The 144,179-nt window shown below is 43.0% G+C and overlaps 1 protein-coding gene across 1 annotated transcript; it reads left to right on the forward strand.

The window, feature by feature from the left end:
• Positions 1-2,998: 2,998 nt before the first annotated feature.
• On the forward strand, positions 2,999-79,879 carry LOC110505153 (BTB/POZ domain-containing protein KCTD8-like). The gene is made up of 2 exons (XM_021584177.2): positions 2,999-4,085; positions 78,859-79,879. Exons 1-2 carry the CDS (start codon positions 3,263-3,265, stop codon positions 79,356-79,358), a joined length of 1,323 nt encoding a protein of 440 aa, XP_021439852.1. The 5' UTR covers positions 2,999-3,262; the 3' UTR covers positions 79,359-79,879.
• The last annotated feature ends 64,300 nt before the right edge of the window (positions 79,880-144,179 follow it).

Raw genomic sequence — 144,179 nt, forward strand, 5'->3', positions numbered from 1 at the left:
TCTGTAAAATGGAGATATGGCCGTGTGAGAACACTAACACTAACCCTATCAAGGTGTATAGTAATTTAACCTTTAGATTTAATTTTTTCGTTGATATGAAAGATACGTACCTTATTTCCAGAACCGTACCGCAAGCAATGTGTTTTAACGTTCAGAACAAGCGCCGGGACTCTTAACAAAACTAACCCAGCCAGAAGATATGGGTAGCTACAGATGTATGATCTCAATCTCAAAAAAGCTCAGCTAACAACGATAGCTAGCTAATGTTAGCTAGACTGCGACTAGACTCGGCAGCTCACGGGCCCATAAACATGTCACATAGGCTTCAGGTGCCAGCTGGTTAGATATGATTCCACCATGGGCAACAATAACAAGATATGTTCAACCCATAGCTAGTTTATTCAGTGACCACGGCATTTATAATGATAGCTACTGACCATAGCCGCGGGAAGTAGGTTGCTGAAACACCACCTGAAAAATCAGAGTAAAAAATGTAGTGATTTATAAAAACACTAATAATAATAGAAAATGCAAAAATTCACAAAAGTAGAGCACTGGGCCTTTACTAGTTCTGTATTAGTGGACCGATATAGCCTTCTGTAGAGCGGGTCATTTTTTGTATTCCTGTAGCTGCAGCTCTCGCTGTCCGACAGGTGATATTATTCCACACATTGCCTACTAGGCCCTGTAGCACATGTGATAAAGTAATAAAAATACACATGCATCAATTTAATTAGACAAAACTATGCAAAAAATGAACTTGTAAAAAAAAAAATGAACGTTTGCATTAACATCCCTAATACAAACCTTTTAAAACCACAACAAATTAAAGACACAACACGTAGAAATCGCTCTGCCATTTTCTGGTAGCTAAAATTCTAATATATTGTATTTTCAGGTGTTTAAAAGATGGTGTACAAAACTGAAAGTAAAATATGCAAAAACCAAACGTATGAACTGGAAGCATAGAAATAGCTCACATAGAACATATCAACCGCTTCTTAGACTTGCTTTCAATGAGAATGACAGATCTATAACACACAGTTTTTGGGTTGGGTCGCCCAAAAATTTACATATTGCAGCTTTAAGAGACATAAATACTGTATGTAGCATGTGGTGTCTCCCATAGACACCAATGCAATAGCAGCTGGGTCTGGTCTACTTAGCTCATTGTCTTTCATAACTGCATTTGGAGACCTATGTTGACCCCATGTTAAACAACCAAAGAGAGGGGATATATCTCAGTGGTAGAGCATTTGACTGTAGCTCAAGAGGTCTGAAGTTTGAATCCTGGTGCCCCCTTTAAATCAATAGTTCTTAACTATAGTTTGAGATAGGGAGTGTCCTTAATGGGTGCTTTTTTTCTCAAACTAAAATGTTCTTTATTAGACCATATGTCTCTCCTTTCAATATGTTACTAAGAGGGGGAATCGCTCAGTGGTAGAGCATTTGGCTCTGGATCTTGAGAGCTCATGTTCAAGTCCCTGTGCCCCCTTTAAAACAAACCGTTTAAACTCATCATTTTTGGAATGTGGTGAGATCTCATGTTTCTCTATATAATATCAGCTCTCTGATATTATTGCCTTTGTGTATGGTTTAGAGAAACACTTAAATATGATTTTTGTGAGTTTCTTATAAAAACAAATGGCTAGTAGTGAGAGGTTAAAGTTCACAGAACTTGTCATAGGGAACGTTCCTTTGCCCAGGCGTTGCTAACTCATGCCAGATCTTTCAACGCCTGGAAAGGTATTTTAAGTATCAGCTAACCACATCATGTGTTATTGCAATCGATCAGTCAATGACACAGTCCATGACGTGGCACGCAATCATTGTTTGATGCATGCAACGTCTGAGCATTCGAAAGCAACCATAGTTTCTGCTGAGTCAGCATGTTGGCAGTGACCCAGAGCTGTGGGTGCAAAGCATCGTGGGTCATAAGAGGAGATTAATTAAGACATTTTCAAGCAGTAAGCATATTCGAATATGACGCTCTCTGTTCAATTAGATGGAGGAAAGTCTGACTTTGATTAATGGCCTTGTAACGTTTCAGTGTGTTCAATGACCTGTGAGCCTCTATGCTGAACTGTGGTATCGTTTTGTTACATTGGTGTCAGATATAATCATATAGAAAAGGTATTGTAGAATTTTCGGTTGTGGTAATGAATTGAATCAGTATATGCTTGGGGAATAAATGGATCATCTTTGAACAGACATGTACATAACTACAGAATATCTTTACAGAGAGGCAGAAACATTTCCTAGTGATTTAGGTGTTTTACATAGGTCTACATCTCATCATTTATTTTGGGCGTCGCTGTTGTCTAATAGTTCACATTGAGATCGTCTCCTCATCAATATAAATGATAATTGACCCATTTTGTTCAACATTTCAACGTGTTATTTGTTAGGCAAAAAAATAGACCTCAACGATGTTTGAGTTTATTGGACATAGAACATGTTAAGATCATGTTTAAATGTTTTGCAGCATTCCAACAGATGGCACTGTGGGCTTCTGATTTGAACCCATATGTTGAACCATAGAAATGTGTTGGATATTTGCCACTGCTACAGTATTGTTGCATTTCCAATCAACCAAAAATACATATTGTGTAGGAAATATGGTTGTGTAATATATTATAGCATTTGTTAAAAAGACATGTGAAGCATATAAACAGACTGTGACATATGTCACATTTTTACTGTCGACATTACGGAAGCAACATTAAAAAATGCTGGGATTGGTTAACGTCTGAAAATATGTGTCTGTTTATGTTGTTTATGTCATTTTCATTACCAGGTCATCTTCAGACTTTAAAAGGAGATGAAGTTGGGTAATATTGTAGCAGTACTTCCTCTTTAAAAGGCTGTAAATGCAGCACCTCCCCTTTTATTCAGAGGATGATGTCATCCGGGAGTCACTCAGTGTTTTTTTTTTCTTCTCCTGCTCTATCGCTCTCTCTTCGCATTTGCACTCTCCATTAGTGAGGTGACAGGACACTTCTCTGTCTCCACATTTTCTCTTTCTCGCTCTCCCTCGCTCTCTTCCTCCTTAGCTTCCTTTAACAGCAGGGATGTAGTCCTCTGCCTCTTTCAAACTTCAGCACCTGCTATGCTGTGAACTCCTTGGTGACCTCTATTGATTCTATTGAGACCGCTCCTTACTGAGATATTTTGCTCCACTTGTTTGAGAGGATCTAAGAGGACCTTATTGGGTTTGGAAGTTGTTTGATTTCTCTCTATACCCTGGTAGAACTACAGGACCATGGCCATGAAGGAGACCATTCTGCCCATCAGCGAGGTGTCTGGCCCGGCCCCGTTGCCCTACCCGGAGGTAGTGGAGCTCAACGTGGGTGGCCAGGTGTATGTCACGAAGCGCTCTACCCTGGTCAGCGTGCCCGACACCACCCTGCACGCCATGTTCACCCGGTGCCCGCCACGGGAGCTGCCAAGGGACAGCCGCGGGCGCTTCTTTATCGACCGCGATGGCTTCCTGTTCCGCTACGTGCTGGACTTCCTGCGAGACCGCCAGCTGGTGCTGCCCGACCACTTCCCTGAGCGTGAGCGCCTGCAGAGGGAAGCCGAGCACTTCCAGTTGGGCGAACTGCTGCGCCTCCTGGGGCCCCGGGTGGGTTCCAAGCAGGGCTCCATGAATGATGAAGGCTGCCACAGCGATATTGAGGAGAGCTCACAAAGCAGTGAGTACCCCACAGGTCGTACCTTGACTTCCTCGGACAAGAGGTCAGGGTTCATCACCATCGGCTACAGGGGATCCTACACCACGGTGCGGGACAATCAAGCCGACGCCAAGTTTCGACGCGTGGCCAGGATCATGGTGTGTGGACGCATCGCCCTGGCCAAAGAGGTGTTTGGGGAAACACTGAACGAGAGCCGGGACCCAGACCGGCCGCCGGAGAAGTACACGTCAAGGTTTTACCTCAAGTTCACCTACTTGGAGCAGGCATTTGACCGGCTTTCTGAGGCGGGCTTTACAATGGTGGCTTGTAATTCCACGGGAACAGCCGCTTTTGTCAACCAGTACAGGGACGACAAACTCTGGAGCAGCTACACAGAGTACATCTTCTTCAGTAAGTGCAAAATGACTTCTCACGCATTCACTAGCATACATTTTGGAAAAGTGGGTCCAACATGTTTTGTCAGGTTTTGGTATTGTGTCAAGATTCGCTTCACGAGTAAAATGATTGAATGGATTATTTGCCTATCTATTTGAACTTGGATGGTACAGGCTTTTAAAGGTAAAGAATACATTTTCCTCCACGTGGTTCAAAGTAATCATTACCAGCTTCTTCACTTTCCTTTAGAACATCCTCCCTGTTCCTCTAATCTGTTTTTGACATGTTTTCCAAAATCACAATAGATCTAGTAAATATGAGAATAGATTAGAGAGAAAGGTGTGTATGACAGTTACATATAGGGCTCTATTTTAACAAAGTCTTAGCGCTGGCGGTAGGCTATACGTTCGGGCAAGTGTCAGAAATATTTTTGCTATTTTCACAACCAGAATTATGGGTGCAATAGCTGAGGGTGGCGTGAGAGGCCTGGATTTTGATTAATAAACAGGTTGTGGGTGTTTCAAGCCTTGACACCTCACTGGCCAATCAGAACATGCACCATGGCTAAAAATGTGGTTGCTTCAAGTCGTGTATTTACGGTCTTTTATGTATTGCATTGTCATCAACTCCAATATGTTGAAGCCTAGTTCGTTGAATTGCCTGCCCCATATTTGCTAAATATGTTGAGCATATTTGCAGACACATTATTGTAATTGCATTGCTCAATATGGAAATACATTAATAAACATAGGCAATAGCATTCACACTGATATAGAGGCTAGGCCAGAGGAGGCTGGTGGGAGGAGCTATAGGAGGACAGGCTCAATGTAAAGGCTGGAATGGAATAAATGAAACGGTATGAAACAAATCAAACATATGTAAGCCATGTTTACATTAAACATTAATTCCATTCCAGCCATTACAATCAGCCTGTCCTCCTATTGCTCCTTCCACCAGCCTCATCTGGGCTAGGTCCACTGTAAATTGCAGTTTGGACATGCCTAACATAATCAATAAGCAATATTAAATTCACTAGGGAGGAGGTGAGAGGAGTGTCCCTGGGAGTGTGGTGCCAGGAAAATAACCTCTCACCCAACGTCAACAAAACTAGGGAGCTGATCGTGGACTTAAGGAAACAGCAGAGGGAGCACCCCACTATCCACATCAACGGGACAGCAGTGGAGAAGGTGGAAAGCTTCGAGCTCCTTGGCGTACACATCACTGACAAACTGAAATGGTCCACCCACACAGACAGTGTGGTGAAGAAGGCGCAACAGTGCCTCTTCAAACTCAGGAGGCTGAAGAAATTTGGTTTGGCACATAAAACCCTCACATAGATCATCAAGGACAACAACCACCACTGCCTGTTCACCCCGCTATCATCCAGAAGGCGAGGTCAGTACAGGTGCATCAAAGCTGGGACAGAGAGACTGAAAAACAGCAATCACCAGCACATTAGAGGCTGCTGCCTATATACATACACTTGAAATCACTGGCAACTTTAATAATGAAACACTAGTTACTTTAATAATGTTTACTTATTTTGCATTACTCTTCTCATATGTATATACTGTATTCTATCCTATTCTACTGTATTTTAGTCTGTCAGTCTGACATTGCTCATCCAAATATGTTTTATTCTTAATTCCATTCCTTTACTTTAGATTGTGTGTATTGTTAGGTATTACTTGTTAGATATTACTGCACTGTTGGAGCTAGAAACACATGCATTTTGCTACACCCGCACAATATCAAATCAAATGTATTCATACAGCCCTTCGTACATCAGCTGATATCTCAAATTGCTGTACAGAAACCCAGCCTAAAACCCCAAACAGCAAGCAATGCAGGTGTAGAAGCACGGTGGCTAGGAAAAACTCCCTAGAAAGGCCAAAACCTAGGAAGAAACCTAGAGAGGAACCAGGCTATGAGGGGTGGCCAGTCCTCTTCTGGCTGTGCCGGGTGGAGATGATAACAGAACATGGCCAAGATGTTCAAATGGTCATAAATGACCAGCATGGTCAAATAATAATCACAGTAGTTGTCGAGGGTGCAGCAAGTCAGCACCTCAAGAGTAAATGTCAGTTGGCTTTTCATAGCCGATCATTAAGAGTATCTCTACCACTCCTGCTGTCTCTAGAGAGTTGAAAACAGCAGGTCTGGGACAGGTAGCACGTCCGGTGAACAGGTCAGGATTCCATAGCCGCAGGCAGAACAGTTGAAACTGGAGCAGCAGCACGGCCAGATGGACTAGGGACAGCAAGGAGTCATCATGCCAGGTAGTCCTGAGGCATGGTCCTAGGGCTCAGGTCCTCCGAGAGAGAGAGAAAGAGGGAATTAGAGAGAGCATACTTAAATTCACACAGGACACCGGATAAGACAGGAGAAGTACTCCAGATATAACAAACTGACCCTAGCCCCCCGACACAAACTACTGCAGCATAAATACTGGAGGCTGAGACAGGAGGGGTCAGGAGACACTGTGATGATACCCCCGGACAGGGCCAAACAGGAAGGATATAACCCCACCCACTTTGCCAAAGCACAGCCCCCACACCACTAGAGGGATATCTATAACATCTGCTGTGTATGTGACAAATACAATTTGATTTGATTTTGAATATCAAGGCCTAAAAAGACAGTGTATGTTTATAATCAAATTAAGAATAGGTTGTTTGAATACTGTTACAGATATCTTAATTGCTCCCCGTGCTCCCCCACACATAATACAGACAAGGAAACTTAGACTATGGAGGGTTTTACGCACATCCAAACATTTCACAGGAGCTGGACAAAGATGCAATATAAAGAGAAAGGGGGAATGTCCACTCACTGTTACACTGCTCACAAATGTAATGTTTTATAAACATCATGAAGCCATCCTATAGGTCATATTTGCACTTCTCCAGAAATAGCAGATGAAATTGCATTGCATTCAAGCCATGTATGTTCTCAACATAAACCCACTGACTGGTGAATCTTTCTAATACGTTTTAAGTCAAATTAAACTAAAAAAAATTTAAAAAACAATATCAGGTCAGAAGCATGATATCATAAATCGCATCTCTCGTTCCACGAGCATAAGGCAGTGTATGCACACGTAGGCCTAAGGGCTCATTGGCAGGAGGCATGAATGTTTATCCTATACATTGACGATCAAAGTGTATTAAATAGTATACAGTAACTATAGAATAGGCCTAGTCATAACAAACTTGTAGCCTATCTAGTTTTTTGTATTGGCTTCAACATGGAAACATTAGTCTACACACGTTGCATTCGTATTTCAAAAGTGTACTGCGTGTTCAAGCCATAGACAATTGGACATTGCCCAAATGTTATAAGAAGATTAGCCTTCCATTAGCCTGCCATCCCATTATTTGACAGGTATAATAGGCTAGTGGAAGATGCAATTTTGTTTACCAAATGAAAAAGGAAAAGCAATAAGAAGTCTATTGTAATAACTTGATGGGCTCCTGACCAACTGTGCTATTTTGTTTTTTCACATTGTTTGTAACTCATGTTGTACATAATGTTGCTGCTGCTGTCTCTTATGACCAAAAAGAGCTTCTGGACATCAGAACAGCGATTACTCACCACGAACTGGACAAAGATTTTTTCTTTCATGAGTTTGATGCAAATCCGACCAAGGGGGCATTAAAGACTGTATTATCTTATGTTTCACCGTGACGTGGCTGAACGACGACACGGATATAGAGCTGGGTGGCTTCTTCGTGCATCGGCAGGGCAGAGCAGCCACGTCTGGTAAGACGAGGGACGGGTGTGTGTGTCTATTTGTAAAATACTGCTGGCGCCGAATATCTAATATTAAAGAAGTCTTGAGGTATTGCTCACCTGAGAATACATCATAATAAGCTGTAGACCACACTATCTACCAAGAGAGTTCTCATTTATATTATTCGTAGCCGTCTATTTACCACCACAGTCCGATGCTGGCACTAAGACTGCACTCAACCAACTCTATAAGGCCATAAGTAAACAAGAAAATGCTCATCCAGAAGAGGCGCTCCTAGTGGCCGGCGACTTTAATGCAGGCAAACTAAATCCATTATACCGAATTTCTACCAGCATGTCACATGTGCAACCGGAGGGAAAAAATCTAGACCACCTTTACTCCACACCCAGGGATGCACACAAAACTCTCCCTGAACCTCCATTTGGCAAATCTGTCCATAATTCTATCCTCCTGATTCCTGCTTACAAGCAAAAACTAAAGCAGGAAGTACCAGTGACTCACTCAATACGGAAGTGGTCAGATGATGCGGATGCTACGCTACAGGACTGTTTTGCTAGCACAGACTGGAAAATGTTCTGGGATTCATCCAATGGCATTGAGGAGTATACCACCTCAGTCACCGGCTTCATCGGCGACGTCGTCCCCGCAGTGACCATACGCACATTTCCTAACGAGAAGCAATGGATTACAGGGAACATCCGCATTGAGCTAAAGGCTAAAGCTGCCAATTTCAAGGAGTGGGACACTAATCTGGACGCTTGTAGGAAATCCTGTTATGCCCTCAGACGAACCATCAAACAAGTAAAGCATCAATACAGGACTAAGATGGAATCCTCTGCTCTGATGCTCGTTGGATGTGGCAGGGCTTGAAAAATATTGCAGACTACAAAGGAAGACCCAGCCGCGGGCTGCCCAGTGATGCGAGCCTACTAGACAAGATAAATGCCTTTTATGCTCGCTTCGAGGCAAGCAACACTCAGGCATGCATGAGAGCACCAGCTGTTCCAGACGAATTTGTGATTTCGCTCTCCGTAGCAGATGTGAGCAAGACCTTTAAACAGGAGGTGTATGCAAAGCTTGTCTACTGTACACTGACATTTTCAACCTCTCCCTGACCGAGTCTGTAATACCTACGGTACATGTTTCAAACAGACCACCATAATCCCTGTACCAAGAAAGCGAAGGTAACCTGCCTAAATGATTATCTCACGTCGGTAGCCATGAAGTGCTTTGAAAGGATGGTCATGGCTCACATCAACACTATCATTTGAGAAGCCCTAGACCCACTCCAATTTGCATACTGCCCCAACAGATCCACAGATGACGCAATCGCACTCCATACTGCCCTTTCCCACCTGGATGAAAGGAACACCTATGTGAGAATGCTGTTTATTGACTACAGCTCAGCATCCAACACCATAGTGCCCACAAGGCTCATCACTCATCAGGACCCTGGTACTAAACCTCTCTCTGCAACTGGGTCCTGGAAATCCTGACGAGCCGCCCCAGGTGGTATGGGTTAGCAACAGCACATCTGCCTCAACACTGGGACCCCTCAGGGGTGCGTGTGTAGTCCCCTCTTGTACTCGCTGTTCAGCCATGCGTGGCCAAGCACGAGTCCAACACCATTATTAAGTGACAACGACAACAATGAGACAGCCTATAGGGAGGAGGTCAAAGACCTGGCAGCTCCCTCATTGTGAGCAAGACAACGGAGCTGATCGGGGACTATAGGAAAAGGAGGGCCCAACAGGCCTCCATTAACATCGACGGGGCTGAAGTGGAGCGGTCGAGAGTTTCAAGATCCCTGGGGTCCACATCACCAACAAACTATCATGGTCCAAACACACCAAGGCAGTTGTGAAGAGGGCACGACAACACATTTCCCCCCTCAGGAGACTGAAAAGATTTGGCATGGGTCCCCAGATCCTCAAAGTTTAATGCTGCACCATGGAGAGCATCCTGACCGGTTGCATCACCGCTTGGTATGGCAACTGCTCTGCATTATTTTCTAAACTCTATTTCTTGAACTGCATTGTTGGTTAATTAAGTGCTTGTAAGTAAGTATTTCACGGTTCTATTCGGTGCATGTGACAAGTAAAATTTATGTCGATGTGACAAATGAGGCCCAAAATAATGATAATAATTTAAATTCAGCTTCAGGAACAGGTAATGGAACGAGTTACTGACATCTCCATGGCCAGTTGGAACATTGTTAGCTGCTGAAATATGAGATGATATTTGTTTGTCATAGAGGCATAGTAAAAACAATACAAGACACACACAACATACAGTACTAGGGCTCTATTTCTGGCTGGTGTTACGCCTTCTCAATTGTAAATCGCATGCTCATTTGCAATTTTGACCTGTTAAAGCCGGTGCTCTTCTTCTATTTTGAAACCCTAGCGCCAGGATTGGTAATTTACCTGTCTTATATGAGCTCGCTTGCACTGAGATGGGAGCGGTGGCAATATCTGAGGTGCGTCCTTAAAACCATGCACCAATGTGTCAATTTCAATATGAGATGGTGGAGATATTTAGACCAACCGAAAGCTGGTCTTAGCTGGGGCGGCAGCGTAGCCTAGTGGTTCGAGCATTGGATGATGTAACCGAAACGTTGCAAGATTGAATCCCCAAGGTACAAAATCTGTCGTTCTGCCCCCGAACAAAGCAGTTAACCCACTGTTCCTAGGCCGTCATTGAAAATAAGAATGTGTTCTTAACTGACTTGCCTAGTTAAATAAGTGTAAAATAAATTTAAAAAATGGTTGGCTATGGGATTGATTTGGACAATGAAAGCGTAGCCTATCCGGATGTGACGCACATTGCTCAAATGGACATGGAACAAGAAAAATGCTATGTTCGTGCCTGTAAACCTTGCATCTGTAAACATTAAAAAACATCCAGTTCAATATGTCAACATTGTCTATGGCTTCTACGAGTATAGGCTTTTACGCATCACACTTCTCCTCAAACAAAAAATACGAGGCTCCTGTAAATTGTATGTGTGAGGCACGTTCTCAAAAACCAAGGTATAGCCTACCATTGATAATATATTATATAATGAAAACAAAAATGCAAACATTTATTTTTATGGAAAAGAGATGCGTGTTTCTGGAGGATGCACTATGCTGCCTTGTTGCCAAAATGACCAAGCGGGCGTAGATTACGATTCGATTTGAGAAGGGCGCTCCTCCCTCTCCGCTTTCGGTGATGACAAGACAGGCGTTTGCCAGGTTCAACCCAGGCCAGCATAAAATAACTCCCTCATTTAAGTATGTTTAAATGCACAGTAGTAATTCGATATTAAACTGATTATGTCAGTAGGCAGATAATGCAATAGTCATTGAGCACGGTTACATGCACACAATAATGCGATTATTGTGGCTAGTCAGGTTAAGTCGCCGATGACTTTGTTTTATACACTGCCCCACAAACGACTTCAATGCTGGCAGTCTCAGACTAAAGTATGCAGCGAACGACAGAGTAACGGAAGAATTTAGTTTGAGTCCTCAGGCTAAATTCGCACCCTTTCTTGCCTGTGCACTCGTTCACACAACCCTCAAAGACGTACAAGCAGTGGATTGGTAGACATTTAATCTACACCTTTACAATCCTTTTACATCTTTGGAGGGGAGTGAAGGTGAGTGGCAGGGCGTAGCAAGAAATGGGATGGGGCTCAAAAAGGACCAAAAATGACCCAAACTGCCACTCGCTTTCAACAAGTTTACCATAGGATATCGATTGCTTGCTACCAAAAATCTAAAAATCTGAACTGCTGAAATTTCTGAAATAGTGTTTATATAAACACTTTGGCAAAGTAACTATTAACCACCATAAAGGCACGCAAATGACATAGGCAATAAAATGTGAACCTCGTTATGAATGGACAAAACATAGCTCCATTACTTTTTGGACCACTTGTGTTCATAACTACATCGCTGATTGTAAATTACAGCTTTACAGTACTGCGTTACTAGCTAGCTAACTAATAATTGTGTGTAAACCAGTCTGATTTAATTGATCCGTACAATGCTATCTTGAGTGGGCCAACAAATGGAAGTTCCATATTGCATTGGGCATGCTAGCTAGCTAACATGTAAAAAAAAAAAAAAAAAATGGAAATGAACATCAGTATTTGCCTTCAGTAATCATATATTTTGACATTACAATAAACTAAAGGGTTTTCCAAACTTAAGGAAGATGAAGTAGTGGTGGAGAGTAGACTTTTAAAATTATTTTTTATTTCACCTTTATTTAACCAGGTGGGCCAGTTGAGAACAAGTTCTCATTTACAACTGCGACCTGGCCAAGATAAAGCAAAGCAGTGCGACACAAACAACACACATGGGATAAACAAAGTTACAGTCAATAACCCAATAGAACAATCTATGTACAGTGTGTGCAAATGTAGTAAAATCAGGAAGGTAAGGCAATAAATAAGCCATAGTTACTCCAGGTGTCGACTCCCATTTCTGAGTGTCAACATTTGATTTCTCTTGGAATCGACTTTTGGAGATCGACTTTTGGGGAATCGACTCTTGGAATCGACTGTTGGGGAATCGACTCTTGGAATCGACTATTCTTTTTGATGGAGGAGATTAGTTGCCATACTTCTGAGAACAAAAACACTTGCATCCTTCATATAGAGCACGGCATGGAGAGAGAGTGGGGCAGGTGGGCAGGTCGGCATCAGGCAGACAGTCAGAACAGTGCACTACAGTGGTTCTTCCTTTGAAAGTTGTGGCGCACTGCAGCACAGCTTGCTGAGTGCTGCAAGATTTATATGGCATGTTATTTAAGAGTCAGCTATTGTTGCCAGAATGGCGCAATTTACCACAATCTGACACCATCTACCGCAAATTGTCACGTCATAAACTCAAAACCTTTAAAAGGAAGAATCACTGTAGGCCTATCAAAAGCTGTAACTCGCAATGGAATGCTGTATCTTGCCATTTCTTGGCTTGCAATGTCTCGCGAATTCAGTAAAGCAGGGCCTATCATCAATGAATTGGCTAGGATATTCTGCACGCAACAGACCGAAGGCTGAACACACACTAGCATCATTAGCAAAGCGGAGGCGAGCCAGATCGAGGGAGAGAGAGGAGGGGGGCAGGCAGGCAGGCAGAAAACATTTCTTGGTAATCTGTATCTCGTAATTTCTTGACTTGCATGCCTCGCAAATGCATGCCTCTCTGGTTTTATCACATTTTACAACATTTCCGTTAGCCTAATATCTAGTTAGGCTATAGGCTTAACACGGAAACTAATGTTTTGTGATAACTGCATTGTGATTTTAATTTTGTGGGGGAATAACAAAAGAAAACAGTTTTCGGGTAGGGATTTTTCTTAGTGTTATGGATCCCAACTTCACACCCCTAATCAAATCCCCAATTCAAATCATTTCAAATGTTATTTGTCACATACACATGTTCAGCAGATGTTATTGCGGGTGTAGTGAAATGCTTGTGTTTCTAGCTCCGGCAGTGCTGTAAGATCTAATATAAGAAGTAATATCAAATAATTGCATAACATATACCTAACACACACACAAATGTAAGTAAACAAATGGAATTAACAATATATAAATATATGGACGAGCAATTTCAGAGCAGCATAGACTACATAGAATAGTATAGAATACAGTATAAACATATGAGAAATGCAAGATATGTAAACATTACTAAAGTGACTAGTGTTCCATTTATTAAAGTGGGCAGTGATTTCAAGACAATGTATATAGAAACCAGCCTCTAATGTGCTACTTATAGCTATTTAACAGTCTTATTTCCTTGAAATAGAAGCTATATTTCAGTCTCTCTGTCCTAGCTTTGATGCACCTGTACTGACCTCGTGTTCTGGATGATAGCGTGGTGAACAGGCAGTGGCTCGGGTGATTGTTGTCCTTGATGATCTTTTTGGCCTTCCTGTGACATTTCCAACAATGAACGGCGCCGATATCTGAATGCCTATTGTAGGCCACATCACGTTTATCAGTGCTCACATTCTAGGGCAATGGACAACATTCAATGTCCTTGAGGTAGCAGAGCTTGCTTTTTCAATTTTGGTCTTATGTTTGATGATTTAAAAAAAATCTATAATAATTATACATTTACTTTTTTCAAAAAGCAATGGCTGATAATCACACCTCACAAAAAAAATGTATTCAATGGAGTTGCCACTGACAAGCAAGAATATATAATCTTCCTCCTTCCCAGGCCCCTTGGACGTGTTCTTCAACCTGACAAAAGATAACTAGGCAGCCAGCTCCCACGGGGCAGCAACACATCACACTAAAGCCGGCCGACAGGCCCTGTCGACCTCGCTGCCCCCTGCCCCTGTGTGCCTGCTCTCTCCCCGTCAAGCCTCCCCAATCCGTCAAAGCCTTCACATCCAATGGGACCAAGCCAAGAGTTCTTCATTAGCAGCAGGGAAACGTGACTGGGGGAGGTGAGACAGGGGTCTGGCAACAAGTCAGGAAGCAAAATGTCTGGAACTGTAGACAGTCATAACATAGACTGGGCATTTCCTTCATGAACACCTTTCAGTCCCCTGAAGTCTTTGCAGGTATACAAACACACATTCAGACACACATACACATTGATACACAAGCACACATAGCCTACATCCACAGAGGCACACCATGTACGCACAAACACGTACACACACTCCCCTCTTTCTCAGTATTTATTTGTATTGATTAGAATGCTCCAATCTGTTTAGATTGGAGCAGTCCCCCCCCCTCCACAAATCATTCCCTATTCCCCAGACACACCTCACCCCTAGATACACCCCACCAAAACCCCATCTATCTGCCCTCAGGCAGTTTTCGATCAATCATTCCTCTTCCAATGAAACTAGGGGCTCTATTTTTTGCTGCCGTTAAGGCGGCACTAATGTCAAATGCTCGCTCTTTGGCAAAGCCAGCTCTCTGCTATTTGGGTTGGATATCAGCTCGCTTGAACTAAGGTGGGAGGGGTGTAAATATTTGAGATGTGTCCTTAAAAATGCCAATTTGCTCACCAAAAGCTGGTCTTAGCAGTAATGTAATTAGTTATGGTCGATTTTGCCAGCGGAGACCCACAGTAGCCTATAAACAATGTTTTATTAAAATATCAGAAGCAGCAAAACAGTCAACAGACATTCTTTACATTGGACATTATTATTGTCCATGAAGCTTCTGTGAAAATGTCACGTTCTTCTAAATGAGCAGACCAAGGTGCAGCGTATAGTTCCACATCTTTTAATGAATAAGTAAACTGAAAACAAAATAACAAAACTTACAAAGACCCGTGACTACGTAGTGCTCAAACACACTAAACGTAAACAATATCCCATAACCCACAGGTGGAAAAAATGCTACTTAAGTATGATCCCCAATTAGAGACAACGATAACCAGCTGCCTCTAATTGGAATCATACATATCACCAACATAGAAAATCAAACCTAGAACCCCACATAGAAAATACAAACTAGAACAAAAACCCCTAGTCACGCCCTGACCTACTCTACCATAGAAAATACAGGTTTTCTATGGTCAGGACGTGACAGAAAACTTTGGACACATTAGGCCTATGTGCAATGCCAGGGGACTGAAAGGGGGCAGCAGGTAGCCCAGTGGTTAGAGCGTTGGGTCGTAACCGGAAAGTTGCTGGATTGAATCCCTGAGCTGACATATGTCGTTCTGCCCCTGAGCAAGGCAGTTAACCCACTGTTCCCCGGGCACCGTAGATGTCGATTAAGGCAGCCCCCCACACCTCTCTGATTCAGAGGGGTTGGGTTAAATGCGGAAGACACATTTTCGTTGAATGCATTCAGTTGGACAACTGACTAGGTTCCCTCCTTTCCCCTAACGAATGAAAGGTGTCTGAAGTCTTTTTAGGACATCAAATCACATTTTATTTGTCACACGCTCCGAATACCGTGAAATGCTCACTTACAAGCCCTTAACCAACAATGCAGTTCAAGAAAATATTTACTAAATAAACTAAAGTAAAAAAATGAACACAAGAAAATTACATAAAAATAACAAGGCTATATACAGGGGGTACCAGTACTGAGTCAATGTGCAGGGGTACAGGTTAGTCGAGGTAATTTGTAAAATGACTATGCTTAGATAATAAACAGCGAGTAGCAGCAGTGTAAAAACAAAGGGGGGGGGGGTCAATGTAAATAGTCCGGGTGGCCATTTGATTCATTTTAGAGCAGTCTTATAGCTTGGGGTTAGACGCTGTTAGCGCTCCGGTACCGCTTGCCGTGAGGTAGCTGAGTGAACAGCCTATGACTTGAGTGACTGGAGTCTTTGTCAATTTTTGGGGCGTTTCTCTGACACCGCCTACTATATAGGTCCTGGATGTCAGAAGGCTTTGCTCAAGTGATATACTGGGCCGTAGGCAATACCATCTGCAGCGCCTTACGGTCGAATGCCAAGCAGTTGCCATACAAGGCAGTGATGCAACCGGTCAGGATGCTCTTGATGGTGCAGCTGTATAACTTTTTGAAGATCTGGGGACCCATGCCAAATCTCCTGAGGGGGAATTGGTGTTGTCGTGACCTCTTCACAACTGTCTTGGTGTGTTTGGACCATGATAGTTTGTTGGGGATGTGGACACCAAGGAACTTGAAACTCTCGACTGCTCCACTACAGCACCGTCAATGTTAATGGGGGCCTGTTTGGCCCTCCTTTTCCTATAGTCCACAATCAGCTCCTTTGTCTTGATCACATTAAGGGAGAGATTGTTGTCCTGGCACCACACTGCCAGATCTCTGACCTCCCTATAGGCTGTCTAATCGTTGTCGGTGATCAGGCCTACCACTGCTGTGTCGCCAGCAAACTTAATGATGGTGTTGGAGTCGTGCTTGGCCACGCAGTCGTGGGTGAACAGGGAGTACAGGAGGGGACTGAGCACGCACCCCTGAGGGGCCCCAGTGTTGAGGATCAGCGTGGCAGATGTGTTGTTGCCTACCCTTACGACCTGGGGTGCCCCGTCAGGAAGTCCAGGATCCAGTTGCAGAGGGAGGTGTTTAGTCCTAGAGCAGTCTTATCACTTATCACAAATTTATTTTCATCACTCAGTGGTGAGCTTTGTGGGCAGTATGGTGTTAAACGCTGAGTTGTAGACAATGAACATCATTCTCACAAAGGCGTTCCTTTTGTCCAGGTGGGAAAGTGTGGAGTGCGATTGAGATTGCGTCATCTGTGGATCTGTTGGTGCAGTATCCAAATTGGAGTGGGTCTAGGGTTTCCGGGATGTTTGTGTTTATGTGAGCTATGACCAAACTTTTAAAGCACTTCATTGCTACCGACATGAGTGCTACGGGGCTGTAATCATTTAGGCAGGTTACCTAAGCTTTCTTGGTTACAGGGACTATGGTGGTCTGTTTGAAACATTTACAGTTGAAGTTTACATACACTTAGGTTGGAGTCATTAAAACTCATTTTTCAAACACTCCACAAATGTCTTGTTAACAAACTCTAGTTTCAGCAAGTCATTTAGAACATCTACTTTGTGCATGACACAAGTCATTTTTCCAAAAATTGTTTACAGACAGATTATTTCACTTATAATTCACTGTATTACAATTCCAGTGGGTCAGAGGTTTACATACACTAAGTTGACTGTGCCTTAAAACAGCTTGGAAAATTCCAGAAAATTATGTCATGGCTTTAGAAGCTTCTGATAGGCTAATTGACATAATTTGAGTCAATTGGAGGTGTGGATGTATTTCAAGGCCTACCTTCAAACTCTGTGAAAATGGGAACATAAAAAAAAATCAGCCAAGTCCTCAGAAAAAAATTGTGGACCACCACAATCCTGGTTCATCCTTGGGAGCAATTTCCAAACACCTGAAGGTACCACGTTCATCTGTACAAACAATAGTATGCAAGTATAAACACCATGGGACCACGCAGCCGTCATACCGCTCAGGAAGGAGATGTGTTCTTTCTCTTAGAGATGAACGTACTTTAGTGTGAAAAGTGCCAATCAATCCCAGAACAACAACAAAGGACCTTGTGAAGATGTTTGGCCATAATGGACCATCGTTATGTTTGGAGGAAAAAGGGGGAGGCTTGCAAGCCGAAGAACACCATCCCAACCGTGAAGCACGGGGGTGGCAGCATCTTGTGGTGGTGCTTTGCTGCAGGAGGGACTGGTGCACTTCACAAAAATAGATGGCAGGAGGAAGGAAAATTATGTGGATATATTGAATCAACGTCTCAAGACATCAGTCAGGAAATTAAAGCTTGGTCGCAAATGGGTCTTCCAAATGGACAAATGACCCCAAGCATACTTCCAAAGTTATGGCAAATTGGCTTAAGACAACAAAATCAAAGTATTGGAGTGGCCATCACAAAGCCCTGACCTCAATCCTATAACTATAAATATAACTATAAATGAAAAGGCGTGTGTGAGCAAGGAGGCCTACAAACCTGACTCAGTTCACAAGCTCGGTCAGGAGGAATGGGCAAAAATTCACACAACTTATTGTAGGAAGCTTGTGGAAGGCTACCCGAAACGTTTGACCCTGTAAGGGCGTTCGTCTGTAGGAGGAAGAGAAGCGGACCAAAGCGCAGCGTGGTGGTTATTCATGTTTTAATAAATCACTACACATGAACAAACTAACAAAAACAAGAAATGTGAAAACGCAACACAGTCCTATCCTGTGACAACAAACACAGTGACAGGAACAATCACCCACAAACACACAGTGAAACCCAGGCTACCTAAGTATGATTCTCAATCAGAGACAACTAATGACACCTGCCTCTGATTGAGAACCATACTAGGCCGAAAACATAGAAATGCCCCAAAACATAGAAAAACAAACATAGACTGCCCACCCAACTCACGCCCTGACCATACTAAATAAATACAAAACAACAGAAATAGAGGTCAGAACGTGACAGTACCCCCCCCCAAAGGTGCGGACTCCGGCCGCAAAACCTTGACCTATAGGGGAGGGTCTGGGTGGCGTCTGTCCGCGGTGGCGGCTCTGGCGCGGGACGCGGACCCCACTTCACCATTGTCTTAGTCCGCCTTATTGTCCGCCTCCCTGGCTTACTCACCATGGCCACCCCTCTCAATGACCCCACTGGACAGAGGGGCTGCTCGGGACAGAGGGGCAGCTCGGGACAGAGGTGAAGCAGCTGCTCGGGACAGAGGGACAACTGCTCGGGACAGAGGGGCAGTAGCAGCTCGGGACAGAGGGGCAGTAGCAGCTCGGGACAGAGGGGCGGCAGCTGCTCGGGACAGAGGGACAGCTGCTCGGGACAGAGGGACAGCTGCTCGGGACAGAGGGACAGCTGCTCGGGACAGAGGGGCGGCAGCAGCTTGGGACAGAGGGGCGACAGCTGCTCTGGACAGAGGGGCAGCTGCTCGGGCGGCCCCTGGCTGACTGACGGCACTGGCGGCCCCTGGCTTACTGGCGGCCCCTGGCTGACTGGCGGCACTGGCGGCCCCTGGCTTACTGGTGGCCCCTGGCTGACTGGCGGCACTGGCGGCCCCTGGCTGACTGGCGGCACTGGCGGCCCCTGGCTGACTGGCGGCACTGGCGACCCCTGGTTGACTGGCGGCGCTGGCGCTGGGCTGACTGGCGGCCCCTGGTTGACTGGCGGCACTGGCGGCCCCTGGCTGACTGGCGGCACTGGCGGCCCCTGGCTGACTGGCGGCACTGGCGGCCCCTGGCTGACGGGCGGCACTGGCGGCTCCTGGCAGACGGGCGGCACTGGCGGCTCCTGGCAGACGGGCGGCACTGGCGGCTCCTGGCAGACGGGCGGCACTGGCGGCGCTGGGCAGACGGGCGGCACTGGCGGCCTCTGGCTGACGGGCGGCACTGGCGGCGCTGGGCAGACGGGCGGCACTGGCGGCGCTGGGCAGACGGGCGGCACTGGCAGCGCTGGGCAGACGGGCGGCACTGGCGGCGCTGGGCAGACGGGCGGCACTGGCGGCGCTGGGCAGACGGGCGGCACTGGCGGCGCTGGGCAGACGGGCGGCGCTGGGCAGACGGCTGGCACTGGGCAGACGGGCGGCACTGGCGGCGTTGGGCAGACGGGCGGCGCTGGCGGCGCTGGGCTGAGTAGCTCTCCTAGCGCCGAACAAGCGGGAGACTCCGGCAGCGCTGGAGAGGAGGAAGGCTCTGGTAGCGCCGGAGAGGCGGGAGACTCCGGCAGCGCTGGAGAGGAGAGAGCCCCTGCAAGGATGGGCCGGAGAGACAGCCTGGTACGGGGAGCTGCCACCGGAGGGCTGGTGCGTGGAGGTGGTGACGGATAGACCGGGCCGTGCAGGCGCACTGGAGCTCTTGAGCACCGAGCCTGCCCAACCTTACCCGGTTGAATGGTCCCGGTCGCCCTGCCAGTGCGGCGAGGTGGAATAGCCCGCACTGGGCTATGCAGGCGAACCGGGGACACCGTGCGCAAGGCTGGTGCCATGTAAGCCGGCCCAAGGAGACGCACTGGAGACCAGATGCGTAGAGCCGGCTTCATGGCACTTGGCTCGATGCCCACTCTAGCCCGGCCGATACGCGGAGCTGGAATGTACCGCACCGGGCTGTGCACCCGCACTGGGGACACCGTGCGCTCCACAGCATAACACGGTGCCTGCCCGGTCTCTCTAGCCCCCCGGTAACCACAGGAAGTTGGCTCAGGTCTCCTACCTGGCGTAGCCATACTCCCTGTTAGCCCCCCCCCCAAGAAATTTTTGGGGCTGACTCCCGGGCATCCATCCACGACGCCGCGCTGCCTCCTCATACCAGCGCCTCTCCGCTTTCGCCGCCTCCCGTTCCTCCTTGGGGCGGCGATACTCTCCTGGCTGAGCCCAAGGTCCTTTACCGTCTAATTCGTCCTCCCATGTCCATACCTCCTCGCGCTGCTCCTGCTGCTGCTTTTTCCTTTGCCCATTACCACACCGCTTGGTCCTGTTGTGGTGGGTGATTCTGTAACGATTCTCTTGTTGTGAAGTTGAGAAGCGGACCAAAGCGCAGCGTGGTGGTTATTCATGTTTTAATAAATCACTACACATGAACAAACTAACAAAAACAAGAAATGTGAAAACGCAACACAGTCCTATCCTGTGACAACAAACACAGTGACAGGAACAATCACCCACAAACACACAGTGAAACCCAGGCTACCTAAGTATGATTCTCAATCAGAGACAACTAATGACACCTGCCTCTGATTGAGAACCATACTAGGCCGAAAACATAGAAATGCCCCAAAACATAGAAAAACAAACATAGACTGCCCACCCAACTCACGCCCTGACCATACTAAATAAATACAAAACAACAGAAATAGAGGTCAGAACGTGACAGACCCAAGTTAAACAATTTAAAAGACAATGTAACCAAATAGTAATTGAGTGTATGCAAACATCTGACACACTGGGAATGTGATGAAAGTAATAAAGCTGAAATAAATAATTCTCTCTACTGTTATTCTGACATTTCACATTCTTAAAATAAAGTGGTGATGCTAACTGACCTAAAACAGGTTTTTTTTACTAGGATTAAATGTCAGGAATTGTGAAAAACTGAGTTTAAATGTACTTTGCTAAGGCGTATGTAACCTTCCGACTTCAACTGTATGTATTACAGACTTGGTCAGGGAGAGGTTGAAAATGTCAGTGAAGACAAATGCAAGTTGGTCAGCGCATGCTTTGAGTAGACGTCCTGGTAATCCATCTGGCCCCACGGCTTTGTGAAGGTCTTGCTGACATCAGCTACGGAGAGCGTGATCACACAATCATCCTGAACAGCTGAAGCTCTCATGCATTCTTCATTGTTGCTTGCCTGGAAGCGAGCATTAAAGGCATTTAGCTCGTCTGGTAGGCTCATGTAATTGTGCAGCTCATGGCTTTTTTTCCCTTTTGTAGTCCGTAATAGTTTTCAAACCTTGTCACATCCGATGAGCGTAGAGCTGGTGTAGTAGGATTCAATCTTAGTCCTGTATTGATGCTTTGCCTGTTTGATGGTTTGTCTGAGGGCAGAGCGGGATTTCTTTTAAGCGTCCAGATTAGTGAGCCTCTCCTTGAAAGTGCCAGCTCTGGTCTTTAGCTCATTGCGGATATTGCCTGTAATCCATGGCGTCTGGTACGGTCACTATGGGGACGACATTGTCGATGCACTTATTTATGAAGCCGGTGAATGAGGTGGTATACTCCTCAAGGCCACTGGATGAATCGCATAACATATTCCGGTCTGTGCTTGCAAAACAGTCCTGTAGCGTAGCATCTGGTGCTTCTTGCTTTAGTTCTTGCTTGTAAGCAGGAATCAGGAGGATAGAATTATGGTCAGATTTGCCAAATGGAGGACGAGGGTGGTCTAGAGGTTTTTTTCTTCTGGTTGCACATGTGACATGCTGGTAGAAATTAGGTAAAACAGATTTAAGTTTGCCTGCATTAAAGTCGCCGGGCACTAGGAGCGCCTCTTCTGGATGAGCATTTTCTTGTTTGCTTATGGCTTTATACAACTCGTTGAGTACTGTCTTAGTGCCAGCATCGGTTTGTGGTGGTAATTAGATGGCTACAAATAATATAGATGAGAAATCTTGGTAGATAGTGTGGTCTACAGCTTATCATGAGTTATTCTACCTCAGGCGAGTAATACCTCGAAACTTCTTTAATATTAGACATTGCGCACCAGCAGTTATTGACAAATAGACACACACCCCCGCCTGTCATCTTACCAGACAGAGCTGCTCTGTCCTACCGAATTACAGAGAAACCAGCCTTCTCTATATTATCTGTCATGTCTCCTGTTGGTAGGATAGTCTTAATCGTAGAGTTTGTTTTCCAATGATTGCACATTGGACAATAATACAGAGAGTAATGGTGTTATTTTTAATGATTATTTTACCAGTCAAGTCAGTTAGGAACAAATTCCTATTTACAATGACAGCCTACCGAGGAACAGTGTTCAGGGGCAGAACAACATATTTTTACCTTCTCAGCTCATGGATTCCATCCAGCAACCTTTCGGTTACTGGCCAAACAGTCTAACCACGAGGCGACATGCCTACCTTCTTGTCAGCAAGTTCTTACAAGGCACCCCGCCCTCCTCCCCCTTTTCCTCCATAATTTCTTCATGCTGATGATGGGGATTTGGGCCTTGTCTTGACAAAGCAGTATATAATTATTGTCAGACTCATTGTGCTATCTGTCATGCCATCCAGTGTTGTGTGTATATATTGTGAAAGTGTTAAGTTCTAATGATTTGTTGTTTACTTTTCATTATCGCCCTGAAATGTAAATCATTTTTGCTCTAATTCAAATATATTTATATGTTATTGGTCAGTGTAATAATTAGATATAGTAATGATTATTTAATGCAAACAACACAAGCAGTTGCTGTTTTAAATATAGTGACAATCTCTTTTGAAATAATCAAACTTGAGTGTTGGTGTTTTTCTTTCATGCCTCTCAATGGAATTCAAATGAAACCGAATAGAATCATGGAATGCTTGTTCTCTCTTTTTACTTTTTGACTAAAGTAAAAGCTCATAACTTGGGTTCTGATAAAGATATCAGTTTGTAGTTTTCAGTACTATAAAAAGTTTTAAAAAATTATCCAGCATGTGAGTGATTTTTCTAGGCAGACACACAAATGGTTCAATGTTTGTCTTCTTTCTGTAGTTCTTGTCTAAAGGATGATCTATAGCCTCAGCTATTACCACTGGAACATTCTCTAACACTGTACTGAACTGTTGTCTGTTCTTTGTGAGACAAGGATTGAATAAGCACTGTAAATCTTTCCATTATATCAATACACTACCAAGATATTGGTTGGTTTTCCTTTCATCAATATAGTACAAGATCAATGACATCCACAACATAAACTACAGTTAGATTCTTTTTTAGATGGAGTAAAATACTTTCAATAGAACCTTGACCAATCAGTCTCGGCTACATTCACAATCCTGTATCATGCCAAGGTGTGGCAGAGAGAGCTCTGAGGTGTCATTTAAAATGCTTCCATGGGAGGTGTATTTTGAAGGAAAAACAAGATGCCAACATAAGATGTATGTGAGAACACTCCGTGGGAGAGGGGGGGTCATCATATCTGACATCTATATACTGTATCTTACCCCCCCACCTGCCATTCAATGCACCATGATAGTATAACACTTTTGAAAGTGAATTGTGCTGGAGGGCATAAATATGCAGAGGTAAGGGGGGGGGGGGGGTGTAATGGATAGGGTGATGAAGCAAAAGTGTTGAGTGACACCTGAGGAGTTTGAGGCTACGGCTGCTGCTGACAAACGCTTGACTGGTTTAAGAGGTTGAGGAGGCTGTTGGGTTATCTGAACTTTTCTTCCTGTCGGTGGAAAAGTTGGCATTGCTGTACACACACCTCTTCTCTTAAGCTGAAACCCGAAACTGATCCACTTGTGTGGTCCCGCTAGGGCCTTGCGTAATTCATTGACCACTCTGCAACAGGGCATTGCATTGATATTTATGAGGGAATCAAGCCTTCATTCCGGAGCAATGATAGAGCATCACTGCAATAACAAAGCGGATTTGTCTCCTGTTGAATGCAGTAAAGCATAGAGCTGCTATTCTGTTGTTCAAAATATGAGTTGATACACTTTTCATATGTCATTACAAGGAAATGTCACAGGCACGTAGGCAACATAATGGTATATTAAAATAAGAAATGTTTTACAAGTGCAGGCACATTGTTTGCATGTTATGAATATTCAAAGAAATACAAGAGAGACTATCATGTCTAAGACATCAACTGCAAATAAACTTAAACTTCTCAGCTCACTGGCCTCGATAACAACACCCCACCCGTAGCACGCGCTCCAGCAGGTATATCTCACTGGTCATCCCCAAACCCAACACCTGCTTTGGCCGCCTTTCCTTCCAGTTCTCTGCTGCCAATAACTGGAACGAATTGCAAAAATCTCTGAAGCTGGAGACTTATATTTCTCTCACTAACTTTAAACATCAGCTATTCGAGCAGCTAACCCATCTGTAAATAGCCCATCCAATCTACCTACCTCATCCCCATATTGTTTTTATTTACTTTTCTGCTCTTTTGCACACCAGTATTTCTACTTGCACATCATCATCTGCACATCTATCACTCCAGTGTCAATCTGCTAAATTGTAATTACTTCGCTACTATGGCCTATTTATTGCTTACCTCCTCACACCATTTGCACACACTGTATACAGACTTTATTTTATTCTATTGTGTTATTGACTGTCGCACTGCTTTGCTTTATCTTGGCCAGGTCGCAGTTGTAAATGAGAACTTGTTCTCAACTAGCCTACCTGGTTAAATAAAGGTGAAATAAATTTAAAAAACAATAAAAATAGGAAGCATTGACAATGTTGTCGAAGAGGTCGCATTCAACCATGTTAAAAGGATTGTGATGGTTCCACCTGTCACCAGTTGGCGGCAGAGACCATCCACACTCGGGTGTGTCCAATGTACTCATTATGATTATCCTGTTAAAACAGGTGTGTTTTCTGTTGTCCTTTGCAGAATTTGGAATTGTGTGCCATGTGTGTTTGTCGCCTGAGTGAGTTTGAGACTTAGTGGTTTATTGTTTTCACTGTGTTTCGTTCGTTACCATTTCTCAGTAAAGTATTCAATATTTTTTTTACCCCCTTTTTGTCCCCAATTTCGTGGTGTCCAATTGTTAGTACTTACTGTCTTGTCGCTACAACTCCCGTACGGGCTCGGAGAGACTAAGGTTGAGAGTCATGCGTCCTCCGAAACACAACCCAACCAAGTCGCACTGCTTCTTAACACAGCGCGCATCCAACCCGGAAGCCTGCCGCACCAATGTGTCAGAGGAAACACCGTACACCTAGCGACCTGGTCAGCGTGCACTGCGCCTGGCCCGCCACAGGATTCGCTAGTGCGCGATGAGACAAGGATATCCCTACCGGTCATTGTTTGTCGCCCCATGGACCTCCCGGTCGCGGCCTGGGCACGAACCCAGAGTCTCTGGTGGCACAGCCTTAGACCACTGCGCCACCCGGGAGGCGCTCAATAAAGTTGTTTATCCTTATCCGCCGATTCCTCGTCTGGTCTCTTCTCTGCACCTGGGTCCAACCTCACCATGTTACAAGGATACTGTGAGATTCTGGCTATTAAGCTGCTAGCTTACGCTACTGTACCTGTAGACTTCCAGTCATTGTGCTAACACTAGTTGACATTGGCTTGTGAAACTACCTCCAACTTCCTTCCGGTGGAGCTCGGTAGGAGGACGGGCCATTGTAATGTCTGGAAAGGAATGAATCCGTCAAACATGTGGTTTCCATATGGTTCATACCTTTCTATTAGTTCCATTCCAACCATAACAATGAGCCCATCCTCCTATAGCGCCTCCCACCAGCCTATTCTGCTTACTTTACACTGCATGCAGAGACATAAAAATCCATGAGTTAATCTGACTCTGGGTAAGTAGAAAAACAGCCAGAATCTTAAACCGTAAAGTTCTGCATTGGCCACATTTAAAAGCATTCAAGAAAGCTTTTTCCAAAACATAGTTATCCATCCCTCATCTGCATTATACACTTTTAACCTTTATCCCTAAACCAAACTGCAGCACCTTACCATGCATTATACATGCTGTTATGGTTCAGCAGGTTCACACTGTTTCTCAGACCAAATACATTGATTGCCAATGTCTTTGGTCTGAAGGTCAATAGACAGAAAAGTTGGCAATAAGCTAGAATTACATATGTGAAACTTTGCAAACAAGGAGTGTGCAATATATAAAAATGTTCCATATTCCAGCATAATGCAGACTTATTCTTGACATGTTGTACTCTTAGATAAAACCCAAAGGCTCTTGCTGGCTGAGTGTGTTAAGTTTTTTTTCATACAGTAGCTGGTATTCCACAGAGACCGAACACACATGCTCGCTCGACACACACACACACACACACACACACACACACACACACACACACACACACACACACACTTGTTCAATTACTTCTATGGAGTTAATCCTCTTTGCCAGGGACACATAGGGAGTCAAAACCCCTAGTCGGTCCCTATTACAGCCCATTCTTATCTAAAGCCCCACATACACCGCACACTGCGAACAGTTCTCAAATCTGTACTGTGGATTAGGCCTACCTTAAGCTATATTAACGTCTGACATTTGGTCATTGATATGTCTTCAGTCTACTGTTTGGGTGGTTAGAATTCTTGTTACTTCATTTTTTTAAAGCTATTCATAGTCCTGAAGCTACTGCTAGCAAAAGTTCCAACAAGAAGAACAACACAATTCCCTGATGCATTGTCAGCCAAAGGGACATTACGCTCCAAAACCAGAGGTATTCAGACCTCAAATGTGGTCTTATGTTGAGGAGTCCACGTCCCAGGCCATCTGTCGTGTAGATTCAGCTGTATGCCACATCCCCGGAACGGATGGAAAAGATATGGAAATGATATTGTGCTTATCGTATTCAGCGCTCATCCCTTTTCACTCATTTTGGGCACATAGCTGCGTCTACACAATTGATGGCGTGGATGTGTATTCCTCATGAGAACAGACTACTTTGTGGGTCTAAAAGTGTCTGACATGATTTTGATTTTGGACTTTAAGACCATGGTAAAAACGGAAATGTCAATATATGGCCTCATCGTCTTAAACATGCCCCCAGTTGGTTATAAATGACCAGAGAGCAACCGAGGACTGTCCTGGCATACGATACGATACGATTTGCATGCAGATTTCATTTAAAGAGTTCTCTTTTCTGTCAAGCGAAGTGCCAACAAAAACAAGAAACGAACGGCATGACAGAGCAAAGTTGATTTATGCGGCGACATTCAATGCTGAAATACTGCAGATTTTTATTTTATTTTTTATTTATTATTTTATGAACTTTGTCTCTATGCACTCTCACACACTCATACACACTGACACGCCATCACACAAACACTCATTGCATAATTTGCTCACACAAACATATGCACATACATTTAAACTGACTCTACACACATCCACTCACATATAATCATCATATGCGCTGCTGCTACTCTGATTATCATGTACCCTGATGCCTATGGCAATTTACCCATTTACATAGAGTTGAACTCGGAGGTTTACATACACCTTAGCCAAATACATTTAAACTCAGTTTTTCACAATTCCTGACATTTAATCCTAGTAAAAATTCCCTGTTTTAGGCCACTTTATTTTAAGAATGTGAAATGTCAGAATAATAGTAGATTATAGTAGTAATAATAGTAGTATTTCAGCTTTTATTTCATTTGTCACATTCCCAGTGGGTCAGAAGTTTACATACAACTCAATTAGTATTTGGTAGCATTTCCTTTAAATTGTTTAACGTTTCAGGTAGCTTTCCACAAGCTTCCCACAATAAATTGGGTGAATTTTAGCCCATTCCTCCTGACAGAGCTGGAGTCAGGTTTGTAGGCCTCCTTGCTCGCACATGCTTTTTCAGTTCTCCCAACCATTTTTTTTATGGGATTGAGGTCAGGGCTTTGTTATGGCCACTCCAATACCTTGAATGTGTTGTCCTTAAGCCATTTTCCCACAACTTTGGAAGTATGCTTGGGGTCATTGTCCATTTGGAAGACCCATTTGTGACCAAGCTTTAACTTCCTGACTGATGTCTTGATATGTTGCTTCATCATATCCACATAATTTCCCTTCCTCCTGATGCCATATATTTTGTGAAGTGCACCAGTCCCTCCTGCAGAAAAGCACCCCCACAACCTCGTGCTTCACGGTTGGGATGGTGTTCTTTGGCCTGCAAGCCTCCCCCTTTTTCCTCCAAACATAACGGTGGTCATTATGGCAAAATGGTTATACATTTGTTTCATCAGACAAGAGGACATTTCTCCAAAAAATACGATCTTTGTCCCCATGTGCAGTTGCAAACTGTAGTCTGGCTTTTTATGGCGGTTTTGAAGCAGTGGTTTCTTCCTTGTTGAGCGGCCTTTCAGGTTATGTCGATATAGGACTCGTTTTACTGTGGATATAGATACTTTTGTACCTGTTTCCTCCAACATCACAAGATCCTTTTCTGTTGTTATGGGATTGATTTGCACTTTTCGCACCAAAGTACTTTCATCTCTAGGAGACAGAATGCATCTCCTTCCTGAGCGGTATGACAGCTGCGGGGTCCCGCTGTGTTTATACTTGCGTACTATTGTTTGTACAGATGAACACGGTACCTTCAGGAATTTGGAAATTGCTTCCATGGATGAACCAGACTTGTGGAGGTCTACAATTTTTTTCTGAGATCTTGGTTGATTTCTTTTGATTTTCCCATGATGTCAAGCAAAGAGGCACTGAGTTTGAAGGTAGGCTTTGAAATACATCCACATGTACACCTCCAATTGACTCATTTGATGTCAATTAGCCTATCAGAAGCTTCTAAAGCCATGACATCATTTCTTGGGATTTTCCAAGCTGTTTAAAGGCACAGTCAAGTTAGTGTATGTAAACTTGTGACCCACTGGAATTGTGATAGTGAATTATAAGTGAAATAATCTGTCAGTTAACAATTGTTGGAAAAAGTACTTGTGTCATGCACAATTGGTTCACCAATTACTTTGCAGACAGAGTTCAGTGTGTCAAATCGGAGGGCATGCTGTCCGGTCCTCTGGCAGTCTCTATGGGGGTGCCACAGGGTTCAATTCTCGGGCCGACTCTTTGCTCTGTATATATCAATGATGTTGCTCTTGCTGCGGGCAATTCCCTGATCCACCTCTACACAGAAGACACCATTCTATATACTTCCGGCCCGTCCTTGGACACTGCGCTATCTAACCTCCAAACGAGCTTCAATGCCATACAACACTCCTTCCGTGGCCTCCAACTGCTCTTAAACGCTAGTAAAACCAAATGCATGCTTTTCAACCGTTCGCTGCCTGCACCCGCACGCCTGACCAGCATCACCACCCTGGATGGTTCCGACCTTGAATATGTGGACATCTATAAGTACCTAGGTGTCTGGCTAGACTGTAAACTCTCCTTCCAGACTCATATCAAACATCTCCAATCGAAAATCAAATCAAGAATCGGCTTTCTATTCCGCAACAAAGCCTCCTTCACTCACGCCGCCAAACTTACCCTAGTAAAACTGACTATCATACCAATCCTCGACTTCGGCGATGTCATCTACAAAATTGCTTCCAACACTCTACTCAGCAAACTGGATGCAGTTTATCACAGTGCCATCCGTTTTGTCACTAAAGCACCTTATACCATCCACCACTGCAACTTGTATGCGCTAGTCGGCTGGCCCTCGCTACATATTCGTCGCCAGACCCACTGGCTCCAGGTCATCTACAAGTCCATGCTAGGTAAAGCTCCGCCTTATCTGGTCACGATGGCAACACCCATCCGTAGCACGTGCTCCAGCAGGTGTATCTCACTGATCATCCCTAAAGCCAACACCTCATTCGGCCGCCTTTTGTTCCAGTTCTCTGCTGCCTGTGACTGGAACGAATTGCAAAAATCACTGAAGTTGGAGACTTTTATCGCCCTCGCCAACTTCAAACATCTGCTATCTGAGCAGTTAACCGATCGCTGCAGCTGTAAATAGTCTATCGGTAAATAGCCCACCCATTTTTACCTACCTCATCCCCATACTGTTTTTATTTATTTACTTTTCTGCTCTTTTGCACACCAATATCTCTACCTGTACATGACCATCTGATCATTTATCACTCCAGTGTTATTAATCTGCAAAATTGTAATTATTCGCCTACCTCCTCATGCCTTTTGCACACAATGTATATAGACTCCCCTTTTTTTCTCTACTGTGTTATTGACTTGTTAATTGTTTAATTACTCCATGTGTAACTTTGTGTTGTCTGTTCACACTGCTATGCTTTATCTTGGCCAGGTCGCAGTTGCAAATGAGAACTTGTTTTCAACTAGCCTACCTGGTTAAATAAAGGTGAAATAAAAAAAATAAAAAGTAGATGTCCTAACCGACTTGCCAAAACTCTAGTTTGTGAACAAGACATTTGTGGAGTGGTTTTAAATCAAGTTTTAATGACTCCAACCTAAGTGTATGTAAACTTCCGACTTCAACTGTATCTACTTCTCACTCCAGTATCACTGCAGATTGTAAATATGGCAATGGAACATGGTATTTGAAAGAGACAGGATTGTGTGTTTACTTTCTCTTGTTTTCTTGTATTTTTATTTATTGTGTGTTTTTGCTCTCCCTTGTGTTTTTATTGTATTAAATTGTAATTGATTAATTAATTGTTGGTTTTAGAGCTTGCGAGAAAGGCATTTCACTGTACTTTTGCACGTTGACTTAATTTGAAAGAGGGAGCGATAAAGTGTGGAAGGAAGTCTAGACAGAATTTTTGATATATTTTTAATTGCTGGGCTGCTACATACAGTGCATTCGGAAAGTATTCAGACCCCTTCGCTTTTTCCACATCTTGTTACGTTACAGCTTTATTCTAAAATGGATTGAATAAAAAAGGTTTCCTCAATCAATTTACACACAATACCCTATAACGACAAAGCAAAAAATAGTTTTTACATAATTATTCAGACCCTTTGCTATGAGACTCGAAATTGAGCTGAGGTTCATCATATTTCCGTTGGTCATCCTTGAGATGTTTCTGCAACTTGGAGTCCACCTGTGATTGGACATGATTTGGAAAAGCACACACCCGTCTATATCCGGTCCCACAGTTGACAGTGCATGTCAGAGCAAAAACCAAGCCATGAGGTTGAAGGAATTATCCGTAGAGCTACGAGACAGGATTGTGTTTAAGCACAGATCTGGGGAAGGGTACCAAAAAATGTCTGCAGCATTGAAGGTCCACAAGAACACAGTCGCTCCAAGAGTCTTCCTAGAGCTGGCCACCCGGCCAAACTGATTAGTTGTGGGAGAAGGGCCTTGGTCAGCGAGGTGACCAAGAACCCGATGGTCACTTTGACAGAGTTCCAGAGTTGAGAAAGATGAACGGAGCAAAGTACAGAGAGATCCTTGAAGAAAACCTGCTCCAGAGCACTCAGGACCTCAGACTGGTGCAAAGGTTCACCTTCCAACAGGACAACGACCCTAGGCACACAGCCAACACAATGCAGGAGTGGCTTCGGGACAAGTCTCTGAATGTTCTTGAGTGGCCCAGCCAGAGCCCGGGCTTGAACCCCATCAAACATCTCTGGAGAGACCTGAAAATAGCTGTGCAGCAAAGCTCCCATTCAACCGGACATAGCTTGCGAGGATCTGCAGAGAAGAATGGGAGAAACTCCCCAAATACAGGTGTGCCAAGCTTGTAGCGTCATACCCAAGAAGACTCAAGACTGTAGTCGCTGCCAAAGGTGCTTCAACAAAGTACTGACTAAAGGGTCTGAATACTAACGTAAACGTGATATATTTTTTATAAATGTTCCAAAATACCTAAACCTGTTTTTGCTTTGTCATTTTGTGGTATTGTGTGTAGTTTGATGGGGGGGACGACTATTTAATACATTTTAGAATATGCCTGTAATGTAACAAAATGTGGAAAAAGTCGTAATACTTTCCGAATGCACTGTATTTTACAATAATGTGTCGATCTATGCATAAACGTATACATATTTCCCCAACATATTCAAACGTTCTACGGGTTACGGTTAGAATGATTTCCATCAGTACCGTTACTTTTCAAAACAATCTCTACTATAGCCATACAACGATCCCTTCCTGTTTACAACTTAAGGCCATAAATGGTGCAGTCTGGTAGGCTACATAGTAATCTACTCAACAGCCCAATCCCTCAGCTGCATAGCAAAACAAGTGTCAGGGCTGCCATTTTGCTCGAAAAAAACGTAACTTTCTTTTAGTAAGTACAATTGCGGTGGGGATTCTTATCAAGCAAATGCCAGCTGACTATGGTGGTCTATATCTGCCTAAGTCTAATTAATTAGGCAGAAAGCTGTCTGATAACATGCCTGAAAGATAGTGGCGGTAGCCACTTTGCCTGTCTAATAAAATCCAGATAGACACCAGGAATGTAAGTAGTCATGACCAAGCAGTCATTGTGGACTCTACCGGACCATGAAAATGGACACAGATGGGAATGTTCCATGCACCCGATTAGCAGATGAAAGCATGAGTGAACACAATATGTTTCCACCGTTTCCATGTGCATTATTTCTAGGACATCGTTTTGTCAGGCCATCTGCTCTCCCAGACTCCCACCACTACACAGGTTGCGAGCCTGAGTATGAACAGATTAGTGCTTTCATTGTAATTGGATGTTCACTAGCAGGATGTTTTTAACTTGTTTCGATAGCCATTTCTACTACAGAGCAAATGTGCACATTGATTTACAGAGTACAGATGGCAATAGCCACATAACCTGTCTGAAAAACACCCAGCGGAGAATGTACTGCAAGTTAAATTCATATTCTCACATAGTAGGAGAACGAATGATAATCGCCCTCTTCCTCAATACACCAGTCTCCACTGATGTACAGTACGTGTATTCAATAGAATGTCTATGGTGCTGAAGCATAGAAACAACCTGCATTTTTTGTGGCTTAAGGCTTGGTCATGCTGCTGCTCTCCCTCTGTATATGCTCAAGCCATTTCCCTATGGGCATCATCGGCACATATTTTTATTTTTTATTCCATGCACTCCTTTTCTTTCCCCAACTCAGCTGCTGCCAGATAGGGAGACTTGCATTTCAATTATAGATTGGTATCACATTCAACTCTTTTCTCTAATCCCTTTTCCCTTGACAAAAGGTCAAACGCCCGCGCCATCTTTTTCAGTCGGACCATCTTTATAAAATCATTACTTTATGAGGCCTCTGCTTTTCATTCTGATCCTTCACCTCTATTATATTTATTAGTAACCTGGACTGAATGTAAACACATATGATCATTCTGAGAATTTGTAACAGTATTCCATCTCTATATTTGTGTTCTTTATTCCTGCTATGAGTCTTTCTATTTCTCGTCTTTTTTTTTTTCAACGATTGCCCTTGTCAAATATTACCCTGATACCTTATCCACCATATTGCTTTCAAACCATGCACTTCATCCCCAATGGATGTCGAATAGGGAATTGCATTACAGTTATCTGCTTTTCATTTTTGAGATCAGTGTGCTTGACATATGTTTTTTTTATTATTAACATCTCAGGTCAGGTGTACATGTTTTGTTCTGCAAGTATTCGGCGGAGCTTTCCAACCTTATTAAGATTCACCATGTCTTTTCAACATAATTGCACCTTTCATCCTTAGCGCACAGCTAGATGTACTGTAATTTGCCTTCATTTATTGGATGAGCACCCAGTGAAGCGTTATCGGGAGCACTTATATAATATTTTTTCCAACACTTGATTAGATAATAGATGTCTTCCTTAGCCGTTGGTGTGCTTTCTCGCATATCTCACTTTTTTTATGTGGTGTCCATTCAACGTGGTCTCGGGCAATTCATATTATTCTGTATGTAAATCTGTTAAAACCCCATTTAGTATGATGTGTTATGTTAGGTTACATTATGAATGGAATAGCGGTTTTACAATAGGATACGAAGTAGAGGACGTGTCATACCATATGTCTTACCTGGTCATACAATAACATACAAATGGAATGACGTAATTATCATACATCCTGGAGGACGTATAGTGTTGCACATCTTTATCTGAGACCAGGTTGCTTGTTGCACATAACAAAGGAGAAATATGGGAAAAATGTGCGTAGTAGAGGAACTAAAGATAAAGGTTAGGAGAAGTAAAATGACAAATGAAAGGTGTATTTATGTAGCAGGTTAGGTGAATTCGGTTAAGTTTAGAATAAGAGTTAGAGGAAGGGTTAGCTACTCAAATGCAACCTTTGATTGCTTGACTGTCATACTCATCATCCCTACTTTAATTTCTGTACCAAGTAACTAGACCATTCGTAGGTATCATACTTCTTGGCAGTACTCAGGAATACGTAAAGTCTAATTCGTGTATGGGTCGTTCCATGTAATTTAATCAAGCCATGACAACCAAAACAGATTAGATAAGCATTCCGGAAACACAATTTTGTTGAAATATCTAATTTGGTCCTCCCAAGTGGTGCAGTGGTCTTAGGCACTGCATCACAGTGCTAGCTGTGCCACTAGAGATTCTGGGTTTGAGTCCAGGCTCTGTTGCAGCCGGCCGCGACCGGGAGACCCATGGGGCGGCGAACAATTGGCCCAGCGTCATCCAGGTTGGGGGAGGTTTTGGCCGGCAGGGATGTCCTTGTCCCATCGCGCACTAGCGCATATATATATATTTTTTTTTACTTCTACCCATATATTTTTTTACTTCTACCCATTTCTCTTCTTATATATATATATATATATATATATATATATATATATATATATAGTACGCAAGTTTAAACACCATATATATATATATATATATATATATATACAAAAATGGTTCGCTCCTACAGACAGCGAGTCAGGTGGCTGTGGCATACTATATAAAGCATGCAGACATGCAAAGAGGGATTCAGTTACTGTTCGACTGAAAGTTAGAATTGGCAAAATATAGCTGACGTCAGAAGTTTACATACGCCTTAGCCAAATACACTTACTCAATTTTTCACAATTCCTGACATGTACTCCAAGTAAGAATTCTCTGTCTTAGGTCAGTTAGGATCACCACTTTATTTTAAGAATGTGAAATGTCAGAATAATAGTAGAGTGAGAGTATTTCAGCTTTTATCTCTTTCAAACACATTCCCAGTGGGTCAGAAGTTTACATACACTGAATTAGTATTTGGTACTTTGTTGTCCTTAAGCCATTTTGCCACAACTTTCAAAGTATGCTTGGAGTCATTGTCTATTTGGAAGACCCATTTGCGACCAAGCCATAACTTCCTGATTGATGTCTTGAGATGTTGCTTCAATATATCCACATAATTTTCCTCCTGATGATGCCATTTGTTTTGTGAAGTGCACCAGTCCCTCCTGCAGCAAAGCACCCCCACAACATGATGCTGCCATCTCCGTACTTCACGGTTGGGATGGTGTTCTTCCCCTTTTTTTCTTCAAACATAACGATGGTCATTATGGCAAAATAATTCAATTTTTGTTTCATCAGACCAGAAGACATTTCTCCAAAAAGTACGGGCTTTGTACTCATGTGCAGTTGCAAACCGTAGTCTGGCTTTTTTTATGGCGGTTTTGGAGCAGTGGCTTCTTCCGTGCAGAGCGGCCTTTCAGGTTATGTCGATGTAGGACTCGTCGATATAGGACTGTGGGTATAGATAGTTTTGTACCCGTTTCCTCCAGCATCTTCACAAGGTCCTTTGCTGTTGTTCTGGGGTTGATTTGCACTTTTCGCACCAAGGTACGTTCATCTCTAGGAGACAGAATGCGTCTTCTTCCTGAGCGGTATGATGGCTTCGTGGTCCCATGGTGTTTAAACTTGCGTACTATTGTTTATACAGATGAACGTGGTACCTTCAGCCGTTTTGAAATTGCTCCCAACGATGAACCAGACTTGTGGAGGTCTACAATTTTTGGGCTGATTTCTTTTGAATTTCCCATGATGTCAAGCAAAGAGGCACTGAGTTTGAAGGTAGGCCTTTAAATACATCCATAGGTACACCTCCAATTGACTCAAATTATGTAAATTATCCTATCAGAAGCTTCTAAAGCCATGATATCATTTTCTGGAATTTCCTGTTTAAAGGCTCTAGTTTAAAGGCTCTACCTTAGTGTATGTAAACATTTTACCCACTGGAATTGTGATACAGTGAATAAGTGAAATAATCTGTCTGTAAACAATTGTTGGAAAAATGACTTGTGTCATGCACAAAGTTGATGTCCTAACTGACTTGCCAAAACTATAGTTTGTTAACAAGATTTTTGTGGAGTGGTTGAGTTTTAATGACTCCAACCTAAGTGTATGTAAACTTCCGACTTCAACTGTATAATTAGATTTTTGAGAAAGTACACTAATTGATTGCACACAAATTGGCCATTTTAATTTATAGGATTCATCTAATATTAAATAATGATGGTACCTAACATCCAATTTAAACAAAACTTTTTTTCTGACAATGAGTAAGACATGAGGAATCCAAATAAGTGGTCAAAAGCCATCCACGGACCCCCCACATCCCACGTCAATCCCATCTCAACAACGAGTATACAGCATCAGTTCTCTATATCTGACAAGTAGTATGGAGCTGTGGCTCGGAATATTGTTTCTTCATCCTATGTAATGTATTGTCAGTGAAATTTGTGATATTTTTTTCCCCTGTTCAGAGAAAAAAATATATGGGGGATTGGAAGTGATGCAGACAATTACATTGATGGAAGCTACAATCTATCTGCAATATTAAAGCTGATCTACTCCCCCCCACCCCGACGGTCAAAGATAAAAGTAAAAAAACAATGCACTAATTAAAACACATGCATAAGAGATTCTACAATTAAAATGTTCCAGGCATTTATAGATAAACTCCAGTCGTAATTTCTCAAAAAAAAAATTCAAAGTCAGTAGGCCTGATTTTCCCAGATGTTTCAGTGTCCTATTGTTTCCAGTACTTGCCTTATATTATCTCCAATGTATCATCCATGTAAAAAAAACTGTCTGATTAGAATTAATAATGTCCAACAATACCTTTTTTAATTCTATGAGCGATACATTTTGCATCACAACACTGAAGTGTTAGGTTTTTATTTATTTATCCATTTATTTAAATGGACTCTACCTTTATATTTACCACTTGTATCCTGTTTCAGTAATAAAGAAATCAGACCTGGTTGTGTCTGATAATCTACCATTCCATCCAGTTTGTTACACTTGATCTTTCTTGAATAAATTCATCCATGTCTTTTTGTTTTTCATCTAACTTATTCTGAGCCTTTTAGTGTGTCTATTTCCTTTGTTAGTATGGTCTTTTGACCTAAATTGCTTTTATTTTAGAGATGAGTACTGAATTGCATGGCCTCTAAAGGCACATTTAAGTGTCCCATACAATAAGGGGATTTGCTGTACCTAATGTTATGTCGCAAAAATTCAGTTATAAATTCCTCTGTCCTAGTGAAAACAAGTTATCATTCAATAGGCTTTGATTACATTTCCAATATCCCCGCCCACGTGGAAATTCAGTAAGAGTAAAGTATATGCCAATTATCTGATGGTCCGACCGCATTCTATCCCTTATCAACACTTTTTTTAAACTTTTGGTGCCAACGAGAATGACATAAGAAAGAAGTCGACTAGATTGATTATTCCTGCACCATGTATATCTCACTAAGTCAGGATATTTAAACCTCCATATATCCACTAGTTCCAATATATCCATGACATTAATGATTTCCTTAAGATCATGAGGATGATCGCTTGTAGTGTGACTTCCTTTACAGTCCATTGAGGTATTTAAAACCATATTATAATCTCCCACCATAATAATTTATTTATTTTATTATATTGCTTGCAGGGTTGATCATTTATTATACATATTTTCAAAGCGTGGATCATCATTATTTGGTCTGTAAAGGTTAATGAGTGTAACGGTTTTCTTTATGTGAGAGAGAGTCGGACCAAAATGCAGCGTGTAGATTGCGATCCATGTTTTAATGAACAAACGTAAAACACGAATCAATGCAAACACTACAAAATAAAGAACGTGATGAACGTAACGAAAACCTAAAACAGCCTATCTGGTGAAAAACACATAGACAGGAACAATCACCCACAAACACACAGTGAACCCCAGGCTACCTAAATATGATTCCCAATCAGAGACAATGACGAACACCTGCCTCTGACTGAGAACCATATCAGACTGAACATAGAAATAGACAAACAAGACATGAAACATAGAATGCCCACTCAGATCACACCCTGACCAATCAAAACATAGAAAATACAAAGTAAACTATGGTCAGGGCGTGACAGTACCCACCCCCCAAAGTGCGGACTCCGACCGCAAAACCTGAACCTATAGGGGAGGGTCTGGGTGGGCATCTGTCCGCGGTGGCGGCTCTGGCGATGGACGTGGACCCCACTCCATGACAGTTTTAATCCCCCTCCTAAACGTCCCTAAATAGGTTACCCACCACAATGATAACATGGGACAGAGGGACAGCTCGGGACAGAGGTAACTCGGGACAGATGGGTAGCTCAGCACTGAGAGGAAGCTCAGCACTGAGAAGAAGCTCAGCACTGAGAAGAAGCCCAGGCAGGTAGTAGAAACTACCAGAACCTGGCTGGCTGGCGGTTTCAGCAGATCCTGGTCGACTAGCAGATCTGGAAGAATCTGGTCGACAGGCGGATCTGGGAGAATCTGGTCGACTGGCGGATCTGGAAGAGTCTGGTCGACTGGCAGATCTGGAAGAGTCTGGTCGACTGGCAGATCTGGAAGAGTCTGGTCGACTGGCAGATCTGGAAGAGTCTGGTCGACTGGCAGATCTGGAAGAGTCTGGTCGACTGGCAGATCTGGAAGAGTCTGGTCGACTGGCAGATCTGGAAGAGTCTGGTCGACTGGCAGATCTGGAAGAGTCTGGTCGACTGGCAGATCTGGAAGAGTCTGGTCGACTGGCAGATCTGGAAGAGTCTGGTCGACTGGCAGATCTGGAAGAGTGGTCGACTGGCAGATCTGGAAGAGTCTGGACGACTGGCAGATCTGGAAGAGTCTGGTCGACTGGCAGATCTGGAAGAGTCTGGTCGACTGGCAGATCTGGAAGAGTCTGGTCGACTGGCAGATCTGGAAGAGTCTGGTCGACTGGGTCGACTGGCAGATCTGGAAGAGTCTGGTCGACTGGCAGATCTGGGAGAGTCTGGTCGACTGGCAGATCTGGGAGAGTCTGGTCGACTGGCAGATCTGGGAGAGTCTGGTCGACTGGCAGATCTGGGAGAGTCTGGTCGACTGGCAGATCTGGGAGAGTCTGGTCGACTGGCAGATCTGGGAGAGTCTGGTCGACTGGCAGATCTGGGAGAGTCTGGTCGACTGGCAGCTCTGGCTGCTCCATGCTGACTGGCTGCTCCATGATGACTGGCAGCTCTGGCTGCTCCATGCTGACTGGCTGCTCCATGCTGACTGGCAGCTCTGGCTGCTCCATGCTGACTGGCTGCTCTGGCTGCTCCATGCTGACTGGCTGCTCCATGCTGACTGGCTGCTCCATGCTGACTGGCTGCTCCATGCTGACTGGTGGCCCTGGCTGCTCCATGCTGACTGGCGGCCCTGGCTGCTCCATGCTGACTGGCGGCCCTGGCTGCTCCATGCTGACTGGCGGCCCTGGCTGCTCCATGCTAACTGGCAGCTCTGGCGGCTCCATGCAGACTGGCAGCTCTGGCGGCTCCATGCAGACTGGCAGCTCTGGCGGCTCCATGCAGACTGGCAGCTCTGGCGGCTCCTTGCAGACTGGCAGCTTTGGCGGAATCCTGCAGACAGGCAGCTCTGGCGGCTCCTTGCAGACTGGCAGCTCTATGCAGACTGGCAGCTCCTTGCAGACTGGCAGCTCCTTGCAGACTGGCTGCTCCATGCTGACTGGCAGCTCTGGCTGCTCCATGCTGACTGGCTGCTCTGGCTGCTCCATGCTGACTGGCTGCTCCATGCTGACTGGCTGCTCCATGCTGACTGGCTGCTCCATGCTGACTGGTGGCCCTGGCTGCTCCATGCTGACTGGCGGCCCTGGCTGCTCCATGCTGACTGGCGGCCCTGGCTGCTCCATGCTAACTGGCAGCTCTGGCGGCTCCATGCAGACTGGCAGCTCTGGCGGCTCCATGCAGACTGGCAGCTCTGGCGGCTCCATGCAGACTGGCAGCTCTGGCGGCTCCTTGCAGACTGGCAGCTTTGGCGGAATCCTGCAGACAGGCAGCTCTGGCGGCTCCTTGCAGACTGGCAGCTCTATGCAGACTGGCAGCTCCTTGCAGACTGGCAGCTCTATGCTAACTGGCAGCTCTATGCTAACTGGCAGCTCTATGCTAACTGGCAGCTCTATGCTAACTGGCAGCTCTATGCTAACTGGCAGTTCTGAACAGGCGGGAGACTCCGGCAACGCTGTAGAGGCGGAAAGCTCTGACAGCGCTAAACCGGCGGGAGACTCCAACAGCGCTGAAGAGGAGGAAGGCTCTGGCAGCGCTGAACAGGTGAGAGACTCCGACAGCGCTGGAGAGGAGGAAGGCTCCGACAGCGCTAAACAGGCGAGGCGCACTGTAGGCCTGATGCGTGGTGCTGGCACTGGTGGTACTGGGCCGAGGACACGCACAGGAAGCCTGGTGCGGGGAGCTGCTACCGGAAGGCTGGGGTGTGGAGGTGGTACTGGAAAAACCGGACCGTGCAGGCGCACTGGAGCTCTTGAGCACCGAGCCTGCCCAACCTTACCTGGTTGAATGCTCACGGTCGCCCTGCCAGTGCGGCGAGGTGGAATAGCCCGCACTGGACTATGCAGGCGAACCGGAGAAACCGAGCGCAAGGCTGGTGCCATGTAAACCGGCCCAAGGAGACGCACTGGGGACCAGCTGCGTAGAGCCGGCTTCATGGCATTAGGCTCGACGCTCAATCTAGCCCGGCCGACACGCGGAGCTGGAATATACCGCACCGGGCTATGCACCCGCACTGGAGACACCGTGGTCTCTCTAGCCCCCCGGTAAGCACAGGGAGTCTGCCCAGGTCTCCTACCTGGCGTAGCCATACTCCCTGTTAGCCCCCCCCCAATAAATTTTTGGGGCTGCCTCTCGGGCTTCCTTGCCAGCCGTGTTCCCTCATATCGCCGGCTCCTCTCTCCGGCTGCCTCTGCTCTCCTAAGTGCCTCCACCTGTTCCCATGGGAGGCGATCTCTTCCAGCCAGTATCTCCTCCCAAGTGTAACAGCCCTTGCCATCCAAAACGTCCTCCCATGTCCATTCCTCTTTACGCTGCTGCTGCTGCCTGTTGACACGCTGCTTGGTCCGTTGGTGTTGGGTGATTCTGTAACGGTTTTCTTTATGTGAGAGAGAGTCGGACCAAAATGCAGCGTGTAGATTGCGATCCATGTTTTAATGAACAAACGTAAAACACGAATCAATGCAAACACTACAAAATAAAGAACGTGATGAACGTAACGAAAACCTAAAACAGCCTATCTGGTGAAAAACACATAGACAGGAACAATCACCCACAAACACACAGTGAACCCCAGGCTACCTAAATATGATTCCCAATCAGAGACAATGACGAACACCTGCCTCTGACTGAGAACCATATCAGGCTGAACATAGAAATAGACAAACAAGACATGAAACATAGAATGCCCACTCAGATCACACCCTGACCAATCAAAACATAGAAAATACAAAGTAAACTATGGTCAGGGCGTGACAATGAGCCATATGTTTATGGTCCAATAACACATTTAAAATCATCCATCTACCTTGCAGATCTGTTTGGACAATTTCCACATTCGGATCAAAATTACTGTTAATTAATATTATCACCCCTTTTGAATTTCCTGTAAACAATATATATTATATTCCATCTCTTTGAGACAGGTAAGTATCTGCTAAGCCATTACAATTAACTGGCTATACTTATTTCACCATTTACCATAATGAGACACAATTTCAAATCTATTTATCGTAATATACACTACCTCATGAGAGCCAGTTTCATCATAGCGCTTGATGGTTTTTGCGACTGCACTTGAAAGTTCTTGAAATTTTCCGCATTGACTGACCTTCATGTCTTAAAGTAATGATGGACTGTCGTTTCACTTTGCTTATTTGAGCTGTTCTTGACGTAATATGGCGCACTGGCAAGGAAAGAAATTCCACAAGTGAACTTTTAACAAGGCACACCTGTTCATTGAAATGCATTGCAGGTGACTACCTCATGCAGCTGGTTGAGAGACTTTCAAGAGTGTGCAAAGCAACTTTGAAAAATCTCAAATATATTTTTATTTGTTTAACACTTTTTTGGTTACATGATTCCATATGTATTATTTCAGAGTGTTGAGGTCTTCACTATTATTCCACAATGTAGAAAGAGTAGGTGTGTCCAAACTTTTGACTGGTAATGAATGAATGAATGAATGAATGAATGAATGAATGAATGAATGAATATATATATATATATATATATATATATATATATATATATATATATATATATATATATATATATATATATATATATATATATATATATATATAGAAAATCATGTTTTTTACTGCACTGGGTTCCAGTCTCTTGCTGTTTGACAGACAGTTGTTGGACTGAAATGTTCTATATAGGTTTGAAACCCAGTCAAGCTATCCCCTGCATTCGCTACACTACATTTGTCATGCTACAATGCTAATGTACGTAGGTGCATGTGATGAATGTGAATATAATCTTTTTCCATTCTTGATAAAGTGCTCTGTACTTGGATGTGCAAAGCTGTGAGAGACACAGTGGGGAAATTAGGGACAGTTTGTACAGAATTGTGTATCAATGAAACAGGTCAAAAAGATTAAGATTAGAAGAGAGTTGTTTACTTTAGAAGGTGCCCTAATCAGCTTTACGGGACACCGTATCATCTGATGTGTCTGAAGTATAATTCTGTATATGCATGGATTTATTAAGCCTAACTGCCCAAGATGATGTAAACCCGATTTTATTTTACAGGTTTATCAATGATTCTGTATCTCTCCCTTTGAAAGGCTTCCTGAGACAGTTTCCTTAGGAGAGCAGTAGGACAAGACAGTAACTACTACCAATTGGATACCACGAAATTGGGGAGAAACATTTACATTTTTTTTTTTTAAAGCACCCGGATCCAGATGTGAAGGGACTTCCCAAATTAAGCGTTCACTACGGCCCTTCACCACTTTTACTGTGAGACTGGGGACGTGCCCGGTCCTCCTTTTCCTGTAGTCTACAATTATCTCCTTTGTCCTGATCATGTTGAGGGAGAGGTTGTTATCCTGGCACCACACTGCCATGTCTCTGACCTCCTCCCTATAGGCTGTCTCATCGTTGTCGGTGATCAGGCCTACCACCGTTGTGCTGTCGGCAAACTTAATGATTTTTATTTTATTTTACCTTTATTTAACCAGGTAGGCCAGTTGAGAACAAGTTCTCATTTACAACTGCGACCTGGTCAAGATAAAGCAAAGCAGTGTTTGGATTGGTCTGCCATATAGCACTCTTCTGTCTATTTGAGCTGGTCACTAGGCAATTCTGTCTAACGCAGCTTTTTTTTTTTTAAATGAATCGCATCTTAAAACTTAACAAAAGACTTGACTATGCAAATATCCATTTATGTTTCAGAAAGCTCTCGTCTGTGTGCCAGAGTGCAGAATAACTCGTGAATTTATGAACGCTCAACACCGGTTGAATATGGCCGGTGTCAGTAAACATTGGCAAAAATCATTAAATTGTTGCGAGGAGCACAGTTACAATCACCAACACTCTGGATGACATGAAAACAGCCTAACCAGCTCTGCTAGGGTGAGTGAAATGATCAGAGTTTGGGTGGGGGCTAAAGATTCTTGTGGCATTGTACACGGTCAATGTGAAGTAGAGTGACTTGACACAACAACTGGCCAAGCAATGGAAACGACACAGGACGTCATATTTAATGAAAGGTGTTGCAGTCTGCCGTGAAGCATTCATCCATGTAGAAGTGTAAGAGTCTAGCTACAGTTTCAGATACTATAGGTTTCTAATTTTGTCAGAAAATTGTTTTCATTGCAAATCAAAGCATAGTGTTAGCTAGCTAGCTGTCATTAGATGGCTGGCTCGCTAGCTTACATTACGTTTATGATCTGTGTGTAGTAATGTTATCTCAGAATGCCATTTCGCATTGCTAGTTATAGCCTAATGTTAGCTAGCTAACTTGCTACCATTTAACCTATTTGGTTAACGTTAGCTAGCTATGACAATCGGTTTGTATTACTAGTACTCTATGGACTGGGGATTATTGTTCATGGTTTAGGTAGCTAGCTAGCTCCATGTATAAAGAAAATACTAAGTTAAAGCTGACTGTTAGCTAGCTAGCTGATGTTAGATGGCTGGCTCGCTAACTAACATTACATTTATGGTCTGTGTGTAGTAATGTTCTCAGAATGCCATTTTGCATGACCAGTTATAGCCTAGTGATACTTATTTGGTTAACTTTAGCTAGCTATGACAATCGGTTTGTAATGCTAGTACTCTATTGATTATGGTTAATTGTTTAGTTAGCATGTCTAAACCAAAGACTCCACTTCGCCAGATGATTACATGACCCATCAAGTTAGGCAGCTGTGTCTGACGGTGATTACAGCTGTCTATTGTATAATAATGGCAAATAATTGTACCTGGAATTTGTCTTTCAGCATCAATAGAACACGCCTGGCTAACACGTCTGACATGGTGCCGGAGAGGATGGCTGACGTTTTATTGGCTCTTATTAACCAATCGTGCTATTTTCTTATTTTTTTTGCGTTGTTTGTCAATTATTTTGTATAAAATGTGGCTGCTACCATCTCTTATGACTGAAAAGTACTTCTGGACACCAGAACAGCGATTACTCACCTTGAATTGGACAAATCATTTTTCTTTAATGAGTCAGACGGGAAGGATATACTCCAAACACCCGGACAGGCCCTCATCCCCGTCATTCGCAGGAGAAAGAAAGAGATTTTGCAGAAGGAGATTGGGGTGCCTTGTGAGAATCAGGCGACGAGTGGCTAATCTGACATTGCCATGGTCCGTCTCTCCACACAACCGTGACAAAGGCGCAGCGTGATTAAAGGTTGTCCTTTGGCTTTCTGTGGGTGCGAACCCTGGCGTCGTCGCAGTCCTCCTTTTTTCCTTCTGTCTGCCGCCAAGGAAGGATTTCGCATCCTCTCATGTCCTCCCAAGTCCAAAACCTCCTCACCTCATGTTGACGCTGCTTGGTCCTTTGTTGGTGGGATCTTCTGTCACGGTTGAGTGGAAGAGATGGACCAAGGCGCAGCGTGATTAAAGTTCCACATATTTATTTACGCAAAACTTCCAAACAAAAAGATACAAACAACGAACCGTGACATCAAAGGTGCCACATGCACTAACTCAAAACAAGATCCCACAAAACACAGTGGGGAAATGGCTGCCTAAATATGATCCCCAATCAGAGACAACGATTAACAGCTGCCTCTGATTGGGAACCATAACAGGCCAACATAGAAATAAAACAACCTAGATTACCCACCCTAGTCACACCCCGACCTCACCAAAATAGAGAATAAAAAGGCTCTCTATGGTCAGGTCGTGACAGCCATCCGTACTGTTGGCCAACGTTCACTGGAAAATAAATGGGCCAAACTGAAAGCACGTATATCATACCAATGTGACAATAAAAATGGTTATATCTTATGTTTAACCGAATAGTGACTGAACGACGACATTAATAACATACAGCTGGCAGGTTATACACTCTCGGCCGGATAGAACAGCAGCCTCTGGTAAGACACGGGGTGGAGGCCTATGTATATTTGTAAACAGCTGGTCCACGATATCTAAGGAAATCTTGAGGTTGTGCTCGCCTGAGGTAGAGTATCTCATGATAAGCTGTAGACCACACCATCTACCTAGAGAGTTTATCTGTATTTTTCGTAACTGTCTACATACCACCACAGACGATGCTGGCACTAAGATCGCACTCAATGAGCTGTATATCGCCATAAGCAAACAGGAAAACGTTCATCCAGAGCTGCCAGAAGCAAACAGGAAAATGCTAATCCCCCGCTCCTAGTGGACAGGGACTTTAATGCAGCATGCGCTGACAAACTGGCAAGCGTCTTCACTGACATTTTCAACCTCTCCCTGTGCGAGTCTGATACCAACATGTTTCAAGCAGACCACAATAGTCCCTGTGCCCAAGAACACTAAGGTAACCTGCCTAAATGACTGCCGACACATAGCACTCACATCTATAGCCATGAAGGGCTTTGAAAGGCTGGTCATGACTCACATCAACACCATTATCCCAGAAAAACTAGACCCACTTCAAATTGCATACTGCCTCAACAGATCCACAAATGATTCACTCTATTGCACTCCACAGTGCCCTTTCACACCTGGACAAAAGGAACACCTATGTGAAAATACTATTCATTGACTACAGCTCAGCAGTCAACACCATAGTGACCTCAAAGCTCATCACTAAGCTAAGGACCCTGGGACTAAACACGTCCCTCTCCAACTGGATCCTGGACTTCCTGACGGGCCGCCCCCAGGTGGTAAGGGTAGGTAACAACACATCCGCCACGCTGATCCTCAACACGGGGGCCACTCAGGGGTGCGTGTTCAGTCCCCTCCTGTTCTCCCTGTTCACTCATGACTGCATGGCCAGGCATGACTTCAAGTTACCGATGACACAAGAGTCGTAGGCCTGATCACCAACAACGATGAGACAGCGTATAGGGAGGTCAGAGATCTGACCGTGTGGTGCAAGGACAACAACCTCTCCCTCAACGTGATCAAGACAAAGGAGTGAATTGTGGACTACAGGAAAAGGTGGACTGAGCACGCCCCCATTCTCATCGACGGGGCTGTAGTGGAGCAGGTTGAGATCTTCAAGTTTCTTGGCGTCCACATCACCAACAAACAAACATGGTCCAAGCACACCAAGACAGTCATTAAGAGGGCATGACAAAACCTAATTCCCCTCAGGAAACTGAAAAGATTTTGCACGGGTCCTCGGATCCTCAAAAGTTTTTACAGCTGCACCATCGAGATTATCCTGACGGGTTGCATCACTGCCTGGTATGGAAAATGCTCGGCCTCCGACAGCAAGGCACTACAGATGGTAGACCGTACGGCCCAGTACATCACCGGTGCCAAGCTTCCTGCCATCCAGGACCTCTATACCAGGCGGTGTCAGAGAAAGGCCGCAAAAATTGTCAAAGACTCCAGCCACATGGCAACCGGTACCGGAGCGCCAATGCTAGGTCCAAGAGGCTTCTAAACAGACTCCTGAACATCTATTCAAATGGCTACCCATACTATTTGCATTGCCTCCCCCTTCTACGCTGCTACTGCTCTCTGTTATTATCTTTGCATAGTCACTTTAATAACTCTAGCTACATGTACATATTACCTCAATACCAGTGCCCCCTGTATAAAGCCACGCTATTGTTATTTTACTGCTGCTCTTTAATTACTTGTTACTTTTATCTATTTTCTTTTTTTCATAATATCTGCATTGTTGGTTAAGGGCTTGTAAGTAAGCATTTCACTAAGGTTTACTGTTGTATTTGATGCATGTGACAAATAGAATTTGTTTTGACTCACCTCCACCAGTCATACAAGGAGAATGGTCTAATGCCTCCCATCAAAAAGAAAGCTGGCCCAAGCAAGCACAGCTTACACCTGAAGCATGAGGACTTGCAGCGAGTGGTGAACTTCATCAACAGCTACACAGAGGATAATGCAATAGTGTTACCAGGACGCCACACAGGACACAAACACTTTGGTGGAAAGCTGCTGCCATCCCATGTGACAAAAGCAGCAGTGTGGCGTCTCTACAAGGAATGGAACACTTGGTATGTAAAGCATGAACAACACGTTTTCATTATTTAACTGACCAACATGACTGGCACTACTTTTATTGATCTGTATTTTCCAGAGGTACGTGTAGTCGGGCTGTGTGTTATATCATTTTAACTTCCAGTTTCCAAGACGATGTTTCTGTATGCAGTGCTGCTGCTCTGCACATTTGTAGGTAAGTGAAACTTACCTGATAACGATGCATTAGAAAATGATATCACGTTTTACATTACATTTTTTTTTCATTAACTTATCTAAATGTTCTTTTGTTGTTTGCAGGTACACTATCCTTCTGACCTTATGCAGCCAGGTCCCATCTACTTTTTTAACTCCTCGCAAGTGTGGCTTGTTTGGTGTCTGCTGTGAAGGAATACCACAACAAGTCAACTACTTGATTGATGTAGGCATGTCATCCAGCAAAGGCAGCAGCGCAGTCATCAACTACATGCACCATTTCTTCACCAACCACGGAGTTGTGGAAACACGTGTTCACCTGAATTGTGATAACTGCAGTGGCCAAAACAAGAACACGTTTGTGCTCTGGTATTATGCCTGGCGGACCATGCACATACTCCACCACAGTCTGGGAGGATGGTACGGTGCTGGTGGAAAGCTATGGCTGGCAACAACACCTGACTCCGTATTTCAGGCCGCTGCCACAGTTCAAGCAGTACCAGCACTTCAGGTGAATATCCTTTTCAGTGCATTGTATGAGGTTGTTGATCTGATCTAAACTTGAGAGATGAATTGGTGTTGTAATGTCTTGTTTTTTTATATACATTTCCAGTTTTACAGCTTCCATGCTTTGGAGCCTGGTGTTGTTGTCGCCAAGGAGCATTCGGACTCAGTCGGGACCAGGTTTCAGCTGCTGCGCAACGCTGACATCTTTCCTCCCATAGATGGTCCGCCTGTACAAGCACCACCTGGACTGGAAACAGCTAGGAAAACGTATCTTTTTGCGAAGATCAGGGAGATTTGCGACGAAGAGGCTATCGACATCGCATGCCCTGCACCAAAGTCAAGGGCAGGATAGAAACAGGCTCTCCGAATATAGATTTCCTTGTTCATGCGTGTGTCAGACGGACCAGTCATCAGCATTATCTGCTAACAGATTACTCTCTCCTAACACACACGCCATACGTTGCTGCTACACATTTTTTTATCCTGCTGCTTAGCCACTTTACCCCTGACTGTATGCGTATAACTATCTCATCTATCACTATCGTTATTGATATTGTTTGTGTACATACTGTATATTTTATTTATATTGACATGATCTATTTTTGATATTGCTACTATGCAAGTAACCATTTGGCTGTACCGTTTACACCTTCTGTAGAGACCCGTCCACTTGCAAGACAAAAACTGATATATAAAATGAATACTGACATGTGTGGTCGTAACAGGATTTTGTGACATACGACACAGACTCACAAAACAAAAATGCTTAGTTTGTAAGTTATGTCTGAGTGTTGGAGTGTGCCCCTGGCTATCCGTCAATAAAAATAAATAAAAACAATTGGGTCTAGTTTAAGGAATTAAAATATTTTTACTTACTTTTGATACTATTTTTGGCAACTTTTACTTCACTACATTCTGAAAGAAAATAATGTACTTTTAACTGCATACATTTTCCCTGACACCCAAAAGTAATCGTTACATTTTGACAGGAAAATTGTCCCATTCACAAATTTATCAAGAGAACATCCCTGGTCATCCCTACTGCATTTGATCTCACTAAACACGTGCTTCGTTTGTAAATGTCTGAGCGTTGGAGTGTCCCTGGCTATCCGTCAATGAAAAACATTTGTAAAATGTTTTTGTTCATCTGGATTAGTATAAGGAATTTGAAATTATTTACACTTTTACTTTTGATACTTAAGTATTTTTTAAAAACATATACTTTTACTCAAGTAGTATTTTACTGGGTGACTTTTACTTCAGTCATTTTCTGTTGAGGTATCTTTACATCTGGACACTTTCTGTTCACCTGAAATTTTCCTTATTGTAGGCTACTACCACTTTTAGTCTTAATCTTTCCTACACTACTCACTGTTTAGCACATGGCCTCACATGTGAATCCTTAAAGAGATGGGCGGGGCTAAAGCTTAAGAGGGTGTGAACAATGCTGAATGGGTGTAGACAAAAGAGAGCTCTTCACCACATACCAAAATATTCCAAGGCCCTTTTCTCAAAAGTGAGTTTACAAGTTTATCAACTTTCAAAGCATAATTACTTTCCCATTGTTCCTCAACTGTAGTGTATGATAACCTTTTCTAGCTCCGAGTCATTTATCAAATGTAAAAAAAAACACCATTTAACATTTTGCTCCATAACACCAAATCCATGTAAAGACTGATATTTTTTATAATCTGCTAAACCATTACAATTACAACTGGCTATACTTATTTCACCCCGTACCGTAACTACTGTAGATACTATTCTCTGACTAAATTGACCATAATTAGTGCTTGTAAATGTACTGTCGTAAGAGGTATTATGACGGTAAACATTTGAGATTTCAAATGTCTGATGTTTAGAATTCAAGAAACAGATTCTAGTAATATTTGTTGTATTCCCTTGTCTGTTTGCCTGTGAGCCAGTGCCACAGATGTTAGAAAATGTTGTCAAGCTATTATGTGTGTAGTAAATCTGAGTAGGTGGACGTGTATGATATTGGATGTGACTTAGTGAGTGGGTGTGATGTCTGGATAAGAAAGAGTAAGACTATAACATGTAATGTCTAAATAAATAATAACCCAGACAATTTGCATGGTTGAGTGTCTATGTGTGTCACATGAAGCCTTAATATGCAGGATGATAATTGTAATCCACATTGTATCACCATGATATTCCATTTCAATTGAAATTTCACATGATTATGACATTTCTATAGAGACTGCTTTACTACAGTACAACTGTATCCGTTACAATAAGTTATTATCCCCCATCATCCCTGTTCTGATATCTTCCCATTGCTTGTTGTAAACATAGACAAACATGTAGACAAAGACATACAAAAGATAGACAAACAAAATACATTAAATGAGAGAAAAGTTATCAACAATAGAGAGAGAGAGGAGAGAGAGGGAGATAAGTGAAGAGAAAGAGAGAGTGAGAGATCAAGTGTGTGTGTGTGTATGCGTCCATATGTGTAAGCGAGCGTGTAATTGAGTGCGTGTGTACGCATATCAACTTCATAGTGTTCAGATATTTATTTTCAAGGACATTAAAGAACCCCCCCCCCCCACAAATTGTTAAAGGGACAGTTTACAAAATTGAATTGAGTTTTCCTAACCCTGTAAACTCTCTATGGACCAGCTACAGTGCCTTGCGAAAGTATTCGGCCCCCTTGAACTTTGCGACCTTTTGCCACATTTCAGGCTTCAAACATAAAGATATAAAACTGTATTTTTTTGTGAAGAATCAACAACAAGTGGGACACAATCATGAAGTGGAACGACATTTATTGGATATTTCAAACTTTTTTAACAAATCAAAAACTGAAAAATTGGGCGTGCAAAATTATTCAGCCCCTTTACTTTCAGTGCAGCAAACTCTCTCCAGAAGTTCAGTGAGGTTCTCTGAATGATCCAATGTTGACCTAAATGACTAATGATGATAAATACAATCCACCTGTGTGTAATCAAGTCTCCGTATAAATGCACCTGCACTGTGATAGTCTCAGAGGTCCGTTAAAAGCGCAGAGAGCATCATGAAGAACAAGGAACACACCAGGCAGGTCCGAGATACTGTTGTGAAGAAGTTTAAAGCCGGATTTGGATACAAAAATATTTCCCAAGCTTTAAACATCCCAAGGAGCACTGTGCAAGCGATAATATTGAAATGGAAGGAGTATCAGACCACTGCAAATCTACCAAGACCTGGCCGTCCCTCTAAACTTTCAGCTCATACAAGGAGAAGACTGATCAGAGATGCAGCCAAGAGGCCCATGATCACTCTGGAAGAACTGCAGAGATCTACAGCTGAGGTGGGAGACTCTGTCCATAGGACAACAATCAGTCATATATTGCACAAATCTGGCCTTTATGGAAGAGTGGCAAGAAGAAAGCCATTTCTTAAAGATATCCATAAAAAGTGTTGTTTAAAGTTTGCCACAAGCCACCTGGGAGACACACCAAACATGTGGAAGAAGGTGCTCTGGTCAGATGAAACCAAAATTGAACTTTTTGGCAACAATGCAAAACGTTATGTTTGGCGTAAAAGCAACACAGCTGAACACACCATCCCCACTGTCAAACATGGTGGTGGCAGCATCATGGTTTGGGCCTGCTTTTCTTCAGCAGGGACAGGGAAGATGGTTAAAATTGATGGGAAGATGGATGGAGCCAAATACAGGACCATTCTGGAAGAAAACATGATGGAGTCTGCAAAAGACCTGAGACTGGGACAGAGATTTGTCTTCCAACAAGACAATGATCCAAAACATAAAGCAAAATCTACAATGGAACGGTTCAAAAATAAACATATCCAGGTGTTAGAATGGCCAAGTCAAAGTCTAGACCTGAATCCAATCGAGAATCTGTGGAAAGAACTGAAAACTGCTGTTCACAAATGCTCTCCATCCAACCTCACTGAGCTCGAGCTGTTTTGCAAGGAGGAATGGGAAAAAATTTCAGTCTCTCGATGTGCAAAACTGATAGAGACATACCCCAAGCGACTTACAGCTGTAATCGCAGCAAAAGGTGGCGCTACAAAGTATTAACTTAAGGGGGCTGAATAATTTTGCACGCCCAATTTTTCAGTTTTTGATTTGTTAAAAAAGTTTGAAATATCCAATAAATGTCGTTCCACTTCATGATTGTGTCCCACTTGTTGTTGATTCTTCACAAAAAAAATACAGTTTTATATCTTTATGTTTGAAGCCTGAAATGTGGCAAAAGGTCGCAAAGTTCAAGGGGGCCGAATACTTTCGCAAGGTACTGTATGACAGCAGCCCATGCTTTGGTTTTGTTTATCTGGCCACTGTTTCAAATTCAAACTTTCTTGCATTTGTTTTGTCATTTTTGAGGTGGAACGACCCATATGGCTCTGAGGGCAGTCTGGTCCATTTGTTGAGGCTGGTCTGAAAGGTGTTTTAAAGTGTCAAGTGATTCTTAACCAAGGAATCATGCCTTAATGATATCCTGTTATTCATTGAGATGTATTACTCTTTCACGTAAACATTTCCAATATGAGAAAGTACTGGATGTACTTCTCCAACCCCACTTTGCAATGTTATGTTCTTCAATGCAAGCTTCTTTAACATCAGACATGTACAGGGCAGTGTCCCTCGGGGCAGTTGCCTTGGGCCGTTAGGCTTCTCTATTTTTACAAATGATGACAGGAACAAAATCCATTTCTGTCCTACTAATGCTGTGTTTGTATGGTCTTCACTCTAGCTTCCTACAGTTAGACTGGGTGTATGGTCAAGGAAAATGGTTTTTGCTAGCGATAGCTTGAGCTGACAATGACTTGGTGATAAACACCTAAAGATGACCCGAGATGAGATAGAGATAGCCTGGAAGAGTTTAGAACAATCCCTTATTGTTCTAATCATCCTGGCATCTGGGAAACTAAGCTAGAATGACTGTGTGTGTGGATGATTCCACACTATACATCAGCACCCAAAGCCAGTGAGCTCACTGAAATTCTAAATCAAGAGTTGCAGTCAGTATCAGAATGGGTGATTAATAATACATTGGTCTTAAAGGGATACTTCAGGATTTTGGCAATGAGGCCCTTTATCTATATACTTCCCTAGAGTCAGATGAACTTGAGGATGCCATTTTTTATATCTCTGCGTTCAGTTTGAAGGAAGTCACTAACTAGCAGTAGCTCAATGACTGTGCTAATGCTAGTTAGCATTGGCTCACGAATTTACCTCCAACTTTCTTTATACTGGACAAAGACATAAAAATGGTTTTCACAAGTTCATATAACTCTGGGGAAGTAAATTGCCAAAATCCTGAAGTATCCCTTTAAATATAGCTAAAACTAAAATACTTATATTGGGTTCAAAACATTCGGTAAGACCTAAACCTCAACTGGAGTTCATAAAGGGTGTGACCATTGAGCAGGTTGAGGAAGCTAAACTCCTAGGTATAACATTAGATGGTAAATTATCATGGTCAAATCATTTACAGACAAAGTTGTTGTGAAGATGGGAAGTGGTCTGTCTGTTTTTGACACAAATCAACTGTACTAGTTGTTCAGGCTCTGGTCTTTTTCCATCTTGATTACTGTCTGGTAATATGGTCACGTTTTGCAAAGAAAGACCTAGCGAAGCTGCAGCTGGCTCAAAACAGAGCAGCATGCCTTGCCCTTAACTGTCGATACAGAACTAAGGTAAAGAACATGCATGCCAGTCTTTCCCAGTTAAGGGGTTGATGAGAGATTATCCACTTCTCTTCTGGTTTTTATGAGAAACTAGATTGTCTGCATAATCAAATAACATTCAGCTCAGATACCCACCACGGGTATATTCACAGTCCCCAAGTCCAAAATTAATTCACGGCAAAGCAGAGTTTTTTTATACTGAGCCATGATCGCATGGAACTGCCTTCAATCTCCAATTACTGAAGCAAAATGACCTTAAATTCAACTCATGTAATGGCGTGAGCTGGGAGGGGACACACGCATGCATATACACACTAACACATTATGCTTTAGTTGTATTGTTTATATTTCTTTGTTGTATTGTTTGTATATTGTTGTATTTGACATTTATGTGACTTTCCTTGTCTATCAGTGTTTGGTTAATTGTCATGTTTTTTTGTGGACCCCAGGAAAAGTAGCTGCTGCTTCTGTAAAAGCTAATGGGGATCCAAATAACAAATATTTTACAAATAAAAGATTTCCCTGAGAACATTGTTTCTTTCCATCATCAAAAACAGGCAAAATATAGGTAACCTAAACTGTTGTTCTGTGGTTGGAGAGAGAGAGGCAGAGAGCGAGGGAAAGAGAGAGACTACACACTACTATGATGACATAGTGCACATAAATAACTTTTGCGATAAAATTCCCATGCACCGAATAAAGAACACAAGTTAAATGAGTTTCCACTGCATTTTCAACTCCACTGATGGTTGTGTAAAAAAAAAAAAATGTTGCGTTACAGTATATTCCAAATGTGTCCACTCTGGTCTTGGCACAGGCTCTCTAGCCAACAGCTCACAGATACAGTGCGGGTAGGATAGCCTTGATGATTAGATTATGGACAAAATATTATTTTTATTTGTCAAAAGGCAGCCAAACATTGATCATAATGTCTCCAGAATAAGACCCGCGATATTTACTGGAAAGGAGTATCAATTACCTTGTGAAGTTCATCATCACATTTTAATCTGTAGCCTAATAAACTGGCTTCTTTCCCAACAAGTCATAGTGAGAGGACCACACAACATGTCATTGTTTGACTTCAAGTTGACTTCGATATGCTGGTTATTATATTCATATTTTTTGCTTAAGAACATTTCCATCGCCATTTCTCACAATTAATTTCACAGACGGACAAAGATCCCACCTTATCTAGCATGTTTTGTCAGCTTTTGGAAAATTTGCTGTTTCATCAGGCCTGTCGTGATTTTTTTCTTATCCGACATGTACAGTTGAAGTCGGAAGTTTACATACACCTTCAAAATTCCAGACATCTATTCCTAGTAAAAATGCCCTTTCTTAGGTGAGTTAGCATCACCACTTTATTTTAAGAATGTGAAATGTCAGAATAATAGTAGAGAGAATGATTTATTTCAGCTTTTATTTCTTTCATCACATTCCCAGTGGGACAGAAGTTTACATACACTCAATTAGTAATTGGTTGCATTGCCTTTAAATTGTTTAACTTGGGTCAAACGTTTCGGGTAGCCTTCCACAAGCTTCCCACAATAAGTTGGGTGAATTTTGGCCCATTCATCCTGACAGAGCTGGTGTAAATGAGTCAGGTTTGTCGGCCTCCTTGCTCGCACATGCTTTTTCAGTTCTGCCCACAGATTTTCTGTAGGATTGAGGTCAGGGCTTTGTGATGGCCACTCCAATACCTTGACTTTGTTGTCCTTAAGCCATTTTGCAAGTATGCTTGGCGTCATTGTCCATTTGGAAGACCGATTTGCGACCAAGCTTTAACTTCTCTGATGTCTAGAGATGTTGCTTCAATATATCCACAATTTTCATCATCATGATGCCATCTATTTTATGAAGTGTACCAGTCCCTCGTGCAGCAAAGCACCCCCCACAACATGATGCTGCCACACCCGTTCTTCACGGTTGGTATGGTGTTCTTCGGCTTACAAGCCTCCCCTTTTTTCCACCAAACATAACGATGGTCATTATGGCCAAACAGTTCTATTTTTGTTTCATCAGACCAGAGGACATTTCTCCAAAAAGTACAATCTTTGTCCCCATGTGCAAACCGTAGTCTGGCTTTTTTATGGAGGTTTTTGAGCAGTCGCTTCTTCCTTGTTGAGCGGCCTTTCAGGTTATGTCGATATAGGACTCGTTTTACTGTGGATATAGATACTTTTGTGCCTGTTTCCTCCAGCATCTTCACAAGATCCTTTGCTGTTGTTCTGGGATTAATTTGCACTTTTCGCACCAAAGTACGTTCACCTCTAGGAGACAGAACACATCTCCTTCCTGAGCGGTATGACTGCTGCGTGGTCCCATGGTGTTTATACTTCCATACTATTGTTTGTACAGATGAACGTGGTAACTTCAGGGATCTGGAAATTGCTCCCAAGGATGAACCAGACTTTTGGAGGTCTGCAAATGTTTTTCTGAGGTCTTGGCTGATTTCTTTTGATTTTCCCATGATGTCAAGCAAAGCTTAACTGAGTTTGAGAGTAGGCCTTGAAATACATCCACAGGTACACCTCCAATTGACTCAAATTATGTCAATTAGCCTATCAGAAGCTTCTAAAGCCATGACATAATTTTCTGGAATTGTCCAAGCTGTTTTAAGGCACAAGTCAACTTAGTGTATGTAAACGTCTGACCCACTGGATTTGTGATACAGTGAATGATAAGTGAAATAATCTGTCTGTAAACAATTGTTGGAAAAATTATTTGTGTCATGCACAAAGTAGATGTCCTAACCGACTTGCCAAAACTATAGTTTGTTAACAAGACATTTGTGGAGTGGTTGAAACACTTAGATTGGATTCATTAAAACTGGTTTATGTAAACTTCCGAATTCAGCTGCACTTTACTCGCATACAAAGTTTGGATGGAAACCTGATTATAGTCCCAATGTCACCGGAGAAGGGCGGTGGCATCAGTGGTCCTAATTCAGCACTAACCGACCCCACCTGAGTAGCCTTTCCCTACTGTCCCTAGGGCTCAGTGATGATCTTGCTGAGAAAGACTCTCCCAGAGAATCGATCTGAAACATGAAGACTCAGCAGGGAATTATATGGGAGAGTGGTTATAGGGAACTAGATCCTTTATAGGGATGGTTGAGATTTGACTCAGTTCAATAGTAGATCACCAGCTTGTCCTTGGATGTGAAAAATGTAAGTTCAAATATGTGACTCGGTAATGCTTTACATTAAGTTGCCACTATTACTATGTAACTACACAATAACTGTAGTAACAACATAGTAGTTGCATGTGTTAGTATGTAACTACTTGGTAATAAGGTTTAAGCCCTATAAGTTATTACACAATTGGAACAAGGAATGTGTAATTACACATCCACTTGCTGAAGGTTATTCCACATGTGTAATTACTGATGTTATGACACATTTTCTTTTTCCACTATATAACTGTTTTGTAATCGCACATTTTAGACACATGTAAATTACCATGTTAATAACTCAAACCAAAATCTGACATGTAACGACAATGTAACTACAAGGTGCCACTATCATCAAATCCACATGTAATACCAGTGTTGATAAATAGGCTAGGACCTGGTAACAACAATTTTAACGAAACACACCCTGTCATTAACTTTCACCGGCAATGATGAGACGGCCTAGAGGGAGGAGGTCAGAGATCTGGCAGTGTGGTGCCAGAACAACAACCTCTCCCTGAACGGGAGCAAGACAAAGGAGATGATCGTGGACTACATGAAAATGAGGGCCGAAAAGGCCCACATTAACATCGACGGGCTGTAATTTATTTATTTATTTATTTTACCTTTATTTAACCAGGTAGGCAAGTTGAGAACAAGTTCTCATTTACAATTGCGACCTGGCCAAGATAAAGCAAAGCAGTTCGACAGATACAACACAGAGTTACACATGGAGTAAAACAAACATACAGTCAATAATAAAGTATAAACAAGTCTATATACAATGTGAGCAAATGAGGTGAGAAGGGAGGTAAAGGCAAAAAAAGGCCTAGGTGGCAAGGTAAATACAATATAGCAAGTAAAACACTGGAATGGTAGTTTTGCAATGGAAGAATGTGCAAAGTAGAAATAAAAATAATGGGGTGCAAAGGAGCAAAATAAATAAATAAATTAAATACAGTTGGGAAAGAGGTAGTTGATAGGGCTAAATTATATGTGGGCTATGTACAGGTGCAGTAATCTGTGAGCTGCTCTGACAGTTGGTGCTTAAAGCTAGTGAGGGAGATAAGTGTTTCCAGTTTCAGAGATTTTTGTAGTTCGTTCCAGTCATTGGCAGCAGAGAACTGGAAAGAGGGACGGCCAAAGAAAGAATTGGTTTTGGGGGTGACTAGAGAGATATATCTGCTGGAGCGTGTGCTACAGGTGGGAGATGCTATGGTGACCAGCGAGCTGAGATAAGGGGGGACTTTACCTAGCAGGGTCTTGTAGATGACATGGAGCCAGTGGGTTTGGCGACGAGTATGAAGCGAGGGCCAACCAACGAGAGCGTACAGGTCGCAATGGTGGGTAGTATATGGGGCTTTGGTGACAAAACGGATTGCACTGTGATAGACTGCATCCAGTTTGTTGAGTAGGGTATTGGAGGCTATTTTGTAAATTACATCGCCAAAGTCGAGGATTGGTAGGATGGTCAGTTTTACAAGGGTATGTTTGGCAGCATGAGTGAAGGATGCTTTGTTGCGAAATAGGAAGCCAATTCTAGATTTAACTTTGGATTGGAGATGTTTGATATGGGTCTGGAAGGAGAGTTTACAGTCTAACCAGACACCTAAGTATTTGTAGTTGTCCACGTATTCTAAGTCAGAGCCGTCCAGAGTAGTGATGTTGGACAGGCGGGTAGGTGCAGGTAGTGATCGGTTGAAGAGCATGCATTTAGTTTTACTTGTATTTAAGAGCAGTTGGAGGCCACGGAAGGAGAGTTGTATGGCATTGAAGCTTGCCTGGAGGGTTGTTAACACAGTGTCCAAAGAAGGGCCGGAAGTATACAGAATGGTGTCGTCTGCGTAGAGGTGGATCAGAGACTCACCAGCAGCAAGAGCGACCTCATTGATGTATACAGAGAAGAGAGTCGGTCCAAGAATTGAACCCTGTGGCACCCCCATAGAGACTGCCAGAGGTCCGGACAACAGACCCTCAGATTTGACACACTGAACTCTATCAGAGAAGTAGTTGGTGAACCAGGCGAGGCAATCATTTGAGAAACCAAGGCTGTTGAGTCTGCCGATGAGGATGTGGTGATTGACAGAGTCGAAAGCCTTGGCCAGATCAATGAATACGGCTGCACAGTAATGTTTCTTATCGATGGCGGTTAAGATATCGTTTAGGACCTTGAGCGTGGCTGAGGTGCACCCATGACCAGCTCTGAAACCAGATTGCATAGCAGAGAAGGTATGGTGAGATTCAAAATGGTCGGTAATCTGTTTGTTGACTTGGCTTTCGAAGACCTTAGAAAGGCATGGTAGGATAGATATAGGTCTGTAGCAGTTTGGGTCAAGAGTGTCCCCCCCTTTGAAGAGGGGGATGACCGCAGCTGCTTTCCAATCTTTGGGAATCTCAGACGACACGAAAGAGAGGTTGAACAGGCTAGTAATAGGGGTGGCAACAATTTCGGCAGATAATTTTAGAAAGAAAGGGTCCAGATTGTCTAGCCCGGCTGATTTGTAGGGGTCCAGATTTTGCAGCTCTTTCAGAACATCAGCTGAATGGATTTGGGAGAAGGAGAAATGGGGAAGGCTTGGGCGAGTTGCTGTTGGGGGTGCAGTGCTGTTGACAGGGGTAGGAGTAGCCAGGTGGAAAGCATGGCCAGCAGTAGAAAAATGCTTATTGAAATTTTCAATTATGGTGGATTTATCAGTGGTGACAGTGTTTCCTATCTTCAGTGCAGTGGGCAGCTGGGAGGAGGTGTTCTTATTCTCCATGGACTTTACAGTGTCCCAGAACTTTTTTGAGTTAGTGTTGCAAGAAGCAAATTTCTGCTTGAAAAAGCTAGCCTTGGCTTTTCTAACTGCCTGTGTATAATGGTTTCTAGCTTCCCTGAACAGCTGCATATCACGGGGGCTGTTCGATGCTAATGCAGAACGCCATAGGACGTTTTTGTGTTGATTAAGGGCAGTCAGGTCTGGGGAGAACCAAGGGCTATATCTGTTCCTGGTTCTAAATTTCTTGAATGGGGCATGTTTATTTAAGATGGTTAGGAAGGCATTTTTAAAAAATATCCAGGCATCCTCTACTGACGGGATGAGGTCAATATCCTTCCAGGATACCCCGGCCAGGTCGATTAGAAAGGCCTGCTCGCTGAAGTGTTTCAGGGAGCGTTTTACAGTGATGAGAGGAGGTCGTTTGACCGCTGACCCATTACGGATGCAGGCAATGAGGCAGTGATCGCTGAGATCTTGGTTGAAGACAGCAGAGGTGTATTTAGAGGGGAAGTTGGTTAGGATGATATCTATGAGGGTGCCCGTGTTTAAGGCTTTGGGGAGGTACCTGGTAGGTTCATTGATAATTTGTGTGAGATTGAGGGCATCAAGTTTAGATTGTAGGATGGCTGGGGTGTTAAGCATGTTCCAGTTTAGGTCGCCTAGCAGCACGAGCTCTGAAGATAGATGGGGGGCAATCAGTTCACATATGGTGTCCAGAGCACAGCTGGGGGCAGAGGGTGGTCTATAGCAGGCGGCAACGGTGAGAGACTTGTTTTTAGAAAGGTGGATTTTTAAAAGTAGAAGTTCAAATTGTTTGGGTACAGACCTGGATAGTAGGACAGAACTCTGCAGGCTATCTTTGCAGTAGATTGCAACACCGCCCCCTTTGGCAGTTCTATCTTGTCTGAAAATGTTGTAGTTTGGAATTAAAATGTCTGAATTTTTGGTGATCTTCCTAAGCCAGGATTCAGACACAGCTAGAACATCCGGGTTGGCAGAGTGTGCTAAAGCAGTGAATAGAACAAACTTAGGGAGGAGGCTTCTAATGTTAACATGCATGAAACCAAGGCTATTACGGTTACAGAAGTCGTCAAAAGAGAGCGCCTGGGGAATAGGAGTGGAGCTAGGCACTGCAGGGCCTGGATTCACCTCTACATCGCCAGAGGAACATAGGAGGAGTAGAATCAGGGTGCGACTAAAAGCAATAAGAATTGGTCGTCTAGAACGTCTGGAACAGAGAGTAAAAGGAGGTTTCTGGGGGCGATAAAATAGCATCAAGGTATAATGTACAGACAAAGGTAAGGTAGGATGTGAATACAGTGGAGGTAAACCTAGGTATTGAGTGATGGAGAGAGATATTGTCTCTAGAAACATCATTGAAACCAGGAGATGTCATTGCATGTGTGGGTGGTGGAACTAATAGGTTGGATAAGGTATAGTGAGCAGGACTAGAGGCTCTACAGTGAAATAAGCCAATAAACACTAACCAGAACAGCAATGGACAAGACATATTGACATTAAGGAGAGGCATGCTTAGTCGAGTGATCAAAAGGGTCCAGTGAGTGGAGAGGTTGGTTTAGGGTCACGGCGATTTAGACAGCTAGCCAAGCCAACCGGTAGCAAGCTAGCATAGGATGGAGTCTGTTGTTAGCCACCTCTTGCGTTCGGTCAGTAGATTAGTGGGGTTCCGTGTGGTAGAGGGGATTAATCCAAATCACACAACAACAACAAAAATAAGAACAATAGATATAGTTATAGAGGCCCGAGAAGAAAACATAATAATTCAAATAAATAAATTGTCCGATTGTCTATTCAGATAGCAGCCGGAAAGACAGCTAACGGTTAGCGGGCCGCAGATGGGCGTTCCGGTAACGTCGCGACAGAGGAGCCAGCCGGATCTCCTTCAGGTAGATAACGTCGGCAGTCCGGTTGTGAAGGCCCGGTGGGGCTCCGCGTAGGCAGTGAAACGGGTCCGGATAGGTGACTGCAGCCCAGGAGTGAATGATGGAACTCAGGCGTGATTGACGGAGCTGGCTAGCACCGGAACAATCGATGTTTGCTCCGGAATCGACGAAAGCCGACTGTCACACGGATAGCAGCTAGCTAGCTGTGAGATCCGGGTATGAATGTCCAGAGAGCAGTTGAAATCCAGGGACATGGAGAGAAAAATTGGTCCGGTATGTTCCGTTCCGAGCCGCGCTGCGCCGTACAAAACTGGCGATAGATTTTCGATAGATTTTCGAGCTAAAGGACAGCCGATGACCACAAACCGTGGTTAGCTTCTGATTAGCTTCTGGGCTAGCTCCTGGCTAGCTTCTGGCTAGTTTCTGGCCAGCCTCCTGGAGTTTCTGGCTAGCTTCCTGAAGGATTGCAGATCTGAGGTAAATAATACTTTTTTATAAATATAAATTGGTGAGGCTGGTTGCAGGAGAGTGTTTAGAAGATGAGTTGATGGAAAATAAAAATAAAATGTATGTGAAAAAAGTTGTAAATATATATATATATACACAGGACACGACAGGACGAGGACAAAAGACGTCTGAACTGCTATGCGATCTTGGTTTCAAATGGAGCGTAATGAGAGTAATGGAGCGGCTCGAGTTTCAAGTTCCTTGGTGTCCACATCACCAACAAACTATTATGGTCCAAACACACCAAGACAGTTGTGAAGAGGGCACAACAACACCCTTTCCCCCTCAGGAGACTAAAAAGATTTAGCATGGATCCCCAGATCCTCAAAACGATCTAGAGGTGCATCATCAAGAACATCCTGACAGTTGTCTGGTATGGCAACTGCTTGGCACCCGACTGACTGTAAGGCGTGTGATAGTAAAAAATACATTTCTGTCCTACTAATGCTGTGTTTTTATGGTCTCCACTCCTACAGTTAGAGTGGGCGTAAGGTCAAGGAAAATGTGTTTTGCCAGAGATAGCTTGAGCTGACAATGTCTTGGTGAGAAAACCTAAAGCCGGCATTCCATAGACAAAATGTGGTGTGTGTGACCCAAGATAGAGATTTCGAACAGTTTCGAACAATTCTTTATTGTTCTAATCATCCTGGCATCTGGGAAACTAAGCTGGGGTCAGGTTGAAACGGCACCGGGTTTGGATGACCACAGGATGACGTATGATGCCCCAATCTGCATAGGAGGGGTTGAACCAGCAATGACTAAGCATCTTTAATGTCAGCTATATAAAAACTCTGCATTGTCTGTAAGGGTTAGGCTGCTCGGCCCAACAGTCTTATTGCAATAATTAATCAAAATGAAATGAAGATGATTGTTTGAAGAAATGGCAAAGTCTCTCAGTATGAATTTCCACGACAGGTGCTACAGAGGGTAGTGTGTACGGCCCAGTACATCACTGGGGCCAAGCTTCCTGCCATTCAGGACCTATATACTAGGCGGTGTAAGAGGAAGGCCAAAAAGTTCACCAAGGACAACAACCACCCGAGCCACTGCCTGTTCACCCCACTATCATCCAGAAGGCGAGGTCAGTACAGGTGCATCAAAGCTGGGACCCAGAGACTGAAAAACAGCTTCTATCTCAAGGCCATCAGACTGTTAAACAGCCATCACTAACATTGAGTTAGTGCCCAGTCCACTCATTATCTCAGTCAATCATGGCTAGGGGGAAGGTTGCCAACTTTTTCTGTGGCTTAAGCAAAATGGCTTGTAATTTAACAATTTTATTCAAATTTACAGATGGCATACAAGTTTGTTGTTAAGGCACATGAAAGGTGTTTGAGAAGGCATTTCGCCCCAAAAACGCATTTTGATTAAAACATTTTTTTTTTTACATTCGAACGACTCCCCTGTGAAGTCGTGACTTGCGGCATATGCCTAGCTTCACAAAATCGGGTCACATATATAGTGTATATTTTACTCTGTTTGAGTGGACTGCCACATCCCTAAAATTGCCGTGTGACATTTGGTCACTGCTCCTCCAAAATGTTATTGTGGGGAAAACAAAGTGACCGCTGCTTTCTCTTGGCCAGAGTTCAGATTATGACACTTGTAAAGCTGCTATCCTTCGGGCTTACGAGTTGGTCCCAGAGGCGTACGGACAACAGTTCCGTAAATTACAAAAGATAGAATCCAAAAGCCGTGCTAAGATTGCAAGGGAACAAGCGTGTCTTTCTGATCGGTGGTGTGGTTCTCAAAAGGTCAACGACGTTGAGGATTTAAAAGACACTCGTAATTCTCGAGAAGTTAAAAAATTGCCTTCACGAAAGGGTTTCTATTTACATTTATGAGCACAAGGATCTCACTCTTGAAAAAGCAGCAGCTCTGGCAGATGAGTGTGTGTTGGCACATAAAACTACCTTCACAAACAATGCACACAGTAGTTATCCCTACGCATAAAAGCAATTCAGAGAAGTCACCTCCAAAAGGTTTCGGTCCTTTTCTACAGTGCCCAAAGAAAGATCGACAGAACAGTTTTTTTGTATATACCATTTTGTTATTATTACCTTGAGAAAGGACACATTGTCTCTGTGTCCTAAGTTGAAACAGAAAAATGAGCGAAAAAAATCATTTTCTTGGGAGCCTACACAAGATTTTGGATCAGATGTGTATTACCCCTTTGTTTCAGACAGGTTTGTGACTACGCAGAGTGGCGATGCTCTTGAAGATACTGCGAGACACTGGGGCAGCCTTTCATTTTGGAGGGTGTTTTGCTTTGTCTGAGACACTTCAGCAACTGGTTACAGTGTGTTAGTACAAGGCGTGGAGATGGGTTGCATGGAAGTTCCTTTTTATAATGTGGAACTCAAGTCTGATCTTGTTTCTGGTCCTGTTGTCGTTGGAGTGAATCCTAGCCTACCAATGAAGGGGCCCATTTATTTTGGAAAATTATTTGGCTGGAGGGAAGGTCGTGCCAAATCCTGTAGTTTGTAAGGAACCCTGAGTAGAGGAACTTGATGGGTTATCAGAAAAGTACCCTAGAGTGTTCCCAATGTGTGCCGTTACATGTGCTATGTCCAAGAAAGTTGCCGGGAGAAAGTCTAGTGTTGAGGAACATGTCAGCGATCCCACAATGGTCGATCTGTCTGAGACGTTTATGGGTGATCCTGACGTCAGTAAATCTCCTGAATTGACTTTTCCTTTGAAAACCCCAAAGGTGAGTGAGTTTGTAGGACCACTGAAGGAAGTGAGTTCCTACAGTTGACACTTCGATGTCTAGGAAGCAGCTAATTTCTGAACAGAGTAAAGATGTTTTCAACTCCCCTTTCTGCTGAGATACGCCCGGAGGAAGAGTTTGATGAAGTTTGTGGGGTATACTTAGACAGAGATGGTGTTCTAATGAGGAAATTGCATTCTCGTGCCACTTCTAGGCAAGGCAATTGGGCCAGTGTATCTCAAATTGATGATCCAGTTACGCTTCGACGAGTTACTGAGGATGGCTCACAATTTATTTTAACGGCACATATATTTATTTGGTGTCTTAAGGGGGAAGATGTTACAGGCTTAGATTTTTCCACTTATATTTTGAGGTTGGACGTTAGGTATCACCTCGTTTGTCAATTGGCGTCATCTCGTTAGTTGAAAGGTGTTTCACCTGTGCTGGCCCAGGTGATATTTAAGAGTGGCTGGCCCAGTGCTGCAGTTGTTTTGAGAGATGTGGAGGGTTAACACCTTTAGTTTGCACTCCCTATTTGAGTTCTAGACAAACAATCCTTTATCTGATCATCTCTCTTTTTTTGTTGTTATTCTTCACTTTTTGTATTTCTTTCTGTTTTTTATGTTTGGTGTGGGTTTTTCTTTTGTTTGACTCTTCTTGGGCAAATTTATTGGGTGCTCATGGTAGGGGTGTTTTAGGTCCCAGTTGTTGTTGCTAGTCAACTTTCAATGGACACCCCTATGAGTGGGATCAGTTTATGGAACCATTCAACTAATCTTCAAACCATCGTATTCTACTACTCTCATCGCCCCACTGAGAGCTATCGATACAGCTGGCTAGCCTATTTTCAAAGAATCATCTTCCAGAGCGAGTGGAAGCGGAGTGTCTTCTGTAGTTCTTTTCAGGACTACACAACGGATTGCCGGTTGCCAGGCGAAGGCAGTTGAGAGCAACAGTAGAAGAGATGGGTGGGGACCCCTTTTGGACAATCAGAGTACTACAAGTGTGCCGCGGAAAGGGCCAACCAAACCCCTTTCCAAGAAGGCTTGGTTCCGACAGAGATACCCATGGCATTTACAAATACAGTGCCTTGCAAAAGTCTTCATCCCCTTTGGCATTTTTACTATTTTGTTGCATTACAACCTGTAACTTAAATGGATTTTTATTTGAATTTTATGCAATGGACATACACAAAATAGTCAAAATTGGTGAAGTGAAATGCTTCATAAAATTGTTAAATAATTTAAAACGGAAAAGTGGTGCGTGCATATGCATTCACCTCCTTTGCTATGAAGCCCCTAAATAAGATCTGGTGTAACCAATTACCTTCAGAAGTCACATAATTAGTTAAATAAAGTCCACCTGTGTGCAATCAAAGTTTCACATGATCTGTCATTATCTCGGTATATGTACACCTGTTCTGAAAGGCCCAAGTGTCTGCAACCCCACTAAGCGAGGGGCACCACCAAGCAAGCGGCACTATGAAGACCAGGGAGCTCTCCAAACTGGCCAGGGGCTAAGTTGTGGAGAAGTACAGGTCAGGGTTGGGTTATAAAAAATATCTGAAACTTGGAATATCCCAAGGAGCACCATTAAATCCATTATTATAAAATGGAAAGAATGAGGCACAACAACAAAGCTGCCAAGAGAGGGCCGCCCACCCAATCTCACGAACCAGGCAAGGAGGGCATTAATCAGAGAGGAAAAAAGAGACCAAAGATAACCCCGAAGGAGCTGCAAAGCTACACAGCGGAAATTGGAGTGTCTGTCCATAGGACCACTTTAAGCCGTACCCTCCACAGAGCTGGAATTTATGGAAAAGTGGCCAGAAAAATGCCATTCCTTAAAGAAAATAATCAAACACGTTTGGTGTTCGCCAAAAGGCATGTGGGAGACTCCCCAAACATATGGAAGAAGGTACTCTGGTCAGATGAGACTAAAATGTGCTTTTTGGCCATCAAGACAACGCTATGTCTGGCACAAACCCAACGCCTCTCATTACCCTGAGAACACCATCCCCACAGTGAAGCATGGTGGTGGTAGCATCATGCTGTGGGGATGTTTTTCTTCGGTAGGGACTGGGAAACTGGTCAGAGTTGAAGGAATGACGGATGGCATTAAATACAGGGAAATTCTTGAGGGAATCCTATTTCAGTCTTCGAGATTTGAGACTGGGACGGATGTTCACCTTCCAGCAGGACAATGACCCTAAGCATATTGTTAAAGCAACACTCGAGGGGTTTAAGGGGAAACATTTAAATGTCTTGGAATGGCCTAGTCAATGCTCAGACCTCAATCCAATTGAGAATCTGTGGTATGCCTTAAAGATTGCTGTACACCAACGGAACCCATCCAACTTGGAGCTGGAGCAGTTCTGCCTTGAAGAATGGGCCAAAATCCTAGTGGCTTGATGTGCCAAGCTTATACAGACATACCTCAAGAGACTTGCAGCTGTAATTGCTGCAGAAGGTGGCTCTACAAAGTATTGACTTTGGGGGTGAATAGTTATGCACGAGACGGAGTCTACAACCCACACAAGTGGCTCAGGTAGTGCAGCTCATCCAGGATGGCATATCAATGCGAGCTGTGGCAAGAAGGTTTCCTGTGTCTGTCAGCATAGTGTCCAGAGCATGGAGACACTACCAGGAGACAGGCCAGTACATCAGGAGACGTGGAGGGGGCCGTAGGAGGGCAACAACCCAGCAGCAGGACCGATACGTCCGCCTTTGTGCAAGGAGGAGCAGGAGGAGCACTGCCAGAGCCCTGCAAAATGACCTCCAGCAGGCCACAAATGTGCACGTGTCTGTTCAAACGGTCAGAAACAGACTTCATGAGGGTGGTATGAGGGCCCGACGTCCACAGGTGGGGGTTGTGCTTACAGCCCAACACAGTGCAGGACGTATGTCATTTGCCAGAGAACACGAAGATTGGCAAATTCGCTGGCGCCCTGTGCTCTTCACAGATAAAAGCAGGTTCACACTGAGCACGTGACAGAGTCTGGAGACGCCGTGGAGAACGTTCTGCTACCTGCAACATCCTCCAGTATGACCGGTTTGGCGGTGGGTCAGTCATGGTGTGGGTTGGCATTTCTTTGGGCGGCTGCAGAGCCCTCCATGTGCTCACCAGAGATAGCCTGACTGCCATTAGGTACCGAGATGAGATCCTCAGACCCCTTGTGAGACCATACAGTGCCTTGCGAAAGTATTCGGCCCCCTTGAACTTTGCGACCTTTTGCCACATTTCAGGCTTCAAACATAAAGATATAAAACTGTATTTTTTTGTGAAGAATCAACAACAAGTGGGACACAATCATGAAGTGGAACGACATTTATTGGATATTTCAAACTTTTTTAACAAATCAAAAACTGAAAAATTATCAGGAGCATGCCCAGGCGTTGTAGGGAGGTCATACAGGCACGTGGAGGCCACACACACTACTGAGCCTCATTTTGACTTGTTTTAAGGACATTACATCAAAGTTGGATCAGCCTGTAGTGTGGTTTTCCATTTTAATTTTGAGTGTCACTCCAAATCCAGACCTCCATGGGTTAATAAATTGAATTTCCATGGATAATTTTTGTGTGATTTCATTGTCAGCACATTCACCTATGTAAAGAAAAAAATATTTAATAAGAATATTTCATTCATTCAGATCTAGGATGTGTTATTTTAGTGTTCCATTTATTTTTTTGAGCAGTGTATTTTAAATTCCAGGTTGTAAAGGCAACAAAATAGGAAAAATCCCAAGGAGGTAAATTCTTTCGAAAGCCACTGTAATTACATTCATGATTTCTTACTCCAAATGGGCGGCAGTTTGTGTGCAAAGTATATGATTACTGTGAGAGTAGTTTCTAAATGTACCATAGTATTATGTCTCTGCCCCTCTCTCCACCTCTCTCTCTTCATCTCCTTTGTAATAAGCCGCCATATTGTCAGTCCGCTAGGGCCTGTTTTTATGCATTACCTGTGTTACCATTTACTGTAGTTATTTAGTAAATAAATAATTACACCAATTTGTGTAGTACTGAATCAAGGAAGGCTGGGTTTTTTGCAGATGCAGGAGGTTACGACTGTTCAAAATCATGATACGAGGTTATAATTAATACGTTGACTGTTTTATGGATGTGATAGGTAAAGACCTTTAGTCTTTAATTCAGGAGATGGTAACTCTTTAAATAACGGCTCTCGTGCTGCCCCCCAATCCTAATGAGTTAATTGTTACATGATTAATTTAAATCAGGTAACAATTAAACATAGTTAGTTGACTAAATGAATAACAGTCATTAGATAAGGGCGGCAGGGTTGACTAGTGGTTAAAGCGTTGGAGTAGGAACCAGAAGGTTGCGAGTTCAAACCCCTGAGCTGACAATGTACAAATCTGTTGTTCTGCCCCGAACAGGCAGTTAACCCACTGTTCCTAGGCTGTCATTGAAAATAAGAATTTGTTCTTAACTGACTTGCCTAGTTAAATGAAGGTAAAAAAAATGAAAGTAAAGTCATGACAGTAGCCAGTATGTAAAACAATCACATATTAAAAAAAATACACAAGTGAACACTTTCAAAATAGCCACTATCCACTAACACTACTGCCCATGCACACATTCTTATTCTGAAAACTGGAAAGAATCTACCTGTGTAGTCTACCTGCTATTAATTATAGTCACCCAAACCATTCTGTAATTTCATTTGACTCTGCTGATAAAGCTATGTTGACACTATTCTTTTAATACTGCAATGTGGTTTCGATTGAGTCGCGTCCCTAAGACTTATTGAGATAGGGTGCCAAGAACCATCCCACACAAAAGCACAGTGTCACGTTTGTCATAAGGATCAGACCAAGGCACAGCGTGGTATGTGTACATTCTCTTTTAAATGAATGAACAAAAACAACAAACAACCAAATGAAACGTGAAGCTATACAAACTAGTGCTGACAGGCAACCAAACATAGACAAGATCCCACAACTAACAATGGGGAAAATGGCTACCTAAACATGATCCCCAATCAGAGACAACGACAAACAGCTGTCTATGATTGGGAACCATACCAGGCCATCATAGACATACAAAACCCCTAGATGACAGAAACCCTAGACATACAACAACTAGAGTACCCACCCTAGTCACACCCTGACCTAACCAAATATATATAGAAAAACAGAGAATCTAAGGTCAGGGCGTGACACATTGTTGAATGCCAACTGTCTCGGTGAGTTAGTAATCCTTGGATGGCACACTTTCCCTACGGACCCTAGTCAAAGGTAGTGCACTACTGTATACAGAGAATAGGGAGCCACATATGACGTGCCTTTGTCAAACAAGATGAAAAAAAGGAGAAGAACTCAATGGTAGGGCCTTACTCCTTGTATGATATGCTATTTATCTAATGGAGTCACATTTTCTCCTCTGATGTACTGGCTCCCTAACTCTAAAGTCCCTCTATTAGCTTGACTTTAGTTGTCTAAGCATTGAGAGTAGCAAGTTATTCATGCTCTATTTTCAAATCAAATGGGAGACAGTCGGACAGAACATTCTCCGTTTTAAAGGCCCAGGGAACGTTCTAAATTGGTTTTGATTTCTACTGACCCTCTGCAGTCTATTGCATTATTTTTTTCTTCCATTCGTGCCACTGAGTGTAGAGAAAGACGGAAAAATGGAACCTGGCACTGATTCGATTCAACTTTAAAAAATTGCTGTGGGGGGGGGGGGGGGGAATAGAGATACAGCATGTGTGCGCACGAGTGTGTGTGTCAGAGATAACGAGATCTGTCTCTATCACTACTGTAAATCCCAGAGGTAGAAACATCTCTGTCCACACAAAGGAACTGCATTGTGGGAAGAGTAATCTAGGATCTACATATGTAATTGGTTTCCGTGGTGGAGGCAGTCATTGTGAATGATGTTTGGCGTCCTTGGGGTCTTGGCTACTGTTGCTATTAGTGAGATAGTGAACCAAAGTGGAAGCCTTGAAGTACAATGCCTTTGAGGTGCATCACTGATTTACAGCCTGCATGTGTTTGCTAATACGGGCTTGCAGCGGCCCACCAGAAACCCAGGGCTGGCTGACATTTGAACACAAGCCATATCAGCTATTGTGAATGTAGATCATTTATGCGTTTTTGTTTATTCTGCAGTGGGTAGGGGGGTGTAGAAGCATTTTTTTATTCATATTTCAATTAAATGTTATGGGCATATTGTAGAATCGACATAATAGAAATGATGCCTCTAGTTCTGATGCTATAAAACCAGGGGTCAGATTCAGCCAAACTCATTCCACAAAAACCCTGAGCTGTGGAATATCACAAAATACTAATGCTGCAAAAAGGCCCCATTTCACTTGAATCAAAATGAGTTATTTGTAAACGTGAATATTGTTTTTATGCAGATTTCAGAATATTTACACGAAAATCTGTAGCCAATTGAATGGAAACCTAGCCACTGACAAGGATTTTATGCTGGGTGTTGAGATGCGTTAGCCTTCTTACTGTAACCAGAGAGAGAGAGAGAGAGAGAGAGAGAGAGAGAGTAAAGATGTTTTCAACTCCCCTTTCTGCTGAGATACGCCCGGAGGAAGAGTTTGATGAAGTTTGTGGGGTATACTTAGACAGAGATGGTGTTCTAATGAGGAAATTGCATTCTCGTGCCACTTCTAGGCAAGGCAATTGGGCCAGTGTATCTCAAATTGATGATCCAGTTACGCTTCGACGAGTTACTGAGGATGGCTCACAATTTATTTTAACGGCACATATATTTATTTGGTGTCTTAAGGGGGAAGATGTTACAGGCTTAGATTTTTCCACTTATATTTTGAGGTTGGACGTTAGGTATCACCTCGTTTGTCAATTGGCGTCATCTCGTTAGTTGAAAGGTGTTTCACCTGTGCTGGCCCAGGTGATATTTAAGAGTGGCTGGCCCAGTGCTGCAGTTGTTTTGAGAGATGTGGAGGGTTAACACCTTTAGTTTGCACTCCCTATTTGAGTTCTAGACAAACAATCCTTTATCTGATCATCTCTCTTTTTTTGTTGTTATTCTTCACTTTTTGTATTTCTTTCTGTTTTTTATGTTTGGTGTGGGTTTTTCTTTTGTTTGACTCTTCTTGGGCAAATTTATTGGGTGCTCATGGTAGGGGTGTTTTAGGTCCCAGTTGTTGTTGCTAGTCAACTTTCAATGGACACCCCTATGAGTGGGATCAGTTTATGGAACCATTCAACTAATCTTCAAACCATCGTATTCTACTACTCTCATCGCCCCACTGAGAGCTATCGATACAGCTGGCTAGCCTATTTTCAAAGAATCATCTTCCAGAGCGAGTGGAAGCGGAGTGTCTTCTGTAGTTCTTTTCAGGACTACACAACGGATTGCCGGTTGCCAGGCGAAGGCAGTTGAGAGCAACAGTAGAAGAGATGGGTGGGGACCCCTTTTGGACAATCAGAGTACTACAAGTGTGCCGCGGAAAGGGCCAACCAAACCCCTTTCCAAGAAGGCTTGGTTCCGACAGAGATACCCATGGCATTTACAAATACAGTGCCTTGCAAAAGTCTTCATCCCCTTTGGCATTTTTACTATTTTGTTGCATTACAACCTGTAACTTAAATGGATTTTTATTTGAATTTTATGCAATGGACATACACAAAATAGTCAAAATTGGTGAAGTGAAATGCTTCATAAAATTGTTAAATAATTTAAAACGGAAAAGTGGTGCGTGCATATGCATTCACCTCCTTTGCTATGAAGCCCCTAAATAAGATCTGGTGTAACCAATTACCTTCAGAAGTCACATAATTAGTTAAATAAAGTCCACCTGTGTGCAATCAAAGTTTCACATGATCTGTCATTATCTCGGTATATGTACACCTGTTCTGAAAGGCCCAAGTGTCTGCAACCCCACTAAGCGAGGGGCACCACCAAGCAAGCGGCACTATGAAGACCAGGGAGCTCTCCAAACTGGCCAGGGGCTAAGTTGTGGAGAAGTACAGGTCAGGGTTGGGTTATAAAAAATATCTGAAACTTGGAATATCCCAAGGAGCACCATTAAATCCATTATTATAAAATGGAAAGAATGAGGCACAACAACAAAGCTGCCAAGAGAGGGCCGCCCACCCAATCTCACGAACCAGGCAAGGAGGGCATTAATCAGAGAGGAAAAAAGAGACCAAAGATAACCCCGAAGGAGCTGCAAAGCTACACAGCGGAAATTGGAGTGTCTGTCCATAGGACCACTTTAAGCCGTACCCTCCACAGAGCTGGAATTTATGGAAAAGTGGCCAGAAAAATGCCATTCCTTAAAGAAAATAATCAAACACGTTTGGTGTTCGCCAAAAGGCATGTGGGAGACTCCCCAAACATATGGAAGAAGGTACTCTGGTCAGATGAGACTAAAATGTGCTTTTTGGCCATCAAGACAACGCTATGTCTGGCACAAACCCAACGCCTCTCATTACCCTGAGAACACCATCCCCACAGTGAAGCATGGTGGTGGTAGCATCATGCTGTGGGGATGTTTTTCTTCGGTAGGGACTGGGAAACTGGTCAGAGTTGAAGGAATGACGGATGGCATTAAATACAGGGAAATTCTTGAGGGAATCCTATTTCAGTCTTCGAGATTTGAGACTGGGACGGATGTTCACCTTCCAGCAGGACAATGACCCTAAGCATATTGTTAAAGCAACACTCGAGGGGTTTAAGGGGAAACATTTAAATGTCTTGGAATGGCCTAGTCAATGCTCAGACCTCAATCCAATTGAGAATCTGTGGTATGCCTTAAAGATTGCTGTACACCAACGGAACCCATCCAACTTGGAGCTGGAGCAGTTCTGCCTTGAAGAATGGGCCAAAATCCTAGTGGCTTGATGTGCCAAGCTTATACAGACATACCTCAAGAGACTTGCAGCTGTAATTGCTGCAGAAGGTGGCTCTACAAAGTATTGACTTTGGGGGTGAATAGTTATGCACGAGACGGAGTCTACAACCCACACAAGTGGCTCAGGTAGTGCAGCTCATCCAGGATGGCATATCAATGCGAGCTGTGGCAAGAAGGTTTCCTGTGTCTGTCAGCATAGTGTCCAGAGCATGGAGACACTACCAGGAGACAGGCCAGTACATCAGGAGACGTGGAGGGGGCCGTAGGAGGGCAACAACCCAGCAGCAGGACCGATACGTCCGCCTTTGTGCAAGGAGGAGCAGGAGGAGCACTGCCAGAGCCCTGCAAAATGACCTCCAGCAGGCCACAAATGTGCACGTGTCTGTTCAAACGGTCAGAAACAGACTTCATGAGGGTGGTATGAGGGCCCGACGTCCACAGGTGGGGGTTGTGCTTACAGCCCAACACAGTGCAGGACGTATGTCATTTGCCAGAGAACACGAAGATTGGCAAATTCGCTGGCGCCCTGTGCTCTTCACAGATAAAAGCAGGTTCACACTGAGCACGTGACAGAGTCTGGAGACGCCGTGGAGAACGTTCTGCTACCTGCAACATCCTCCAGTATGACCGGTTTGGCGGTGGGTCAGTCATGGTGTGGGTTGGCATTTCTTTGGGCGGCTGCAGAGCCCTCCATGTGCTCACCAGAGATAGCCTGACTGCCATTAGGTACCGAGATGAGATCCTCAGACCCCTTGTGAGACCATACAGTGCCTTGCGAAAGTATTCGGCCCCCTTGAACTTTGCGACCTTTTGCCACATTTCAGGCTTCAAACATAAAGATATAAAACTGTATTTTTTTGTGAAGAATCAACAACAAGTGGGACACAATCATGAAGTGGAACGACATTTATTGGATATTTCAAACTTTTTTAACAAATCAAAAACTGAAAAATTATCAGGAGCATGCCCAGGCGTTGTAGGGAGGTCATACAGGCACGTGGAGGCCACACACACTACTGAGCCTCATTTTGACTTGTTTTAAGGACATTACATCAAAGTTGGATCAGCCTGTAGTGTGGTTTTCCATTTTAATTTTGAGTGTCACTCCAAATCCAGACCTCCATGGGTTAATAAATTGAATTTCCATGGATAATTTTTGTGTGATTTCATTGTCAGCACATTCACCTATGTAAAGAAAAAAATATTTAATAAGAATATTTCATTCATTCAGATCTAGGATGTGTTATTTTAGTGTTCCATTTATTTTTTTGAGCAGTGTATTTTAAATTCCAGGTTGTAAAGGCAACAAAATAGGAAAAATCCCAAGGAGGTAAATTCTTTCGAAAGCCACTGTAATTACATTCATGATTTCTTACTCCAAATGGGCGGCAGTTTGTGTGCAAAGTATATGATTACTGTGAGAGTAGTTTCTAAATGTACCATAGTATTATGTCTCTGCCCCTCTCTCCACCTCTCTCTCTTCATCTCCTTTGTAATAAGCCGCCATATTGTCAGTCCGCTAGGGCCTGTTTTTATGCATTACCTGTGTTACCATTTACTGTAGTTATTTAGTAAATAAATAATTACACCAATTTGTGTAGTACTGAATCAAGGAAGGCTGGGTTTTTTGCAGATGCAGGAGGTTACGACTGTTCAAAATCATGATACGAGGTTATAATTAATACGTTGACTGTTTTATGGATGTGATAGGTAAAGACCTTTAGTCTTTAATTCAGGAGATGGTAACTCTTTAAATAACGGCTCTCGTGCTGCCCCCCAATCCTAATGAGTTAATTGTTACATGATTAATTTAAATCAGGTAACAATTAAACATAGTTAGTTGACTAAATGAATAACAGTCATTAGATAAGGGCGGCAGGGTTGACTAGTGGTTAAAGCGTTGGAGTAGGAACCAGAAGGTTGCGAGTTCAAACCCCTGAGCTGACAATGTACAAATCTGTTGTTCTGCCCCGAACAGGCAGTTAACCCACTGTTCCTAGGCTGTCATTGAAAATAAGAATTTGTTCTTAACTGACTTGCCTAGTTAAATGAAGGTAAAAAAAATGAAAGTAAAGTCATGACAGTAGCCAGTATGTAAAACAATCACATATTAAAAAAAATACACAAGTGAACACTTTCAAAATAGCCACTATCCACTAACACTACTGCCCATGCACACATTCTTATTCTGAAAACTGGAAAGAATCTACCTGTGTAGTCTACCTGCTATTAATTATAGTCACCCAAACCATTCTGTAATTTCATTTGACTCTGCTGATAAAGCTATGTTGACACTATTCTTTTAATACTGCAATGTGGTTTCGATTGAGTCGCGTCCCTAAGACTTATTGAGATAGGGTGCCAAGAACCATCCCACACAAAAGCACAGTGTCACGTTTGTCATAAGGATCAGACCAAGGCACAGCGTGGTATGTGTACATTCTCTTTTAAATGAATGAACAAAAACAACAAACAACCAAATGAAACGTGAAGCTATACAAACTAGTGCTGACAGGCAACCAAACATAGACAAGATCCCACAACTAACAATGGGGAAAATGGCTACCTAAACATGATCCCCAATCAGAGACAACGACAAACAGCTGTCTATGATTGGGAACCATACCAGGCCATCATAGACATACAAAACCCCTAGATGACAGAAACCCTAGACATACAACAACTAGAGTACCCACCCTAGTCACACCCTGACCTAACCAAATATATATAGAAAAACAGAGAATCTAAGGTCAGGGCGTGACACATTGTTGAATGCCAACTGTCTCGGTGAGTTAGTAATCCTTGGATGGCACACTTTCCCTACGGACCCTAGTCAAAGGTAGTGCACTACTGTATACAGAGAATAGGGAGCCACATATGACGTGCCTTTGTCAAACAAGATGAAAAAAAGGAGAAGAACTCAATGGTAGGGCCTTACTCCTTGTATGATATGCTATTTATCTAATGGAGTCACATTTTCTCCTCTGATGTACTGGCTCCCTAACTCTAAAGTCCCTCTATTAGCTTGACTTTAGTTGTCTAAGCATTGAGAGTAGCAAGTTATTCATGCTCTATTTTCAAATCAAATGGGAGACAGTCGGACAGAACATTCTCCGTTTTAAAGGCCCAGGGAACGTTCTAAATTGGTTTTGATTTCTACTGACCCTCTGCAGTCTATTGCATTATTTTTTTCTTCCATTCGTGCCACTGAGTGTAGAGAAAGACGGAAAAATGGAACCTGGCACTGATTCGATTCAACTTTAAAAAATTGCTGTGGGGGGGGGGGGGAATAGAGATACAGCATGTGTGCGCACGAGTGTGTGTGTCAGAGATAACGAGATCTGTCTCTATCACTACTGTAAATCCCAGAGGTAGAAACATCTCTGTCCACACAAAGGAACTGCATTGTGGGAAGAGTAATCTAGGATCTACATATGTAATTGGTTTCCGTGGTGGAGGCAGTCATTGTGAATGATGTTTGGCGTCCTTGGGGTCTTGGCTACTGTTGCTATTAGTGAGATAGTGAACCAAAGTGGAAGCCTTGAAGTACAATGCCTTTGAGGTGCATCACTGATTTACAGCCTGCATGTGTTTGCTAATACGGGCTTGCAGCGGCCCACCAGAAACCCAGGGCTGGCTGACATTTGAACACAAGCCATATCAGCTATTGTGAATGTAGATCATTTATGCGTTTTTGTTTATTCTGCAGTGGGTAGGGGGGTGTAGAAGCATTTTTTTATTCATATTTCAATTAAATGTTATGGGCATATTGTAGAATCGACATAATAGAAATGATGCCTCTAGTTCTGATGCTATAAAACCAGGGGTCAGATTCAGCCAAACTCATTCCACAAAAACCCTGAGCTGTGGAATATCACAAAATACTAATGCTGCAAAAAGGCCCCATTTCACTTGAATCAAAATGAGTTATTTGTAAACGTGAATATTGTTTTTATGCAGATTTCAGAATATTTACACGAAAATCTGTAGCCAATTGAATGGAAACCTAGCCACTGACAAGGATTTTATGCTGGGTGTTGAGATGCGTTAGCCTTCTTACTGTAACCAGAGAGAGAGAGAGAGAGAGAGAGAGAGAGAGAGAGAGAGAGAGAGAGAGTGAGAGCGCGAGCGCGAGCGAGTACCTAGCACAACTGACTCAACTGCTCAACTAATCACCAAGATGAATTAGGTGTGCTTGTACTCTAACAGAACATAAGTGGAACGGCTATGGCACTGAAGGAGAAATTTGGGGGAAATGGCAGCATGACATACACAGGTGCTCTTTACTCCAGTTGTCTCAACATGTGACTGACCTTGTCTCTCTGCTGTGTGTTTGGCAGGGCCGGCATCGAAGATCATCTCCCCCAAGCAGGACTGTGAGGAGCGCCAGAAGGACAAACTGGGCACCGACAAGGGCAGCGAGAGCGGCACCTCCCTCAACGAACTCTCCACCTCCAGCTCCGAGACCCACTCTGAGGCCACCTCGCCCCAGGACGGCCCCAACTTGGGTGGGGGAGGCGGCGGGGGATCCATGGCCCCCTGCGGAGCCCTCCAGTCTGTCTCTCGGCAGCCCAGCACCCTCACCCTTGGGCGGCCCTCCAAGAAGGGCTCGTCAGTGCAGTGGATGCAGCTGCCAGATAAGCGACGCAACAGCGAGCTCTTCCAGTCGCTGATGGGGCGTGAGGGCGGCCTGAGCAGGAAGAAGAACACGGAGAGACCCAGCGCAGAGGAAGAGATGAAGCAGTGCATACAGGACTTTAACAACATCAAAATCCCACAGGCTTTCCCCGAGCGCAAGCGGCAGTGGCAGTCCGAACTACTCCAAAAGTACGGTCTATAGGGACCCTTTTCTATCACCATGCCACAAGCAGTAGTCATTTAATTTGGATTCCCTCCATTTGGCTGGTTTTAAGTGCTATGATTAATTCTAAAATGTCTTCCAGTTCAAATGAAGTTAAAAGGATGATCAACAAACTGTTTTTGTGAGGGGAGGCACAAGGTTAGTAAGCACATGCATTTCTGGGGCACATGTTAAAAGAAGCACAGCAGAACTCCCCTTTACCGGTATGTTGTCTCTTCAGTTCTAGATTGCATTGGAGATTACGTTTGAAACAATATGCCTATGTGAACAGTATATGACTACTGTACATTTGTCCAGTTTATTAGGTACACCACCCGTTCACAAAAATGGTTCGCTCCTACAGACAGCAAGTCAGGTGGCTGTGGTATGCTATATAAAGCATGCAGACATGCAAAGAGGCATTCAGTTACTGTTCGACTGACTGTTCGAATGGGCAAAATACAGTTGAAGTCAGAAGTTTACATACGCCTTAGCCAAATACATTTAAACTCAGTTTTTCACAATTCCTGACATGTACTCCAAGTAAGAATTCTCTGTCTTAGGTCAGTTAGGATCACCACTTTATTTTAACAATGTGAAATGTCAGAATAATAGTAGAGTGAATGATTAATTTCAGCTTTTATTTCTTTCATCACATTCCCAGTGGGTCAGAAGTTTACATACACTCAATTAGTATTTGATAGCATTGCCTTTCAATTGGTTAACTTGGGTCAAACGTTTTGGGTAGCCTTCCACAAGCTTCCCACAGTAAATTGGGTGAATTTTGGTCCATTCCTCCTGACAGAGCTGGTGTAACTGAGTCAAGTTTGTAGAACTCCTTCCCCGCACACGCTTTTTCAGTTCTGTCCACAAATTTTCTATAGGATTGAGGTCAGGGCTTTGTGATAGCCACTCCAATACCTTGACTTTGTTGTCCTTAAGCCATTTTGCCACAACTTTGGAAGTATGCTTGGGGTCATTGTCCATTTGGAAGACCCATTTTTGACCAAGCTTTAACTTCCTGACTGATGTCTTGAGATTTTGCTTCAACATAACCACACAATTTTTCATCCTCACCAAGCCATCTATTTTGTGAAGTGCACCAGTCCCTCCTGCAGCAAAGCACCCCCACAATATGATGCTGCCACCCCCGTGCTTCACGGTTGGGATGGTGTTCTTCGGCTTTCAAGCCTCTCCCTTTTACCTCCTAACATAATGATGTTATGGCCAAACAGTTGTATTTTTGTTTCATCAGACCAGAGGACATTTCTCCAAAAAGCATGATCTCTGTCCCCATTTTTTTAACCTTAATTTAAACTAGGCAAGTCAGTTAAGAACAAATTCTTATTTTCAACGACAGGCTAGGAAGAGTGGGTTAACTGCCTGTTCAGGGGCAGAACGATAGATGTGTACCTTGTCAGCTCGGGGATTTGAACTTGCAACCTTTCAGTTACTAGTCCAACACTCTAACCACTAGGCTACCCTGCCTAGTGGTTATGTGCAGTTGCAAACCGTAGTCTGGCTTTTTTTTAATTTATTTTTTATACCCATACTAGATGGGTGTACCTAATAAACTGGTAACTGAGTGGATATTTCCATTATATGACACATTCAGTGTCAGTGGATTGAAATTGTTGTGAATGCAGATGACTGTTAACAAATAAGAAAACATAGATAAACTGTATACCGCTAAAGACTGAAAGTACATTATTCTCTCTGTAGATAATTAAGTGTTCAACATGTGAATTGTTTAAGAAGTTTGTAAATCCACATAGTGGAAAGAGGGGAAGATGTCCATTCAGTATCTACCATGGACGTCCTTTGTGTTTACTGTTGTTGTCCATGGTCAATATGTGCGTAATGACATTTATTGCTACTTTTCTATTCTACAATAAAAATATATCATGTTATGACACTTTTTAGTCCAGGACCAGGCTTAATCAGTGTCTGGGAAACCAGCTTTTTATGTATAAATCTCTCGGTGCTGGGCTAAAAAAAGGGGAAGACAATTGTCTTACAATGACTAGATAGAGGCTGGTTTAGTCATATTTTACATCAGGATTTGAACCTTGGGGAAAGTCATCCAATCAAAAACAATGGTTGGAGCAGCACAGGTTTTTGGAAGTGTTGGTAGAGAACCACAGTAAATGTGGTGTGCTAAAGACAGAGCCGTTGCTGCAGTGTTAACCCCAAGCCGTTTTTCTGTTGCTCACCCAATAACTTTTATGAAAAATCACTGAAAAAATTGGATTATTCAGCAATGGAAGACTGTTTTTGTAAGTCTCTGTTTGTTGCCGCTTAACGAGGAAAAAGCTGCTGGCCATTTTCATGAGTTTCCTACTTCCCCCAAAGATCTGAATTGGAGATCAGGAGCTTTTCAATTATAACGGAGGTTAACATGCCTTGATGCTCTGTTTTGAGGCAATGCACATTGTCAAGGCTATCTATTTTTGCTCTGCAGAGGTACATTAAGATCTGTGTATTATATCAGGTGGCCAGTATACGCCAGTTTGTTTGATAGTGTACAGCACATTTTCAAGGTGAGATGTTTTGTTTTAAAGACATTTAATGCATTCAATAAAATATGTTATTAACTAGAGGAACTACAAGATTTCCTTCAACACATTTTTCAGACATAGTGTACAACCCAATTACGAATCCCTTACCATGAGCACATAGCAAAAACAAACCCAAGCTTAGTAAATTGAAGAAAACGCAACTCACCAAATTTCTTTGACAGATGGAAAATGTGGTGGCAAATTACATGAACACTTTGACTGCTTTGCGTTTGCTCTTTGAATGAGAAGAAAATGAGCATCAGAGACTCTTAAAACATGCTTCACTGAGTTTAACCCTGCTTGTCTAAATTGTCTCGATCCATGGTGCTGAAATGATCATGCAGTTAGTCTCAAATGAAATTGCTGTGTATCACAACAACATTTAGCAGGTGAAATTCTCTTCTCTGCCAGGGACAAAACTTGTCAGAAAATGGAAATGTGAACAATGTTTTTAGATAATTGATTATTTCACTGATAGTTGAAGCAAAACTGAAACTGTCTGATTCGCTCAGAAACCAGTAATGTGGCATGATTTCCAATAAAAACAGCTTTGATCCATCTCTTGCAATCAGGGCTCATCTACAAGAGGTCGGTAAGAGGCCCCAGTTGAATATATTCGAACGGAAAATAAAAGACGAAGATTTGCTGGCATTGTTAGCATTGTTTCCATGGTAATGCAGGAAAGTGGATGGACTCTCCAAACATAATGACAGCCACCCACACTGGGGCAGATAGTGCTGGTTGATGTATGCATAGGCAAGAATTTTACATTCTGAAGTCCATGTAAACTAACACAACAGTTATTATTTAACCACGGAGAGAAAATTGCAGAGACATTATGAGTCTCTCTTGAATCCATTATCGCTGTGTGGGACTGCCAAGGCCATGCGCAAGTCCCAGTGAAATGTATCATTCTGCTTTTTGAAAATCTAGTTCTCACTGGGATTTTATTTAAGGAATTAGATCTGTCAATAGAGGATTGACCATTTGACAAGACCGAGGGGGGGGGGGGGGGGGGAGTTATTAGGGAGTTATTAAACTAATTGACTCGTTTTGGGGGGGGGAGCTCAATGTGCCGTTTCTCTAGAGAGAAATCAAATCATGCAGGAGAAAAACTTAGTCAAGAACTATGTGGGACGCTGGACTGATTGGAAGTTGTAGTTTTCATTATTCAAATATTCAACCTAGATAAGGACAGAAATGTGGTAATTAACTACAATAAAAGCCAGAATATGGGTTTGCGCTCAGGCTAGAATGGAAGGTGGCTGGTGCGTAGGAGAAAATATATGTATGTGGAGTTCAAAAGGTATTCACACTCAAAACCATGAAAAGGAATACCCCAAGGAAGCCAAGATGCAAAAATAATGTAGTTAATTGTCACGATCGTTAGTATAGACGGACCAAGTCACAGCGTACGTAGAGTTCCACATTATTTATTAGAGAGTGAAACTTAGAAAAAAACAAAAACAATAAACGAACCATGACGACAATGCAGTGCTAACAGGCAACTAAACATAAACAACATTCCATAACCCACAGGTGGAAAAAATACAACTTAAGTATGATTCCCCAATTAGAGACAACGATTACCAGCTGCCTCTAATTGGGAATCATACACAAACACCAACATAGAAAATTAAACCCAGAACCCCACGTAGAAATAATAAACTAGACAAAAAAAAAAAAACTAGTCACGCCCTGACCGACTCTACCATAGATAATACAGGCTTTCTATGGTCAGGACGTGACAGTAATTCAATCCATGCTAAAAAAAATACAGAAAGTGCAAGGTGCTATAAAACAAAAATGGAGCACATGTTTCGGGCTCATCAGGGCTGTGAAGGGACTGCTGGTGCCTGTAGACAACATTACAAGAAACATGCAACAATGTCCAATTCCTTATTAAGCCCTCCAATTCCTCATTAAAAACTCTACAGGGCTTAATGAGGATTTGGACCTTACATGTTTTTTGTAATGTTGTCTACATGCACCAGCAGTCTCTCCTCCAGCACGCTGAACTTTTACATTAATAAGTCCTTTTTTATTAATAATATGCAGTTGAGTTTCTCTTAATTCAACTACATTATGTAAACACTTTCATAAACACCGTTTTCCTTATTAAATCTTAGCCTGAGGGCAGAAACATCTTTCCATATTTTGAGGATGGAATTGTTTAAGTAAAGTACCAATGCAGCCGTTTTTATCTCATCATCAAATCATTTCTGGGTAAAAATTAAGTACCTTACTGTGATTGTTGTCAATGAAAATGGTCAAAAATAAGAAACAAATAGCTTCTTAGCAAAAAACTATTTCTCACGCATTAATTTTGCTAGAACTGTCAGTGGTTTGAGTTGCGAGGGGAAAACTGAAAATGAGCTGTTATTGACAGAGTTTTGCAACTCTTTCTTATTGGCCATTAACTAATTTACCGCATGGTGATGTCACCATCGAAGGCCATAACTCCCTCCCACCAAAACAGGCTGAAATTTCAGGTGGTCTTTTCAAACATCTTTTACACTATAAGGGCATTTTCATAATTTTCACCATTGCACATTATTATTCCAACCTCAATGTGGAAATATTTATAAAACACAGGAAAATCACATTTTTGAATGCACTGGACCAGACATGCCATATCGGGTGTCATTGAAAATGACTCGTGCAGCTCCCTCCTACACAAGCTGATGTTGGACTTTTCACATGGATCAGTCACAAAAAAATCTGTTGGACGATCGGAAGTCTGCCTTGGGGCATAATGTCATCAATACTGTATGGACATGATGGTGACAACAAACCATAATGTAAAACCCTAACCCAAACCGATAGATCTTTCCTCATTTAGTTTGGAGTGATTCTTCTGTACCATTAGCTCAGCCAACCACTCTACTGAAAAAAAAGATCAAAAAGATTTGGAACAACATTGGAACTACAAGGAAATTAAAATGTTCATATCTCGTTTGACTTGGCCTCTGAGTGTGGACATCAAAGAGGGTTCGTGCACCTGCCAAATGAGACTGCAGTACATTAAAATGGATCGATTTTTGATGCATATTTAAAAAAGCACAGGAAAATGAGCTGATCTTCAGAAACCTGAAGGTTTTACCTCAGTCGCCGCTTGAAATACATGACTTCATCAATCAAGGCCATATCCCATCCTAAGAGCATTTTTTTTGGTCACGTGTCAAAAAACAGGTGTAGACTTTACAGTTAAATGCTTACTTGCAAGCCCTTAACCAACAATGCAGTTCAAGAAATAGAGTTAAGAAAATATTAAATCAACTCAAAATAACAATACCGAGGCTACATATAGGGGTTCCCGGTACCAAGTCAATGCTCGGGGGTACAGGTCAGCGGAGGTCATTTGTACATGTATGTAGGGGTAAAGTGACTTTGCATAGATAATAAAAAGCGAGTAGCAGCAGTGTAAAATGAAAGTGTCGGGTGGGGTGTTAATGCAAATAGTCCGGGTGGCCATTTGATTAATTGTTCAGCAGTCTTATGGTTTTTTGGGGGCGTTCCTCTGACACCGCCTAGTATATAAATCAAATCAAATGTTATTTCTCACATACACATGGTTAGCAGATGTTAATGCGAGTGTAGAGAAATGCTTGTGCTTCTAGTTCCGACAATGCAGTAATATCCAACGAGTAATCTAACCTAACAATTTCACAACAATTACCTTAAAAACACACAAGTGTAAAGGAATGAATAAGAATATGCACATAAAAATATATATGAATGAGTGATGGTATAGAACGGCATAGGCAAGATGCAGTGGATGGTATAGAGTACAGTATATACCTATGAGATGAGTAATGTGGGGTATGTAAACATATAAAAGTGGCATGGTTTAAAGTGGCTAGTGATACATTTATTACATCAATTTTTCCAGTGGCTGGAGTTGAGTCAGTATGTTGGCAGCAGCCACTCGATGTTAGTGGTGGCTGTTTAACAGTCTGATGGCCTTGAGATAGAAGCTGTTTTTCAGTCTCTCGGTCCCTGCTTTGATGCACCTGTACTGACCTCATCTTCTGGATGATAGCGGGGTGAACAGGCAGTGGCTTGGATGGTTGTTGTCCTTGATTATCTTTTTGGCCTTCCTGTGACATCGGGTGGTGTAGGTGTCCTAGAGGGCAGGTAGTTTGCCCCTGGTGATGCGTTGTGCAGACCTCACTACCCTCTGGAGAGCCATACGATTATGGGCGGAGCAGTTGCCGTATCAGGCGGTGATACAGCCCGACAGGATGCTCTCGATTGTGCATCTGTAAAAGTTTGAGAGTGTTTTTGGTGTCAAGCTGAATTTCTTCAGCCTCCTGAGGTTGAAGAGGCATTGCTGCGCCTTCTTCACCACGCTGTCTGTCCATTTCAGTTTGTCCGTGATATGTACGCAGAGGATCTTAAAACTTTCTACCCTCTCCACTACTGTCTCGTCGATGTGGTGCTCCCTCTGCTGTTTAGGTCCTGGATGGCAGGAAGCTAGGCCCCAGTGTTGTGCTAGGCCATACGCACTACCCTCTGTAGCGCCTTGTGGTCAGATGCTGAGCAGTTGCCATACCAAGGTGCAGCTGTGGAACTTTTTGAGGATCTAGGAACCCATGACAAATCTTTTCAGTCTCCCGAGGGGTACAATGATACAGAAGCTATGTTTCCGTGAACTTTTCCTGTGATTTGTTTTGTAAAAATGTAGAAAGTTTGCATAGAAAATAGATGTGACAACTGCCAATTGCGTTATTAAATCGGCGACAGTCTATATGCCCTCCCACCATCTGTTTCATGTCTCAGGTAGTCCGCGAAAGCCAGCAAGGATAGAATGTAATAACTGACTGTTTGCCATACACTGTATACTAATAATTCTCATGTGCCAACGTATCTCCACGGTCCGTGCCATGGTGAAACTTGCACTATTGCACTACTAATTGGATGGTGAAACTTGCACTATTGCACTACTAATTGGATGGTGAAACTTGCCAGCCAACCAGAAAGGCATAGCAATTCAGGCATCCTTGAAAGTCAGGGCGATCCTTGTCCTGCAATGAAAGATTATTTTTATAGTTGAAGAACATTATTTTGCAAGCAGTAGGCATTTTGAATGAAATGTGGAGTGGAGCTTTATTTTTCCATGATGAGATCGCATGCCCTGCGTACCTTCAAAATTATAAGGTCATCATCATTTGAGAAGGGTGCCAATGGAACCGTTCCTGCCTGTGGGCATTAATGCATTTGCAGGAACCCTTCTTTATACTTCTATTGGTTGAAGGACACAGTGTGCTAGCCAGCTAGTCCAAGGAGTACTCCGGTACACAGCAGGCAGGGGCGAAAGCTTGTGTTAACTAATAAGCTAGCTAACAGGCGGTGACGCTAACCATCAAGCTAGTTAGTACAGGGTACGACCGGTAGACAGTGTACTTCGCCCCCGCCTGTCAGCCACAGTTTTCTCTGGTGCACAACAGGTTCTTTTGGGAGGGGTGTTGCCCCAGCCTTCCGCCTGCCGTGCTAGTGTGAGGCGGGGGAGAGCATTAGAGTGTCGTTCACCCCCCCATCTGTCGGGCATGTTTTCCCGCAGTTCTGTTAATGATGGTGAGGGCATGCGGGAGTGAAGGACACTGTCTAAACTCCAGTAAAAAATGTATTTCCCTTTTGACCCACATTCGAAAGTGTCACACAAGCATGAAGATGCAGGAACCAAGGGGGTTCATGCAGGAACCAATAGGATGCTCGGGGCTGGGGGGGGGGGGGCTTCCTACAAATGCCCACATGCAGGGATGCCCCGAATTGTGGGCTCCAGTTGTGTAATTGTGTAATTTATTTCCATAATCAGTTGTTAGACAAAAGAAAAATCCACCACTGTCGAATGGAAACAAATGTTACCAATCTTCAGAAAATGTCTCCTATATCTGCTGTTTCCTTTACACATCGCAATTATTATTTTATTTAGGACATTGCTTTTGTCAAATAAACCTGGGTCAATGGAAACCTGTCTAGTGGTACAAATGCAGACTCTCCTTCACTGCAGCCGACGTGAGGAAAACATTTAAACGTGTTAACCCTCGCAAGGCTGCAGGCCCAGACGGCATCCCCAGCCGCGCCCTCAGAGCATGCGCAGACCAGCTGGCTGGTGTGTTTACGGACATATTCAATCAATCCCTATCCCAGTCTGTTGTTCCCACATGTTCCTGTTCCCAAGAAAGCTAAGGTAACGAGCTAAACGACTACCTACATTTCTCCAGAAAGCATGATCTCTGTCCCCATTTTTTTAACCTTCATTTAAACTAGGCAAGTCAGTTAAGAACAAATTCTTATTTTCAATGACAGCCTAGGAACAGTGGGTTAACTGCCTGTTCAGGGGCAGAACGACAGATTTGTACCTTGTCAGCTCGGTGGTTTGAACTTGCAACCTTCCGGTTACTAGTCCAACGCTCTAACCACTAGGCTACCCTGCCGCCCCAATTTGCTTCCGCCCAAATAGGTCCACAGACGATGCAATCTCAACCACACTGCCCTAACCCATCTGGACAAGAGGAATACCTATGTGAGAATGCTGTTCTACAGCTCGGCATTTAACACCATAGTGCCCTCCAAGCTCGTCATCAAGCTCGAGACCCTGGGTCTCGACCCCGCCCTGTGCAACTGGGTACTGGACTTCCTGACGGGCCGCCTCCAGGTGGTGAGGGTAGGCAACAACATCTCCAATCCACTGATCCTCAACAAGGGTGCGCCTGAGCCCTCTCCTGTACTCCCTGTTCACCCACGACTGTGTGGCCACGCACGCCTCCAACTCAATCATCAAGTTTGCGGACGACACAACAGTGGTAGGCTTGATTACCAACAACGACGAGACGGCCTAAAGGGAGGAGGTAAGGGCCCTCGGAGTGTGGTCTCAGGAAAATAACCTCACACTCAACGTCAACAAAACTAAGGAGATGATTGTGGACTTCAGGAAACAGCAGAGGGAACACCCCCCTATCCACATTGATGGAACAGTAGTGGAGAGGGTAGTAAGTTTTAAGTTCCTCGGCGTACACATCACAGACAAACTGAATTGGTCCACCCACACAGACAGCATTGTGAAGAAGGCGCAGCAGCGCCTCTTCAACCTCAGGAGGCTGAAGAAATTTGGCTTGTCACCAAAAGCACTCACAAACTTCTACAGATGCACAATCGAGAGCATCCTGTCGGGCTGTATCACCGCCTGGTGCGGCAACTGCTCCACCCACAACCGTAAGGCTCTCCAGAGGGTAGTGAGGTCTGCACAACGCATCACCGGGGGCAAACTACCTGCCCTCCAGGACACCTACACCACCCGATGTCACAGGAAGGCCATAAAGATCATCAAGGACAACAACCACCCGAGCCACTGCCTGTTCACCCAGCTATCATCCAGAAGGCGAGGTCAGTAGAGGTGCATCAAAGCAGGGACCGAGAGACTGAAAAACAGCCTCTATCTCAAGGCCATCAGACTGTTAAACAGCCACCACTAACATTGAGTGGCTGCTGCCAACACACTGACTCAACTCAATTGATGGGAAATGATGTAAAATATATCACTAGCCACTTTAAACAATGCTACCTAATATGTTTACATACCCTACATTATTCATCTCAAATGTATACGTATATACTGTACTCTATATCAACTACTGCATCTTTATGTAATACATGTATCACTAGCCACTTTAACTATGCCACTTTGTTTACATACTCATCTCATATGTATATACTGTACTCAATACCATCTACTGTATCTTGCCTATGCCGCTCTGTACCACCACTCATTCATATACAGTATCTTTATGTACATATTCTTTATCCCCTTACACTTGTAGTTTTGGAATTGTTAGCTAGATTACTTGTTGGTTATTACTGCACTGTCGGAACTAGAAGCACAAGCATTTCGCTACACTCGCATTAACATCTGCTAAACATGTGTATGTGACAAATAAATTTTGATTTGCGATTGAAGGGAAAAGTGCCGCAGTTACGCAGATGCATATGATTAAAGGGGAATTTCACCCTGGCTCTGCCATGGCATATAGTCACGTTTTTGTCATAAACGTCAACATTATCCAAACCACAAGCTAGAACGAGCGCATTTTCATTTCACTGGTAAAATATAGAAATGTTGACTTCCTGTGTTTTTCGTCTGCTCATAGTGAAGCACAACGTCCAGCATTCATAGCGAATTTTGAACAACCAGGACACAGTAATCTCAGAATTTCTCTAGGCGTTTTGCCCGTGTAGTGTTCTGTCTGGCTGTGCTTTTTGTGTATATGTTTGGCCCACAATGGTAGGATGACAAAACAAAGAACCCTGCAGTTAACATTGTGAAATCATATAAATTATGTGATGGTTTCCCCACAAAGCAACGAGTTGTGGTCACAGCCTGAGCCTCACACCATTAGATCTGACAAATTGAAAAACCCTTGTCATTGGAGATTCCATTATCCGCAATATTAGACTTAAAAAGAATTATCCAGCGATCATACATTGTTTACCAGTGGGCAGGGCAACTGACATAAAGGTTCATCTGAAGATGGTTCTGGCTGAAGCTAAAACTGCGTATAGATGGTATGGGGATATTGTTACCCACAGTTTTCTGCCCCTCCCAAAAAGATAGAATTTGTAGATAACTGCCCCTCTTTCTGGGACTCCCCTACAAACAGGAACAAGCCTCTCCTGCTGAGGCGTGACGGACTCCATCCAAGCTGGAGAGGTGCTCTCATCTTATCTATCAACATAGACAGGGCTCTAACTCATCTAGCTCCACAATGAGATAGGGTGCAGGCAAGGCAGTAGGCTGTTACCAGCCTGCCATCTTAGTGGAGTCTGCCACTAGCACAGTCAGTGTAGTTAGCTCAGCTATCCCCATCGAGGCAGTTTCTGTGCCTCAATCTAGGTTGGGCAAAACTAAACATGGCAGTGTTTGCCTTAGCAATCTTACTGGAATAAAGACCTCCTCCATTCCTGTCATTATTGAAAGTCATTGTGATGCTATTGCACATCTCAAATATGACTACTTAACGTTAAATCCCTCACTTCCAAGGCAGTCATAGTCAATTAAGTAATCACTGATCAGAACCTTGATGTGATTGGCCTGACTGAAACATGGCTAAAGCCTTATGAGTTTACAGTGTTAATTAAATGAGGCCTCTCCTCCTGGTTACATTAGTGACCATTTCCCCCAACACATCCCGCAAAGGCTTTGCTAACATTTACGACAGCAAATGTAATTTGATTTTGTAAAAAATGACTGCGTTTTTGTCTTTTGAGCTTGTAGTCATGAAATCTTTGCATCCTACTCAATCACTATTTTATAGATACTGTTTACAGGCCTCCTGGGCCGTATACAGCATTCCTCACTGCGTTCTCTGAATTCCTCGGACCTCGTAGTCATGGCTGATAATATTCATATTTCTGGTGACAGTCCCACTACAAAAGGCTTTCAGAGCCATCATCAACTCAGTGGGTTTTGTCCAGCATGTCTCTGGACCTACACATTGTGTCTAGTGTAATAAATATTGTGGATCTAAATGTTTTTCCTCATAATCCAGGACTATTGGACCGCCATTTAATAAAATTTGCAATTGCAACAAATAATCTGAGGATTATTAAAATCGCACTATAAATTCTCGGACAACACAAAGATTCCCAGATGCCCTTTCAGACTTCCTCCACCTATCCAAGGATGTCAAAGTACAAAAATCTGTTAACCACCTAACCGAGGACCTAAACTTAACCTTGCGTAATACCTCGGACACAGTCACATCTCAAAAAAAACAAAAACATTTGTCACAAGAAATGAGCTCCCTGGTATACAGAAAATACCTGAGCCCTGAAGCAAGCTTCCAGAAAATTGTAATGGAAATGCTGCTCTTCTGAAAAAGCCCTCACTGCTGCTTGATCAGACTACTTTTCCAACCTGATTGAGGAGAATAAAAATAGTCAAAAAAATAAATGTTGGATTGGCGGATTGTCCAGATGTGAACCAAACACACTAAAGGTGGCAGTAATAAAGCATCTCCTGAAAAATCCAAAACTTGACCTGGAAATTTTTCAAAATTATAATCGAATCTCCCACTCTAAATAAAAAAAAAACTGTTGCGCAGCAACTCCCTCCCTTCCTGAAGACAAATAATGTATAACGCTCCAGTCTGGTTTTAGACCCATCATAGTACTGAGACTGCACTCGTGAAATTGGTAAATTACCTTTTAATGACATCGGATCAGACTCTGCATCTGTCCTCGTGCTCCAAGACCTTAGTGCCGCTTTTGACACCATCGATCACCACATTTTTTTTGAGAGATTGGAAACTCTAATTGGCCTTCATGGACAAGTTCTTGCCTGGTTTAGATCTTGTCAGACAGATATCAGTTCGTCTCTGTGTCCCTCAAGGTTCACTATATATTCTTCCTCTTGCTGATGTCATTCGGAAACACAATGTCAACTTTTACTGCAGACATAAGGAAGTGGATGGCGACAAATGTTTTACTTTTAAACTCGGACAAAACAGATATGCTAGTTCTAGGTCCCAAGAAACAAAAGGGATCTGCTGTTTGATCTGACAATTCATTGTGATGGTTGTACAGTCGTCTAAAATAAAACTGAGGGACCGTTACGCTGGACCCTGATCTCTCTTTTGACAAACATCAATGTTTCAAGTACAGCTTTTTTTGAATCTTCATAATATTACAAAAAAATCTGAAACATTTTGTCAGAAAATTATTCAGGAAAGCTAATCCATGCTTTTGTCACTTCTATTTTAGACTACTGCAATTCTTTACCCGGAGAGCACGAAATAAACTTCAGGTACTGCTAAATACGGCTGCTAGAATCTTGACTAGAACCAAAAATGCATATCATATTACTCCAGTGATAGCCTCTGACTTCCTGTTAAGGCTATGGCTGATTTAAAGGTTTTACTGATAACCCCTGATAGCATTCCATGGACTTGCTCCGGCCTCTCTCTCCAATTTGGTCATGCAGTACATACCTACAAGTTCACTACGGTCACAAGATGCAGGCCTCCTTATTGTCCGTTTCATTTCTAAGGAAACACCTGGAGGCAGGGCTTTCTCCTATAGAGCTCCATTTTTACGCAATTGTCTGCCTATCCACACAAGAGATGCACACTCAGTTTTGACCTTTAAGTCTATACTGAAGACTCATCTCTATTTGTTTTATTTAACCTTAACTAGGCAAGTCAGTTAATAAGAACACATTTTTATTTGCAACTGCCTTATTCAGGGGCAGAACAACGGATTTTTACCTTGTCAGCTTGGGGGTTCGATCTAGCAACCTTTCAGTTACTGGGCCAACGCTCTAACCACTAGGCTACCTGCCACCCCATTAGGTCCTATGATTGAGTGTAGTCTGGCCCAGGGATGCGAAGGTGAACGGCAAGGCACTGGAGTGACGAACCGCCCTTGTTGTCTGCACTGGGATTCTCTGCCTCTGACCGTATTACGGGGCCTGAGTCACTGTCTTACTAGTGCTCTTCCATGCCGTCCCTAGGAGGGTTGTGTCATGTCATGTCAGGCCTTTTCGCTACACTCGACAGGCTGTGGGTGGGGTTATATCCTGCCTGGTTTGCCTTGTCTGGAGGTATCGTTGGATGGGGCCACAGTGTCCCTTGACCCTCCCTGTACCAGCCTCCAATATTTATGCTGCAATGTTCTATGTGCCGGGGGGCTAGTCCTATCTGGTGTAATTCTCCTGTCTCATCTGGTCTCATCTGGTGTCCTTTGTGTACTTAATGCTTTGTATGCTCCCTCTAACTCTCCCATCTCTCTCTCTCTTTCCTCTCTCGGAGGACCTGAGCCCTATGACCATATCTCAGGACTACCTGGCCTGATGACTCCTGGCTGTCCCCATCCCCAGTCCACCTGGTCGTGCTGCTGATGCAGTTTCAGCTATTTTGCCTGTGGCTATGGAACCCTGACTTGTTCACCGGACGTGCTACCTTGTCCCAGACCTGCTGTTTTTGACTCTCTCTCTCCCTCTCTACAGCACCTGCTGTCTCAACCTCTGAATGCTCGGCTATGAAAAGCCAACTGACATGAACTCCCGAGGTGCTGACCTGTTGCACTCTCTACAACCACTGTGATTATTATTTGTCCTGCATGTCAAATAATCATAATCTGTGAATGTTTAAAGATCTTGACGAATGATCTGGCCTCAATGGCCATGTACTAATATAATCTCCACCCGGCACAGCCCGAAGAGGACTGGCCACCCCTCAGAGCCTGGTTCCTCTCTGGGTTTCTTCCTAGGTTCCTGCCTTTCTAGGGAGTTTTTCATCGCCACCGTGCTTCTACATCTGTATTGCTTGCTGTTTGGGGGTTTTAGGCTGAGTTTATGTATGAGCACTTTGTGACATCTACTGATGTAAAAAGAGCTTTATAAATACATTTGATTGATTGATAAATCTTTCCAAATATAATGGTAAATGATTGATGTTTCTCAGCACTTTACACTTGTCTGAATAGTCAGCAACAGAGCAAACAAAGTTTATATAATTGCACTTACATAATTAAATTGGACATGTTATCCTTTATCACATGCCAGTATTTGTTTTGTATCCAATGCATTTAGTTTACATTAGGATGAAGTCGCCTCGGCCTTCTAATCTAGTTAGATTGCATCATTTCACCTTTCAATAGGAGTTATCAACTAATATAAAACCATGTTATCTTGAACATCAGTGTCACCACAGGTGCGATGGTTGTATGAATTAATCCGAATGAAAGCCCACGCATTAGAAGAAAAAAGCAGCTCTAATGCAATATTAGCTTCAGAGTGAAACACCACTATTCTGGCTATTAATCATTCGTAAACAGTGAGTAAAATAGCTTATTTAGCCATCTCAAAAAAGTGTAGCTTGTACGATATCGTGCATGCAATCTTACCTGTCCTGTCCACAACGATGGAGCAGCAGACCGAGCAATATGCGAGAGGAGGACCCTATTATACTGTAGGATAATTATTCTGGTCGGTGTCCACTTCATTAATTACAGGTACTGAGGAAAATGTTACTTGTTATTCATGTCAGATATGTCCATTTTAGGATAGTTGTCCACTAAATTGCTAGCGCTTGCTGCTCACGCTGCTACAGTGGCTACAATGTGGCTACAAACATATTGCGCTTGGTGCAATGTCAATGCGTTATCAAGGGATGCTGCCTTCGAAATCATCCAAAATGTCAGTAACATACTGGAAAATTGTTACCTACTAAGGTAGGGGCTTTGGAGACAGGTAGGCAGCATCCTTTGGATTGGTTAAATAATAACTATAGGCTACACCAACATTAGTTTCCATTCATACAAAGTGATTGCCCAGCACAAAGTCGTGCTGGTCAGACCTCTGGGTTTACAGCAGTTCAGAATGCACGAGCAAGCTGTGAGTATACTTGATCATACTTAATTGGAATGAGGAAGAGGCCCTCTTCCGGGGGACCGGAACTATTTGAATCGGCCCGGAATCGGGTGTCGGACTCAACCCGGAATCAAAATGAATGACTGCCGAGAATTGGCAAATATTACTATTATACATTTTATACATACAAATTATACCCAGCCACAAACAAACATTTAGTCTCGGAGGAAATACCATAAACCTGGTGACCGTGTCGGTGTGCATACACAGGAGTCGCTACAGCACGGGAGACTGCTGGGGGAATAAGGATAAGGACATCCCAGCCGGCCAAACCCTCCGCCAAACTCGGACGACGCTGGACCAATTGTGCATCGCCTCATGGGTCTCCCGGTCACGGCTACTCTTGCGATAAATGCCAGGGGATTTATTTATTAGACCATAGAAAGTCATAGCCTTGATTAAATAATATCACATCGAGAACTTAGAGTGAGTTGTCCCTATAGTTACTACCCCAAGGTAATGTGGTCTTCATAGACCCATGGGATGAGTGCCCAACTTTGGACCAAACACCACCTGTCCTTCCCCCAGCAGTCTCCCTTCTCCCTTCCAAGTACTGAGCAGCAGACCCAACCTTTAGTGTTACCTTTAGTGGTATAACACTTTGGAAGGCCACTACTTATTTTTAACATAGATTAATAATCTAGAATAGATCAACACGATATAGTATTTTTCATATCCAATAGAGAGACAAAACTGTATAGCATAATTCCATTTTCATACATGTATGAACTCAGTTGACATTCATTGGACAGCACTAGTGCTGAATCAACTTGGACAGAAACGGACACCAGAGTAGAGTAACATTTAGAGGTTTTTTTAAACAGTAAAATGTATTACAGGTGTATACGTGGTTTTCGGATGAATTTGGAGTCCATACACAAGCAAAATGGCCTTTCAAAATCTGAAACCAGCATAAAATAGATGCAACATTTTTACTTTTCAGGATAATTTACTCTTGGTTTGAATATAATGTGTTGAAGATGATTCCTTCAAATGACTTCTAATACGGTCTCTCTTTAGACACAGCAGGTGCAATCAATTAGCTGAAGCATCCACAATAAAAAAAATGTTGAAGATGCAAATCGCAAAATGAAAGTATTTTGTTTTTCGTCTCGAGTTTGAAAATCAAATTACACTTGGCATGTTTTACAGCTTGCAATAAAAGACATGTCTTGTGCATTACAGATTTGATTAAGGCTTGTCAGAGAATGTTATCCTTCTCACTGCAGTTTCTTGAAAGGACGTTCCCTCATGACAAAACCATAATCCGCATCGTATTTTATGGGCTGCACATCATTATTCAAGATTGTGAACAGCCCTTTTCTGCATTGAGTTGTTTTTGCAGATTAGTTTATGATATGACAGCAAATTGAGCAAAGAGTTGGCATACATGTCCAAAATGTGAGATGTGTTGTCCACATAAGGTAAAACCAAAGGAAAAACAGAGCATGTTGTAGCCCTGAAACAAATGTTAAAGGTTTTAGCTGATCCTTTGCATGTTTGAGTGGATTTCAAGTCAAATATATTAGTCACATGCGCCGAATACAACAGGTGTAGTAGACCTTACAGTGAAATGATTACTTATGAGCCCCTAACCAACAGTGCAGTTAAAAAAATATGGATAAGAATAAGAGATAAAAGTAACAAGTAATTAAAGAGCAGCAGTAAAAAATGGAATAATATATACAGGGGGGTGCCAGGGGGGTGTACAGAGTCAATGTGCGGGGGCACCGGTTAGTTGAGGTAGTATGTACATGTTGGTAGAGTTAATTAATGTGACTAGGCATAGATGACGACAGAGAGTAGAAGTGGTGTGGAGAGGGGAAGGGGTGGGGGCAATGTGAATAGTCTAGGTAGCCATTTGACTAGATGTTCAGGAGTCTTATGGCTTGGGGGTATAAGCCGTTTAGAAGCCTCTTGGATCTAGACTTGGCACTCCGGTACCACTTGCTGTGTGGTAGCAGAGAGAACAGTCTATGACTAGGGTGACTGGAGTCTTTGACAATTTCCAGAGCCTTCCTCTGACACCGCCTGGTACAGAGGTCCTGTATGGCAGGAAGCTTGGCCCAAGTGATGTACTGGGCCGTTCGCACTACCCTCTGTAGTGCCACCTTGCGTTCGGAGGCTGAGCAGTTGCGATACCAGACAATGATGCAACCAATCAGGATGCTCTCGATGGTGCAGCTGTAAAATCTTTTGAGGATCTGAGGACCATTGCCAAATCTTTTCAGTCTCCTGAGGGGGAATAGGTTTTGTCGTGCCCGCTTCACGACTGTCATGGTGTGCTTGGACCATGTTAGTTTGTTGGTGATGTGGACGCCAAGAAACTTGAAGCGCTCAACCTGCTCCACTACAGCCCAGTCGATGAGAATGGGGGCGTGCTCGGTCCTCTTTTTCCTGTAGTCCACAATTATCTCCTTTGTCTTAATCACATTGCAGGAGAGGTTGTTGCCCTGGCACCACATGGCCAGGTCTCTGACATCCTACCTTGAGGCTGTCTCAGTTTTGTTAGTGATCAGTCCTACCACTGTTGTGTCATAGGCAAATTTAATGGTGGTGTTGGGAGTCGTGCCTGGCCGTGCAGTCATGAGTGAACAGGGAATACAGGGAGGGGGGGGCTGAGCACGCACCCCTGAGGCGCCCCTGTGTTGAGGATCAGCGTGGCGGATGTGTTGTTACCTACCCTTACCACCTGGGGGCGTCCCGTTAGGAAGTCCAGGATCCAGTTGCAGAGGGAGGTGTTTAGTCCCAGGGTCCTTAGCTTATTGATGAGCTTTGAGGTCACTATGGTGTTGAACGCTGAGCTGTAGTCAATTAATAACATTCTCACATAGGTGTTCCTTTTGTCCAGGTGGGAAAGGGCAGTGTGGAGTGCAATAGAGACTGCATCATCTGTGGATCTTTTGGGGCAGTATGCAAATTGGAGTGGGTCTAGGGTTTCTGGGATGATGGTGTTGATGTGAGCCATGACCAGCTGTTCAAAGCACTTCAATGGCTACAGACATGAGTGCTACTGATCGGTAGTCATTTAGGCAGGTTACCTTAGTGTTCTTGGGCACAGGCATTATGGTGGTCTGCTTATTAAAACATGTTGGTATTACAGACTCGGACAGGGAGAGGTTGAAAATGTCAGTGAAGACACTTGCTAGTTGGTCAGCACATGCTCGCAGAACACGTCCTGGTAATCCGTCTGGCTCTGCGGCCTTGTGAATGTTGACCTGTCCAAATGTCTTACTCACATCGGCTCTGGAGAGCGTGATCACTCTGTCTTCCGGTGCCTCGAAGCAAGCATATAAGTAGTTTAGCTCATGCGGTAGGCTCGTGTCACTGGGCAGCTCTTGGCTGTGCTTCCCTTTGTAGTCTGTAATGGTTTGCAGGCCCTGCCACATCCGACGAGTTTCAGAGCCGGTGTAGTACGACTCAATCTCAGTCCTGTATTGATGCTTTGCCTGTTTGATGGTTCGTCGGAGGGCATAGCGGGATTTCTTATAAGCTTCTGGTTTAGAGTCACGCTCCTTGAAAGTGGCAGCTCTAGTCTTTAGCTCAGTGCGGGTGCTGCCTGTAATCCATGGTTTCTGGTTGGGGTATGTACGGTCACTGTGGGGATGACGTCATCGATGCACTTATTGATGAAGCCAATGACAGATGTGGTGTACTCCTCAATACCATTGGAGGAATCCCAGAACATATTCCAGTCTGTGCTAGCAAAACAGTCCTGTAGCTTAGAATCTATTTCATCTGACCACTTTTTTTTATTGATCTAGTCACTGGTGCTTCCTGCTTTAATTTTTGCTTGTAAGCAGGTATCAGGATATAATTATGGTTAGATTTGTATGCATATCTGTGTGTGGAGTATAGGTATTCCAGAGTTTTTTTTCCTCTGGTTGCCGCTGTTCTATCCTGCCGGTACATCGTATAACCTGTTCAGATTTATATATAATTTTACATTTTGTTGAGAATTGCTTGACATTTGGCATTACAAAAGTTTTAGGAAGAAACTGATTAGAGCTCGTTTTCCACATCAGGAAAGTTTGTTTACAGCATAATAATAATAGCATTCCTGAAACCTCAAACCTGACCATTTAGCATTGCAGTGTTGTTATGTTGTGTCAATGTGATGAAAGATACAGTTGGGGTCTTGGGGCTTGACGTGGGGGTAAAATATGCAGCCTATGCCCTTGAACCGTCACCACAAGAGGAGTACTAATTGAGCACCATGCAGCCAAGCACACTCTCCGCTTGATTAGCACAGTGGGAGAGGGGAAGCCAGAGTAATAGAGCTGTTCCCGCAAATCACCATCGTTCCAAACTGACTCACTACTATCTAGACACCGGACGAAAGAGACACTCCCAATCACTTGGTATAAACCAACCGTCTGAGAGCTATGATTTGGCTCGCGAGGTGGCCTCAAGACATCCATTCTAGGGGTTTGTTTTCACTTCCCTATGATATAGCTTTTGGTATTTTTAGAGAAGCCATCTGGATTGCACTAGATGACGACAAACTGTGCGAAAAAGTCTCCACAGACACTACATCTCTGCAGATGCTACATGGTCACAACTAATTCCTCAGTGTGGTTCTGTTTGGCCTGCGGGACTTCCCTTAGTGTTTCCATTGTCTGAGCTTGTTACGCACGCCTCTTGGAGGAGGGAACGCAACACCCTGCTACACCCAACTCCCCGTGGAGTGAAAGAGGTATGGGACTGCAGGTGCGGATAAGGATGACAGAGGCAGAGAATATTACCATTAACAGGGAATGTATACCTTCACACGGTCATTTGGGGAAAAGGGGCTGGACGGAACCAAAGAAAAGAAAGTTAAAGTTAAAGAGCCCCTCTCCTACCTTACCTACCTACCCACAACTTACCTAGCACCACCTGGTGCACTAACCAAAATACAGGGGGTGGTCCGCCCAGGTCTTACCTAGTGTGCATAGACAGTGAATACTACGGGTTGTGTATGCCCGCAGGCCTCTTGCATAAGCACTCCAAAAGGTGTCTTCCCCTTCCCCCCTGGGAACAAAAACAGAATAATACTAACGCAACGTGAACAATTTGAATAATCAAAACACAGTCCTTGTGACAAAAACATACCTCCGCAGGACCGGCTACAAAATACTTCACAAAACCCACAGCAACACAGGAACGTAACAGAATTCCCTGTGAATTTTGTATTGTATTTTCATATAAAGTAAGTCATTGTGCACCTAGGCACATCCCCATATTTCGGCCTACATGCTAAGGTGCTACACTAATGCACATCCACTGTGAATATGCATAACAGCTGCTGTCTGTGCCATTTATGATAAGGGAGCACGATAAAAAAAAAAATGAGCATGGCCTTTTTTCTATTACAGCATATTGGATGACTGTCATTCCTATTCCACTCAACCAGCCCAATGTAACATCGATCGGTTTGTGCTTCTACATGATACTCCATTTTTCCCTGTACCCATCATGAGGTTGCTACAACCTAGCCTTTGAATGAAAGTTTACAACGTTTGTGCACAGGCGGAGATCATTTTTTGTAATCAAGGTGACAGACATTGACACATTCAATACTGCATTTGCAAACTCCTGCCTGCATTTAGCTGATCGAGGGTGTGATCATTAGTCCAACAGTTGCAAATGTGAGTTTATATCGGATAACTCAGGTGCAGTTTATATCGGATAACTCAGGTGAGTTCCCATGTTGGACAGCCATAGCCCGTTTGCTAACAGAGCAGCCCTTTGTCTTGAGCTGGTTGTTTGAGTAGGCTTAACTGGCTAGCTGCATTTGACACTAGCTAAGTGAGTGAAAGTGAAAAATATACAGTACTGGTCAAAGTTTGGACACACCTACTCATTCCAAGGTTTTTCTTCATTTTTACTATATTATAGAATAACAGTGAAGACATCAAAACAATGAAATAACCAAAAAAGTGTTAAACAAATCCAAATATATATTAAAATGTGAGATTCTTCAAAGTAGCTGATGACAGCTTTAAACACTTTTGGCATTCTCTCAACAAGATTCATGATGTAGTCACCTGGAATGCATTTCAATTAACAGGTGTGCCTTGTCAAAAGTTTAATTGTGGAATTTCTTTCCTTTTAAATGCATTTGAGCCAGTCAGTTGTGTTGTGACAAAGTAGGGGTGTTATTCAGAAGATATCCCTATTTGGAAAAAAGACCAAGTCCATATTATGGCAAAAACAGCTCAAATAACCAAAGGGAAATACATGAAGGCCAGTTAAAATCCAGAACATTTCAAGAACTTTGAAAGTTTCTTCAATTGCAGTCGCAAAAAACATCAAGCGCTATGATGAAACTGGCTCTCACGAGGACCGCCACAGGAAAGGAAGACCCAGAGTTACCTCTGCTGCAGAGGATAAGTTCATTAGAGTTAACTGCACCTCAGATTGCAGACCAAATAAATTCTTCACAGAGTTCAAGTAACAGACACATCAAGATACATTTTTCAGAGGAGACTGCGTGAATCAGGACTGCTGCAAAGAAACCACTACTAAAAGGACACCAATAAGAAGAAGAGACTTGATTGGGCCAAGAAACACGAGCAATGGACATTCCACTGGTGGAATTCTGTCCTTTGGTCTGATGAGTCCAAATGCGAGATTTGTGGTTCCAACCGCCATGTCTTGGTGAGACGCAGAGTAGATGAGCGGATGATCTCTGCATGTGTTGTTTCCACAGTGAAGCATGGAGGAGGTGTGGGGTTGCTTTGCTGGTGACACTGTCAGTGATCTATTTAGAATTCAAGGCACACTTAACCAGCATGGCTACCACAGCAATCTGCAGAGATAATAAAAATAAAGAAAAACCCTTGAATGAGTAGGTGTGTCCAAACTTTTGACTGGTACTGTATATACTACAAAATATAGCTCGCTCTCAATCTCTCTCTCTCGCTTCTCCTTCATTTTGGAAGAACTGTTCAGCTGTCTTTCTCTCTCATTGAGTCAACTACTCACACATGTTATGCTTTGCAGTATAGCTTATCATTTCAGTAATACTTTGAACGGATATCTAAAACGCAACATGTAAAGTGTTGGTTCCATTTTCGTGAGCAGAAAAAATGATCCCAGAAATGTTCCATACAACAAAAATATTATTTAGCTCAAATGTTGTGCACAAATGTGTTTACATCCCTGTTAGTGAGCTTTTATTTTTGCCAAGATAATCCATCCACCTGAAAGGTGAGGCATATCAAGATGCTGATTAAACAGCATGCTCATTACACAGGTGCACCTTGTCCTGGGGAAATTAAAAGGTCACTCTAAAGTCTGCAGTTTTGTCACATAAAACACAATGCCACAGATCTCAAGTTTTGAGGGGGCGTGCAATTGGCATGCTGACTGCAGGAATATGCACCAGAGCTGTTGCCAGAGAATGTAATGTTCATTTCTCTACCATAAGTCACCTCCAATGTCATTTTAGAGAATCTGGCAGTACGTCCAAACGGCCTCACAACCGCAGACCACCTGTAACCATGACAGCCCAGGACCTCCACATTCGGCTTCTTCACCTGCAAGATCGAGACCAGCCACCTTGACAACTGATGAATCTGTGGGTTTGCACAGCCAAAGAATTTCTGCACAAACTCTCAGAAACAGTCTCAGGGAAGCTCATCTGCATGCTCGTCGTCCTCACCAGGGTCTTGTCTTGACTGCAGTTCGGCGTCGTAAGCGACTTCGGTGGGAAAATGCTCATCTTCGATGGCCACATGCACTCTGGTGAAGTGTGCCCTTCACTGATTAATCGCAGTTTCAACTGTACCAGGCAGATTGCAGAAAGCATGTATGGCATCGTGTGGGCGAGCATTTTGCTGATGTCAACGTTGTGAACAGTGTAATGTCTATGGCATCATTTAACTGAAGACTGTTAGTTTATCAAATCAATTCACTGTAATTATTATGTGATTATTCTAATCATGTAAATGTAATTAACTAGGAAGTCGGGGCACCAAGGAAAATATTCAGATTACAAAGTTATAATTTTCCTTTTTCAGATATTTTAATATCTGATGAATTAGTCTTCTAATTAATTAATTATTCTTTACCTCGGGTTAGTCTCATTCCAAACATCGTAAATTGCTGGTTGTCTGCACGAACCCAGTCTTCACTATGAATCATCCATACATCAATTGTCTCAATCATTTATTTATTAACTAACTAAATAATCACAGAAATGCACACACAAAGTAGATATGGTTACAAGAAAATGATAGGGGATGTGCCCTAGTGGGCTAAACCGGAATGGCGGCTTGGTAGACAAAAAGGGAAGTGGGTGTAGACTGAGAAAGGCGGGAATTATGCAAATGAATCACTACACACTTGATAATTCTAACAATTGAAATGCTAATCCTTTGCACATGAACGCTCACTCATTCGGGAATAATTGCAATCAATATATATATTTACGCTCAGTGTGTCGTCGTGATCTCTGTTGGAAAGGTTGTTTCTGTTGGAGAGTTTGTCCACCCTCTCCCTCTCTGCCATGGTTAGAATGAATAGTTCAGGGTAACATTCAGCAATGTTGTTATAGAATAGATGTTTCATCGGTTGTCGGTCCTCGCATTCACAGGTGCATAATTTCTAGCTGCAGACTAGTAATTAGTATCGAAGAGTAGCTCTTATTCTGTCGGATCGATAGTCTAAGAGTTTAACCATGTGGTATGGTTAAAAGATCTACTCAAACCTTAACTCCCTCTGTGATGAGGTACTGGTCTGCAGGGAATTCCTCCCGGTGGGGGTTATATTCGTAACAAAGTAGCAAGGGGCTGTCCCATGACGCCAGATCAATGTCTGTGCCCATGGGGCGGGCAAGTGACAAAGGGAATTGGAGTTTCCTTCATTAAACAGTTTAAAATCACATTATATAATTTCACAAATAGTTTCATCTTCACCATCATTTGCAAATAAATTCATTAAAAATCCTACAATGTTATTTTCTGGATATTTTTTCTCATTTTGTCTGTCATAGTTGAAGTGTACCTATGATGAAAATTACAGGCCTCTCTCATCTTTTTAAGTGGGAGAACTTGCACAATTGGTAGCTGACTAAATACTTTTTTGCCCCACTGTATCTGTATTTACAGTAATGTGAAATCCATAGACTAGGGCCTAATGCATTTTTTAAAATTAACTGATTTCCTTATATAAGCTGTAACTCAGTTAAATCTTTGAAATTGTTGCATGTTGCTTTTATATTTGGTTCAGTGTAGATTCATTCTCTGATCCTTTGATTGGGTGGACAACTGACATGTCCACCCAATCAAAGGATCAGATAATTAATCTAGTACTGAAAGCATAAGCTACAGCTATCTAGCACTGCAGTGCACAAAATGTAGTGAGTAGTTGACTCAAAGAAAGACAATAGTTGAACAAATTAATTTCTTAAAAAATTAAGGATAAGCGAGAGAGACATAGATAGATATATTTGGTTGTATTTTTTTCTTACTTTCACATTCATTTACTTAGCTAGCTCAAACAGAGATGGATGTAATGTGAGCTAGATGGCTATGGCTATCCAACACTGGAACTCTTCCAAGTAAAGGTAAGCTTTAATTGATTTATTGCCACCGGGGCCCGCCGTTGTAACTGCTAAACTACCTACTGTACACTGTACTGCATGATAGTAGCCTGTTTACTTACGTGTTAGTTCTAGTAGCTATGTTGACTAAGACGTTAGCTAATATGGTGACAATGATGTAGGCTGTGTGTAGCGGTTATTACATAAAGGTTTGGCTTTGAAAGTTAGATTTATTTTTTCTTTACTATTTCTTCTTTTGCAATTTTTTTTACCCCTTTTTCTACCCAATTTCATGATATCCAATTGGTAGTTCCAGTCTTGTCCCATCGCTGCAACTCCCGTACGAACTGTCAAACTGCACTGCTTCTTGACACACTGCTCACTTAACCCGGAAGCCAGCCACACCAATGTGTTGGACCGTACAACTGGCGACCGTGTCAGTGTGCATGCGCCCAGCCCGCCACAGGAGTCACTAGAGCGCGATGGGACAAGGACATCCTGGCCGACCAAACCCTCCACTAACCTGGACGACGCTGGGGTCTCCCGGTCGGTTGTGACACAGCCCGGGATCGAACCCGGGTCTGTAGTGACGTCTCGCCTTAGACCGCTGCACCACTCAGGAGGCTGGAAAGCTTTTTTTGCCTATCCACAGACAGCTGTTGTGTTGTGCACTGAAGTCCACAATTGAAGGGAAGGAGAAGGAATTATAAAACTAGCAGAGTGATCATGCTGTTTGTATGTGGCTGCTATGAAAGTGAACTGTGTTAGGGGGTGATCAGGGGTTTATTCCGCAGTTTCTGTTGAAAAACATTTCTTAAACTGTAGCAAATGGAACGAACGAAATGGGGATAAAGGTACCTGAATTTGTCAAATATAAACTAGTTTGCAAATGTTGAACTAATGATTACACCCTAGATCGGCTAGATGCAGGCAAGTGTATGCAAGGCGGTATTGAATGTGTCACTGACTGTCACCTTGATCAAGATACACCTTAAATGTGTATCTTGACCTGTTCACTTACGTTGTAAACTTTCATTCAAAGGTTGTAGCTACCTCATGATGGGTATAGGGAACATTTGAGTATTATGTAGTAGCCTAAACATATTGATCTTACATTGAGCTGGGTGAATGGAATATGAATTACAGTCACCCAATATGCTGTAATAGAAAGAAGGTAATAGAAATAAGGTAATTCTCATAAAAATATCAAAATGGTCTAACCCATAATGATTCAAATCCTATCGGAAAAGGTCACAGGGAACTTCTTCCCTCAGTCTGAGAAACGTGTTCTCACAACCTGGGGTTATGTCATTTATTTGTTGTTGTCTTGCAATACTATATAGATCATATAACAAGGTTATCGGTAATAGGTATTGTTGTTTTAGCAGTACAATGGCAGAATCACATGTACAGTGCCTTGCGAAAGTATTCGGCCCCCTTGAACTTTGCAACCTTTTGCCACATTTCAGGCTTCAAACATAAAGATATACAACTGTATTTTTTTGTGAAGAATCAACAACAAGTGGGACACAATCATGAAGTGGAACAACATTTATTGGATATTTCAAACTTTTTTAACAAATCAAAAACTGAAAAATTGGGCGTGCAAAATTATTCAGCCCCCTTAAGTTAATACTTTGTAGCGCCACCTTTTGCTGCGATTACAGCTGTAAGTCGCTTGGGGTATGTCTCTATCAGTTTTGCACATCGAGAGACTGACATTTTTTCCCATTCCTCCTTGCAAAACAGCTCGAGCTCAGTGAGGTTGGATGGAGAGCATTTGTGAACAGCAGTTTTCAGTTCTTTCCACAGATTCTCGATTGGATTCAGGTCTGGACTTTGACTTGGCCATTCTAACACCTGGATATGTTTATTTTTGAACCATTCCATTGTAGATTTTGCTTTATGTTTTGGATCATTGTCTTGTTGGAAGACAAATCTCCGTCCCAGTCTCAGGTCTTTTGCAGACTCCATCAGGTTTTCTACCAGAATGGTCCTGTATTTGGCTCCATCCATCTTCCCATCAATTTTAACCATCTTCCCTGTCCCTGCTGAAGAAAAGCAGGCCCAAACCATGATGCTGCCACCACCATGTTTGACAGTGGGGATGGTGTGTTCAGGGTGATGTGCTGTGTTGCTTTTACGCCAAACATAACGTTTTGCATTGTTGCCAAAAAGTTCAATTTTGGTTTCATCTGACCAGAGCACCTTCTTCCACATGTTTGGTGTGTCTCCCAGGTGGCTTGTGGCAAACTTTAAACTACACTTTTTATGGATATCTTTAAGAAATGGCTTTCTTCTTGCCACTCTTCCATAAAAGGCCAGATTTGTGCAATATACGACTGATTGTTGTCCTATGGACAGAGTCTCCCACCTCAGCTGTAGATCTCTGCGGTTCATCCAGAGTAATCATGGGCCTCTTGGCTGCATCTCTGATCAGTCTTCTCCTTGTATGAGCTGAAAGTTTAGAGAGACGGCCAGGTCATGGTAGTTTTGCAGTGGTCTGATACTCCTTCCATTTCAATATTATTGCTTGCACAGTGCTCCTTGGGATGTTTAAAGCTTGGGAAATCTTTTTGTATCCAAATCCGGCTTTAAACTTCTTCACAACAGTATCTCGGACCTGCCTGGTGTGTTCCTTGTTCTTCATGATGCTCTCTGCGCTTTTAACGGACCTCTGAGACTATCACAGTGCAGGTGCATTTATAAGGAGACTTGATTACACACAGGTGGATTGTATTTATCATCATTAGTCATTTAGGTCAACATTGGATCATTCAGAGATCCTCACTGAACTTCTGGAGAGAGTTTGCTGCACTGAAAGTAAAGGGGCTGAATAATTTTGCACGCCCAATTTTTCAGTTTTTGATTTGTTTGGTTTGAAAGGTTTGAAATATCCAATAAATGTCGTTCCACTTCATGATTGTGTCCCACTTGTTGTTGAATCTTCACAAAAAAATACAGTTTTATATCTTTATGTTTGAAGCCTGAAATGTGGCAAAAGGTCGCAAAGTTCAAGGGGGCCGAATACTTTCGCAAGGCACTGTAATTACTGTGCAATGATCACCCTTAGCACGACAAGATGTGTCAAGAGCAGGGAATCAGCTGGATGTACGTATTTGATATGATCAAAGCAATCTATGTTTTCTCATATCGCCATCGGGAGCTGATTGAGCCATCTATTTTTGTTAGGAATTAATGTTATGTAAAATGTTTACCACAGATTACCATTTGATTGCTTATGACGTTTATGACAAATGGTCTCTACAATGGTCTACAATGAACTCTACAAAACAGACCGTATTAGATCTCAATTCTATCCACCAAAGCTTCCATAAAAGTCTGTCTGTTGTGCCAATGCTAAATCCTCACTGCAAATAATTCCAGGAAGCAGCTTCCCCCAGAAGACTAGGAGGAATTAAAGCAATGTCGAGTGAGGGCTGCTGTCACCCTGATTGCCAAGCCTACTCATGAAATCCAGAGTGCCTTGTGTTATCACATACATATTTAACCCGTTACATACACTTCAGTTACAGACAGCTCTTACATATATCTGCTCACCAAAAGACAACATACTGTAAATACAGTAGTATTACAATGGGTTCCATTTTGGGAAAACAAAAAAACTTTTTTTTTTTAATTGAAGAACTAGCAAAGTGTACAAGACAGTTAGAACAAAGGGAGATGACATTAGAACATTCGGGACATGTAAAGAATGTGTGATAATGTCGCAATCTTTAACGTCTTAAAATCGTTGCGGTTTTGTTGTCTTCACCACAAACCACTCGTCATAGCAGCAAGGCATCCGAGCAGTATGGCGAGTTGTGAGCATTCAGCGACCCAACGTTTTGACAATCCAACCCCATTCCCTGTTTGGTATTCACGTCCTGCCGATTTACATTGGCAGACCTTTGTTTTGAGTAAGAATTTGTTGGATATGATGAATCAATTTGACACATTGAAAGCTCTTTCTGAAACACTGTCTCTTGATTATTTTTTGAGTGGTATGCAAGAAAAGGTCTACCTTAAAATACAATTGCTCAGTATTGCCTAGTCACATATTATGTTGTTTAAATTGTCAAACTCCAGGAATCATTTAAGAGCTCCTTGACTCCCTGGTACTGTCACTCACTCCTCCTGCCCTCCAGTCAGTGTGGTACCAAAATGCCAACAAACAAGTATCAATCTGCGTGACAGGCAGAAGAGATCAGTGGTGAGAAGTAGAGGAAGTTGGATTTTAGTACACGGGTGCATCCATCAGGCCGTGGCCCAAATGACTCAGCGGTGTTCCCGAGGTGCGCTGTCGACAAATCTGCCTGATAATCTGCCAACAAGAGTGGCCCATTCGACCATAAAAACAGTGTTGCAGATTACAGGATATTCACTTCCATTGGGTTAGCTATTTATTTCCCCCTTAAGTGACAGTGCAGTGGTCAAAGTACCATATGAGAGCGCAATGTAATTGACTCCAACCTACACTGCAGTCTTTACAAAGTAGCATGCTGTTACTATTGCTACCTAAGCAGATGTTTACATTTCAGTCATTTAGAGTAGCACATTGGCAGATTTTTCACCTGAAGGATTCAAACCAGAAACTTCTCAGTTACTGGCCCAACTCTCTTAACCACTAGGCTACCTGCCACCCAGTCTTATAACCCAGCACACTATGAACTGCTGTACCAAAACACCCCACAAATTTGATGCTCCCTCTGTACATTTAAAAATATATATATATATATATATATATATATATATATATATATATATATATATATTTTCCCTCCACTTTCTGTTAACACACTTACTTCTAAACACATTGCTATGGTGGGTTTGACATAATCTGTCCCTGAGAATTTTTCTCCCCAACTCTCCTCAACCTCAATATCCTCCGAGGATCATTAAGAGGAAGGAAACTAGAGGGAAACCGAAAACAGGAAGGCTGTGTTTATCTGAGCGTATCAATGCGATGATGATGAAGAATGACGGCTTGATGGCCATAATTCACTGGGGAGACGTTGGTGTGGAAATGTGGTCATTTCTTTTGGCAGGTTGCATCTGTCATCGTGTAACGACTGATTTAAGGACCCGTCAGTCATTGATTATGTCTCTGATGGGAGTCAATGGCGATAACGCAGGTTTGGAAATTGAATTCATTTTCTGAGGAGATACAGTAAGGGATGTGTGGGAGAAGGTCTAATGGAAGAATTCAATCTGTGTTCGTTTTTTCATCAGTCTTTTTACGCTTCGGGTGTTTATATCGTCTAAAAGGTTAAGTGTATAACATTGGTTGCCATGAAAGCAAATGTTAATACTTACGCTGCTACTTAATATGGTAGTGTTATTTTACTTAGATTGTGTACGCTTTTACTGTACATTTCCGATTATTGTCTTATTTCCTATCGAAGAAATTAGAGCCTTCGGCCCAGTGTATAGAAAGTGTATAGAAATCCACACCGCATGGCTTTTCCCAGTAGTTAGTAGTAGGAAATAAGACGTTTCACCGGTACCTCACCTTTATAGCCCGACAGACTTCAAAAGGGACACACTTTAATTTCTAAGAAAATTGTGTGTGATGTGCAGTATTATTCCTTTCTCCAACAAAGAATAAAGAGAACGGCAATTATTCTGCCACTTATCACACTCCTCCTCGTGCGCGGACCGGCCTGCTTCTGCTGAATGAGGGGATTCTGAACATCTCTGTGACATTTTCTGCAAAGCAAAAAACTGCATGATCATGCTATGCGAGGCAGAACGGCAGAGCCACAATTCACTTTATGTACACAAGTGGTTTGCTCCACTTTGTTTGTGAATGCACAGGACTATTACCTAGCTATAATATTGGATTACCAGTTCAAAATGCCAACACTTGGCAGCTAGTACCCACTGGGCACCAACTGGTTGAATCAATGTTGTTTCATTGTCATTTATCTTCGTATTGTGCTGTCGAATCCACATGGAAAATATATTGGATTCGAAAAAAGTAATCAACGTCGTAAACTGTTGTTTTGAGGGTGAATTTCCATAGACAAACCTTCTATAGAAATATGCTGAATTTGTACCTTTTCAAAGAAAGTCAGATTTTTATCGTTATAGCCACTGTCAAAAAAAAACAATAGGCTAGGCAGCACTTCCTACTGGAGACCTGACCCATCAACAGCTATCCATTTAGTCTCCCATCCAGGGTTTTAACCAAGCCCTGCTTAGCTTTGATAGTTGTCATTGACTACTGCCAATGTGCTATCGTGAGAATATGTATTGAGACATCTCTTAATACTAAATATACTGAACAAAAATATAAAACGCAACATGCAACAATTTCAAAGATGTTACTGAGTTACGCTTCGTATAAGGAAATCAGTCAATTTAAATACATTCAATAGGCCCTAATCTATGGGTTTCACATGACTGGGAATACATACGTGAGGGAAAAAAGTATTTGATCCCCTGCTGATTTTGTACGTTTGCATACTGACAAAGAAATTATCAGTCTATAATTTTAATGGTAGGTTTATTTGAACAGTGAGAGACAGAATAACAACAACAAAATTATAAATTGAAATTGAATTGATTTGCATTTTAATGAGGGAAATAAGTATTTGACCCCCTCTCAATCAGAAATATTTCTGGCTCCCAGGTGTCTTTTATACAGGTAACAAGCTGAGATTAAGAGCACACTCTTAAAGGGAGTGCTCCTAATCTCTACTTGTTACCTGTATAAAAGACACCTGTCCACAGAAGCAATCAATCAATCAGATTCCAAAATCTCCACCATGGACAAGACCAAAGAGCTCTCCAAGGATGTCAGGGACTCGATTGTAGACCTACACAAGGCTGGAATGGGCTACAAGACCATCGCCAAGCAGCTTGGTGAGAAGGTGACAGCGGTTGCTGCGATTATTCGCAAATGGAAGAAACACAAAATAACTGTCAATCTCCCTCAGCCTGGGGCTCCATGTAAGATCTCACCTCGTGGAGTTGCAATGATCATGAGAACGGTGAGGAATCAGCCCAGAACTACACGGGGGGATCTTGTCAATGATCTCAAGGCAGCTGGGACCATAGTCACCTTGAAAACAATTGGTAACACACTACGCCGTGAAGGACTGAAATCCTGCAGCGCCCGCAAGGTCCCCCTGCTCAAGAAAGCACATACATGCCCGTCTGAAGTTTGCCAATGAACATCTGAATGATTCAGAGGACAACGGGGTGAAAGTGTTGTGGTCAGATGAGACCAAAATGGAGCTCTTTGGCATCAACTCAACTCGCCGTGTTTCGAGGAGGAGGAATGCTGCTTATGACCCCAAGAACACCATCCCCACCTTCAAACATGGAGGTGGAAACATTATGCTTTAGGGGTGTTTTTCTGCTAAGGGGACAGGACAACTTCACCGCATCAAAAGGGGCGATGGGTGGGGCCATGTACCATCAAATCTTGGGTGAGAACCTCCTTCCCTCAGCCAGGGCATTGAAAATGGGTCGTGGATGGGTATTCCAGCACGACAATGACCCAAAACACACGGCCAAGGCAACAAAGGAATGGTTCAATAAGAAGCACATTAAGGTCCTGGAATGGCATAGCCAGTCTCCAGACCTTAGTCCCATAAAAAAATCTGTGGAGGGAGCTGAAGGTTTGAGTTGCCAAACATCAGCCTCGAAACCTTAATGACTTGGAGAAGATCTGCAAAGAGGTGTGGGACAAAATCCCTGCTGAGATGTGTGCAAACCTGGTAACCAACTACAAGAAACGTCTGACCTCTGTGATTGCCAAGTACTAAGTCATGTTTTATAGAGGGGTCAAATGCATATTTCCCTCATTAAGATGCAAATCAATAACATTTTGCTTTTTTCCTGGATTGTTTTGTTGTTATTCTGTGTCTCTCACTGTTCAAATAAACCTACCATTAAAATTAGACTGATCATTTCTTCGTCAGTGGGCAAACATACAAAATCAGCAGGGTATCAAATACTTTTTTCCCTCACTGTGTGTACATTGGTTGGTCACAGATACCTGACAACAAAAAGGTAGGGGCATGAATCAGAAAACCAGTCAGTATCTGGTGTGTGAACCATTTGCCTCATGCAGCGCGACACATCTCCTTCCAATAGAGTTGATCAGGCTGTTTATTGCAGCCTGTGGAATGTTGTCCCACTCCTCTTCAATGGCTGTGTGAAGTTGCTGGATATTGGTGGGAACTGGAACATGCTGTCGTACACATCAATCCAAAGCCTCCCAAAAATGCTTAATGGGTGACATGTCTGGTGAGTATGCAGGCCATGGAAGAACTGGAACATTTTCAGCTTCCAGGAATTGTGTTCAGATCCTTGTGACATGGGGCCGTGTATTATCATGCTGAAACATGAGGTGATGGCGGCGGATGAATGGCATGACAATGGGCCTCAGGATCTCGTCACAGTATCTCAGTGCATTCAAATTGCTATAGATAAAATGCAACTGTGTTCATTGTCCATAGCTTATGCCTGCCCGTACCATAACCCCACCACCACCACCACCACCACGGGGCACTCTGTTCACAACGTTGACATCAGCAAACCGCTCGCCCACACAACACCATACACATGGTCTGCGGTTGTGAGGCCAAATTCTCTAAAACGATGTTGGAGGTGGCTTACAGTAGAGAAAATAACATTAAATTATCTTTCAACAGTTCTGGTGGACATTCCTGCGGTCAGCATGCCAATTGAATGCTCCCTCAAAACTTCACACATCTGTGACATTGTGTTACAGTATGTGACAAAACTGTGCAGTTTAGAGCGGCCTTTACTTGTCCCCAGCACAAGGTGCATGTGTGCTTTGATCATGCTGTTTAATCAGCTTCTTGATATGCCATACGTGGATGGATTATCTTGCCAAAGGAGAAATGCTCATTAACAGGGATGTTGTCACGTGTGCTCCCCCTCCGGCCTCTAGGTCACCAGGTTGCTTGTTACGGCGCACACCTGTCACCAGTGTTATGCGCATCTGCGCATAATGACACTTACCTGAGACTAAATCACCTCCTTGATATGTCACTCCCTTTGGTTTCTTACCCAGGCGTTATTGTTTGTGTCACGTTGGTGTGCTGTTCGTGTTCCTTGTTGTGCTCGTTTATTTATTAAAACGTATTCACTCCCTGAACTTGCTTCCCGACTCTCAGTGTACATCGTTACAGATGTAAACAAATTTGTGCACGTAATTTGAGAGAAGTAAGGGTAGGCTTAAAAGGCTTAAATGTAATGTAATCATATTTGATAAATCATATAGCATTGATGATACTATTTAGGCCTATACAGCATTTGCAAACACAACAGCTATTGTTTTAATTCAACCCAGGGTTCAACTAAAGATAAACTATACATATAGGCATAGGGTTTCAAGCTCTGGTTGATTTCAAATGGAATCTTCAAGTTCGTTTATATGTTGGATTCACATCTCCATCTCAACCAAAAGTTAAAGACTAGGATCAAATCGAACTTTAAATGAAGTTTAAATACATTTTAATTGAATTATGTCCTATTCTTTTTGGTTGAGAGGGAGATGTGAATCCAACATATCAATTATTCATTTGTAGACCAACTGGATTTAAAGCCAGACTAAGTCAGTGGCACAAAAGATACATCTCCTTCAAATGTTCATATTTGGTTGCGTTGACAACCAAACACAATTCAATATCACTTTTGCAATAGAGTAGCTAAATGTCCTATTAACTTGTTGACAAGATAACAAATTATATGTTGGTTTCACCTCTCCAATTCAAACAAAAAATACAAGTTAAAGAATAGGATTAAGCCAGTAGCTCAGATGAAATTATCCAAGCATTACATACATCTTCTTTAAATGTTGATATTTGGTTGGGTTGTCAACCAAACACATTTCAATATTATTCTCTAAGACAGTAAAAAGCCTAAAGTTAAAGCTGTCTTATAAACTAATGTAAAAACAAATATTAGTTAAAATGATTAAAACACATTTTGAGGTTACTGTAACTACAAATGTCTTATGTTATCATAGAACTTGTGCATGTTCAAGATAGCATGGACATGTTGCAGGTCTGTGGAGATCTTCACAATGCTACAATAATCGGCACAGAATCTCGAGCATCATTGGTCACTTGCACTATGTGCTTTCAATATAATCTCAACTGCAATCCAGGTCATTTGGTTGAGCTATTAAGTTAAGCACAGTGATAACACATTTAGTTGTTGCAGAAATACACAATATGTGATATCTGTATTCCTATTTGAACTTTGTTTCGCTTTTAAAATGGTTGAAAGCTTAGTGATAATACATTTGAATTCAACAAACTTCTGGCTGCATTTTTTGAGGGGGTGAATAAAGGTTGAAATCTCATTGATCAACATCTCACCCAAATGTGACCCACATTTCCAAGTTGAAATGATGTGGTGTGCCCAGTGGGTAGAATGTTTTAAGAATGCTACTCAGGTGTTGAACAAACACTATATCGGCTAACTCATGGTTTAATGAACTGCTCACTTGTTAGCATCAACTGTGAATACCAGATTCATGTTGAATTCACAGGAAAGAAAGACAATAACCCAGTTCCATTGTTATAGAACCTCGTTCCACAATAACAGGGACGACAGATGTTAAAAGCATGTAGGAGAGGCCATTTAGGCCTAATCATTGCACTACACCATGAAGGAAAATATATCTAACACTGTGTCCATGCATTTCATGTGTCATGGCAAAGACAAGCAGGCAACCTAAAAGCAGTCTTTCCAAAATTCCCTGTACAACTTCTGTTTTCTTTGTGACTTTCCTGTGCTGTGTGAGACATCAGAGTGAATAAATAAAAGCTTCCTCTGTGTGGCATGTTGGATCACGGGATGGGATTAAGAGCGTTTTCACGGCTAAGGGAGATGTCTAATCTTCTGACAGCAGACTAAGAAAATCTGTCTCAGACTGACAAGGAAGCTCATGTCTCTCCTTCCAGCAAAGGAAGATAGCCGAGTAGCCGTCCACAAGAGTTCACGTTTGTATCATTTCTGAGAGGATAAATAAGTGCATCTGACTAAATATGCAGGTGCATTTGTCAATATCTAGGTACATTTGTCCTCCCCCCACAAATATTACTGTAAGTCAGAAAATGTACTGAATTCCTGTCGTTAAAAATGTACTTCAAAATTCAATTCACTAGTTATATTTTTGATTAAGACATTTGCGACAGCAGCTACAATATGTCACACCTCTTTAGCGGTCGATGTCGTTAAGGATTCTGATTAAGTGTCTGATAGGGCTACTATGCTAACACATGTGTTGGCATTATCACAGTCGGGGAGCCAAATTGCTTTCAAAATCAGAACATCTCAATGTCATGGGTATGAAATAGTAAGAAAGCCCCTGCAGCCTACTGATAACATGGATTTATCTAAACACAAAACTAAAAATAAAATCTTAAGGGAAAGGATACCCACATTGAAGAGCACTGATATTCCAACCTACTTTCTCAATGTTTTGCCTCTCCAAAAGTCTTGACCCACTGAAAATGGAAATACATAGATATCCTGGGATTGATTTCACAGCTTTGTGGACTGAGCATTGCAGGTTTTGTGGCTCGGATTAGGAAGTGGAAGTGTGATTGGCAGACATTCCTGTGCCCAAACCGTGGACTTGGAATTTGCAGAACATTCCGTAGCTTTATTTTCCAGTCCACAACTTTCATTCTCTGCAAAAAAATAAATACATCTCAATGACATTCCTTTAAGGGACATGTGAATAACTTTAGCAAAGTAAGTTTGACAAAATATCCATAAAATGTTTACTTTTAATAGATGTTTTGACATGTGGATCAAATCACATTTAATTTGTCACATCGTAAACAAAAGTTGTAGACCTACAGTGAAATGCTTACTTATGGGCCCTTCCCAACAGTAGAGAAATAATAGATAAGTAAAACACATAATAATAAGTCATAATAAATCCACAATGAATATGTCACACCCTGATCTGTTTCACCTGTCTTTGTGATTGTCTCCACCCCCTCCAGGTGTCGCTCATCTACCCCATTATCCCCTGTGTATTTATTCTTTGTTTTCTGTCTGTTGCCAGTTCATCTGGTTTGTTTAAGCCTACCAGTGTTTTGTGTCTCAGTGCCTGCTTTTTCCAGTTTCTAGTTCCTCACCCTCCCAGTTTTTGACCCTTGCCTGTCCTGACTCTGTACCTGACCACCTTGCCTGTCCACCCTGCCAGTCCCTGAGCCTGCCTACCGTCCTGTACCTTGGCCTCTACTTGACCCCTGCCTGCCTTGACCTGTTGTTTACCTGCCCCTGATGTTACAATAAACATTGTTACGTCACACAGTCTGCACTTGGCCTTACCTTGTTACCTGATAGTATAACGATAGCCAAGTTATGTACACGGGGTACCAGTACTGAGTCGACGTACAGTGGTATGAGGTAATTGAGGTAGATATGTACATATAACTAGGAATGAAGTAACAGATAATGAACAGTAGCAGCAGTGTATGTGATGAGTAGAAATGTTAGTGCAAAAATGGCCAATGCAGATAGCCATTAGGTTAACTATTTAATTGGCAGAGAGAACAGTCTATGTCTTGGGTGGCTGGAGTCTTTGAAAAACTATAGGGCCTTCCTCTGACACCGCCTGGTATAGAAGTCCTGGATGGCAGGGAGCTCAGCCCCAATGATGCACTGGGCTGTACGCACAACCCTCTGTAGCGCCTTGCGGTTGGGTGCCAAGCAGTTGCCATGCCAAGCAGTCATGTAGCCAGTCAAGATGCTCTCAATGGTGCAGCTGTAGAACTGTTTGAGTATCTGAGGGCCCATGCCAAATCTTTTCAGCCTCCTGAGGGGGAAGAGGTGTTGTCGTGCCCTCTTCAAGACTATGTTGGTGTGTGTGGACCATGATAGATCCTATGTGATAGAACCTGCTCTACCCGTGCTCGGCCCTCATTTTCCTGTAGTCAACGGTCAGCTCCTTTGTCTTGTTCACATTGAGGGAGAGGTTGTAGGTCTGGCTCCACACTGCCAGGTTTCTGACCTCCTCCTTATAGGCTGTCTCATCGTCGTTGGTGATCAGAACTATCTCATCTTTGTCGGCAAACTTAATGATGGTGTTGGAGTCATGCACGGCCACGCAGTCGTGGGTGAACAGGGAATACAGGAGGGGACCATGTGTTGAGGTTCAGCATGGTGGATGTGTTGTTGGCTACCCTCACCACCTGGGGGCGGCCCGTCAGGAAGTCCATGATCCAGTTGCAGAGAGAGATGTTCAATCCCAGGGTCTTTAGTTAGTGATGAGCTTGGATGCTGAGCTGTAGTCTATGAACAGCATTCTCACCACAGGCTGTTGGTGGCACCTTAATTTGGGAGGACGGGCTCGTGGTAAACGCTGGAATGGTATCAAATACATCAAACACATTCCATCCGCTTCGTTCCTGGCCATTATTATGAGCTGCCTTCCCCTCAGCAGCCTCCTGTGATTCTCATGTAGGTGTTCTTCTTGTCCAGATGGGAAAGGGAAGTGTGGAGTGCAATAGAGATTGTGTTATCTGTAAATCTATTGGGGCAGTATGTGAACTGGGTCCAGGGTAGAGGTCTTAACGGATTTCCCACCTGGACCCAATATGCATGAATAAATAATATAGAGACCCGTTCCAATTGGACCTGAGGACAACAATACCCGTACTGTATAGACCTGTTCGGATTTAGACCCAATCCGAGTGAGGGAAGCAGCAGAAAAGTCATTTTTTAAAGCTACTTTATTAACCGGAGCTGATAAAGCGCGAGAGGAGCGAGAGAGAGGTGCCACTCTAGCAGGCGGGTGGAGGGGTCGTACTTTGAGCGAGTGACACGGGAGGAGGGAGGGTGGGAGGGAGAGTAGAGAGACCAATCAAGCAAGTCTAATTGAGGCTGCAGTGCATACACTTTCTCATCGTACAGTTACAAATAACGACTCCATTCAGAATATTAAATAGCAGCCTACCTGTTGCCTCTTGGTCGTTGTATCCTTCTCCTTTAACTTTGAATTCCATTTTAATTCCATCTTCCATTGATTAGATATCTCCTAACTTTTGCCACATATGGAGATTCTATGACTGTAGCCTATTTCCGCTTTGATGACTTATGATTGGCCAACAACAACAAGCTACAATCAAGCTTGTTGTCTCGTGACAAGCAAAAGCAGCAGGATAATTGATAAAATGTCACTATCTATCTCTACTGTAGCAGTCACATTCAGAGCTGTACGGGCCCTTCCAGACAAGTCAGTTAAAATTACACATACCCTTGACAATCATATTATGTCCGATTCAGACCTGTGATATTATTTAGAATTCTGGATCCAAACCCGCTCGGGTACTGGATCGATTCTTGGGTATTCAGGTACAGGGGGATCCGTGAAGACCGCTAATCCATGGTGTCTGGCATGATGGTGTTGATGTGAGCCATGACCAGCCTTTCAAAGCATTTCACGGACATGTGAATGCTATGGAGCGATAATGATTTAGACAGGTTACCTTGGCATTCTTGGGCACAGGGACTATGGTGGTCTTGTTGAAACATGTAGATATTACAGACTGGGTCAGGGAGAGGTTGAAAATGTCAGTGAAGACACTTGCCAGCTGATCAGTGCATGGTCTAAGTACACGTCCTGGTAATCCCACTGGCCCTGTGGCCTTGTGATTGTTAACCTGTTTAAAGTTCTTACTCACATCGGCTACGGAGAGTGCGATCACACAGTTGTCCGAAACAGCTGGTGCTCTCTTGTATGGTTCAGTGTTGATTGCCTCTAAGCAAGCACAGGAGGCATTTAGCTTGTCTGGTAGGCTTGCGTCACTGGGCAGCTTGCGGCTGATTTTCCTTTTGTAACCCATGATAGTTTGCAAGCCCGGCCACACCTGAAGAGCGTCAGAGCCGGTGTATTAGGATTAAATCTTAGTTCTGTATTGATGTTTTGCCTGTTTGATGGTTCATCGGACAGTGTAGCGGGCTATCTTATAAGCGCCCAGATTAGTGTCCCGCTCCTTGAAAGCAGCAGCTCTAGCCTTAGCTCAGTGTGGATGTTGCCTATAATCCATGGCTTCTGGTTGGGATATGTGTGTATGGTCACCGTGTGTCCTGAAGTTCAGCATCCGCTTCATCGGACCACTTCAGTATTGAACGCGTCACTGGTAATTCCTGTTTTAGTTTGTTTGTAACAGGAATTAGGAGGATGGTTATGATTAGATTTGCCAAATGTAGCGCAAGGGAGAGCTTTGAAAGCGTTTCAGTTTGTGGAATAAAGGTGATCAGGAGTTTTTCTGCATCTAGTTGCACACGTGACATGCTCGTAGAAATGAGGTAAAACGTTTTCAGTTTTCCTGCATTAAAATCACCGGGCACTAGAAGTGCCGCCTCTGGATGACCATTTTCTTGTCAATTTATGACCGTATACAGCTCGATAGCCCTATACAGCTCATTATATATTTGTTGCGGTAATAATCCAGCTAAATTAATTTCATAATTAGGTTTTCAAAGTTCTTCAGTCTAAACACGGAGTAATCTGGCATCTAATTCTAAATCAAGAACAATCTCTTGAGATGAAATACTACCTTGTAGTTCAATCAACTTACTATCAACAAAACGTAAAATTCAAATTCAACTTTGTTTCACATAATCTTCAAGGTATCATACCAGTACTTAAACAATGGAAATTAGTCCAGTACGCTGATGCTCCAGGTGGGCCGTTTCCTTCTCTCTAGCTATTGGCTCAGGTCCAGCTAAGACTATGTTGATGGAGCTATAGGTAGTGGGTGGCGTGTCCGAGAGGGCATCAGTGTTGCACAGCTCATCTGGCATTGCAGCAAACGTGTAATGTATCAATTCAGTAAACCATGAGAAGACCAGATCACTCTGCTCTTTTTGATTGGCTACACTGAAGCTACAAGCAGGAGTACATAATTAGTTATTGTGTTCAATGATTTTGAATTGTTTAGAATTCTTACCAAAAAAAGTATGCATTTTACCATATCATTTCCTTCTAAATACTAAATACCACCTGTACAATAAAGAATTATACCAAAATGTTGTCATTCCTTCTCTAACCTGTGCTCAATCATCAACAAATTGCTTGCTTGTGCATTACTTATTTCTTCCACTGCAACTATAGAAACACATCCACAAGCAATTAATCACTGGCTGTGGTTCCTCTGTGTCCTATTCAAGATACTCCAGTGCTGTGATTGCTCTTTTATATTAATGCGATCACGTTCGAGGTGGCACACAAAGTGAATTAAGAAGCTGAGAAATTGATCGTTTGGTGAATACAAAGGCCTAGGTAGCTTGTACGGCACTTTAAATACTCCATAATAAACTTGGAATTTAGATCACGCAGCAGAATTCAATGGGGGGCTGAGGTCGTATTTGTTTCAAGAAGCGGCCACCGTGAGGTAACAAACAACCTCCCTTGACCTTAGATTTACTTCCGAAAGTGTTTCCATTCCCCTTTAAGGTCAAGGGAGGCTGTTTGTTACCTCAGGGTGTCCACTTCTTGAAAAAAGCACTTGCAGGGACTCAATGCATTTAGTTAGTTATCAGATTCAATGGCAGATTCAACCATGGGGTATTTACATGTCTTTCTCTCAGACAAGCACTCCAAGGGTGATTTGTACCATGATATTTTCATACATATACAGTCAGGTCCAAAATGATTGGCACCCTTGATAAATATGAGCAAAAAAGACTGTATAAAATATATTATTCAAATACTGAACTATATTGTATGTAAAAAATAAAATAAAAATGGGGAAATTATATAATATTATACTTACACAATTGCTCAGCTTTTTCCTGCAATCTAGAGCCACAATCACTATGCTTGATTCTTTGTCCAAAATATGTCTATTTATTTTCATATAAAATCAAAGTGTATTTGTCACGTGTGCCGAATACAACAGGTGTAAACCATACAGTGAAATGCTTACTTACAGGCTCTAACCAATAGTGCGAGAAAAAAAAGGTATGTGTGTGTGTAGGTAAGTAAAGAAATAAAACAACAGTAAAAAGACATTTAAAAATAAGAGTAGCAAGGCTATATACAAACACCTGTTAGTCAGGCTTATTGAGGTAGTATGTACATGTAGATATGGTTAAAGTGACTATGCATATATGATGAACAGAGAGTAGCAGTAGTGTAAAAAGAGGGGTTGGCGGGTGGTGGGACACAATGCAGATAGCCCGGTTAGCCAATGTGCGGGAGCACTGGTTGGTCTGGCCAATTGAGGTAGTATGTACAGTGGGGAGAACCAGTATTTGATACACTGCCAATTTTGCAGGTTTTCCTACTTACAAAGCATGTAGAGGTCTGTAATTTTTATCATAGGCACACTTCAACTGTGAGAGACGAAATCTAAAACAAAAATCCAGAAAATCACATTGTAGGATTTTTAAGTAATTCATTTGCATTTTATTGCATAACATAAGTATTTGAACACCTACCAACCAGTAAGAATTCCGTCTCTCACAGACCTGTTTGTTTTTTCATTAAGAAGCCCTCCTGTTCTCCACTGTATTAACTGCACCTGTTTGAACTCGTTACCTGTATAAAAGACACATGTCCACACACTCAATCAAACAGACTCCAACCTCTCAACAATGGCCAAGACCAGAAAGCTGTGTAAGGACATCAGGGATAAAATTGTAGACTTGCACAAGGCTGGGATGGGCTACAGGACAGTAGGCAAGCAGCTTGGTGAGAAGGCAACAACTGCAATTATTAGAAAATGTAAGAAGTTCAAGATGACGGTCAATCACCCTCGGTCTGGGGCTCCATGCAAGATCTCACCTCGTGGGGCATCAATGATCATGAGGAAGGTGAGGGATCAGCCCAGAACTACATAGCAGGACCTGGTCAATGGCCTGAAGAGAGCTGGGACCACAGTCTCAAGGAAAACCATTAGTAACACACTACGCCGTCATGGATTAAAATCCTGCAGCGCACGCAAGGTCCCCCTGCTCAAGCCAGCACATGTCCAGGCCCGTCTGAAGTTTGCCAATGACCATCTGGTTGATCCAGAGGAGGAATGGGAGAAGGTCATGTGGTCTGATGAGACAAAAATATAGCTTTTTGGTCTAAACTCCACTCGCCGTGTTTGGAGGAAGAAGAAGGATGAGTACAACCCCAAGAACACCATCCCAACTGTGAAGCATGGAGGTGGAAACATCATTCTTTGGGGATGCTTTTCTGCAAAGGGGACAGGACGACTGCACCGTATTGAGGGGAGGATGGATGGGGCCATGTATCGGGAGATCTTGGCCAACAACCTCCTTCTCTCAGTAAGAGCATTGAAGATGGGTCGTGGCTGGGTCTTCCAGCATGACAACGACCCAAAACACACAGCCAGGGCAACTAAGGAGTGGCTCCGTAAGAAGCATCTCAAGGTCCTGGAGTGGCCTAGCCAGTCTCCAGACCTGAACCCAATAGAAAATCGTTGGAGGGAGCTGAAAGTCCGTATTGCCCAGCGACAGCCCCGAAACCTGAAGGATCTGGAGAAGGTCTGTATGGAGGAGTGGGCCAAAATCCCTGCTGCAGTGTGTGCAAACCTGGTCAAGAACTACAGGAAACGTATGTACTCTGTAATTGCAAACAAAGGTTTCTGTACCAAATATTAAGTGCTGCTTTTCTGATGTATCAAATACTTATGTCATGCAATAAAATGCTAATTAATTACTTAAAAATCATACAAATGTGATTTTCTGGATTTTTTTTTAGATTCCGTCTCTCACAGTTGAAGTGTGCCTATGATAACAATTACAGACCTCTACATGCTTTGTAAGTAGGAAAACCTGCAAAATCAGCAGTGTATCAAATACTGGTTCTCCCCACTGTACATGAATGTGCAGTTAAACCGACTATGCATATAAGATAAACAGAGAGTAGCAGCAGCTTAAAAGAGGGGGTGGGGGCGGCACACAATTCAAATAGTCCGGGTAACCATTTGGTTACCTTCAAACTCAGTGCCTCTTTGCTTGACATAATGAGAAAATCTAAAGAAATCAGCCAAGACCTCAGAAAAATAATTGTAGACCTCCACAAGTCTGGTTCATCATTGGGAGCAATTTCCAAATGCCTGAAGGTACCCCTTTCATCAGTACAAACAATAGAACGCAATTATAAACACCATGGGACCACTCAGCCGTCACACAGCTCAGGAAGGAGACACATTCTGTCTCCTAGAGATGAACGTATTCTGGTGCGAAAAGTGCAAATCAAGCAAAGGCCCTTGTGAAGATGCTGGAGGAAACGGGTACAAAAGTATCTATATCCACAGTAAAACAAGTCCTATATCGACATAACCTGAAAGGCCGCTCAGCAAGGAAGAAGCTACTGCTACAAAACCACCATAAAAAAGCCAGACTACGGTTTGCAATTGCACATGGGGACAAAGATCGTACTTTTTGGAGAAATGTCCTCTGGTCTGATGAAACAAAAATAGAACTGTTTGGCCATAATGACCATCATTATGTTTGGAAGAAAAAGGGGAGGCTTGCAAGTCGAAGAACACCGTCCCAACCATGAGACACCGGTGTGGCAACATCATATTGTGGGGGTGGCTTGCTTGCATGAGGGACCACCTCATTATGAGGTATAAAAATTTGGTGGATATATTGAAGCAACATCTCAAGACATCAGTTAAAGTTAAAGCTTGGTCGCAAATGGGTCTTCCAAATGGACAATGACCCCAAGCATACTTCCAAGGTTGTGGCAAAATGGCATAAGGACAACAAAGGCAAGGTATTGGAGTGGCTATCACAAAGCCCTGACCTCAATCCTATAGAAAATTTGTGGGCAGAACTGAAAAAGCATGTGTGAGCAAGGATGCCTATAAACATGACTCATTTACACCAGCTCTGTCAGAAGGAATGGGCCAAAATTCACCCAACTTATTGTGGGAAGCTTGTGGAAGGCTATCCGAAACGTTTGACCCAAATTAAACAATTTAAAGGCAATGCTACCAAATACTAATTGAGTGTATGTAAACTTCTGACCCACTGTTAATGTGATGAAAGAAATAAAAGCTGAAATAAATCATTCTCTCTACTATTATTCTGACATTTCACATTCTTAAAATAAAGTGGTGATCCTAACTGACCTAAGACAGGGAATTTTTACCAGGATTAAATGTCCGGAATTGTGAAAAACTGAGTTTAAATGTATTTGGCTAAGGTGTATGTAAACTTCCCACTTCAACTGAATATATACACACACACTAACGGTAAAAAGGTTTAGAACACCTACTCATTCAAGGGTTTTATTTATTTGTACTATTTTCTACATTGTAGAATAATATTGAAGACCTGAAAGCTATGAAATAACACATATGGAATCATGAAGTAGCCAAAAAAGTGTTAAACAAATCGAAATATATTTGAGATTCTTAACTAGGCAAGTCAGTTAAGAACAAATTCTTATTTTCAATGACTGCCTAGGAACAGTGGGTTAACTGCCTTGTTCAGGGGCAGAACGACAGATTAGTACCTTGGAGCATTTATTTGGGCAGCAATCTGAGGTACAGTTAACTCCAATGATCTTATCCTCTGCAGCAGAGGTAACTCTGGGTCTTCCTTTCCTGTGCCGGTCCTCATGAGAGCCAGTTTCATCATAGTGCGTGATGGTTTTTGCGACTGCACTTGAAGAAACGTTCCAAGTTCTTGAAATTTTCCGCATTGACTGACCTTCATGTCTTAAAGTAATGATGGACTGTCATTTCTCTTTGCTTATTTGAGCTGTTCTTGCCATAATATGGACTTGGTCTTTTACCAAATAGGGCTATATTCTGTAAATAACCCCTACCTTGTCACAACACAACTGATTGGCCCAAACACATAAGGAAAGAATTTCCACAAATGAACTTTTAACAAGGCACACCTGTTAATTGAAATGCATTCCAGGTGACTACCTCAAGAAGCTGGTCGCGAGAATGCCAAGAGTGTGCAAAGCTGTCATGAAGGCAAAGGGTGGCTACTTTGAAGAATCTCAAATATAAATATATAGTTTTTGGTTACTACATGATTCCATATGTGTTAGTTCATAGTTTTGATGTCTTCACTATTATTCTACAATGTAGAAAATAGTAAAAACAAAGAAAAACCCTTGAAGGACTAGGTGTGTCCCAAAGTTTGACTGGTGCTGTGTATATACACAATGAATGTACAAAACATTTTTCATTGCATATATTTACCAGGTGAATTCAGGCGAAAACTATGATCCCTTATTGATGTATCTTGTTAAATGGGGAGGAGACAGGTTAAATTAGGATTTTTAAGCCTTGAGAAAACTGAGACGTGTATGTGTCATACACATGTCTCTGAGGCTGTTCTGAGGGCAAAATGGGTGCAACTCAATATTAGGAAGGTGTTCTTAATGTTTTGTACACTCAGTATACAGTGCCTTGCGAAAGTATTCGGCCCCCTTGAACTTTGCGACCTTTTGCCACATTTCAGGCTTCAAACATAAATATATAAAACTGTATTTTTTTGTGAAGATTCAACAACAAGTGGGACACAATCATGAAGTGGAACGACATTTATTGGATATTTCAAACCTTTTTAACAAATCAAAAACTGAAAAATTGGGCGTGCAAAATTATTCAGCCCCTTTACTTTCAGTGCAGCAAACTCTCTCCAGAAGTTCAGTGAGGATCTCTGAATGATCCAATGTTGACCTAAATGACTAATGATGATAAATACAATCCACCTGTGTGTAATCAAGTCTCCTTATAAATGCACCTGCACTGTGATAGTCTCAGAGGTCCGTTAAAAGCGCAGAGAGCATCATGAAGAACAAGGAACACACCAGGCAGGTCCGAGATACTGTTGTGAAGAAGTTTAAAGCCGGATTTGGATACAAAAAGATTTCCCAAGCTTTAAACATCCCAAGGAGCACTGTGCAAGCAATAATATTGAAATGGAAGGAGTATCAGACCACTGCAAATCTACCAAGACCTGGCCGTCCCTCTAAACTTTCAAGGACAAGGAGAAGACTGATCAGAGATGCAGCCAAGAGGCCCATGATCACTCTGGATGAACTGCAGAGATCTACAGCTGAGGTGGGAGACTCTGTCCATAGGACAACAATCAGTCATATATTGCACAAATCTGGCCTTTATGGAAGAGTGGCAAGAAGAAAGCCATTTCTTAAAGATATCCATAAAAAGTGTCGTTTAAAGTTTGCCACAAGCCACCTGGGAGACACACCAAACATGTGGAAGAAGGTGCTCTGGTCAGATGAAACCAAAATTGAACTTTTTGGCAACAATGCAAAACGTTATGTTTGGCGTAAAAGCAACACAGCACATCACCCTGAACACACCATCCCCACTGTCAAACATGGTGGTGGCAGCATCATGGTTTGGGCCTGCTTTTCTTCAGCAGGGACAGGGAAGATGGTTAAAATTGATGGGAAGATGGATGGAGCCAAATACAGGACCATTCTGGTAGAAAACCTGATGGAGTCTGCAAAAGACCTGAGACTGGGACGGAGATTTGTCTTCCAACAAGACAATGATCCAAAACATAAAGCAAAATCTACAATGGAATGGTTCAAAAATAAACATATCCAGGTGTTAGAATGGCCAAGTCAAAGTCCAGACCTGAATCCAATCGAGAATCTGTGGAAAGAACTGAAAACTGCTGTTCACAAATGCTCTCCATCCAACCTCACTGAGCTCGAGCTGTTTTGCAAGGAGGAATGGGAAAAAATGTCAGTCTCTCGATGTGCAAAACTGATAGAGACATACCCCAAGCGACTTACAGCTGTAATCGCAGCAAAAGGTGGCGCTACAAAGTATTAACTTAAGGGGGCTGAATAATTTTGCACGCCCAATTTTTCAGTTTTGGATTTGTTAAAAAAGTTTGAAATATCCAATAAATGTCGTTCCACTTCATGATTGTGTCCCACTTGTTGTTGATTCTTCACAAAAAAATACAGTTTTATATCTTTATGTTTGAAGCCTGAAATGTGGCAAAAGGTTGCAAAGTTCAAGGGGGCCAAATACTTTCGCAAGGCACTGTATATGCGTTTAAATATGGTGATGGACTGGAAGATGGTACTTTTAACATTCAAAGCATTCTGAGCATTAGTGTTTTATTCGTCTCTGTACTAAACTATATTTTGTACATAATTCAGAATTTACATAAAATCTGTCAATACGAAGCGTGGTGATGCCCTGATTCCCTCACTCTCTTATCGTTGAACATGTTGGTGCTCCTCTGTGCTGATTGCACCCCTGATTATGTGTGAAGTGTCTGAGTTATTTTTGTTGATTTGAAGACCATTTTGGTGATCTTTAGGGGAGATCTGTTCATTAGCAGTATAAGCCTGTGCTTGTCAGAGGGACTGGAAATAACTGTGGGGGTTCGTTCACCTCTCTCCACCAGCCATACACATTCAGTTGTGATTTTTTATTTTTTTCAAATTAATTCAGAATTGCAGCATGCGGCCGGAAATTATTTTGAACAAATGCTCTGAGGTCCAACACACACAGCCACACGTTTGGCCTGGGCCAACTTTTCAATTAGATTTCAACCACTCCACAAAATTCTTGTTAACAAACTATAGTTTTGGTAAATCGGGTTAGGACATCTACTTTGTGCATGACACAATACATTTTTCCAACAATTGTTTACAGACAGATTATTTCACTTATTATTCACTGTATCGCAATTCCAGTGGGTCAGAAGTTGACTGTGCCTTTAAGGACAACAAAGTCAAGGTATTGGAGTGGCCATCACAAAGCCCTGACCTCAATCTAATAGAAAAGGTGTGGGCAGAACTGAAAAAAACACACTAATCTGTCGTTCTGCCCCTGAACAGGCAGTTAACCCACTGTTCCTAGGCCGTTATTGAAAATAAGAATTTGTTCTTAACTGACTTGCCTAGTTAAATGAAGGTAAAAAAAAAAGGATGTGGCAAAATGGCATAAGGACAACAAAGTCAAGGTATTGGAGTGGCCATCACAAAGCACTGACCTCAATCCTAAAATAAAGTGGTGATCCTAACTGACTGGGAATTTTTACTCAGACTAAGTGTCAGGAATTGTGAAAAACTGAGTTGAAATGTATTTGACTTCAACTGTACGTTCCGTAGTAGCGCCACTGTCTTTATCACTGTTCTTCAGGCATTTGTCAGTTCCTAAAAACAGTCCAAAACTAATTTATTCAGATTCAAAAAATACATTTCAGGCTGATTCATGTTAATTCAAACTTTACTGAGTTTAAATTCATTATTTAAAATGAACCGTTGAAGGGAAGATAGGATCATGGACTTGTCAGCAGAGTCTTTACATTATGGATGTCACTTTATGGGACAATGAAACTAGTTAATGTAGGGGAACATGGTTTGATTAAAAATGGCCTCTAGATTACATTCATCCACTGGCTCAAATGTGGCTGAAAATATGGGGGCTAGGATTTTTAAAATATTTTTTTACTCTGATGGAATTCAAGCATTGCAGATAACGCACAAAGATCCAAAAGTAAACACCCTGACACTCAGTTCCAAGAGACTGAAATGTAATATCAAGTAAAAAAGGGAGCGTGCTGTACATGTCTCAAGTTCCTCTTGTCTAAGTACAATGGGTATTGTATATTAAAAGCTACGATTTTGAGTCAGTCAGACTGAACTCAGAAGTCGTTAATGGTGACATAACATTAGTTGTCTCCAGAGTGATGAGGCCAAACATAGACACGGAGTTTAAACCAAAATATGAGCGGCAGTTAAGAGTATAAGTGGGGGATTGAGTGAAGACGGTATCCATCACTCCCTGGATTTCTCTGTTATCTCTCTCCAAGCAGATATTTTAAAGCCAGGCCCAGAAACCTCCCATGTCTCATAGCTCACCATGTCTTTCTTCATGACTGAAACGCCAGCCCTCCTGAAGGATTTTCACCCCTTGCCATAGCAGAAATGTGCTGATTATGAACTTTAATGGCACTGCTGGTTGTTATTTTGTCAACTTTGTGAGTATTTTCTTCTTAATTGGGAATTTTGGTCATTTGGCTTGTTGGTTGCTTTCTTACATAACTTTCAAGATGATATACTGTATATATATATATATAAACCAAAGATCAATTCCACAAAATTTCACTTGCAGTCCAACCACTGTCATCAATATATTTTTTATCCTTTGATCATCTTTGTTATTAGTTCTCCAAATGCTAAGTGCACACAATTAATATTTACCCATGACTATGTCACCTGTGAGTGTTAGCCTTTCATGAAGGTGGCAAACCAATTTGGTCACTTGCTAATGTTATCTTCCCTCTGCATCCTTGTCATTTTATTTAACATTTAATCTGTCATCCATCCTTTCATTTCCCCTTTCTCCTGTCAGTGCCCCCCCCCCCCCCCCCCCCCCAGAAAACAAATGGGATGGTATTTGGTGCATTATATTCATGCTGATCTCTCTGTCTCTTTTCGATTAGCCATTTTTTCTAGCAGCCAGCCACAGGTTGGCAAATCTCTGTTGTGTTTCAAATGAGGGCATTGCAGAATAATTGTTTTTGCCATCTGTGATATTTGTTATTTGTTTGGATAATGGGCACCAGCCATTGTTTATTCGCAACTTCCGATAATAACCTTCCCTTATACACAGGGGTTGACTGAGACTTTAGTTTAATTGATCAAGTCAGAATGGATCAAATTAAAAGTGATTTTACTCTTGATTCATGGATGTGTTGTAGGAAAGGCCGTACCAGATAACACATATAGTAGGCTAACATCTATACTGAAAAAATATATAAAAGTGTTGGTCCCATGTTTCATGAGCTGAAGTAAAAGATCCCAGAAATGTTCTATAATCACAAAAAGCTTATTTCTTGCGAATGTTGTGCACAAGTTGGACAAGACAATCCATCCACCTGATAGGTGTGGCAAATCAAGAAGCTGATTAAACAGCACGATCATTACACAGGTGCACCTTGTGCTGGGGCCAATGAAGAGTCACTCTAAAATGTGCAGTTCTGTCACACAACACAATGCCACAGATGTCTCAAGTTTTGAGGGAGCGTGCAAATGGTATGCTGACCGACGGAATGTCCACCAGAGCTTTTTTTCCAGAGAATTGAATGTTCATTTCATTACTATAAGCCGCCAACAACGTCGTTTTAGAGAATTTAGCAGTACGTACAACCAGCCTCACAACCACAGACCATGTGTAACCACGACATCCAAGGACCTCAACATCCGGCTTCTTCACCTGCGTGATGGTCTGAGACCCAACCCAAACTGTGGGTTTGCACAGCCAAAGAATGTCTGCACAAACTGTCAGAAACCTTCTCATGGAAGCTCATCTGCATGCTCGTTATCCTCACCAGGGTCTTGACCTGACTTCAGTGGACAAATACTCACCTTCGATGGCCACTGGCAGCAGCTACTCTTCCTAGGGTCCGGCAAAATTAAGGCAGTTATACAATTTTAAAACATTACAGTACATTCATAACAAAATTCACAACACACTAAGTGTGTGCCGTCACGTCCATACTCCACTACCACATATCGACAACACAAAATCCATGTGTACATCTGTGTATAGTGCGTATGTTATCATGCGTGTGTGTGTGTATGCATGTGTCTGTGCCTATGTTTGTGTTGCTTCACAGTCCCTACTGTCCCATAAGGTGTATTTGTATCGTTTTTTAAAATTTGATTCTACTGCTTGCATCAGTTACCTGATGTGGAATATAGTTCCATGTAGTCATGGCTCTATGTGGTACTCTGCACCTCCCATAGTCTGTTCTGGACTTTGGGACTGTGAAGAGACCTCTGGTGGCATGTCTTGTGGGGTATGCATGGGTGTCTGAGCTGTATGCTTGTCGTTTAAACAGACAGCTCGATACTTTCAACATGTCAATACCTCTCACAAATAGAAGTAGTGATGAAGTCAATCTCTCCTCTACTTTGAGCCAAGAGAGATTGACATGCATATTATTAATGTTTGCTCTCTGTGTACAATTAGGGCCAGCCGTGCTGCCCTGTTCAGAGCCAATTGTCATTTTTCTAAGTCCCTCTTTGTGGCACCTGGCCACATGACTGAACAGTAGTCCAGGTTCGACAAAACAAGGGCCTGTAGGACCTGCCTTGTTGATAATGTTGTTAAGAAGGTAGAGAAGCTCTTTATTATAGACAGACTTCTCCCCATCTTAGATACTGCTGTATAAATATGTTTAGACCATGACAGTTTACAATCCAGGGTTACTCCAAGCAGTTTAGTCACCTCAACTTGCTCAATTTACACATTATTTGTTACAAGATTTAGTTTAGGGTTAGGGTTTAGTGAATGATTTGTCCCAAAAGTCTGTTGTCAATTTGTTTCATGTAAAATAGCATTGTATCTGGTCAAACACAATTATTTCTAAAACTTTACTAAGGGTTGGTGTCAAGCTGATTGAGCCAGCCATAGCCTAGCTATTTGCCAGGCTATTTGCCTATTAGCCTTTACTGGCTATTTGAGCCAGTAAAGGGGGCTTTACTATTCTTAGGTAGCGGAATGACTTTTGCTTCCCTCCAGGCCTGAGGGCACACACTTTCTAGTAGGCTTAAATTGAAGATATGGCAAATAGGAGTGGCAATATTGCCGCTATAATCCTCAGTAATTTTCCATCCAAGTTGTCAGACCCTGGTGGCTTGACATTGTTGATTGTTGTCTATCAATTTTTCACCTCTTCCAAACTCACATTACGGAATTTATAATTTGGTCAGATATATTTGGGTGTGTAGTGTCAGCATTTGTTGCTGGCATGTCATGTCTAAGTTTGCTTATCCTGCCAATGAAAAAATCATTCAAGACGTTGGCAATATCAGCCAGTTTTGCAATTAATGAACAATCTGATTTAATGAATGATGGAGCTGAGTATACCTTTTTTCCCCAAATTTGATTGAAGGTGCTCCAAAGCTTTTTACTATTGTTCTTTATGTCATTACTTTGTTTTATAGTGTAGTTTCTAATTATTTTTATTCAGTTTGGTCACATGATTTCTCAATTTGCAGTACATTTACCAATCGGTTGTGCAGCCAGACTTAATTGTCGTTCTGTTTGCCTCACGCTTAGTGTATGCAAATCAACCAGTGAGAACTCCAAAAGCATATGATCTGTTTGCTGTTCTCATCCAACTGCCAAGCAGAAAGAGATATGGCTAGCCAAGTGGTGGCACTGTCAACACAACTTCACAAAAACAAATGAACCAACAATCTAAATATAAGATTTGGCACAAGCTGACTTACATTAAAGGATACTAATACCTAAGCAGTACAATTTCTGCTCATCCTCACCACATCCAAGAAGGAAAAATGTCTGCATGTGTTGAATGCAGTGAACTAGCGTGGAGGTTTGAGGTCAGCAGGTGTTGCTTTCATGGATGTCATCCCAAGGCGGCAGGGATCTCGAATCCCTCGGTTAACGTCAACGCTACCCTGCTGCAGGGAAAAATCGGGAGATGAGCGTGAGCACTTGTTATCATCTTCATGCGGTCAAACTCACATTGAAGGACAGGTCAACCCTCACTCCGATAAGGTTATATGCGGCTTTGTACAGTTCAGGAAGCAGCTCCTGCTAGAAGGGAAAGTGTCAATTTAGTCAATTTTACTTCCTGTCCCTGTACAGTATGTTTTCTTTACTCTCAGATTACATCCTTTTTATCCCCAGCCAGCAGCTCTGGTGTGGGACTTCAGAACGACAGTCCCCTAATATGGCCAATTATCTATTCTGATAGGGGCCGGCCAGTTGATTCAACACTAATCTCATGAACTGATATGATGTATTTAGGTGGGCGGACACCTGGGGCGGGTTGATTTGTGAGTTGCCCTTCGTACCTGCTCCCCATACCCTATAACTCTGTATTTATTTTTGTCATTTGTATATTGGTAGACCAGAAAAGCCACATCCTGATTGGCAGATGAGTGTCAAACCCGGATTAGAAGCACCTGCTGCTCATCGGATGTTCTTTACAAATGCTGTTTTGAATTAAAAGAGAATTGTTTCCTAATAACTAAAGAAGGCTGTAAAGCCCCAAACATCTGTGTACACTATCCCTGATGCAGTGAAAATCATTAAAAAAATAATTAATAATTAAGTAAGCTTTATGCAATCTTTTTGAGCGCGAACACATTACTCCTTTTTGTTCAGTTGATTCAACACCCATTGATTTAGTGTTAGGCTTCCCTGTCACTGATGGAGCTTGACATTTCTAAGTAACACATTGAAGTAAGTGAGTCATTTAATATAACTAAATAATGGCAGCCTCTGTAATTTTGCTTCAGTACTTACCTTCCTCACTCGTGCCCCAAATGCTGATCTGGCATTCGATTCGATGTGTGAACTTCAAGTTTTCCCACATCTCCATTCATCATAACTCATTATGGTTCCGAACAGCTGGCGATATGGGGATGCAGCGTCATCGTGACCGATCTATCCGCCCATTTCCATCTGTTTCAGCCCATTAACTCTGGAGATTGGCCTGTGTCTGGCGTAAATGCCTTCCCAAAACCCTCTAATCACACTCATTTATCTCCTCGTCTGTCATCGGTCCACACATTCCACAAATCTATGTGTTCTTTCCATCGCCATGCCTACCATATGCACCCGATGCTAATCCCAACCCAAACGGGATGCAATCCACAGACTGGGGGAAACCTGTAGATATGGAAATGAATGTCTGGAAACTCATGACAGAAAAAGCAACAAACCCGCCCCCCTTTTGTAGTAACCTATTGTAGTAAGGTTACTACGTTCCTCATTCCTTCAGAATGCACATCCCTGCTCTTCACTACAAGTTCCTGGTGCTGGAACCATTGACATATAGTTTTGATCCAATCAGAAGGCTCAGATTCAAATATTACAAATCAAAGCATTTCTTGCAAAACACCAATTCTTTAAAACACAGCTACTCAAAAACTATCAAGGGCTGCAGGCTTATATCTGTGACAGGCACTTGTTTTGGCATTTTCAAAGGGCGGAATAATTTAATGATAGCATTAACTAATCATGTCTGAGTGTTTCTTCAATAATTTATTCATTAGCACACCTGGGCTGTGTCTTTTGAAATATGCCAGTGACCTTTAGATTGGCCTTCCTCGGTGAAATGCTCCAGGGTGATATTTCAACTAGGTATAGATCTAGTATCAGCTTCACCTCCCACAAGACTAACTTTAATCATTAGTGGGGAAAATGCAAAACTAACCCCAAATCAGCCTCTAGGGGCAACTTCACCCTACCACCGGTGGAATATGGAAAGGAAACCCTTTCCATTGTCCTCCAAACACGACGAGTTGAGTTTTTACCAAAAAGTTATATTTTGGTTTCATCTGACCATATGACATTCTCCCAATCTTCTTCTGGATCATCCAAATGCTCTCTAGCAAACTTCAGACGAGCCTGGACATGTACTGGCTTAAGCAGGGGGACACGTCTGGCACTGCAGGATTTGAGTCCTTGGCGGCGTAGTGTGTTACTGATGGTAGGCTTTGTTACTTTGGTCCCAGCTCTCTACAGGTCATTCACTAGGTCCCCCCGTGTGATTCTGGGATTTTTGCTCACCGTTCTTGTGATCATTTTGACCCCACGGGGTGAGATCTTGTGTGGAGCCCCAGATCGAGGGAGATTATCAGTGGTCTTGTATGTCTTCCATTTCCTAATAATTGCTCCCACAGTTGATTTCTTCAAACCAAGCTGCTTACCTATTGGAGATTCAGTCTTCCCAGCCTGGTGCAGGTCTACAATTTTGTTTCTGGTGTCCTTTGACAGCTCTTTGGTCTTGGCCATAGTGGAGTTTGGAGTGTGACTGTTTGAGGTTCTGGACAGGTGTCTTTTATACTGATAACAAGTTCAAACAGGTGCCATTAATACAGGTAACGAGTGGAGGACAGAGGAGCCTCTTAAAGAAGAAGTTACAGGTCTGTGAGAGCCAGAAATCTTTCTTGTTTGTAGGTGACCAAATACTTATTTTCCACCATCATTTGCAAATAAATTCATAAAAAATCCTACAATGTGATTTTCTGGATTTTTTTTCTCATTTTGTCTGTCATAGTTGAAGTGTACCTATGATGAAAATTACAGGCCTCTCTCATCTTTTTAAGTGGGAGAACTTGCACAATTGGTGGCTGACTAAATACTTTTTTTGCCCCACTGTATATATACATACATTCACACATTGAGAAATTCCAACAGTCCGTGACTTCAGGGCAACATTGCATGTACCGTGGCTTGCAAAAGTTTTCACCCCCTTGGCATTTTTCCTAGTACTGTATATGGCATGCTAGGCACATCCATGCTTTGGCCAATGAGTGCATGTATCCATTGTATTGTATTAATTGAATGCCCCCTCTAAAATACCATCCACGGTATAGTTGGAGAGGAGGTCGCACACATTGACAGAAATTCTGTCTAAACCCATTTACAAAATAAGAGTTGTCATCTTGGACACATTCTGTCCCTCAAGGTCATGTATTCAAGCAAGGATCATCACATGCACTGTCAGTGCAAATACAGCCATGGGTGAGAAGCCGTGTGGCATGCTTAAACGTGCCTCCTGTCACATTACATTTAGAGTAGCAGTGACTTACAATGCAAGTGGCTATTTCCGGAACAGCTTTACATGATGTGTAAGATCCATCAGCTGAAGTGATCAAAGAAAAGACAGAAGGGATCAGGAAACAGGAAAGGAGAAAAAAAGGAGGAACACCCCTAAAAATAAACCCTCATCATGGATTTTAAGAAAATTATATCAGTCACATAAGCTACCTCGCGTCACGTGAGCCAGACAATTGCAAAGCTCATTTTCCATATACATTTGGGGGTGAAACAAGCTGAGGTTTATTCCTAAATCTGTGTTTGCTTGTTATATAGCATTTATCATGAATCTGTGCCTGGCTCTGGCATAACTAAGGTTGGTATATGCAGTCTTACCGAAGCGCCTGTGTGTGTTCGGAAGCCAAGTGCCTCGCTTGCAGCCCCTTACTCAAACGGCTGTCTGGATGCAGAGCCAAATTATTCTCACTCTCTTCATCAGATGCTAATGAGCAATTACTCAGCCAAGAGTGGTCTTTGCATATCAAAATGGAAGCACATGGAAATGTGACTCCAGGACTGACTACAGTAATTTCACCACCATACCCCCAGTAAGTAAAACTGACTTAGGCAACTCATGCATGTCCTCTGTTTATTAGATTTCCATTCAAATTGCCCCTTAATTCAGATAGCTGGGGTGAAATTGTTTGTCACAAGAAAGTGAGCAAAAAGTAGTACAGTACATAAATCAGTATTCTCCCATGGATGCGAAGACCCTGTGTGAAAACATTGTACAATACATCTCAGACTTTTAGTTAATACTCCCTGGGCAAAATATTGTCCAACGTTCCCCTCGTTATTTATATTTACTTTACCAATGTAATCACTTGGCATAAACATAACTGTTGGTATTTTTTATTACCCAAAAGTCCTCAACATACATTTTCTTTTGTCACAATGTAACCTAGATTTCAACCACAACATTTGAAACATTTATGTTTCTTCACAAATAAATCAAATATTAACCCCAAATTGTGTGTTGATTGGATCTGGCCTAGAGGGTTATTGGCATTGCAAGACAAGCACAACAGCTTTGTCAAGTAAGATTGTAATGAAAACATGTAACTCCATCCAGCAACAGTGATGGGAGTCCTATCTGTTATTCCCAGAATATGCAGCGCTATGCAGCACTTGGGAAATAAGAAAAAGGTCAGTAGGTGCTGAAAGGCTGGAATTACTGTACCTTGGCACCACATGGTGGCTAATACAAAACTCATCCTGCCAAGACTGAAAGTCCAACCGTGTATTTAAATAATGAAAACGTCTACCCAGAAACCAACACCAGTGGTATAAAGCTGATCCGTCAAGATTTATCTGATGGTTTCCCTCACCTTACACAATACAAGCACAAACGGAGCTGGGCAACGAAACATCAAAATGGTATAGTTGATATTACTGTAAATACCCCCCAAAACTATTATTTTGAACTGGTGTCACATGTACACTATATAGTATTTTCACAAGAAATATAAAATGTTTAATTTTCTGTACTTACCTGTTTTCAAGGTGAAGTAGAAGTCCTCCTGTACTTTTTAGATGGTATAGTCCTAAGGATGGGAAGGCAATCTGAAAGATGATTGGGCACTCTGTGTCACGAATCCCGTTTCCTGAGTCTGTTTTTTGCCAATGTTCTGTCCTGGAGAGTTTTTTCCGGCGTCCTGGAATGCACCCTGTCTGGTTGCCGGGCAATGTAGCCAGTTGGGGTTTCTGATTACCCGCACCTGTATCCCATCAGCTATCTGCACACCTGGTCCTGATCATCATCTCTCCTCTTCATAAGCCCGGACCTGACATCCATTCCCTGCCGGATCGTTAGCCATGAACAGTATGTTGTGCCAGAGTATCAGCCTCAAGTTTGATAGAATTTGTTTTGTTGTTTGTTACGTATTGCTTGCCTTGAACTTACCTCTGTTTGTTCTGTCTTCAGTTACTCACCCGGATCATTTACCCCATTCCCGCCTGGTCGTCGGAGGATTCCGCTTCCCCATTGGATCCACCTATTTACTCCCATCAACTCACCACCGCTACCCGCTACGCCACCTGGATATATCTACCCATTCACATTCACTTGTAAATAAATACTCACCTTCTTCCTACTCTCCTTGTCCTGGTCTGCTTCTGGGTTCGATTTTGAAGAAACGTGACAGAACGATCCGGCCAAGAATGAACCCAGCGGACCTGGATTCCGTTTGCCATGCCATTACCCAGCAGGGGAAGACATTGGGACAACACAAGACGGCGCTACAGGAGATAGTGGTTGCAATCCAGAACTTATCTGCTAGCTTGACACAGATCCAGGATCAGCTCAGTTTGCTGGCGAGTCATTCACCACCTGTTTCACCCATCTCACCTGCCATGCCTGATGCGGTTTCCTTCCGTGAACCCAAGGTACCGACGCCTGATAATTATGAAGGGGATTTGGGAAGATGCCGTTAGTTTCTTATGCAGTGTGGGTTAGTTTTTGATCTGCAGCCCCATTCTTACGCCACTGACAAGGCTAGGATAGCCTTTGTTATTGAACTGCTGTGTGGAAGAGCTCTGGAATGGGCTTCAGCCGTTTGGGAACGACAGGGGACCTGCATGGCTTCATACCAGGAATTCACGGGAGAGATGAGAAGGCTTTTTGACCATCCAGTCCGAGGTAAGGACGCAGCTAAACGTTTGTTCACTCTTCGCCAAGGAGCTCGCAGTGTGGCAGACTTTATGATCAAGTTCAGGACATTGTCTGTGGAGAGTGGTTGGAATGAGGAGTCACTACAAGCGGCTTTTTACCAGGGGTTGTCGGAGCAACTCAAGGACGAGCTGATATCCTATCCAGAGCCTAGTGACCTAGACAGCGTGGTCACTTTATCTATTCGGGTAGATAATAGAGTCCGAGAGAGAAGGAGGGAGAAGCAGTGGGGCCCATCCAATCAATCAGCAACTCGGTTACCATTCGGTTCAGGAAGTGAACCAGAACGTATTGATCGTTATTCCCCACACGGGATTAGTGGAGGGGTCTTGCCACCAGAGCCTGAACCAATGCAAGTGGGGCGACACGGGCTAACTAAGGAGGAGCGCCAACGTAGACGTGAGACCAACAGCTGTCTCTACTGTGGTAGCTCAGGACATTACATCTCCGCTTGTCCACAGCGCTCGGTAAACTGCCCGGCTCGCTAGTTTTGGGGAGGAATTTTAGCGAGCCAGATTCAACCTCTCAAGAATCCTGTCAGACCCCGTTTTCCTGCGACCCTTATGAATAAGGATCAGAGCTTAGAGATGAACGCTTTTATTGATTCAGGTGCCGATGGCAGCTTTATTGATGCTGACTTGGTGGAACAGCTGGGGCTTTCCAAGGAGCAATTGCCGGAAGCCATTGAAGCAACCACTCTGAACGGCAGTAGTCTGGCACGGATCACTATGAGGACTGAACCGGTTAAGATGTTGTTGTCGGGTAATCATTCAGAGTTTATCTCCTTCTTCATTCTGTCCTCGCCCCATGTTCCTCTGGTTCTTGGTTACCCCTGGCTGAAGGAACACAATCCCTCGTTTGATTGGGTGACGGGTAAGGTAACTAGTTGGAGCAATGATTGTCATGCTAACTGTCTTAGGACTGCCTGTTCTCCTGCCCTTTCCAGTCAGGTCAGTGACTCTGCTCCTCCTGATTTGTCCCTGGTTCCAGAAACATATCACGAGTTGGGTGAAGTATTCAGTAAACAGAAGGCTCAGTCCCTTCCTCCCCACCGACCTTATGACTGTGCGATTAATCTGTTTCCTGGAGCCGCCTTTCCCAAAGGACGGTTATACAGTATCTCTCGACCTGAACGTGAGGCCTTGGAGACCTACATCAAGGAGTCTCTAGCTGCAAGTCTCATTCGGCCCTCGTCATCACCTCTGGGAGCAGGATTTTTTTTTTGTGAGCAAGAAGGATGGCACTCTTCGACCGTGTATTGATTATCGGGGTTTGAATGATATTACGGTCAAGAACAAGTATCCCCTGCCCTTGATGAGCTCAGCTTTCGATTCTTTACAGGGTGCTACGGTTTTTACGAAGCTTGATTTACGTAATGCTTATCATTTGGTTCGGATCAAAGAGGGGGACGAGTGGTTGACTGGGTTCAATACTCCGATGGGACATTTCGAGTACCAGGTGATGCCGTTTGGACTGACCAACGCTCCTGTTGTGTTCCAAAGTATGGTGAATGACGTTCTGAGAGATATGATTGGTATTTTTGTGTTTGTTTACCTGGATGATATCCTCATATTCTCGAAGGAGCTTTCTAGCCACGTTCAACATGTCAAGCAGGTCCTGCAGCGGTTATTGGAGAACCATCTGTTCGTGAAGGCTGAGAAGTGTGATTTTCTCGCCCACACGACGTCCTTCCTCGGTTACATCATCTCCAGGGGAGAGATCAAGATGGACCAAGAAGGTTCGGGCGGTTCGGGATTGGGTCCAGCCCGGTTCGAGATTGCAGCTCCAGAGATTCCTGGGGTTTGCAAATTTTTATCGGAGGTTTATCCGTGATTACAACCGGGTGGCCGCCCCTTTAACTGTACTGACGTCTTGCACCAGAAAGTTCTGTTGGTCTCCTGAGGCAGACCGAGCATTTCTAGATTTGAAGAGCCGATTCACCAACGCCCCGATTCTCTCTCAACCTGACACTTCCCGTCAGTTCGTTGTGGAGGTGGATACGTCTGATGTGGGGGTGGGCGCCATCCTGTCCCAGCGTAGCTCCACTGACGGTAAACTCCATCCCTGCGCCTTCTACTCTTGTCGTCTTTCTCCAGCTGAAAGAAACTACGATGTGGGTAACCGGGAGCTTCTCGCTGTGAAGCTTGCCTTGGAGGAGTGGCATCCCTGGTTGGAGGGAGCGCAGCAACTGTTTGTGGTCTGGACCGACCACAAGAATCTGGCTTACGTGCAATCGGCTAAACGTCTAAACTCTCGTCAGGCCTGGTGGGCTTTTTTTTTTGGACGCTTCAATTTTTCCCTGACGTTCCGACCTGGGTCGAAGAACGGGAAGGCGGACGCCCTGTCCCGGATGTTCTCCAAGACGGAGGAGAGTGAGGCCAAGACTGAGACGATTCTTCCCCAGAACGTTGTCGTGGGAGCCGTTACATGGAGGATTGAGGAGGAGGTGATGGCGGCTCTTCGGACACAGCCCGGGCCCGGTAACGGTCCACCCGGTCGGTTGTTCGTGCCTGAGTCGGTTCGTTCTGCTGTCCTTCAGTGGTCCCACGCCAGCAAGATAGCTCGTCACCCTGGTGTTGCTCGGACTATGGCGCTACTGCGCAGACGATTTTGGTGGCCTGCCATGGGAGAAGATACCCGGAGGTTTGTTGCCGCTTGTCCTGTTTGTGCGCAGAATAAAAGTACCAATCGGGCCAGCTCTGGGCTTCTTCACCCTCTACCTATTCCCCGGCGACCTTGGTCGCATCTGGCCCTGGATTTTGTCACGGGGTTGCCCTCTTCTGTTGGTAACACGGTTATTCTGACCATTGTGGATAGATTCAGCAAGTTTGCCCACTTTGTTCCCCTCTCCAAGCTGCCTTCTGCCACTGAGACGTCCGAGATCCTGGTTAGGGAGGTTTTCAGGGTCCACGGGTTGCCCTGTGACATTGTTTCTGACCGTGGTCCTCAGTTTACCTCTGCTGTCTGGAAATCCTTCTGTTTGGCCATTGGAGCTACAGTCAGTCTCACATCTGGATTTCACCCCCAATCTAATGGTCAGGCGGAGAGAGCCAACCAGAAGATGGAGTCCACGCTGCGTTGTCTTGTCTCCTCTGATCCCACCTCTTGGTCATCTCAATTACCCTGGGTCGAGTATGCCCATAATACCCTTCCTTCATCTGCCACTGGGATGTCCCCCTTCCAATGCCTGTACGGATACCAACCTCCCTTGTTTCCTTCTCAGGAGAGGGATCTTTCGGTCCCTTCTGTCCAGGCCCACATTCGTCGTTGCCACCGGACCTGGCATTGGGCCAGGAAGGTCCTCCTTAGAGTTTCTGACCGGTATCAGATACAGGCGAATCGTCGCCGTATTCCTGCTCCCGCTTATACCATCGGAGATAAGGTGTGGTTGGCTACACGGGATCTTCCTCTACGGACTGAGTCGAGGAAACTGTCACCAAAGTTCATTGGTCCGTTCGTGGTGGAGAGAATCATTAACCCTGCTGTGGTCCGACTCAAATTGCCGGCAACGCTTCGAGTACACCCCACCTTTCATGTCTCCTGCCTCAAGCCGGTTCACCTCAATCCTCTGTTACCCCCTCCTCGTCCTCCTCCTCGGATGATCGGAGGTGGTCCTGTCTACACGGTGCGCCGCATCATGGACTCCAGACGGCGGGGTTGAGGGTTCCAGTATTTAGTGGATTGGGAAGGATATGGTCCTGAGGAGAGGAGTTGGATTCCTCGGCGTCAGATCCTTGACGATGACCTGCTTCGTGACTTTTACCGCCTCCACCCTGGCGCTCCGGGTAGTCCGCCCGGTGGCGTTCGTCGGAGGGGGGGGTACTGTCACGAATCCCGTTTCCTGAGTCTGTTTTTTGCCTATGTTCTGTCCTGGAGAGTTTTTTTCCGGCGTCCTGGAACGCACCCTGTCTGGTTGCCGGGCAATGTAGCCAGTTGGGGTTTCTGATTACCCGCACCTGTATCCCATCAGCTATCTGCACACCTGGTCCTGATCATCATCTCTCCTCTTCATAAGCCCGGACCTGACATCCATTCCCTGCCGGATCGTTAGCCATGAACAGTATGTTGTGCCAGAGTATCAGCCTCAAGTTTGATAGAATTTGTTTTGTTGTTACGTATTGCTTGCCTTGAACTTACCTCTGTTTGTTCTGTCTTCAGTTACTCACCCGGATCATTTACCCCATTCCCGTCTGGTCGTCGGAGGATTCCGCTTCCCCATTGGATCCACCTATTTACTCCCATCAACTCACACCCGCTACGCCACCTGGATATATCTACCCATTCACATTCACTTGTAAATAAATACTCACCTTCTTCCTACTCTCCTTGTCCTGGTCTGCTTCTGGGTTCGATTTTGAAGAAACGTGACACTCTGTTCTAGACCGTTGGGTATGGGGGTCATGATGCTATGCAAAGCTCTATCCTAGTCCAAGTTATTGTATGCTGTTTAAACTCAGTGAGACAATTTACAGTAAGACTTGTTAAAGTCCATTTAATTGTCATATTCATCCCACATAAATGTAGATTTCTACACTCTAACAGGCCTCAACATGCAGCATTCCCATATCCATATCTGCTATGACAGCGTATTAATTTATTTAATCATAATTCATTTATTATCCATTAATGTATAATGTGGTAATAACCACAGCTGGGGAAATTGTCTTGTCAAAGCATGTTGAACGGCATGATTTTCTTTTGAGGAGCGAGTGACAATAGTCACTCACCACAGCCATGTGTCTTAGAAGCCTGGGAGCATGGTAATGGCACATTAATATGCATTAGTCCAATGTAAGAAATTAGATTTGGGCTAGAACTGAGAAATCCGTTTGAACTGAATGTTCTAACATCGACAATATGTTTTGTTACCATGGTATTACGACGGCTGAGATTCAGGGTCTTCTCAGAGTGCTACATTCAAATGGTTTGTACAGCTCTTACCACCTCGTTCTATTACAGTGCCTTGCAAAAGTATTCATCCCACTTGGCATTTTTCCTATTTTGTTGCATTACATCCTGTAACTTAAATGGATTTTTATTTGGATTTCATGTAATGG

This window comes from Oncorhynchus mykiss, chromosome 31, assembly GCF_013265735.2.
Source record: "Oncorhynchus mykiss isolate Arlee chromosome 31, USDA_OmykA_1.1, whole genome shotgun sequence".
Taxonomy (NCBI): Eukaryota; Metazoa; Chordata; class Actinopteri; order Salmoniformes; family Salmonidae; genus Oncorhynchus; species Oncorhynchus mykiss.

What these genes read in the sequence shown, in the direction of transcription:
- LOC110505153 (XM_021584177.2), top strand. Translation starts at nt 3,263, where the DNA reads ATGGCCATGAAGGAGACCATTCTGCCCATCAGCGAGGTGTCTGGCCCG. An exon ending in CACAGAGTACATCTTCTTCA is followed by an intron (nt 4,086 to 78,858) that starts GTAAGTGCAAAA and finishes TGTGTTTGGCAG; the next exon opens with GGCCGGCATCGAAGATCATC.